The following is a 129,769-nucleotide window of genomic DNA, read 5'->3' as shown; positions in this document are numbered from 1 at the left end:
GATTGGCCAGCGTCATACACCTCTTTGTCATACGCCCACTTGGTTGAAAATTAAAAAACGCCCAGTTGGGCATTAAGGACCTAATTTGCATAAATGTTCTAAACGCAATTACTTTATTAAAAAACATTGTTTTTAAAATAAAAACACATTGCTAGTAACTACATTCCAGCGCCGATAAACTGATGTAGGAGATAGAGCATTTTTATTCAGGTGACAGAGCCTCTTTAAGTCACCTGACCTCACTTCATGCGTTTAGGACAGGCCCTATGTCTAAACTACAGCTAAATTTCTACATTTAGGCGTCAGTTAAGGCCAGCACGCACCGACCTCACTCAGACCGCCTCCATACTTGGCTCTGTCCGAAAGAAGTGAAAGACACGGCGGCAGCGCAGTCTGAGTGAGGTCGGGCCAGACCAAATGATCTCGCGGCCGGACGTTCCCCAGCCCTGGTTTGTATGAATGCTCGTTCCCGAACATTGCCCTGTGTAAACCGGACAACGATCAGCCGGACAACGATGCAGCAATAAATATTATCGACATGATGGAAATGTATGGGGATGAACGATCCTAGTAACAATTGCTCGTCCCCATACATAACCAATCATTGCTCCTTGTGAAAGGAGCAAACGAGCGCTGATCAACGAGCTGTCTCGTTCATCGGTGCTCGTTTTCATGGCTCATATCGGGCTGTGTAAGAGGACCTTAAGGCTATGTTCACATCTACGTTCGTTATTCCATTGTTCTGCTCTGTCAGAGGAGCAGAACAAGGGAATAGTCAGAAGCGCCAGTTCCGTTGCACCACGGACACTACCGGTGGCTGACGGAACACATTGGCCGTCTGTTTTCTGTTGAGGTCTCCCTGGTTTTTCTTAAAAGTGTTTCTCCTCTAAGCTGGAAACACAATATATTTCAGCTTTGGAATATTCTGCTGTGGTGACTGACATTACTGGTTACAGGCATTCTGTTTTGCCTTCTGTCTTCTATGGCACAAGTCCTGGAACCGCTTATGATCCTAATAGGAAAGGACATATCAGCATGCACTAATGGCATTTTTAACTTTCATTTATGGTTTAGTCTGGAACAACAACCTTCACAAACCAACGGCGACAAGTTGTTCAGAAAATGTCTCTCAGAAATTTCTAGTGAATGGACAGGGGGTGTCCCTCAGGGAACGGCACGTGGTCCTCAGGGTCGGGCTGGATTATAGTCCATACAGTAGGAGTTGGTGCAGTAGTCTCCATTTAACCCCTTAGTGACCACTAATACGCCTTTTTACGTCGGTCACTAATGGGCTTTAGGCTAGGCTGACGCCTTTTCACGTCAGCTTAGTCTAAGTCCTGCACGGGTCTCCCGTGCATGCAGGAGACGGGGCTCTGCTGTCTGATGACAGCTGAGCTCCTGCTCCAACGCCCGCGATCGAAGTTTACTTCGATCGCGGCCGTTTAACTAGCGACCGCGGCATTTAACTTTGTTTACAGAGGGAGTGAGCTCCCTCTGTCACCCATCGGCGGCCCGCGAATGAAATCGCGGGTCTCCGATGGGGTGTCATGGCAGCCGGGGGCTTGATAAAAGCCCCCAGGTCTGCCCTGGACATATTCCTGTTAGGACGCGCCGGAGGCACGTCCTAACAGATTGCCTGTCAGATTTACACTGACAGGCAAAAATGCTCTGGTATACGAAGTATACCAAAGCATTATAGCAGCGATCGGAACATCGCACAGTAAAGTCCCCTAGTGGGACTAATAAAATAAGTCATCAAAGTGAAATAAAGATTATTAATAAGTACAGTAAAAAAATAAATAAAACCATTTTTTTCCATAAAAAGTGGTTTTATTTAGTAAAAGTGTAAAAAAAAAAAAAAAGTACACATATGTGGTATCGCCGCGACCGTAATGACTCCATTAATAAAGTTAATATGTAATTTAAACCGCAAAGTGAACACCGTAAAAAAAAACGCAAAGAACCGTGGCGAAATTGCAATTTTTTTCCATTGCCCCCCAAAAAAGTCATAATAAAAATGAATCAATAAGTCCCATGCACCCCAAAAGAGTACCATTCAAAACTACGTCTTGTCCCGCAGAAAACAAGCCCAAAAAATCACTACATTGATGGAAAAATAAAAAAATTACGGCTCTTGGAAAGCGACGATGCAAAAGCAAATAATTTTAGTTCAAAAGTGTTTTTATTGTGCAAAAGTCGTAAAACATAAAAAACCTCTACATATGTGGTATCGCCGTAATCGTACCGACCCATAGAATAAAGGTAACATGTTACTTACGTCGCATAGTGAACGGCGTCAATTTAAAAACGCATAGAACAATGGCGGAATTTCAGTTTTTTTTTATAATCCCCCCCCCAAAAAGGTTAATAAAAGTTAATATAAAAATTATATGTACCCAAAAATGGTGCCATTAAAAAGCACAACTAATCCCGCAAAAAAAAAGTCCTCATACAGCTATGTAGACGAAAAAATAAAAACGTTATAGCTCTTTAAATGCGACTATAGAAAAACGAATAAAATAGCTTGGTCATTAGGGCCTAAAATGGGCTGGTCACTAAGGGGTTAATATTGATATACATAGGATGTGGCTCAGATAGAAAAATACTTCACCAAGCCATCTATGGAAAATTTTGGATATCCCGAGAATCCGTTACTTCAGCATCACAGAACAACAGTTTCTAACATTCCTTTATGCATGGTTCACCCAGAAATACCAAACTCATCATTTATACAAGGTATACAAGTCTTTTTGACATGAAAAGTGATTTTTGGGATTGTTTCTTCCCGTCTCTTTTGCTTTGTCCAGTTTTTCATCTGTTTCTGTAACTCCTATGCACTTGAAGGGAAAAAGCCACCTCTCATTCTCCACCTTGAAGCGTTGGCGACGTCACCTTCTCTGGAGGGATGGGTGTCTCCTGATAGATGGGGGTCACAGTGGTGGGATTTCCACCTATTTGGCTCTGTTCACATCTGCGTTGCGGCTTCCGTCTATAACGCAAGCCACAACGCAGTGCTGAAACCGTCACATGAAACCCAGTGACTTGTACAATAAGCTCCGTTGAGTTCTGATAAGGTGTCCGTCGTTTTGACAGCAAAAATTGTGCTGCATGAATCGCTATATTTCCTGCCAAATTTGATAGAATCTCCAAAGGAGGCTCCAACGCAAATGTGAACATATCCTGTTAGACATTTATGGTATAGTCTGTAATTATCCCATAAATGTAGAAAATTGGAGGAAAACTAATGACAAAGCAGAGCCTATAGTTTTCTACGTGGTCAGTTTTGTGTACGGAGCCGTCAGTTCTGATGTCTGACGTCTCCTAAAGCTGGATAGAGAAACATTGAATATTACTGACTAGATGGGTCAAAAACCTGTGACCAGTTAATGTAAAATGATCGGACTATGTCTATGGCCAGCTCTATTAGATCATGAGCCCCAGTACACCATGTTTTTTTTACTTCCATATGCCAGTGGATCTGCATGTCATTCGATACGGCTAATCCACGGAAATAATGAGCATGTCGCCTATTTTTTTACCGCAGCTCAGACAAAAATCTGCTGGATATTTTTGTTACATTTATTTAATGAGGATTTAGGTGTGGAATCTGCATCTAAAGCCTAATCAAATCCTGAATGTGTGAACGTAGCCTTGGGGACAGGGACTGATGTTAGTGATACATTCTGTGGTGTACAATATGTTGACGCAATATATACACAAAATGAATATATATAAATATTAGATTGGATATTACTAGCACTCAGTATAGTGAGTGGCCCGGATTCCTGTAAATATTATGTCGTTATATTACGTCTCCATTACATGTCTAGTTCTGTAAGGCTATTCTATACTGTCCATACCGACTCCTCTGGCAGGAGAAGCGGTGGAGGTGCCCGGGCGCGGTGCATAGCGGAGCTGTGCTGGTGCTGTGCTGGTGCTGTGGGTAGTGGGCGGTGTGAGGAGATGTAGGGCGTGTACGAGGGGGGATGTTGTGAGGGGTTGGGGCAAACTTCTACGTGGCCGCCAGATAAATGCCACGCCCGGGTGACACAGAGCGCACTCACTGCTCCTCCATCCCAGTCAGCGGCCGCTCCTGCCTCATCCTTCTTCTCCTGCGGCGCTTCCTCAGGTAATGTACTGCTCCGCTTCTCCTCATACACTGAGCGCAGAATTACCACATACTACAGTGCTCTGCAGGCTGCTTCTCCACATGCTCAGAACATGATGGGAGTAGTAGTCCCACGACACCTGGAGAGCCACACGCAGTGTCCTAGAAGTTCTGCTGTGAAGAGTAATAGATACACAACACTGGCAACTTTACCTGTGGGGACACTACAAGTGCCAGCAAGTCACCACAGTCCGGGATGTGCAGCACTAGAGTAGTCCCATCTGTAGCAGTCACTCTGGATGGGGTATCCCCTGCTCCTGGCTGTGCTGAGTCTCATTGCCTGTTATAGAACTGGGAAATCTGTTCACAATCGAGCTGTAATATAAATATTATGTGGACTAATTGAACTAAATTCGAATTTTTGTCAATTTGCTGTGCTGTAAATGATACAATCTAGTGTTCTCTGTTACCAGCCATGTCAGGCTGGGGTGGGGGAGGCTGACAGCAGTGATCCTCAATGTCTGCCCCATAGTCACTTCTTTATCTATAGACTTGGGAAACTCCAGAATTCTTTCCATACATGAGTGTGAATTATATTTTCAGCTGTTATAAACGGGATTTATATACAATTGTTGCTTTAGTGACCCTTTAAAAATCTGCTCATGGCAGATGGGAGCCCCGATCCTGCGTGCTGTACGTGGGCCACTATGGATGGTTGTCATGTTCTCGAAATCGGGTAATACGTCTATTTGGGATGTTAAAGATCATTAAATATGAATGGGAAAAGAGAAAACCACTTTATGCACTGGGGGTGGGCGGGTGAATCAGCTAATGCTTCCAGTAATAGGGATGGATGGTCATTATCGGACCCCCCACCCCGGTTTTGTTTGTTCATTCATTCATTTGATCTTTTATTCCTGTGGTTATTCGACCGCTACAATATATTTGACATGAAATAACGCACTTGCTGCTGATGTTTGTTGTAATGGTTTTCACTCCTGTACTTTGTACATTGCTCAGCTCTATATAATGACACATTGATATCACTAGAGACATGTTATCAGGTTCCACATTGTCCCTCCAGTTAGAGGAGTAATAATCTGCAGTAGGCATCAGATCACTGGTGGTGGTACTTGTTCCATGATGATGACGCGGTTTGTGGCCTGGGTTTTAGGTGCCAGGGAGGGCGTCAACACGCCACTCTTCCTTGGATACAGTATTTTGATATAGGGTTGCAAGCTGAATCTTTGCCCCGCGTCAAGGAAATCCTAGCTATGACATATTAAATGTCCAGCAAGAGCATGGGACAGAACTGTTTACCTAACCAGAAACATTTCACTCTTATCTGTGTCTTTATCGGTTCGTCTACTGTGTATGATCTTTGAAGTAGGTTCCTGTTCCTTCATTCTTTCTCTTGTTACCATTGGATGGGTCCAACATTGTGACCTACATTTCAGATCATGTAGACATTGGAGGGGATTTATCAATAAAAGTATGGCAGAGCTCTGTTAGGGTATGTTCACACGCAGTGTTTTCAAGCGGATTTCAGGGCGTGAACTCCTCGAAATACGCCTTGAAAAACACTAGTGAAACACCAACAAACAGCTTACCATTGAAATCAATGGGAAAACCAGCATTTAGCCCAGACGGGACGTTTTTTTTACACAGCTGTTTAAAATAACGGCGCGTAAAAAGAAGGAACATGTCACTTGAGCCATTTTTGGAACAGTCTTTCATTGGGTGAATTGAAAAAAAGCCACACAAAAAAAACTTTTTCTGCTTCAAAAACAGCTGAAAATCAGGGGCTGTTTTCCCTTGAAAACCGCTCTGTATCTTTCAGCCATTTTTAATTGTGCGTGTGAACATACCCTTATACTTACATTGAAAGAGAAGGTGTTCTGCACGAGCACCATATCCCCGAAGCCACTTTTCCCAACACATATGGCAATTTTTGTTTGCTTTGAAAGGTTTTCCTTACATTTTTATAAGCCAATATTGGTACAAAGCCAGTACAACCCGGTATGGTTCTATGGTATGTATCCAGCATGGAAAACAGAACATGCTGCACTATTTCTCCCATTGTCTAGGATTGTATAAATGTGCCCCATTGTCTCTAAATCCATATGTAGGCGTCAGATAATGCAAACCTAGGAGAAGAGTCCTTGTAGAGTTCTGCAATCTGTAAAGTCTCATGTCTATGGGAAATAACATTCAGCTCCAGCTCTCCAGTCGCTATTGCTGAATGCTAGTCCTGTTAAGCTAGAAGTGTATGTATATTCTCTATTTCTACAGATCTATAGAGTTTAGGTTTTCTGATCCTTTCTTAGTACTCTATAGCTAGCAGCTTTTGCCAGGCCTTGCAGAAAGAGAGAAGGCGCTGTGGATAGGTGTGGCAGAGTGATTTATGATTTGGGTGGAGTAAAAACTGGCACAGAGCCTGATACAGGCGCTGACTTCTCTTCAGTGGGAGGATTTAACCAAAAGCCAAAACTCTGCATTACTGAGGCTGTGGGACCCTCCTATATGTTCTGCTGGTGAGGGAAGCTGCGCACAGACTGCAGTGTCATGACACTTTAACATCTTATATGTACTAGATCATGGCCCAGAGTAGTTTTATCAGCGTATTCGAGCTGAAGCTACATAAGGCTTCGTTCACATCTGCCTCAGGGCTCCGTTGCTTTCCATCAGAACGGAGCCCAGACTGACACAACCGGAAACCGTAGGTTGATTCAATGGTGACGGATCCGGTGCCCATGGTTTCCGTTTGTCTCTGTTGTGCAAGAGTTCTGTGGTTTTGATGGAATGAATAGTGTAGTCGACTACGGTACCCTTGCACAACGGAGACAAACGGAAACCATTGGCACCGGATCCGTCACCATTGGAATCAATAGTGGTGGAAACGGAAACCTATGGTTTGTGTCAGTCAGGGCTCCGTTCCGACAGAACGTCGGAACGGAGCCCTGACGCAGATGTGAACATAGCCTTAGAAAGAAAAAAAAAAAAAAACTATTCTCAAAAAAAGAAAAAAAGGCATGCTCACACGTTTAGGATTCTGCCAGGATTTAGACACAGATCCTGAGTGAATTCTCTCCAATTCTGCCAGCAATGTACTTTATACCCCATTCACACGCTCAGGAAATTATCCACACGGAATAATAAACGCACTGTGGATTTTAAAATCTGAAGCATGTTCATTATTGCCGCGGATTCCCCACTGGAAAGTCATTCATTATTCGTGTCCAGATCCTATGGACAATCTCTGAAATCACACCAAATTTCCACAGTTTGGAGTGATTTCGAAAAAGCATTTTTGCAGTTATCGCGCCACTAAACTGGGATTTCACGAACCTTGTGAATATATCCTAAGGCTGGTTTCCCATAGAAAAAAACACTTGACTATTTGTTGTGGGTTTTACATCCCCATTGAAATCAATGGGGAAAAACCTGCAACAGAAAAGCTACAAAAATGCAGCATAAATTAACATGCATCAGTAATCTCATTGAAGAACGTTACTGTCAGGCCAGCCTAAAATGGCTGATAACAGAGAGCAATAGATTGTATTCGACTCCTTGGCAGATGATGACTTTAGGTGTTTTTTCTTGTTCATAAAACGTCATTTTAAGAACAGTAGATGGAAAAGTCTGCTCTTGAACTGCGTAATGGGGCTGCATATTATATCACTGGAAGATGTTCAGCTCCTGAGTGTAAGGTAAATAAAGTGCTGCCGTCACATCTGTGCAGTTTTAGGGTATGTGCACACACACTAATTACGTCCGTAATTGACGGACGTATTTCGGCCGCAAGTCCCGGACCGAACACAGTGCTTTGAGCCGGGCTCCTAGCATCATACTTATGTACGATGCTAGGAGTCCCTGCCTCGCTGCAGGACAACTGTACCGTACTGTAATCATGTTTTCAGTACGGGACAGTAGTTCCATGGAGAGGCAGGGACTCCTAGCATCGTACATAACTATGATGCTAGGAGCCCGGCTCCCTGCACGGAGTTCGGTCCGGTACTTGCGGCCGAAATACGTCCGTCAATTACGGACGTAAATAGTGTGTGTGCACATACCCTTAGAATGAAGAACATATTTGTTCAGCCTGGATGTAGTAGAACAGACTATAGTGAGAACTCCAGACCACACCTGAGGTAAAACTCTGCGTGTGGCAAATTGGAGCTAGCTGTGTAATGCTCACAAACAATAACCCTGTCAGTAAGATGCCTGAACACCGCATAATTCACACACTATAGCGTGAATTGTTTTCTTGGCTTCCATTTTGAATTATTAAGGTGTGCGGATTCATACCATGTCATGATAAAGGCGACATATTGCTAAGGATAAGGCCACACGGAGCGGCCCTGACACGGTTGCAACGCGGCCAACAACCATGCCGGCACCATGTAGAAGCAGCTGACAAATACCTCGTTAAGAGGTATTCCGGTTACATGCGCACTGCCGCTCCATTCATTCTCTATGGGAGCGCCGGAGATAGTCGAGTGCAGTGTTCGGCTTTTTCCGGCGCTGCCATAGAGAATGAATAGGGGGTAAGTTGTTGTAATTTACAAAATTGTGCGGCCATAAAAGGTGTATTAATTCATGGCCGCATGATTTTGCAGATAAAGGGACGGTGTACCCGCGTTACCATGCGCCCACTAACAGGCTGTTTGACAGCCGCACCGAACATGGTGCCGGCGTGGTTGTTAGCCGCATTGCGATTGTGTCAGGGCCGCTCTGTGTGGCCTTACCCTAAGTGAAGCTGTACGTTACTGCAGAGATCTAGTCACTGGATCCAGGTTTTGTTTTCTCAGCGGAGGGGTGGGGTGCTATTGCCAGGGGCTTGTATTGTTCCTGCCTCACAGTTCGATGCTAATGAATGAATCTTCTTGTGCAAAAAACATCTGAGACCGTCCACAAGACTCTTATGTAGTTTGTTGGAACGTGGCCATGACATCCATGTGTGGGAGGAAAAGAGGAGCAGGTTTATCAATAATGTTTCACAATGTAGCACCATACATATATCTGTAGTAATAAAGCGTAGCATGCTATGTGGTAGATTCCGCTATCCTAGACTGGTATATGGCAGGGATAAGTATGACGCCAGGTCCGACCAGTCGTTCATGGTGTCCTTCACTTATAAATAACATCATCCTTTTTGGAAACCATTCAAAATTTAAGAAATGTCTCCGCTGCCTGATTCCAGTTTTTACATCTTTGATCGATTGACCATCTTCGCAAGTTATGACTCATGTTTTGCTCCTAACCGAATTACCAGGCTCCTTTCTTTCAGGGCGTGTTCAGATGTGTTGAGGATAGTGTACAGAACAATGGTCATACATGGGGTTTTATAAAACCCCATTCACACATGACAGAAAAATTCTGCATGGATTTTCGGGCATGCTGTAGATTAGTTGCAGAATTTAGCCACAGATTTGGCTGCCTTTGCAATGCTGCAAACCCTGCATGTAACGCATGTCTGAACGTGGCTTTATATTAGATTGAGTAAGGCAGTCATTTGTTAAAGGGAATCTGTCGGCAGGTTTAAGGCCTCAAATCTGTTCACAGAGCGATTTAGGTAAACATACCTTTTTGTCTCAGTCGTGCAAGTTGCATGATCGAGATAACTATTAATTGCCCCGGCGCCGAGATCCCAAGTGCCATTAAGGTGGGCACTTGATGTGCAAGAACTCCTGCACTGCACGGTGCCAACCTTGCCACTCCACAGTGATGGCTCCACCGGTCTCCTGAATGAGCTGCCAGCAGTTTTGAGGCCTCGAAGCTGCTGACAGATTCCCTATGCATAGATTCATAGTTTCCTATAAGGTAAAGATTATTTCTTGTGTCACATACTTCAACTGGTGACTATTAATCACACACGAAACAAAGGGAAATTAGGCAATGTAAGGCTGGAATCACATGCCATTTCTACAGTTTTTGCTGCAGTTATTTTTAGCCAAACACAGGGCTGGATACAAAAGATAGGAGTCTTTCCGTTATACTTTTCCCTTTTTTTGGATCCACTTCTGTGTTTGACTTAAATGTTGGTGGGATTCCTGTCATTGGCTAGATTCATGTATTGCGTATTTGTTGAAGATTTTTGAGCCAAAGCCAGAAGTGGTTTCAAAAGGAAAGAGAAATTTAAAGGAAAAACGTATACTTCTCTTTCCTCCTGGATTCACTTATGGCTTTAGTTAAAAAAAAAACAAAAAAAAAACCTGCATCAAAATCAGCGAAAATTACGCTATGTGTGAATCCAGTCTAAGGCCCAATGCACACGAACGTGCACACACGAGTGCATTGAGTTTAATGAACCCTGACCACAAATGCGGCCTGTAAAATTACCTCCTATTTTTTTTTTTTTTTTTTGTGGTCTGGGCAATGCAGTGGAAATCATGGTCATATGCATTGGCCCATAGGATGTAATGTGCCCTATACAATCTGCAGTTGCAGCTACGCAATTGCGGATAGTATGCGGATGCAAATCAGTCAGTACATGCGGCCTCAGGCCTTATTCACACGAACGTGTCTGTTTTGCATGCGCAAAAAACGCTGTGTTTTGCGCTCGCAAATGTTCAGTGTGGCATCAGTATATGGTGCGTGGCTGCGTGATTTTCGCGCAGCCGGCATCATTATGACACTGTTTTTATGTTTACAAACAGAAAAGCACGAGGTGCTTTTCTGTTTTCATTCATTTATTTTACTACTGTAGCGCGCATCACACGCGGCACCCAGAAGTGCTTCCGTGTGCCGAGCGCGATTTGCACGCACCCATTGATTTCAATGGGTGCGTGCTGCGCGAAACACGGGCAAGTATAGGACATGTGAGTTTTACGCAGCGCACATACGCTGCGTGAAAATCACTGACCGTCTGAACGGCCCCATTCACTAATATAGGTCCGTGCGGCGCACGTGATTTCCATGCGCATAGCACGGACGTAAAACACGTTCGTGTGAATAAGGCCTAAGGTTGTGTTCATAATTGTGCTATTTTGCTGCGAATATTTTTTTAAGCCAAAACCAGGAACAGTACCTAGACTGTGGCGTCTCGTTCGGCCCTCGCACACCTTCGTAGCGGATGCTCACCATACACTCATTTGCACGTGGTGCTCCACAGTTTCCCACGTCAGTTATTCCCAATGGTGCCATTGTCCACTCACGATACACTTTCACCACAGCAGCACGAGACCAGTTCACAAACTGCGCTGTTGGAGAAATTCTACCACCCTTGGCCTGAAAGCCAGTAATCATCCCTTTTTGCAACTCTGATAAATGGCCCCTTTTACCCATGGCAACAACGAGTGATATGTGTTCAGCCAGCCTATCGCACACCTTATATACCCACCAAGCCAGCCCACGACACATCACTTCATTCATGGGCTACACGCTGCCAATGTCGAAAGTATGAGGTGGCCATAATAATGTCACTCGTGTATAAAATAAGGCCTTATAGGTCTGCTCTCCTGGATCCAATTCTGGTTTTGGCTTAAGAAGTGCATGCAAAATCTGTAGTAAATCAGCAACTGTGTGAATTTACCCTTAGAGTGAAGCTTAACCTTTTTGATTTTAATTGTTTCTAAGGTTAGCAAATGTAAAAACGTGTCTTTTTACTAACTTTCTGATGATTTGCAGGAAACAAGATTTTTGTTTTAATTTTTACTTTGCGGAATATAAACCGTACAATAGCAAAAAATTGAACAAATTTATTTGACAATAATATTTTTTTATTTGCTGACTACCAAGCCTGTATTGGGGTATCTTCACACGTGCTATTTTCAGAAATTTTTTGGACCGTAAACGTCCCGAAAAACGGCTGAAAAATCGGAAGCAAACATCTGCCCATTGATTTCAATGGGAAATACGGCGTTCTGTTCTGACGGGGCGTTATTTTACGCCTCATTTTCAAATAATGGCGAGTTAAAAGACGCCCCGTAAAAAGAAGTGCATGTCACTTCTTGAGCCATTTTTGGAGCCGTTTTTCATTGACTCAATAGAAAAACAGCTCAAAAAACGCCACGAAAACGCTAGTTGCTGAAAATCAGGAGCTGTTTTCCCTTGAAAACAGCTCCGTATTTTCAGACGTGTTTTGTTAAGCGTGTGAACATAGCCTTAATCAAACATGGAGCTTTATTTTTAGCTAACAACGAAAGATTATTTCTATACGTGCACTTTACAGCTGAATGATTTTCAGATGTAGCGGAGATCAGGTTACTTATTTAATGTTCGGTCATGGTATGTGATTTTATTGTTTCCTTTATTAACTCTTTACTTGTCTTTGTTTCAGAGTTTATAGCGATGGCTTGTATCCATGAAATTCTAGGCAAGCTGAAATTGGAAGGAAATGTAAGTAAAAGGATTAGCTGATATGTGGAATTAGATCAAATATTGTTCATTTACTTTAATAAAAACTCTAACTTTATTTGTAAAATGTTTTTTTAATAAACTTTATAGCGAGTGACAATCTTATTTTATTTTTATCATTATTATTAATAATGTTATTTTATAAACCTATATACTTACATGTGTTTTTATGTACTATAAGTATGAGGCCTTGTTCACAACTGCATTTGGCTGTCCGCTGCTCCGTCATGTTGCACAACCGACACCACTTGACTATAATGGGTTCCGTCGGGATGTCCATGGTTTTACTGGAAACTATAGCGCAGAAAGCTATTGCTTCCAGCATACTCGGCCGGATCTGTGATGGGGGGCCTTTAACGCAGATGTGAATGAGGCCTTATAGTCTATTAATAATATTTGCACTTCTTCTATTTCTGATTCCAATCCTCACTTTATTCATTACAGCAATCCAGCTCCAGTCAGCCAACTTGTGGTACTGTGAGACCTTCCACAAACTTTGATGCGGAGAAAGATGCAGCAGCCCTCGAAACTGCCATTAAGACAAAAGGTTGGTGGCTGCACCCTTTAACTTTCTAACGCTTGCCGTGGCTAGAAAAAATTCTGCGCCCACATGTTAGCTGGGAGTCCATGGAGAAATAAAGCACTAGCTACAAACATTGCTTTTTAGGTGCCGCTTTTTGGTTTTTGAGTCTGTGCCATTTTAGGGAAAAGGAAAGCAAGCCTGGCTTTGGCGTTTTTCTCCAGCATTTAGTGGCGTTTGTCTCCCATAAACTTCTCTGTGCTCGGACCCCCACCAATCCAAACTTCTGACATGTCACTATGACATGTCAGAAGTTTGTCAAACGTTTAGCTACACTTTAAGTTGTTGTTTTCACGGTGTACATGAATTTTGATCGGGATATAACTGGTGCAAAGAATAGGATAACCTAATGAGTATTGCTAGTATTTTAGAATAGTCACACTCCTCAGGATGTGATCTCCCTAAAGATTGTAAGCTCTAAGGCTTCGTTCACATCTGCGTTGGGACTCTGTTCATGGGTTACCGTTGTGCAAGCGTTCCGTCGTTTTGACAGATTCAATACCACGTCAACTGCGCTATCCATTCCGTCAAAACGACGGCACCTTACACAACGGTGACAAACGGAAACCATTTGCACCGGATCCGTCACCATTGAAATCAATGGTGATGCAAACTGAAACCTATGGTTTTGGATTCTGTTTTATGGGTTCCCCTGACGGAAAACTCTTGACGGAACCCATGAACTGAGTCCCGACGCATGTGTGAACGAAGCCTTTTCAGACCGGGTCCTTTCTCCTTTTATCTCATTGTTTCTTTTGTTTTTCATTATTTCACATTTTCTTTGTTTATTACCTCTTGGTTATCAAGTGCTGCAGTGTATTTTGCCACTTATAGTCCGTGAAAAGCTGCCATTTTTCACGGCCGATTTGACACCCGGTCATGTGAATACAGCCTTACAATTGTAAAAGCCCCAAGGGAGCCATTCCCAAACCAATTGTCTGTCTTATTTATTACGCCCAAACCTCGTCCCCGTGCCAGGAATAACCTGAGCGAATCTAAACAAGCTTCAGGAATGGAGGAAGCAGGACAGATTTCCTCTTGGCTGTGCTTTTTTTACTTTTTACAATTTTTTTTTTTTCATAATGGAACATTCCTGAATAAGAGGTGTGTACGGGTTATGGGCTGTGAAATACTTTTCTTTGCTCCTCTCCTTCCAGCTTACATTGCGGACTCCATTGTCCTTGTCTGGTTTTCATGACTCCACTGTTATAGAATTAGAAGCAGTTCCCGTATCTGCTGCGATCAATAATCCTTCAGATAATTGTGTTTATTTGCTTTGTACAAGGCCATGTGAGTGTCTGCAGGGTGCACTGACTATGCATAATTCAGATACAAGTTTTCTGGGTAAAAATAAAATGCATTATTCTACAACGTATGAGGTGTGTGGGCTGACCTATTACTCTCAATCCCAGGCCTTGCAATAGAGCCAGTAATGTCTATTCTATTTCCAGATGCGGTAATGGCTAGTACTAATCAATTGTGTTCCCTAGAATTGTACTCGCATGTAGCTAAAATGATTAAAGGAACAACCTGAAGGCAGTAACATGTTCCTGTATGTTTCGTTTAAAAGCAAAGGGTTAAGTAGGTAATGGTGCAGCAAGTATGTGTGAACGTACCCTTATTACCTAGTTACCATAGTCTAGGTTGGGTTCAGAATTTAAGACCAGAAATAGGACAATCCTGTAACTTACATAAGCAGGGGAATGTTTAGGAAGACGTTTTGCACCAATGTTTTATTTTTAGGTTTGGTGGAATTTTTGGAGACGGTGAGAGGTGATATGAGTAGTTGTCCGTGTTAAATATTGTGCTTCTTCTTTTTTTTCCCTACAAATAAGAAATTGGATATAATCTCGTTCCTAAAACATTGCATGTGTTTCAGGTGTCGATGAACTAACAATCATCAACATTTTAACAAACCGCAGCAATGACCAAAGGCAGGACATCGCATTCGCCTATCAGAGGAGAACCAAGAAGGTAATTGTTAGAAGAATGTTTTATTGTAAGATCTGACATTTGTGGCCGGATCTGAGGAAAATAAACCTTTTGTCTTTATCTTCTTTCACTTTGATTTCAGTGAAGGATCTTTTCTGTTTTTAGAGAAGAATCTTCAGAAACCGGTGTATCCGGATCTTGCACGTGACGCTATGAGACAGCTCCGTGCATGCCGTGTTTATCCAGTCATAGCTTGGGGGGAGCTGTTAGTAGCAGATCCATTATTCAGACTAGCTGGCTCAGGTTATCCATGTTTTAAGTAGGGTTTTTAGGCCACTTAATAGATAAATAGCAGTTTGGTTTCATTTATTTGATGTATTTATATCTTTAACAATAAATACAAATTCAAGTTTGTATGAAAATAACTTCAAACTGTTTAAATGCATAAAGCCAAAGGGTCGACTACGCTATTGCTTCCGGCAAAACGTCGGGTCCGGTGCACAACAGACACAAACGGAAACCATGGGCACCGGATCCGTCACCGTTGAAATCAATGGTGATGGAATCAGAAACCTCTAGTGTCAGTTTGTGTCTGCTCAGGGTCCCGTTCTGGCGGAAACCTCAGACGGAATGTCAAAATGGGATCCCAACACAGATGTGAACGAAGCCCAACTTGTTCATCTACTTTTGCAGAGCTTTTTTTTATTCTATCGTCTTTTTTTTCCTGTTATCTAATCTGTAGGATCTCCCATCAGCATTGAAAGGGGCACTTTCTGGTCATCTTGAGTCTTTGTTACTAGGACTGGTGAAGACACGACCTCAGTATGATGCTACAGAACTGAAATCCGCCATGAAGGTAATGGACCTATTAGACCGGCAGATTTTTTTTTTTTCATGAACGAGTGATGATTTAGAGAGTCGTTTGCGTTCAAAAGACGATCTATTACACGTGACGATAATTGATAAAGATTTTCGCAGTTTAGTTGTTACTGTGTTCGTTGCTTGTTCGCCCTCATCTCTGAACTGCGAACGTCTGGAAGATTTCTGATTAGATGGGGGGATGTGGCGGCGACGGACAATAATAATCTTTCGCTCTGGTAGATGTGGCCGATCCACAGAGACCCAGCGATTTATCGTTTGTCGTTCAAATGTTGCACGCTATTTCACGTGACTATTATCTCTTGCATTCGAACAATTATTTAAAAAAATGTGTACGATAATCACTACATCTAATAGGGTCTTAAGTCATATAAAAGTTATTACAGTTATTTCCTCCTCCCAATAGTACCAAAATATTTGTGTACTATTGTGTTTTGAGACTGATTAGAACAAGTCACAATAATGGGGATACTTCTTTATTATCCATTATTTATATATTGCCACACTGCAGTGATGTACAGAGAAGACCTTGCATTTGACAATTGGTCCTTGTCCCCAGTAACACTATGTCATTTCCCTATGTCATGTACATGGGACAATATCATTGACAGCCAGTTAACCTGCAGCATGCATTTGGAGTGTGCAAGAACAGGGAGAAAATTCAGATAATGCAAATGCGCAGTGGTCAGATTCCGAGGTCAACCCCATAGTCTCGCTGCTGCCTCTCTACCTTCATGAAGCAGCTGACCAAATAGATTGCTGTATATGTGAATTGGATATGTTCTGTCTTTAGCACTGTTCATTGTTTCCCAGCATTCTAGTGAGGAACTGGTTTGGTGGGATGAAAGAATTTACAATACAATATTGCCTTTTTCTCATACCCTCATTGCAATTGTAATTTTCTTCATTTTGGATAGCGATAGGAGCCATGGAAATAATTTTGGTTAACGCCTTCTCCATATCTTGTACTGACGAGGTCCAACAAGTAAACTGCTATATGCAAGCTGGAATAAATGGCTCCGACATTTCTGGTGCTATCTGGGCTTTACAATAGACCAGCAGGTCTACATACATAGTTCACCACGAGGGATATATTTACATATCTTCACCCATTCTTACATAAGGAATAAATGATGTACTCCTGCATTCCAGAAAAGGGACGATTGTTTTATAAAGAAGTCATTTAATGATTAAACAACGACTACTACAATGTGGAAATTGCATGCTAAGCCTGATATGTGCTTGCATGTGCTTATGCATTTGGCTAAAATGCCTCCTACTCATTGCAGGGCCTTGGTACAGATGAAGATACGGTTATTGAAATTATTTGCTCTCGGGATAATCCAGAACTACAGGCAATCCAAGCCGCATACAGAGAATGTGAGTACTAATGGAATCACCGGAAAATCTGTATATAGCTTTCCTTAGCCAGACGATACCTAAGTATTCCACACCTTACCCTAGTCGTATTCTGTGTATTACATCTCTCTCAACAGTTCTCTTACATACAAACCTCCTCAAAAGTTGGGTTATTGCAGCCCCCTAGTGGTAATATGGTGTAAGCACGCACTGCTTGCGCTTCTGTATGTATTCAATACGTAGTGTTTGACATGTTATAGTGTAAATACTAGCAGACAGACACTTTCTGCTCTATAAATTCAAAAGGAGAACCTCTCTAATGTTCTTTGTCATACCTGTCATTGTGATCTCGATGGGTCAAACTGAAGTCGTGAACTTTTCAAAATTCATAAGCTTGAAATGGTATACAGGTGTGTGTGTATAATATTTTTAATATATAATCAATAAGTTAATAAAATGAATTATTCAGAAGCTTCCATAAAGAGCATGTGTCTTTGCATGTTTGAGGGTATAACATCCGTGGACCCTCACCACACATTTTAGGTTGGCTTGCTATTGTGCTCGATATGATCGATATTGAGGATTCATTAAAACTGCTTACACATGCTTTCCAGCAGATTATTGTTATCATTACATGCTAAATCGATTAAAAGTAATGTCCTCCATCTTAGGCTACCTTCACACGAGCGTGACAGATTTACGCTCATAAATCTGGTCCGTGTGCGTTGCGTTATTGCATCTGTGCTTTGCGTGTTTTTCATGCACTCGCAAAGCACTTTCTTTCTTTTTCTTTCTTTAAATGGAATTGATGTGGAAATCACGCACAGCACAAGAATGTGCATCCGTGTGACCTCGACGGCGCGTAGGTGTGTGAAAACGCACCAATATAGGACGTGCAGTGAGTTTACACAGCAGACTCTCGCTTCTTGAAAACTCCTGCATCTGTGAACGGCCCCATTGAAATCAGTGGGTCCTTGTGCTGCGCGTGATTTCCATGCACAGCCCACGGACCAGATTCACGTTAGTGTGACTGGGCCCTTTCAATGTCATGTCCATGGCCGCCTTTAGAGATGTCCATCTTTGTGTCATCTGTGCATACTAGAGCCCATGAGAATATATGGTGAATACGGTTCTAGGTTGAAAGGTATTAACAGTGAGAGTACATATTAGATGGCTTGTATCCACTGCTTCTTAGGATCATCTTACTAAGGAAATGACCTTGTTTCTTCTTCAGTATTCAAGACAGAATTAGAAAAGGACATTGTGTCCGACACGTCAGGAGACTTCAGAAAGTTAATGGTCGCTCTTGCTAAGGTAAGTCATGTAAAAGTAAACCTGACATTTACTTTCCCAAAAAAAAAGCAAAAACTATTGACCAGTAATGGATTATGTAACCGCATGACAAAATGCCATATCTGATGCAGTCTTGTAGATTATATTGCTGAGTATATTAAAAGTGATAAAATAAAAGACTAGAATGGGATCTAAAACGGACTTCAGCTGGATTTGCTCTTTGAGCTGTTAATTTTTTTTAGTGGCAAAAACCAATACAAGTGATAGTAAATATAATCTGTGAGCCATTTCCTACAATTGTACTGCCCCGCAGGTTCCAGATAGGAATTTGTCATTTGACCGAACTTCATAATGTTTTATATCAGACTGCAGCTAAACCCATTACATTATCCTAACTCAGATGTTATCCTGATTCACAAACCGTGCAGAGTTAAGCAATTCATTTAGCTCTGCTACATCTGTCCAGGATTTCCTTCTAAAAACTGATGTTTAATTCAGAAAAGAACATTATATCATAAAATGGTTTCATGAAGATTATATTTCATCAATACAACTGGTGTTTTTTTTTACATTAGACTACATAATACAGGATTTTTTTTTTTCCCATACATTGTGCACTTTTCTGGTAGCTGCTGCTTTAGGGCTTGTCCACACGTAAGAGGGTTTTTTGCAGCAATTCTTCAGAAACTAGCAGAAATTCCGCTGCGGAAAAACCATACCTTTTACTGCAGAGAACGGTGCTGATTTGCTGTGTTTTTATCCATGTTGGGAGATGGTGATATCTCCTGAAAAAACGCAGCAATTCAGTCCATTTTCCACAGCAGGAATTGATATGCTGCGGTATGAAAAATAGGCACCGCAGGGCAATTTCTGGTCAGAAATTTTAAGCAGCGCGTGGACGAGCCTTTACTGTTTCTCTGATTTCATTTAACCTTTTATTTTTTACGGCTGCAGGGAAAAAGACAAGAGGAGTCTTCCGTAGTAGACTATGAAAAGATTGACCAGGACGCCAGGGTAAGTAGATGTATGCCAATACATGTCTGTTTTCTTTATGCTCTTTTTCAACAAGCTGAATACAGTCTACATACACTTTGCAAAAATCGTCATAGAGATAAAACTACTAAGGCTGGATTCACATGAGCATGTTCGGTCCGTAAAGGACGGAACGTATTTCGGCCGCAAGTCCCGGACCGAACACAGTGCAGGGAGCCGGGCTCCTAGCATCATAGTTATGTACGATGCTAGGAGTCCCTGCCTCTCCGTGGAACTACTGTCCTGTACTGAAAAGATGATTACAGTACGGGACAGTTGTCCTGCAGAGAGGCAGGGACTCCTAGCGTCGTACATAACTATGATTCTAGGAGCCCGGCTCCCTGCACGGTGTTCAGTCCGGGACTTGCGGCCGAAATACGTTCCGTCCTTTATGGACGTAACATGCTCGTGTGAACCCAGCCTAAGACCTGCTTGTTTGAGGGCCATCTACCTTGTTAAAATCCTACATTACCACTGTCTATAAATTTCTACCTACAATTACACATATTTTACATTATAACCTGAAGATTTTAGCTATTATTTATTAAGCTCTTTATTGTGTAATTTACTTGTAACTTTTAAAATCTAAAGAAAGCCCAAAAACAACAGTGTAATTAATGGAGACTAATACTATACTCCATGTACCATAGGATCTATACGAGGCTGGAGTAAAGAGGAAGGGAACCGATGTTAGCAAATGGATTACAATCATGACCGAAAGAAGCATCCCGCACCTACAGAAAGGTATGAGGTGCTTATGTAACTTCTGTTTCTGACGGTAATATGGGGCCCTACAATAGCCCAATCTTGGGAATACTTTTAACGCATTTGTGAAACTGTCTGTAAAATGAGGGCTAGTACAAGGCCAGATGTTCAGGCTCCTCACTGCATTGTATTCCATGTTTCAGTGTTTGAAAGGTACAAGAGCTACAGTCCATATGATATGCAGGAGAGCATCAAGAAAGAAGTGAAGGGCGACCTAGAGAATGCTTTCCTGAATCTGGGTGAGTGTTTTTCATGGGTTACGCTATAAGCATCTGCATAGAAAGCATGTGGCTTGTGCTATACGTTTATTCTAGACACAGAACGTCCATTACCTGTAGCTTGCAACGTCTGTATTGTGCATAACAGGAGCATGACCACATAATACTCCTTCACCATAACATATATTGCGGAGGCTTCACAAATCTAGTTTCAATTCTATAGTAAATACATTTCCATTAACGCACATACATTAAACCAGTTATTTCATATGGACATCAGAGAGGGGTCCCTCGCTCAGGAGCCTCCTCTATATGAGCAGAGAGCCCTTCCGACAGACTCGAGCTGTCGTTGTATTACATGGACAGCCTGGCTGCAGGGGAAATGCTGGCCGCGGCTTCCCATGGAATAGTAAGCAGTTTTACGGAGGTATCGGGAGCGGGACCCGGAGCAATCAGTTGATCGTCCTGGTGGCCACATTTTGTAAGGGGTTGTCTCTGATTAGACCGCTTCTTTTTCTACTTACTTGAGTATTGTGATTGTCCTCACCCTTTCCTGACATGTCAATGTGTAGCTGTGTATAAACATATTGCTTTAAGCAGCACAATCTAATGTATTCCTTGGTTTGTTACTATTCCAGTGCAATGTATTCAGAACAAGCCACTGTATTTTGCTGACCGGTTGTACGAGTCTATGAAGGTAATATTTTAATTTTAAAGTAAATATTAAACTTAAGTTTCCAATATTTGCAACTAACGGTTTGTATTATTCATATCAGGGCAAAGGAACAAAGGATAAAGTGTTGATCCGAAATATGGTTTCCCGGAGTGAAGTGGACATGCTGAAAATCAGAGCAGAGTTCAAAAAGAAATATGGCAAATCTTTGTCTTTCTTCATTGGTGTAAGTCATCCACAGAGGTGGTCTTCACTTTTGTGTTTTTATGGAATCTCCATACTTTTCATTCATTCATGGGAACCGCAAAATAAAGAACGGTGTATTCTTATGGATAGTATTCATACCATGGTTGAGTTTCTCTACGCTGCTGATACTGTGTAACTATCAAAGTTGTATTGTTGTGGGCAAAGGATATATACAGTATCCGATTCCTCTTTGAGAAGAGGCTGAACACGTATAAACAGCTATGTGTACTCTTAAGGGGCATCTGAGGCTACGAGTGTAAGATTTATGGCTATTCGCCACACATACAGTTCCTGTGTCAGAACAACATGGGACCTGTATCTAACACTATAAGGTAAGGCGAGGGATGGCAAAAATAGGATGGGGTGCAGTGACTGGCCGACATCAGAGTATGAAGCATTCCGACTTCCCTTGATCAGAAACGTATTGAAATTGGGTGCCGAGAGGGGCTTCTTATAGTGTACGGTAGGGATGCACGGTGCATCGAAACTTCGATACTGTTTCGATACTGTGCATCCCTAAACGGTTCGATACCGCTATTTCCTGTATTTCGATACTGAGCTGCGCAGCCGCACAGCTCAGTATAGTAACACATGAATGTATGGGAGCGCTGTGTAATTCAGCCACAGCCCCGCTCCTGAGTCATGATAAGTTTGCGGGGTCAGGATGATGCGATGCAGCCGGCGCTGCACTAATGATTGCCGGCACTGAAGACAGAACATGACGGGCGCACTCCAAAACACCTCCATGTTCTGTCTCCAGTGCCTGAACTGCCGCTCATTAGTGCAGCGCCGGCCGCATCTCCTCATGCTGACCGCGCACGCACTTCCTGTCAGGAGCGGGGCAATGGCTGTATTACACAGCCGCAGCCCTGCTCTATAACGGCGGAGATCAGAGAAACCTCTCATCTCCGCCGTTATTCCCCTGAATGCTGCGATCACAGCTGACTGCAGCATTCAGGAGAAAATGAGCAGGGGGGATGCCCCTGGATTGCGTCACAGGGAATTCCTGTGACGCGATCGAGGGCCATACCATATATGGGCAGAAAGCCCAGGGTCTATTGACGGACCCCAGGGCTGTCTTACCATATTTCATGTTGTTAGGACATACCCAAGTATGTCCTAACAACTGCCTGTGTGCTATCCGTCCACAGGTTAATGTACTGGGATATATCTGATATATGTCAGTACATTCAAGTTTAAAAATAAAGTAAAAACAAAGTATTGTTCAATTTAAAATAAAATACACATTCACCTTTTTTACAATAAATATTAAAATAAGTCTCAATACATAAAATACACACATTCAGTAATGGCGCGCACAACAATTTTTTTGCATCATTTATGATGTGTACGCTGTAAAAAAATGAAATAAACACGGCTTTCATTCACTTATTAATGTGAGGCGCGAGGTGCGATGATGAATTTAACCTCCATGTTCCTCACATTAATAGTAATTAACCCCATCATGTACCTCGCACATTAACCCATTATGACTGAGAAACATGATGGGATTAATTACTATTAATGTGAGGCGCGTTCAAAATTCATCACACGTCGCGCCTCACATCAGAAAACGAAAGAATTATTTTTTTTATTACTGTTGGCAAAGTATCGAAATTGGTATTGAAATCGCAATACTAAACGAAGTATCGGTATCGAAGTCCAAATTCTGGTATCGTGACATCCCTAGTGTACAGAGGGATTTATGATTAATGTTTGAGTAATCAACCAATTTCTGTGTACAGTCCCGCATGTAATTCTCATTTTGTGGTGCGATTGTCTTTTAAACCTTTAAGAATATTCTACAAAATAGTTTTCTGAAATTCAATTTCACTTTTTTATTTTTAATGTTTCAGCAAGACACAAAAGGAGACTATCAGCGTGCCCTGCTAAACCTATGTGGTGGTGATGACTGAGCTGCAAATCCTCCCTTCTGCCTTCCTGCTTGTCCTGACTCCAACGTCTGCACAGAGTTTCCAACAGCCTGTAATCTCCGAGTCGCCGCCTGTTCCTTTCCATTGTAATAACCAATACAATTTCTGCCGCATAAATATGTTTTTTTCTGTACTTTGTCTCTAGTGTTTTTTATCTTCCTAGTCCTGGTGCTTACAGGTGTATTAGAAGGAAGCCATTTTTATATTTGCAAAACTGTGTTCTTTTTACGTGAATCTGGGCTACATGCCCATAGGCTTAGGCCTTGTTCACATCGGCGTCGGGTTCCATTCATCCACTCCGTCAGAGGAACCGATGACTGGAAAGCCAAACTGAAACCATAGTTTCCGTTTGCATTATCATTGATTTCAATGTTAATGCTTCTGTTTCAATTCGTTTCCATTCTGTAAGTTTTTTTTCTACGGAAACAATATTGTTTTTGCGAGACAAATGGTAACCCTCTGTAACGGAAACCAAAAGCAACGGAAGCATTACCATTGAAATCAATGGTAATGCAAACGGAAGCTATGGTATCCATTTGGCTTTCCGTTCTTTGGTTCCTCTGACGGAGTGGATGAACAGGAACCCAACGCTGATGTGAATGAGGCCTTTAGAAGTCATTGGGTAAATAGGAAATTATCCTAAAAAAATGGCTTAAATTCAAATGGACTTTATATGCTATGAGTCAATGCAGAACAAGATGTCATAATGCTCCAGGGTTTATACACCACCAGGAACAACAAGAAAAGTCTACTTCTCCTGTCTGTGGGATGTGTCTGGTTTCTTCAAATACTTGCATTCAACACAACCAGCAGGTTTACTAGCGAGTCAGTCTTTTCCACAATGACTGGTCATACTTGGAAGTCTTCAGAAGCTTTCTGCACCTGGTTATTTGGTCAGCATAGAATCAAGATCTGACACCTTATCAACATTTTCAGACATACATTAAAGCAGCTGGAGGGCATGGGGGAGCATGAATATAGGAATATACTTGGACTCCTAGTGCTGGCTGCGCGCTGCAAGTATAAGATCGAAATACTCAAGAACTACTTAACATTAACTGAAATCAGCGTGTCAGACTTGTCAGACTTTTTTTTTCTGCCCTTAGACAGGGCAGCATAAATATCTGACTTTAATATAATTCCCCTGTAGTGTCGATAGGGCAAGTGGCACAGCAAAGCTTAAGGAAAGTCTAGCAGTAGAACACCAGTTTCAGACCGCCGTAAGGGTATGTTCACACGAGGGCGTCCGTAACGGCTGAAATTACGGGGATGTTTCAGCCTGAAAACATCCCCGGAATTTCAGCCGTACCGGCATGTGCAGGCGCTTGAACGCTGCGTCAATTACGGACGTAATTGGCGCTGCTATTCATTGGAGTCAATGAATAACGGCTCCAATTACGGCCAAAGAAGTGACAGGTCACTTCTTTGACGCGGGCGTCTATTTACGCGCCGTCTTTTGACAACGGCGCGTAAATTACGCCTCGTGTGAACATACCCTAATGCTGCTACATTTTAATCCACTGTGGCCGCATTCTTGCCGTCTGAAACCGGCCTTATAATGCTAGACCTTCAGGGACCCTATAATCTCTGTAAACCTCTGCACTCTTATTCTAATGCTGAGCAATTTTATGTATGAAACATATAGGCATAAATTATCACTAACTGTTGACACACATCCTGTGGTTGTCTTCTCTCTTGGAATAGATATAATTAAAAGTCAATATCTACGTTAAATTACCTTTTTATTGTTTTTAAAATCGACATAGATCTGAGGCTGTGCCTTTTTTCTTAATATATCTTTAACGGGGTCAGAAGTCCTTCAAATCTCTGGTTTCTTTTCACATAGAAATATCTGAAGAGGGAAACCCCTTTAAATTAATTTCTAACATGTCTACAGGATTTTATTTAGTCTTTTCATATGGTGGGCCCTTGAGGATGAGGTCTGACTGCCTGCAGCCCAGACTAGGTAGAGCTTCTTGTATACAGATTTATACAACTCCCATTGAGGTAAGCTTCCGAGCTCTCCCCAATGAGGGCTGCAGCCAGGCAGGCATTCATAATTCCACTCTGAATTTCCTGATACAGAGCTGAAGCGCTCTAACCCCTAAAACAAATATTTAGAATTTATTTATTCAGCCTAGAACGGTGGACCGTAAAACAAAATGGTGTTTTTAGAGAATGATAAATGTACTATGCGCCCCACCCCCTTTTGTAAGGTGTTTGTTTTGTTTTTTGCCCCCTTAGACTATAAAATCTAAAAAAACGTATCAGGGGCTTGATAACTAGGACACCAAAGACAGTGTCCAAGATCTTTTGCTTCCATTTTACCGCTCTAACACATTAATAAATTAGCCCCAATTATTACAGAGAAAATAATTGTCTCTTTTCCATGTATTGACACATATGAACATATAATGTAATGACTTTATTATTAAAGTTCAAACCCTTTCTAATGTTCGTGTTAAAGGGGTTGTCCAAATTGGAGAATCCCCTTGTGTTAGAATGTTCCCATGAAGATAAGCGTTTTACAGGTGTAAAAATCAGCTGTAATATGCTGGTGAACTCAGCAGCAAGCGATCATTTTCCCTACAGCGCCACCACAGGAGAATTTAAACATTACACATTTCTGATTAAAATCAATGGTGTTCATCCAATGCATGGACATGCTGGGTCCTCCACAGTGAGACACTCTTTGTAGCAACTCTCTGCTCTGGCGAATAGATGAGGATCCTGAACAGGAGACTCTCCTCTATTTATTTAGAATTCGCTATGGCCAGGTTCCCACATAGCATAAATGATGCTGCTGCAGCGTCATCCGGGAGGCCAGACTGCACGACAGGGACGCATTGCCATTACTACAACCAGGGTAAGTGTAAACGGTTCTTTTTTTTCTAGCGCTGCTTTCCGCAGCGGAAATTCCACCAGAAAAACATAGTGCGTTTTTTTTTTTTAGCGGAATGGGCTGTGTGTTCTAGGTCGGAAACACTGGGTAGTTTTAAGCAGCGTATCCGACCCATGGGAACCCGGCAAAATAGTAAATTTGAAAATGGGTTTTCTAAACCAGACAACCCTCTTCATTTCTAAAATGCTCCTCTTGACTTAAGCAGAGGCAGTGCATCTCGAGGACCGGTGGAATAGAAATGGGTTTCAGGAACACACTGATGGGGGATTCCTATTATTTGGGAACCCCCTATGAGCAATTCAGAAAATCAAATTATTATAAATTCTTTCTGCTACTTCTAGAGGAAACTTACTGCATACATTCATTATTGAGTTCAATGGGAGCTGTATACATCTTTTGTATGCAGTGTATGGGTAAAGCTGGGGCTAGACACACTTTTATTTTTTGTAGTGACTGATATGTCGCTGATGTGTTAGACAAGGGCCATTTAGCTTACTACTGAAAATCGCTGTGATAAATTCCTATCCATAGGAATGCATTGAGTAGCTTGAAAATCTCTTCAAAATCACTCAAGTAAATCAATTTCCAAGCAATTATTTGTTTTAAAATCACCATATGCTTGGATTTTAGCGCCACACAGTTGTCTACAGCGAATTTTGAAGAGATTTTCAAGTTACTTAATGCATTCCTATGGACGGTGGTTCATCACAGCGATTTTTAGTAGAAAGGTAAATAGTCCTAGCCTAATGCATTCCTATGGAAGGCAATTAAATCGCTCACTACAAAAAAAGTCTGTCTAGTCCCAACCTATAGGGTCAGTTCACACGTTGCGCAAATACTGCGGTTTTTCTGCAGTGGTATTCTTCGCGGAATATCCGCAGCAAAGTGGATAAGATAGTATTTACGCAGTGTGTGGATGAGATTTGTTCTGAGAGGAAAAAACTTTCAGAAATTGACCGGCGGGGCAGAATTTTATGCCTCATCATCTCAACTGCATTTGCATAAAAATGCTTATTTGTTGCGGGTTTTCCCCCATTGAATTCAATGGAAAGGTAAAACCGGCAACAAATAGAAGTTGTTCCGGGGTTTTTTGCAGCGGGTTCGTGATTCCGCCGCAAAAAATGCAACTCAGACTTCTGGGTAAGTATGAGATTTTCCGTTCTTCTGTGTTCCTCCCTCCAGCGCGGCCTTCTGGGATAACGTTTCATCCCATGTGACCACTGCAGCCAATCACAGGCTGTAGTGTTGGTCATATGGAATGAAACATCCCAGGAGGCCGGCCTGGATTTCAAGGTGCCGGCCTCCTGGTATGACTCTTCATCCCATGTAACTGCTGATGCAGCCAATCATGGGATGACGCTAGAAGGCCAGCTAAGTGCTGCAGTTTTCCGCAGTGGGCTTTGGTGCAGTTTTTCACCCAGAATTCCCTGCGGCGCACAGGGCGGATATGCTGCGTGCTTTTACGCAGCATATCCACCCCGTGTGAACGCAGCCTTAAAGGGTTTGCACAAGATTAGAAAAACATGTCTACTTTCTTCCAGAAACAGCACATGGACAAGAGTGACGCTGTGTCTGGTATTGCAGCTCGGCTCATTCACTTGAATAGAGCGTCCCTGCAAAACTAGACACAACCTATGGAAAATAATGGCGCTGTTTTTGGAAGAAAGCAGCCAGGTTTTTCTAATCTCACACAAACCTTAGAATTTTAAATGTGTGTGCCATTTCATGCTACAGTTATCATTTCAGCAAAGTGAATGGTTTTATTAGATGTTGGGCACTTTAACCGGACTTGCCTATTTACACATAAAGCAGCGCACAGGGTGGATATGCTGTGTGCTTTTACGCCCTGTGTGAACTCCGCCATAAAGTGTTCGTTACTAAACCATGCTAGAATTTTAGTGCATGTAGCAATTTGGTAAAATCTGTGTGGTTCACCATAAAGTTTCTCCTACTGTCTACAGACAGACACGGATGACGTCAGTGTGCAGTCTGTGATTTTCACGCACCCATTGACATCAATGGGTGCATGATGTGCGTTTTTTTGCGCAATAGGAGATGCAGTAAGTTTCACGCAGCGGACACACACTGCGTGAAAAACACAATGTCTGAATGGCCCCAGTGAATTGCATAGGTATGTGTGACGTCTGTTGTTTTAACGCGCGTAACACGGACGTGAAATACGCTTGTGTGAATAAGGGTATGTGCACACGTATTTTCATGCGTATTTTGGGGCGTTTACGCCTCGGAAAATGCCTGAAGTACAGAAGCAGAACGCCTACAAACATCGCCCATTGATTTCAATGGGAAATACGGCATTCAGTTCCGACGGGGGTTTTTTTTTTACGCCTCATTTTCATTGACTATAGAAAACCAGCTCCAGAAACAGCCGTAAAAAACGCAGCGAGTGACTTAAAAAAAAGTCTGAAAATCAGGTGTGGTTTTCCCTTGAAAACAGCTCCGTATTTTCAGACGTTTTTTAGTAAGCGTATGCACATACCCTGAGGCCCCATGCACACGACCGTAAAAATGTCCGTAATTACGGGCCCATAGACTTCTATTGGCCACGGGTACCTTCCCGTTTGAAATCAATGGTAATGCAAATGGAAGCGATAGTTTCCGCACATCGGTTCCTCTGACTGAAAGGTTCAACGGAACACGAACACTGATGTGAACAAGCCCTAATTCATCTTCGATCTTTATCCAATTAAATCAGTTTAAGGGCTCGTTTACATGATATAGGTCCGTGCAACACGCATGATGGGGCAGTGCAGACAGTCCGTGAGTTTTGCGCAGCGTGAGTCCGCTGCGAAAAACTCACGACGTCCTATATTTGTGCGTTGTTCGCGCATCACGCACCCATTGAAATCAATGGGTGCGTGAAAACCACGCATGCCGCACGTGGGACAAGCGTGATTCGCGCAACAGCACTGAAAACGATGAATGTACCACGTGCTTTTCTGTTTACAAACATCCAAACAGTGTCATAATGATGGCGGCTGCGCGAAAATCACGCAGCCGCGCATCCTATGGTGATTATACACAGAGCTGTTAAGTGCCTTTTGCGCACGCAAAACGCCACATTTTTTGCGTGCTGAAAATGCACATGCTCGTGTAAACCAGGCCTTATTTTGTAGAATTTAGCTGATTATGTTGCTACTTCTAGGGTATGTTCATACAGTTTTCTGCCTGGAAAAATCAGCTCCGTTTTTTTTTTACCTATTTCTTCAACAGGCAACGTTTGCAGTGTTTTTCCGTCTCCCATTGATGCCAATGGGGTTTTTGAGGCGGAAAACACCAAGATAGGGCATGTCCCTTCTTTTTCCCGCGAGCGGTTTGTTTTTTTTCTGCCCGCAATAAAAAAAAAAACACCTCCACCTCCCATTGAAAACAATGGGATGCAATTTCGGCTGTTTTTTGCCGCAGTTTCTGCGGCAAAAAACCTCAGTGTATTTGTGTATAGTTGTTTTTGTTATTTATTTTGTTTTAAAGTGAGTGAGTGATTTTTTTTGTGTAATTATTTTATTGGATCCAGATCTTTATCCCATGATATATCATTTGATCCTTCATTGAGAATTTTGTGGTATAGATTTATTTTGAGCTCCATATTTATTATCAGGGTAGATAACAGCATAATATTGCTTTAATACGGTTTATACACAATCATTCAAATTCCTGGATGTTCTATCCTGCTCATTTTGAAGATTAAAGTGTTCGTAACTGGCCTAGACTCTGGGCGCGACTATCATTTTCTCTCTTTCCCTTCTATTTTTGTGCTTTGATGGTCTAGGCCTGAAAAATACAATTACTTGTACATTGTTTTGTGGTGCCCTAACATTTCCTGGACTGGCAAGAAAAGGCAGGCGGCAGACTGCTGGTATTGGGTTGCCGCTAACGCTCCTGTGGGGTGGAGACTAAAGAACCATTTATCCTAGTACTGCGATTTGGACTTTATTGCAGAGGCATTTCCCTCAAAAGAGCCTCCAATAGGTTAGAAGTGAGAAATCGCGTAGTACCAGATCTGCAACCAAGTAGTTGTTGACCAGCCATAAGCCAACATGTGAAACAAACTAATAAGGTAGAGGTGGCAGAACGGTAAGCTGCCACTAGGGGAACTCCCTACATACAGATTTAGACAGCCAGTATGGAGTTAAATGAGTGCTGTATAAATCTGGTGGCTTCAGATTTTCATGTAATTCTATGGTTGTGTAAGGCCCTGTTTATACAGAGTTTTTTGCAGGCGGAAAAATCTGCCTCAAAATTCCTTCAGGAACTTTGAGGCAGATTTTGACCTGCGCGAATAACATTTACCATGTTTTCGTCCGCGGCTATTAAGTGCCGCTGGGGAAAAGCGCTTTCTCTGCCTCCCATTGATATCAAAAGAGCATGTTGCTCCTTTTTCCCACGAGTGGAAAAAACTGCCTCCGCCTCCCATTAAAATCAATGGGAGGTGATTTCGGGTTTTTTTTGGCGCCATTTCAGATGTGGTTTCTGCATCAAAATACTTTGTGTGAACTAGCCCTAAAGTGAAGCAGAGGATTTAGAGCATATATATATATATATATATATATATATATATTTATTATATTCTTTAAATATAAAGAGCGTTCCATCGCCCATACAGATATGTCAATAAATGAATTAACAGAATTTTTTACCCATTTGCCTTTTACACCTCCGATAACTACATTAACCCTTTCATTGTGAAGCACCAAGCATATTAGGTGTTAAACTCCCCGTAGACCACCAGAAATATTAGATCTTAAAGGGGTTGTTCAGGTTTAGAAAAACATGGCTGCTTTTTTCCCCAGAAACTGCACAACACCTGGCCATGGGTTGTGTCTGGTACTGCAACTCAGCTTTATTTCAAGTGAATTTAGTTGAGCAGCAATACCACACACCACCTATGGACAGGTGTGGTGCCGATTTCATGGACAACCCCTTTTAACCAATGGGTACCCACCCCCCATATTAACTCCTAAGTCACTCTAGTCCCCTAGGGATATTGCGTACCATACCGAAATATTGTATGTATAAACATGTAATGTAGTACATGTAGAAAGCTGGCAAAGTGACTATATTAGGGGTGGGGGTATTTTGCCATCTCTCCCATGGGCATCAATGACATTTAAAATCCATCTTTAAAACACAAGTGTCTTAATGGCTATATAATTTTCTCCAAGACGCTAGTTCTTTCTGACCATTGCCCTCATACTCCAGTATAAGTGCACGAGAAAATGCACCTTGTCTGCAGGTTTAATGGCATCCTTCCTATCATCAGGTCATACAAGTAGAGCGCATAGTAAAACAGGTCACCTATACGACTACAGGCTACTCTATTCTCTCTACACATGTTCCCGGAAAAGACTAAAAAGAAATGCTGAATTCCAGCATGGCTGATATTCGTGACCCAGACCTGAATAATAGGTGACTGGGACTGAGTGGGTTAAAATTGGTTGCATTTATTGCAGCTAATCTGATCTGATCTTTGCAGCTTTAGGCCTTGTTCACCCAGTGCAGATTTGTTGCAGATTTTGTAAGTACTTTTAAAGCCAAAATAAGGAAGGGAACCTAAACAAAATAAATAGGTAAATAATGGCCTTATAGCCTAAAAATGCATGCAAAATCGGCAGCAAATCTGTAGTGTGCGAACAAGACCTTAGGGCGTATTTACATGCCTCTGGTACCAATTTGCCAGTTTTTTTTTGTTTTTTTGCACTTACTCCACAATGGCACTGACAGGAGGATTTCCACCGACTTTTCAGGGACAGGAAACGGCAAATAAAAGCCCTGCATCCGTTTGCCTGCTCCTAGTTAGTGACATAGAACATTGTTTAGGATGTAAAGGTGGATTTAAAAAAAAAAAAAAAAAAAAAAAAAAATTAAATAACCAGTTAAACGGGAAAACTCCTAAGAGGCGTGGCCTGGACCTTGATGTGAGCAGTCGCACGCAGTAGGAGCTCCCGCTCGGCGATACGTTTGGACACATTTATCCTTTACATAACAGCCGGTTGATGCACACAGACTTCACCCACACAGCCAGCAAGGTATAGTGACTGCTGGGGTGACTCATTAGGCCTTCAGCACAGACTCTATTTACTTCTGCCCCAGAACCGACTCTAAGGGATGTTATGCTGGCGGTTAGTACCTGCAACACTAATGTTTCTATGCTGGTCTCCCAGATGGGGAAAGTGACCGCTGATATCATATTTCTGAGACACGATGTTAAAAAAATCTCTGACCGGACGGTAGAGGTGGAAGGCAGAGTGAGTGATATGGAGGATGCCCTCTCGCCTGCATTACAGGAATTACGCCGCCATGACCACACTATTCCAGGATTGGTAGCTAAGGCCAATGACCTTGAAAATAGGCTCCGTAGGAATGTGCGCATAGTGGGAATGCCGGAGAAGGTGGGGGTACCGGATCCCACTACTTATTTTGAAGCCTGGCTTTTGACTACCTTTGGCAAAGAAACTTTGTCACCATTATATGCAGTGGAACGTGCACACAGGGTGCCAACAAGGCCGCTGCCTGAAGAAGCTCTGCCCAGGACAGTACTAGCCAAGCTGCTGCATTACAGGGATCGTGATGTTATTCTGAGGAAGGCAAGAGAAACACCTAATATATCTGTTAATGGCTGCAAGATTGCATTCTATCCTGATTATTCTACGGACATTCAAAAAAGGAGAGCCAAATTTACAGATGCCAAGCGTCGTCTTCGTGTTCTTCAAATGCCTTACGCCATGCTGTATCCTGCGCGTCTGCGTGTGGTGGCTGTGGGTTCTACCCACTTCTTTGAAACTCCTAAGGTGGCCTTGGAATGGATGGATAGATGGGAGCAAAGATTAAGGCGAGAAGGCCGTGGAGTCAACGGGAATGATGGACGAAGCTGAACACTCGTCGCTGGCTTTTGCAGATTGTTTATGTGCATTGGGACGGATGTGCTGAAAGTTCACGACTAGTTGCTATGTTTCGCCGAGTGGGGATGGATCTCCATCTTCTATTATGTGGACACCTTCCCAACGCTTCTCTTTTGAAGGGTGTAAGGTAGACTCGTGCTCTAGCCTGGGATTTTATCTCGGGTGGTTTCATATTATTGTATGTTTTTCTTGATGGTATTGATGATACTATTTGTTGGGGAAGCGAGGGATGGGTACACCTGGGATGGATTACCGCTTTATTGTTTTCTTATGTTTGCATATCTAGGTCGTATATTTCTCCTATTGAGACGCGGAAGGAAAGGTAGGATGTATAGATATGTGCATTATTTTTCAATCTGTATTGCTGATCAAATAACGATTATCTCTTGTAATATAAGGGGTATGGGTGATCCGGTTAAGAGAAGGGCCATTTTTGACTATGTTAAGAATCATAAACCATCTATTGTCACCCTTCAGGAAACGCATTTAACCAACGATACGATACAAGTGGTAAAAAGAGCGTGGATTGGGCATGCCGCTCATAATACTCACACTGGGTCTTCCCGAGAGGTTTGTATTCTTATTCATAAACTGATTCCTTTTAGCTGTATGGAAGATGACATAGATACTGAAGGTAGATACATTTGTATACATTGTAGTATTTACGGTGTTGAGTGTATTATACGGTGTATGTGCCACCTCCATATTCCAGAGTGGTTCTCAGTAAAGTTCGGGCCTTTACTAGTAGGTTTACAGGACTCCCGCTAATTGTGATGGGAGATTTTAACAACTTGATGAATGAATGTTGGGACAAATTGCATACAGATGTACGATTGCGGAGGGATGACCTAACGCGGTTCGGACATCTGATAATGGAATCCTCGTTAATAGATATTTGGCATAATAAACATCCCCAGATTAGGGCGTTTTCCTGTCATTCTGCTGCATTTAATTCCATGTCTAGGATTGATTATGTTCATTAATGACATATTTTTGTCTAGGATCCGGTCTGTAGAAAACATAACTAGAACGTTGTCGGATCACTCTCCTATCCTTATGAGAGCGGATTTCTCGCGTTCAGCTAGACAGGGTATCCAGATGTGGAAAGTAAATGCATTTTGGCTCCCGTTGTTGAATAAAGATTATATCAATAAGCATATTACGGAGTATTTTCAATTTAATAGTGGTACGACATCTTGCAATGTGGTATGGGATGCCATGAAGGCTTCAGTTATGGGGATCCTTATTAAACTTATTAGTCTAAGGAAACTCACAACTACAAAGATGGGGGTAGTTCTGAGACGTAGGGTGGATGAAACTGAAACAGCATTTATTCAATGCCCGAACTTAGGGACAGAAACACCGTGGAGGGAGGCTCTGCCGTCGCATCTTTTGACAGAGGCAGAAAATAAAAGATACTTTTCTAGACAGTTTCATTTTGAAGAAGGAGATAGGGCTGGCCATATGCTGGCTACTATTATCAAACCACAGGAAGCGTCTTCATATGTGGCATCTATTTCTACCTCTCAAGGGGCCTTGGTGTCTGAAACGTCACAGATTCTTGATGTATTTCACCTGTTTTATCAGAATTTGTATAAATCTAGAATTACTGTCACAAATGAAGAGATTCAGCACTTTCTTTCTGGCACGTGTCTCAGTGTACTGTCAGATGTGGATAGGGATTTCTTAGAGACCCCGTTGACTCTGGAAGGGTTACAAAATGCTGCTGCATCTTTGGCCAATAACAAGGCGCCAGGACTAGATGGATTGCCAGTGGAATTGTATAAACAATTTGGGGATGTATTGCTTCCGGAACTATTGACGGTGTTTGGAGAGGCCTTGACATCAGGATCCCTACTGAGCACTATGCAAGAAGCTATAATAGTCGTACTGCTGAAACCTGGAAAAGATCCGCTGATGCCGGATTCGTATAGGCCAATCTCCCTACTACCGGTTGATGTTAAAATTATTGCAAAGGCCTTGGCTGTGCGTCTTTCTAGGATTATCACTAGTCTGACACATCCAGACCAGACTGGCTTTATGCCTCCAAAGTCTACGGCCATTAACCTTAGACGCTTGTATTTAAACATGCAAATTCCAGTGGATAATCCAGGGAAACGAGCTGTCTGCTTTTTGGATGCAGCAAGGCCTTTGACAGTATAGGGTCAGAGTTTCTTTGCAGAGTTCTGGAGAAGATGGGGTTTGGGGAGAAGTTTATTGCTTCTGTTCATCTCTTATATAGGACTCCTGTGGCTCAGGTACGGGTGAATGGTGCTTTAACAAAACCGTTTGGGCTGGGAAGGGGTACTCGACAGGGATGTCCTTTATCACCGTCACTTGCGATTGCCATAGAGCCCCTGGCGGCCAGTATCCGACAACATCTGGGGATTGTGTGTTTTCGTCGGGGTAGGATAGAGGAAAGGATAGCCCTGTACGCTGACGACATGCTTCTCTTAGGAGACACTGGGCATACTTTGGATAATGCAATTGGTGTCATCAGACGATATGGCTCATATTCTGGGTTAACCATCAATTGGACTAAGTCGCATTTGCTCCCGATAGATGAACCTCTAGTGTAGTTGGATAGGGAACATATCCCGCAGCAATGTGCTACTGTTATCAAATATTTGGGAATAAAGATATCAACAGTGCTGACTAATTTTGAACGCCTAAATTTGGACCCCGATTGATAAATTTAGACATAAACTGGTGGCCTGGTGTGGGTTACCCATCTCATTAAAAGGGCGTACCAATCCCATCAAGATGGTGTGGATGCCTCAGCTGTTATACTTTTTGCATAATTCACCTGTATGGATACCCCAACGATTCTTTTTGATGGTTAATCGGCTGTTTAGGAATCGTATATGGAAGAAAGGGCATGTACGTATAAAATTAGACATATGGCAGAGAGGAAAGTTGGATGGTGGTTTGGCGGCCCCTAATCCCGTGATATATTATGTGGCGGCATAGGTACAACACCTTAGGGGGTGGGGGTTGGAAGAGTCAGACTCTGTGCAGGGTATACTAAGACATTTCAGTGTGAGAGGTTGTTTGAAGCTTTAGAGGTTGGTAAATTTAAGACACATACTAAGAGGTTGCCCACGTTATATCAAATACATAGAGTATGGGGGAAGGTAAAAGATCTTTTGGGAATTCAAGGACATACACAGATCACTCCTCTATGGAATAACCCTGGTTTACCTGAGGTTGCGAGCCTGGAAGGATTTGGGAGATGGAAATATAAGGCAATTTTATGTTTGGAGCAGGTTTATAAGGAGGGAGCTTTGAAACTGTTCTCTGGTTTGAGATCTGAATTTGCTTTGTCTAATGATTCCTTTTTTGAATACTTACAACTGAGACATCCATTGGGCACAGAAGGCAATATAGGAGATACAATCACGTTCACTACGAATCCCATTGTTACTCTTGGTGATACGGCAAAATCTAAGGGACTTCTCTCATTGGTGTATAAATATCTCATGGATAGAGAGTACTCTAAAATACCTCTTGGGGTTAAAGAAAGAGATGGTGGAATATATCCCTAGATTGTCTATGAGTGAGGCACATAGGTTGTCACATTTGTATCTTCTACACCGGGTATATAAAACGCCTCAGTTCTTATTCGACATTGGACTGAGGCATAATTCTTTATGTAATCGGTGCAAGGTTCATAATGCGGACCTCTTACATATGATGTGGTCATGCCCACATCTGGAGGGAGCTGGTAGAGCTAGTTAATGGGTTATATTCTGCTAATCTTACAATGAAAGGGGGGGGGGGCGCGCGCGTGCGTGTGATCTCATGGGTTCTGAGGTATTTAAAACTGCTGTAGCTCATTTGCTATATATGGCAAGGAAATTAATTGCTCAGAAATGGTTGCAGGAGCTTCCTCCTACAAGGGTAGAATATGTTGCCAAAGTGAATTGGTTTGCATCCATGGAAAAACATATATATTCGAAACGGGGTACCTTAAAAAAATGTTAGGAGATGTGGGCATTATGGCTGGATGGCTCGGGTCTAGCGTCTGTGGAGCTAGTAAGAGATAGGGGGATATTTAGGAACATTGTTGGAGAAATATAGGGATATAATGAGGCAGTATGAATATGTTACGGTTCAACATACTGCTGATGGATATCACTATGCTTATGACTGCTGGTTGGGGTACATTGCTTGATGACATGACATGTTATTCTGGTGGATTGGGGTGGATTATTTTCCAGGTGTACTAGGTTGGAGGGTAGGTGTTATTTGTTATTGTGTATTTCTTTTGTACTGCTTGTGCATGTATTGTGACAGAAAAAAAACCATGTGAAAACTTGTGTGTTCTAATAAAAAGTTACTTGATTTAAAAAAAAAAAAAAAAAAAAAAAAAGGGAAAACTCCTGTGGTGTTGTGGAGGTTAACAGAAAATCATATTACCAGTGAGTGTAATTTTCTCTTTCTTTTCCTGAACACCTTCATAATGGCACTGACCGGAAGAATGACAGAGAAAATAATAAGGGTGGAACTTACAATGACAAGACCTTCAGCCAAAAAAGAAGTCCTGCTTGGATAACATGAAGGACTGTACAACAAATCTGCTCAGCGGAAGCAGATGAACCATCTGCCCTGGAGGTATCCTCTGCCCGATGGAGTAATCTTGCCCCAGACCTGATATTCTTTTTGTCAAAAAGAGCAATGGTGGTTTTGCTAGCTCTGCAGCGATTATTCGCGCCCTGGTACTGAAGGAGATGGTTAGACTTCCTGGTTGAATCGGTTCTCTTGAGGTAAGAGTACATCTGTGTATTGTACACATCCAGAAAATAGAACTTATATTCCTTATCAAAAGATGAATTAGGACAAAAGGCTGGAATATTCCCTGTTGACAATGAAACCACTTTAGGAAGGAATAAATAAATAAATGGTGTTCAAGTATGACCCTATGGTAAGGAGCTTTGGAAAAAAATAAAAACTCACCCCAAACTATGGTGGATACTACTCGGACTCATTTCATAGAACAAGAACTTAATGGAGATTTCGGAGGTAGACTCAAATGGGGAATCCATTAGAACCGGAAGCACCAGGTTAAGTTCCCAAGGAGGAACTGAAGAGTAAAATTAGGGGTGTACTCTTCTGGAGCCCATAATAAACCGCTTCATCCACCTGTACCTTCGCGATTCTTTTCTTGAGGCTCCTATTCAGGCTTGACTACAGGAAATTCAAGATTAGAGCTAATGTGAGTAATCTTACATGTGAAATATTAGAAGGTATTCCACACACCAAGAGAGATTTTAGATGTGACAGACTAACAGCTGTGAAGGGTGGAGGTAACTGCATTTGATAGTCCGCGGTTCCAGGATGGAAGCTGTACAAGCTGTCACGTGAAGCTGCTGAATTTTTGGATAAAAAGCTGGTCCACGGATAAGGTCAATAATTAAAAGTAACTTCCAGAATCTCCCCGCTAACATCTGGAGGAGCAGAGGAAACCAGGCTCTCTTGCACCAATAATGAGCTGTGACAATTATTCAAACCACTTCCTCCCAAATGTTTTTCAGGGTACCTGAAATGAGGGAAAAGAGAAGGGGCAGGGAAGAGAAGGAGAGAAACCTATACAGTAGTCCCTTCGGCCAGGGAATAAAAATTGGGTACCGATCGATTTTTACTTGTGGCAGACAGGTCCATAAACAGATAAATCCCTCAAAAGTTTTAGGCAGTTGTGGAAAAATGCTGCAAAGTAAGAATGCTTTCAAAAATAGAAGTGTTAGGTTATGTTCACACGGAGTATTTTGCCGAGTTTTTTGACGCGGAAACCGCGTCGCAAAACTCGGCAAAAACGGCCCTAAAATGCCTCCCATTGATTTCAATGGGAGGCGTCGGCGTCTTTTTCCGGCGAGCCGTAAAACCGCCTCGCGGGAAAAAGAAGCGACATGCCCGATCTTCGGGCGTTTATGCCTCTGACCTTCCATTGACTTCAATGGGAGGCAGAGAAAGCGTATTTCGCGGTGTTTTATGCCCGCGGCGCTCAATGGCCGCGGGCGAAAAACGGCGCGAAAATCGCCGTGCAGGGAGAGGAAAATCTGGCTCAAACTTCCAAACGGAATTTTGAGGCAGATATTCCTCCCCCAAAATACTCCGTGTGAACATAGCCTTAAGTGTTTTTTTTTTTTTTTATCAATTAATAAAATACAAAGTGAACGAACAGAAGAGAAGCCTAAATCAAAATCAGTATTTGGTGTGAGCACCCTTCGCATTCAAAACTTTTTGAAGGAGCTCAGCAGGGACGTTGTTCCAAACATCTTGCAGAACTAACCACAGATCTTCTGTGGATGTAGGCTTCCTCGAATCCTTCTGTCTCTTCATGTAATTCCAGACAGAATCGATGATGTTGAGATCAGGTCTTTGTGGGGGCCATATCATCACTTCCAGGGCTCCTTGTTCTTTACGCTGAAGATAATTCTTAATGAAATTGGCTGTATGTTTGGGGTTGTTGTCCTGCTGCAGAATAAATTTGGACCCCATCAGACACCTTCCTGATGGTATTACATGCTGGATAAGTATCTGCCTGTATTTCTCAGCATTGAGGACACCATTAATCCTGACCAAATCCTCATCTCCATTTGAATGAAATGCAAACTAAAACTTGCAAGTAACCTCCACCATGCTCCACTGTTGCATGCAGACACTCATTATTGTACCGCTCTCCAGCCCTTCAGCCAACAAGCTGCCTTCTGTTACAACCAAAAATTTCAAATTTTTACTCTTCAGTCCAGAGCACCTGCTGCATTTTTCTGCACCACAGTTCCTATGTTTTTGTGCATAATTGAGTCGCTTGGCCTTATTTCCATGTCAAAGGTATGATTTTCTTTTTTTTTGCCACAATTGTTCCATTAAGACCACTTTTGGCCAGACTTTTCCAAACAGAAGATGGGGTACCTGGGTCCCACTGCCAGTTATGAGCTGATGGCACTGCTGGACACCTTCCACTTTCGAAGGGAAGTAAGCATGTATTTTTGATCTGCTGCACTAAGTCTCTTTAGCCGACCACTGTGTCTACGGTCCTCAACGTTGACCTTTTCTTTGCGCTTCTTAAAAAAAAAAAAAGCTTTAACAGCACATCTTGAAACTCCAATCTGCTTTGAAATCTTTGCCTGGGGGAGACCTTGCTGATGCAGTATAACTACCTTGCATTTTGTTGCTCTGCTCAGTCTTACCATGTCTTACCTGTGACATGAAACAGTCTCCCACAACCTCACCTTTGTAGCAGAGTTTGGCTGTTCCTCACCCAGTTATAAGCCTCCTACACAGCTGTTTGTTACAGTTAATGACTATTTCAACCTACATTAAAAAAATGATGATCATTATCACCTGTTTGGTATATAATTGGTTAATCATACACCAGACTAGAATCCTACAAAACCCATGACTTTGTGCAAGTGTACTTTAATTTCAAAACCGTGTCAATTATTCTAAGAGTGGCCACACCAAATATTGATTTGATTTAGATCTCTCTTATGTTCATTCACTTTGTATTTTGTTAATTTATTTTTATTTTTTTTTAATCAATTAAGAATTCTTTGCAGCATTTTTCCACAACTGCCTAAGACTTTTGAACAGTACTGTATGTAGTTATCATGGCACAGCATAAAGGGGAATTTGAGTTCTGTGGCATAGAAATAGCACTCTGGCATTTTACAATATAGGGTTAAACAAACCAGTTTAAAATGAGCCTTTGATTTAGGAGCTAAAAAATACACGAAAGCCACTAACAGTTCACCTGCTATATTGTAGCTCCAGTGACAAATTGTGCGCATATATTGCACTACTGCAATAAAGTTAGATCAGTGTATTATCTCTAATGTAGTCCTATACAATACAAATATGTAATATCTAATGTACTCCTTCCTATACAATGCAAATATAACCAAAAATCACATGTAATGTATTCGACATAGTGTTATATTAAAGTTGCATGCATATTATGTGATTTCGTTGTCATACATTATTATAATGTGATTTGTTTTTGTTTTTTACCTTCTCAAAAGGAGGTCTCCACCCCTAAATTGCATAACATCACAATATACTCAAATTAATTCTGCGGTGGTGGTGCCTTTAAAACTAGCGCCAATCCACATTACAGCCTGTCAATCAGTGGTAGTTCGCTCCCTTCAAAAAGGAGCACTGATCGTTCGTATAGGGACGAGCGATTATTACGACAATCATTTGTTCATTAATCGGCTGATCTTTGCGCAGCTTACACAGGGCAATGATCCAGAACAAGCCCTATATGAACGCTCATTCAATTGATCATTGGCCCGTGTAAAAACGTCCCTTCTCAAAACACTGTTGACTCAATCTAAACATTCTAGACCTATCTATACATTCCGCGTATAGTGGTAACGATATAACATTGCGTTTCGCTGTAGGCTATAAAATTAAATAGCTTTCATTACCACTCTTGTGTATAGCTTCATAGTCTGACATCTGACGGCCAATATAAAAACTGCAATATTTCATAATCCTTTTTATATATAGATAGTCAAGACAAAAATAAAAATATTTCCACAAAAAAAAAACCTTAAAAATATGCAATTTTTAGATTTTTTAGTGTTCCTAATGAAACAGCAGATGAGTATATGTTCTTCAGGCGATTTGGAAATACAAACCAGTAGGAATCGAAAAACAGTTGAATTATTATTGCGTCTTCTTTCATCAAAAACATAGTCATACCAAACCTTTTCTTTATTTACAGTGTTTAAAAAAAAAAAGAAAAAAAAAAGGGGGCAGAAGAAAAAACGACAGAAGAGTAGAAGATAAAATATAACACTCACACTGACAGATACAGCAGAGAGGGGCTCGGGGCAGTTTTCGGACAGGTATACCGTAGTTCTATATATAAACCACACGCTCAGACTCCTTTTGGTAGAAACAGTAATAAAGGAGGCTGTGGTTTCCAGATGTTCCCCCCAACCACTATGTTACAAAGATACATAACAGAAAGTTAAACTAAGACGGCGCTCGCTATAAAATAATGAACGGGACAGAAGATGAATGGGAGAACCTTTAACGTTATTTACACACTTGTATTTACATACCATGGGTGAGAGAGTAGGTCTGCTAAGACTTACTGGTGGGGAGATTGGCAGGAGATTCTCGGGAACACTAAACCCCAGAGGGGCTTACGGCAACTCTTCTGGCAACAGGAGAGCTTAATTAACCCTTGACATCGGGGTAACGGGTCCACCCATTCTTCTATAAATGATCCTGCTGGTTTAGACAAAAGATCTTAAGTTTCAAAACAAGTCACTCCAGAAAGGAATGGCTGAATAGACTCATCTTTTTAAGGGGTTTTAAAGGCTGGTCCATATTCGACTCTGTACTTGTTTATATCCACAAAATGTAGGATCTCCAAGTCCCGGGTAGTGGCACAGGGAACCATCCCCTCCACCCCCTCTCCCATCAGCCACTTTCTGGTATCAGATGCCATATCTCGGCTCACATGCTCCAGATTCCACTTGCTCAGCCATGATTGGAAGCGCTGGTGCAGTCGTTTGCTGACTCGCTCGTGGGACTAAAGGAGACATAATGCAACAGATATTAATACTTCAGACTTTTAAAAAGGAACACAAATATAGAAAATACAAAAAAAGAAACATCCCGGCTATTCTTCCTTTAGTATAATCCTTTACTTTTGATGGTTATCTGCAAGATATCTATAAGACTGTTTGCTTCAGTAAGGCTTCGTTCACATCTGCGTCAGGATGCCGTTCTGACGTTCCGTCGGAGCTTCCCATCAGAACGGGACCGACTGACACAAACTGAAACCATAGGTTTCCGTTTCCATCGCCATTGATTTCAATAGTGACTGATCCTGTGCCAATGGTTTCCGTTTGTGTCAATCACCATTGATTTCACTAGTGACTGATCCGGTGCAAATGGTTTTCGTTTGTCTCAGTTGTGCAAGGGTTCCATCGTTTTGACAGAATCAATACCGTAGTCGATATTGATTCAGTCAAAAACGATGGAACCCATGCACAACGGGGACAAGCGGAAACCATTGGGACCGGATCCGTCACCATTGAAATCAATGGTGATGGAAACAGAAACCTATGTTTCCATTTGTGTCAGTCAGGGCTCCGTTCTGATGAAAAGCTCAGACGGAACGGAGCTCTGACGTAGATGTGAACAAAGCCTTACATGCAGAAAATCCTGTAGAATGAGAAACACTGGGGGCAAGTTTATCTACTGCTTACTTTTATCATTCAGGTCTAGGTTTAGTATTAATGTAAAGGCTATGGAAAGCTTTGAAGATTTTTTTTTCACTAAAACAATGTATTATATATAGCGCTTAGTGCACCTTTGTAATTGGTTTTTATTAAAATGTACTTTTTGAGATACAGCTTCTATGTATCCTGGATACATAGACGTTGCCATTTGTGCTGAAACCCGAATCAGTCAGGTCAGCGGGACAGATGGCTTCGGTGACAATGAGTCCTGCTGGTCTCTGACATGCAGGATCCACCGGTTATATATTACATCTAAGTTCAGAAGTCTACAAATGTTTCCATAGCCTTTAAATCTGGATTCTTACTTGTCAATTGCACCCAAAATCATTACATGGTCCCCCATATCGTTTCATGAATGCAAGCGTGAAATCGCACGCTACTCAATTGCTGCGGATATTCAGCGGGTCTTCCACACTAAAAATATGCAGCAATTTACAGTACAATGAAAGTAGACGCAGGGTTTATAAACCTCATCCACACGTAGCAGAAAAAATCTGAGCGTTATTGAAGATACTGCTGCAGATACGCTGAATGTCAATTCTGTTGCAGATTTGAACCACAAATTTTAACCCTTATGAATGCATGGGGTAAAATCCGCACCAAGATCTGCAACAGAAAAAAAAGTAACAAACGCCAGGAATATTTAACCCCTTAAACAATCATGATGTAAATGTACATCATGATGGGGGGGGCAGAAGTTTGGAGTAGGCTCAAGGGCTCACACTGCGAGTGTCAGATGTATATTACAGCTGACGCCTCGCTCTAACAGCCGGTAATGGAGATAACTTCAATCCTGGCTGTTTAACCGCTCAGCCGTTAAGACGTGGGGGCCCCTGTCACCCCATCGGTGACAGAGGGGCCATCAATATTAGATTGGTGAAGATCAGACTCAACACCCCCGCCAATCAGCTGTCTGAAGGCACTCATATGAACGACGCAGCCTCTTCGTGGTTTGCATGGATTGAAATTTTGTTCGCACTTGCACAAGCCGTTAGTCGCAGGATCTGTGCAAGGCATTGCAGAACTCTGCCATTCAAGTGAACGGGACAGCGGTGCAATACCTTGCACAGATGCTACGACTAACGGCTTGTGCAAGTACAAACAAAATTATTTTTAATCCATTAAGGCTATGGACGGAGTGACAAAATAATCTTTTTATCTTTCCATATGAGCATTGGAGTCATGATCTCTAATGGATGCTTCTTGGCAGATAGGACATGCTATAAATGGGACACTTCTGAGTGGCTTTCTTCACTCAGGAGACTGCAGGCAGATACATTTTGCAGGCAGACAACATCTCTTCAGCGAACAGGAGTCGAATGGGGTGTGGTGCTCTGAGCCGAAGGGGTGTGGTGCTCTGAGCCGAAGGGGTGTGGTGCTCTGAGACGAAGGGGTGTGGTGCTCTGAGACGAAGGGGTGTGGTGCTCTGAGACGAAGGGGTGTGGTGCTCGGAAATCTCAACACCCCCTTCATTTTAGCGGTCAGTTATGGTCCCAGCAGTCCAACCCACATCTATCAGGTATGTAAGCGCACATTTTCAGTGTTATGTTCTATAGAGAGGGTATAGTCCTCACACCTACTAATGAATGTTGCTTTTAACATACATACACACCTGCTGTGCCCTCAATAAGGCAGTGCGACGGTACATGTAGTCCTCAGATTTGATGACATATACCATCTTGTAAGAGTTCAGCTTGAATTTGCACTGCAGCTTGTCCAGAGACTCTAGATTCTCCAAGGTCCGCTTTCCATTCCCTTCCTTCTCCTGTTGTTCGCGGCCACGCTGGCACTTCCGGATTCTGCGCAAATTCCTGTAGAACAATAAAGCAGTAGTAACGTTGACATTACACATGTCTATGTGTTTGGAACTTTTAAATCCCCTTTTGACCTGTGGGGAAAAACAAAACACTGAAAAAAAGTTAGAAGAAAATATTTCATACAAGATGAAGCTTAAGAGTGGAGTGGTCAGACTAAATGTGAAGATAAGAATAACTGGAATAGCTTCCCAACAGAGGTGGTAGAGACTAAAACAAGGAAAAAACCCTACAGGGAAAAAAAGCAAATGTGTTTATCGACTAAAGCCAGGTATAGTGTCGTTGGCACAGGTATCAGATGATGAGCTCACCTGGGTAAGAAAACAGGTTTCTGTGCGAGATGCTCTCTCAGCTCTGGGGAAGTAGAGTCACAGTTCATGTATCTTTCCACATAGTCCGACCAGCGCTTAAAGAAAGAAGACAATTTGTGCAGAATTAGTCCCAGAGCCCAGAATGCCAAGACCCATAACAGGCAAGCAGACAATAAGAGTAGAACTGCACAGCAGAGCAGCCAGAGGGAGCCACCAATATCAAACTTCGTGTCTTGTTGTGGTTTTCAAGCGGTTTTTGTGTAGCTTGAAAACGGCAGCGTCCTAATGTATTTAGCAAAAAACGAAACAGACCCTGTTTGCGGGGGTTTTTTTGGGGGCTTTCTTCCCAATGGGGTAAAATCACATTTATCCATGTAACTAGTTCTAGAACGGTTTCCTTAAACATTATAAGTAGTAAAATGGGTTTACACCGTGGTTTTGGTGCAGCCATCAACAAAAGACACAAAGTTTAACCTCGTCCCTATAAACACTGCACGGTAAGGATCATTACGTTTACAACACCTTGCAGCTTGAAAGACATCAGGGACCATGCAACAACCCTTAAATAAATTTTCTCTTTTGGCTCCCATTTCAAGGAGAAGATGCACTTCTGTTACTACAAGTAATGAGCCATTTGTGATGCCGATGCCTCATGGCAACCAGCTATCCAGAGGTCTCTGCTACACTCCATGTAGACATGGTCCCTAGCACACAAGGCTTCTCTGCTCGGTGTATTTTATGATGGTTGGTCACTGCACTAGTAGTTTAAAATGTATCAAGCGTATTCAATTATAAAACCAGTACGTGTCAAGTGTGTAAATGGCATGCGTAGGAAACTACGAACAAAAGGGACAAGATCAGGTTCTCAGCTGCCGTAAGAGGAAGTTATTTTTTAAAGCTGGAAGAAATCGACCAAATTTTCAGTTATTGTATAAGCACATCAATAACAATATAGAGGGAAAATGTGATTGAATGGCACAAAAACCCAAAGACGACTAAATAAATGTTAGGTTTATTAAACTAATATAATAGACCAATGAAGTAGATTAGAAGTATGGAAACCTGTCTAAGTCTAATATCACAAGGATAACATCACATAAGATATTCACTGCCTGCAAATTCTGGACGCCCTTAGTTAGGGGGGGGGGGGGGGATAGGTGATCGCATAGATCACAAAACAATATGGTCTTTGGACAATATATAGTAAAAACTATAGAATGTTCTCCTCAACCTTTGCCACACACCATCTACACACTTTTCATAGAAGCTTCATCAGTTACAGTGTTGGTTAATAGAACGGCAAAACTTTTTGTTGGTTTGTAAGATACAGTGAGGGACATGTCACATTGTAAATATTAGTGTAGCATTAGAATCAGTGGCGTAACTACCGCCGTAGCGGCTGCTACGGGGCCCGCGGCATCAGAGGGCCCGTGTCGCCCGCCGGCACGGGCCTCCACCATGGCCGGAGGCTCCGCTAGCAGCCGCTATGGCTGCTACAGCGGGACGCCACTGAACACTACGGCAGAGCAGGGAGGTATCTCCCCACTCTCCTATCCACAGGATAGGGGATACATGTGTGATAACTGGCATTGATAGGGGGAACGGGGGACTGAAAGTCCCCTGAAGTTCTCCATCACAAACCTCGGACTGCCGGGGTCTGTGTCGGCAGCTCCGTAGAAATTAATGGAGCGCCGGTCGTGCTTGTGCGCATGCGTGACCAGCGCTCCTTTCATTTTTATTGAGCTGCCGACACAGACGCCGGAAGTCAGAGGTCAGTCATTGAGAACTTCAGGGGACTTTCAGTCCCCCGTTCTCCCTATCAATGCCAGCGATCACACATGTATCCCCTATCCTGTGGAGAGGGGATACATGTCTTTTGTAGGACACACTGTAGGTCGCATTTTTTTGGGAGGGGGGGACGCTGTATGGCGTTTCCTACAGGGGGGGGGGGTCTGTATGGCGCTCTCTACAGGGGGGGGCTGTATGGCGCTCTCTACAGGGGGGGGCTGTATGGCGCTCTCTACAGGGGGGGCTGTATGGCGCTCTCTACAGGGGGGGCTGTATGGCGCTCTCTACAGAGGGGGCTGCATGGCGCTCTCTACAGAGGGGGCTGCATGGCGCTCTCTACAGAGGGGGCTGCATGGCGTTCTCTACAGAGGGGGCTGCATGGCGTTCTCTACAGAGGGGGCTGCATGGCGTTCTCTACAGAGGGGGCTGCATGGCGTTCTCTACAGAGGGGGCTGCATGGCGTTCTCTACAGAGGGGGCTGCATGGCGTTCTCTACAGAGGGGGCTGCATGGCGTTCTCTACAGAGGGGGCTGCATGGCGTTCTCTACAGAGGGGGCTGCATGGCGTTCTCTACAGGGGGGGGCTGCATGGCGTTCTCTACAGGGGGGGGCAGCTTGGCGTTCTCTACAGGGGGGGTCTGCATGGCGTCATCTACAGGGGGGAGCTGTATGGCGTCATCTACAGGGGGGAGCTGTATGGCGTCATCTACAGGGGGGAGCTGTATGGCGTCATCTACAGGGGGAGCTGTATGGCGTCATCTACAGGGGGAGCTGTATGGCGTCATCTACAGGGGGAGCTGTATGGCGTCATCTACAGGGGGGGGCTGTATGGCGTTCTCTACAGAGGGGGCTGCATGGCGTTCTCTACATAGGGGGCTGCATGGCGTTCTCTACAGAGGGGGCTGCATGGCGTTCTCTACAGAGGGGGCTGCATGGCGTTCTCTACAGAGGGGGCTGCATGGCGTTCTCTACAGAGGGGGCTGCATGGCGTTCTCTACAGAGGGGGCTGCATGGCGTTCTCTACAGAGGGGGCTGCATGGCGTTCTCTACAGAGGGGGCTGCATGGCGTTCTCTACAGAGGGGGCTGCATGGCGTTCTCTACAGAGGGGGCTGCATGGCGTTCTCTACAGAGGGGGCTGCATGGCGTTCTCTACAGAGGGGGCTGCATGGCGTTCTCTACAGAGGGGGCTGCATGGCGTTCTCTACAGAGGGGGCTGCATGGCGTTCTCTACAGAGGGGGCTGCATGGCGTTCTCTACAGAGGGGGCTGCATGGCGTTCTCTACAGAGGGGGCTGCATGGCGTTCTCTACAGAGGGGGCTGCATGGCGTTCTCTACAGAGGGGGCTGCATGGCGTTCTCTACAGAGGGGGCTGCATGGCGTTCTCTACAGAGGGGGCTGCATGGCGTTCTCTACAGAGGGGGCTGCATGGCGTTCTCTACAGAGGGGGCTGCATGGCGTTCTCTACAGAGGGGGCTGCATGGCGTTCTCTACAGAGGGGGCTGTATGGCGTTCTCTACAGAGGGGGCTGTATGGCGTTCTCTACAGGGGGGGGCTGTATGGCGTCATCTACAGGGGGGAGCTGTATGGCGTCATCTACAGGGGGGAGCTGTATGGCGTCATCTACAGGGGGGAGCTGTATGGCGTCATCTACAGGGGGAGCTGTATGGCGTCATCTACAGGGGGAGCTGTATGGCGTCATCTACAGGGGGAGCTGTATGGCGTCATCTACAGGGGGGGTCTATATGGCGTCATCTACAGGGGGGGTCTATATGGCGTCATCTACAGGGGGGGTCTATATGGCGTCATCTACAGGGGGAGCTGTATGGCGTCATCTACAGGGGGGGCTGTATGGCGTCATCTACAGGGGGGCTGTATGGCGTCATCTACAGGGGGGCTGTATGGCGTCATCTACAGGGGGGCTGTATGGCGTCATCTACAGGGGGGCTGTATGGCGTCATCTACAGGGGGGCTGTATGGCGTCATCTACAGGGGGGCTGTATGGCGTCATCTACAGGGGGGCTGTATGGCGTCATCTACAGGGGGGCTGTATGGCGTCATCTACAGGGGGGCTGTATGGCGTCATCTACAGGGGGGCTGTATGGCGTCATCTACAGGGGGGCTGTATGGCGTCATCTACAGAGGGGGCTGTATGGCGTCATCTACAGAGGGGGCTGTATGGCGTCATCTACAGAGGGGGCTGTATGGCGTCATCTACAGAGGGGGCTGTATGGCGTCATCTACAGAGGGGGCTGTATGGCGTCATCTACAGAGGGGGCTGTATGGCGTCATCTACAGAGGGGGCTGTATGGCGTCATCTACAGAGGGGGCTGTATGGCGTCATCTACAGAGGGGGCTGTATGGCGTCATCTACAGAGGGGGCTGTATGGCGTCATCTACAGAGGGGGCTGTATGGCGTCATCTACAGAGGGGGCTGTATGGCGTTATCTACAGGGGGGGGGGCTGTAAAAAAATGCACCATCTACAAGGGGGGGGGGGGTTGTGTGACACCCAGGGGAGGGGGGGGCCCCAGTCAAAAGTTTGCTATGGGGCCCAGTCTTTCCTAGTTACGCCGCTGATTAAAATAAGTGTTTTCACCAAGACACCCAATTCCATATGGCCTATTAGGGCACATTGATGTCAGAGGGAGTTCTGGTGTATCAGTTGGACCCCCACCGACCTATTAGTTATCACCTATCCAGTGTATTGGTGATAACTTGCAGTAAACAGAACACCCCTTTTAAGGCAGCCAGATAGCATGCTGTACTTGCTGGAAAACAACATGTTACAATCGCACGCTGCATTGTGATCTTTGTACACCTATACCCGCTTTTTAATATGCACCGGTTTCGTATTTTGGGTGCAGAAACGCATCAGGTAGCCTTTTTGTGCTGTAGGTCACTCTACGGTGTTGCTGAAAAATTAGTCTAGATAGTAAGCACCAATATAGTTTGAGATAGTCAGGGAGGCCATCTACCTGCAGCAGAAGGGGTACTAATAGCTCTCTATCTGCCAACCTCTCCGCTACCTAGTGCCTGTGCCTAGAATTTTCATTGTGAACTAATAAAGTATCATTTTAAAAACTTCTTTCAAGCAGTTTGTATATTCAAAAGTGAACGTCTACTTGCAGATCTTTTTTTTCTATATCTATACCTCCCATACACATGCAAGCTTAGCATATGCATTATTTAGTTGGCCGGTCCCACTGAAATCAGCGGCTATGGACGAGTTATATAATGTGTATGAACACCTTCAGGGTCCATTACGTTTGTTATGGGCATCTTATAGGCACCACACAGGGGCGCAGCTGGTGGGGGCAGGCAGGGCAAGTGCCCCAGGCGCAACCAGGAGAGACAGTAGGGGGCGCCACGCCGGGCGCAGGTACAACTGACTACTACTCCTGGAGCGGAATCACCCCTGACATCACAATCATTATATGGACAGTAAGGTCAGGGGCTCCTCCTCCAGGAGAGGAATCATACCGCCCATCCGTCCTGGGCGGCCGGTGGTATGTCCCGCAGTCAACTGTATCTGCGTCCTCAGGACACAGATACAGTTGAACTTAATGATGAAGCAAGGAACAGTAAGCTCCCTGCTTCAGCATTAGTTCAGATCAGAGGAGCTCCTCCGCTCACCAAGGACTCCCTGGGCACAGCGCTACTTGACGTCATTGTCCATATGTGGACAGTGACGTCAGAGGCTCCTCTGAAGCGGAATCCCTATTGCCGATGCTCTGGCAGGGGATTCTGCTTCAGGAGTAGACCCTGACGTCACGGTCCATATATGAACAGTAGCATCTAGGAGCGGAATCCACAGCCTATGCGCTGGCTGGGGCTTCCGCTCCTAGAGGGAGTTCCAATGGCGATATATACAGGGGGAGTGGCAGCGCTATCTACAGAGACGGTGGTGCTATCTTCAAGGAGGTGTGGCACTATCTACATGGGAACTATCTACATGGGCACTGGCACCAGGGGCATCTAAGGTGGCATTTTACTGTATGGGGCATCTATGGGGAATTACACTGTATGGTGGCAGTTATGGGGTCATTCTACTGCATGGAGGCAGCTAGAGGGCATTAAACTGTGTAAGGGCAGCTAGAGGGCATTATATCAGTTGTCCCTCTTTGGGATACTTGAAAGTTGGGAGGTATGGAGGAATCCCCGAACGAAGCGTTGCTGACGCTCTTCACGGGGATTCCGCTCCTGGAGAAGCCCCTGACATCACTATCCGTATAAGGTCAGTGACATCGGATGCTCCGCTAGGGAGACCCAATGGCGCCATGTACAGGGAGGAGGGGGAATAGTGCTATCTACAGGAGGGTGTGTGTGTGACACTATATTTACAGGGAGGTGCGTCAAACTGGATCTTTTCCCCGGGTGCTGGAGAACCTAGTTATGCCTCCGCACTACAACCTCATGGGGTGCAAATGACCTCATGACAAATGCACTTTAAAGGATAGGGCTAAGGCTCCGTTCACATCTGTACTTTTCCCCTGACTGAAAAGAATTACGTAAATACAACAAAAGTAACGGAAGCACCCGATCTGTCAAATTACAGACACCAACGGAAGAAGACAAAAAAACATTAACTTTAATGGGTTCCGTCGGTTTTCCGTAATTATGCCAGACTAAATAGTACAGCATTCTGCTCTATTTTGCCTGGCGAATATGGCAGAATCTGAGATGGAGGCTCCTAACGTACCAGAGCCTTAGATTGAAAAAGGAAGGGGATGTTGAATGAGAAGGCATACTAAATTTACATCAAGCGATTTATTGTTAGACATTAGTAACGATCTTATCTACTGCTTTATACATTTACTAAACTCAAAATCAAAGCTGCCTTATTGTAAAGGGATTCTACACTTTATGATTATCCATATATTTGTATATCAAGTGCAGAGTGGAGAAAGTCACATGCATGTATAAGGCTAAGTTCACACTTGTGTTGTATAATCCGTTACTCTGATCTATTTTTAGATCAGAATAAGTATAAAAATGGATCAGTTAAAAATCCCATTGCAATTAAAATAACGGATGAAATACAGATTACAATCCGTTTTTATCCGTTACACATTGACATCAATGATAAAAATAACCCATCCGTTAGACACACTTTTTTTTGGAATGCAGTAAAAGTCCTGTACTCTGAACTTTTACCTCCATCAAAAAAAACGGATTACCAACATAACGGACACAAATGGAGGTAAATATAAAATCCCAGCGATTACCATAGAACTTTTTAGTCATGTGAATTAGGCCTTAGTCTAATGAAAGGCATCCATTGTTTACGTTAGCGGCTGGCTGCATTGACAGAGCTGGAAATAGAAATACTGTTTTTATTACAGTTATTTTTTTATTTTAGGACTAAGCAGCTTTGTATAACCCTTTAAATTACTCAAAGATAAGAAAAAAAAAAACTTTCCATGCCAATAAAGCATGACATACGATAATGCATATATATATACACTATATACATACACACACAATGTATACGCACACATACACACCACTGAACTGCCAAGCTTTACCCGATCTCGCTGCCGAGTGCATGAATAAGATCTTCGCAGTAAATACCTGCTTGAGAATGACAGTTTGCATGCAGTTTGCTGGAATTGGTTATGCAAGTGATGCGTTACTGAAACCAAACTAGTAGCTCAAAGCTCTGCTACGTCTTACGCCATGTTCACATTTGCGTCGTGGTTTCTGTTTATAACAGAAACCACCACCACGCATTGCCAGATCCATTGCACGAGGGATATCATTGGCGCCTGACTGACATCATTGACCTACAATGTCTGTTGCTTTCACGTAAAAAATAACGCTGTATGCAAGGACCAGGTGCTCAAACGGCACATCAGACATTTACCAATGTTAAAGAACACACAAACTAATACACGCCTGGTACAATAGAACGGATCTGGAGAATGAATTAGTACTGTGGAGGAAAGCAATTGTATATGAAGCACTCTATGCCAGCTAAAAAAAAACAAAAAACGAATAACTTCTGAGACGTTTGCCACTGAGGGGGACGTCTTCCTTTGCTAACCAAGTTTACTGTAACGCTGAAATTGTTGCAATGCTGGTTTATATCCAGACGGTGCGCGCACATATAACCGCTGTTGTACCAGCGAGCCAAGCAGACATAAAATGAGCATTGCAAAACGACGCATATTCATGGTAAAACCTTGAGCAGGTGCCATTTTTGGCTACAGTTTGCCATGCCGCGGAGTTTAATGAATTGTACCATGTAATTCCATTCCATGCGGATTTTAATCATGATCATTACTTTTTCTCACCTTTCCCCAAACCTAAGAGCCTCCACAAACATTTACATATAGAAGTGTGTAGGATATTAGCAGCTTTTTAAACAGGTTTAAATGATCCTACAATGGCAAAAAAGGTAAAGAAAGCCATGTGCCGAGACGTACCATTCACAATGCCAACTATGGAAGCTCCTAGGCCGGGCTCCCACGTAGGGTCAACGATGCGGAATTTCTGCAACGGAATTCTGTGTGGAAATTCCGCAGCATTTACAGTAGTAGCAAAGTGGGTCAAATTTAGTAAATCTCATGCACAAGCTGCGCAAAAAAAAAAAAAAAAACGCAGCATAAATGTTAACTTTACCTGCGGTGCAGAATTTAATTCAGCAGCATGTCAATTTATGCTGCGTATTTGTTGATTTTCCATTGCGGGTTTTCCCCATTGAATTCAATGGGGATGCAAATCTGCATCAGAAAGAATGTGTTGCGACTTTTGTGGCGTATTCGCAGCGTTTAAGCCGCAAAAATCGCAACGCCGGAAAAAAAACAAACACATACTTACCGAGAACGCTCTCCTTCGTGCAGTCTGACCTCCTGGGATGACGTTGTATCCCATGTGACCGCTGCAGCCAATCACATGCTGCAATGCTGTAGCGGCACATGGCCTGAGAAGTCATCCAGGGAGGCCGGAGCGGACGTCAGACGAGGGAGGGGGTAAGAATGTGCGCTTAATTATGCAGAATTTCCATCCGAAAAGTCACACCTGCGGGTTCCAGGTCGGATACGTTGCGTGGTTTTTATGCATCGTATCCGTACCGTGGGAACCCGGCCTTAAAGAGGCTCTGTCACCAGATTATAAGTGCCCTATCTCCTACATAATCTGATTGGCGCTGTAATGTAGATAACAGCAGTGGTTTTTATTTTGAAAAACGATCATTTTTGAGCAAGTTATGAGCTAGTTTAGATTTATGCTAATGAGTTTCTCAATGGACAACTGGGCGTGTTTTTACTTTTTATAAAACTGGGTGTTGTACGGAGGAGGGTATGAGGCTGACCAATCAGTGACCAATCAGCCTCATACACTTCTCATTGTTCCAGCCCAGCATGATCCACAGCACAGTGTGATTGTGCAGTGAAAGAAGTAAACACGCCCAGATGTTACAAACACAAGACACGCCCAGTTGGAAATAAGAGAAAACACGCCCAGTTGTCCATTAGAAAGGCTCATTTGCATAAATATAAAATTGCTCATAACTTGGCCAAAAATGATCGTTTTAAAAACAACAAAAAAAAACACGTTACTGTTCTCTACATTGCAGCGCCGATCACATGCAATAGGAGATAGGGATTTGAGAATCTGGTGACAGAGCCTCTTTAACCCCTTAATGACCGGGCCATTTTGCACGTTAATGACCAAGGATTATTTTTTGTTTTTTCACGGTCGCATTCCAAGAGTCGTAACTCTTTTTTTATTCCATCGACATAGCCGTATAAGGGCTTGTTTTTTCCGGGACGAGTTGTATTTTGTAATTGTACCATTTTTAGATGCTTATAACATATTGATTAACTTTTATTAACTTTATTTTAGGAGAGAATTGAAAATAAGCAGCTATTCCAGCATTAATTTTCACGTTATAAATTTACGCCGTTTACTATGCAGCGTAAATAACATGTTCACTTTATTCTATGGGTCGGCACGATTACAGGGATACCAAATGTGTAAAGGTTTTATATGTTTTTTCTATGTTTGCACAATAAAAACCCTTTTAGAAAAAAATTACTTGTTTTTGCATCGCCGCGTTCCAAGAGGCGTAATTTTTTTATTTTTCCGTCGATGTGGCCGTACGTGGGCTTGATTTTTGCGGGACAATGTGTAGTTTTCATTAGTACTATTTTGGGGTACATAGGACTTATAGATGAACTTTTATTTTATTTTTTATGGGGGGAATGGGAGAAAAGAGAGAATTTTGCCATTGTTTTTTGCGTTTTCTTTGGACGCCGTTCATCCGGCGGTTTAATTAATGTGTTCATTTTATTGGTCAAGTTGTTACGATCGCGGGGATACCATATATGTGTATGTGTGATTTGTTTTGACCGTTTTATTAAATAAAACCACTTTTTGGGGCAAAAAAGTAGTTTTATTTGACTTTGACTGTAATTTTTTTAATTTTTTTTTTCACAAACTTTATTTAACGGTTTTACTTTTTTTTTTTTAGTCCCACCAGGGGACTTCACTATGCGATATGCCGATCGCATATATAATGCTTTGGTATACTTCGTATACCAAAGCATTATTGCCTGTCAGTGTAAAACTGACAGGCAACCTATTAGGTCATGCCTCTGGCATCGCCTAACAGGCAGATGCTGAAGACAGACCTGGGGGTCTTTGTTAGACCCCCGGCTGTCATGGAAACCCGACGGCGACCCGCGATTTGTTTGCGGGGGCGCCGATCGGGAGACAGAGGGAGTTCCCCCCTCTGTCAAACACATTAAATGCCGCTGTCACTATTGACAGCGGCATTTAATGGGTTAAACTGCCGGAATCGGCGCGTGCTTCGATTCCGGCAGTTGCAGCAGGAGCCAGGCTGTGTATAACAGCCGTGCTCCTGCCGCTGATCGCATGGGTACGCTGTCAGTACCCGCGCGATCACAGGACGGATATATCCGTCCTCCTGCGCGAACTAGCAGCTGCTGAGAACGGATATATCCGTCCTTCGGCGTTAAGGGGTTAAAGGGGCTGTGCTCTCCTATTTGGAGATTAATAGTTTTCAACTAAACATATGAGGAACCAATCTTAAAGAAGTCAAAGTTCTTAAGGAAATTATTGCTCGTACAGGCATACACAAAAGTGCCTTATGTGAATATTGCTTGTAAAAATGTAACACTCTGTAAGGGATCTTTCCCTAGTGTGTGAACAGAAGCACAATTAAGCCTAATTGTCAGAATATCGATAACGTGATATCTATCCACCATGGAGTAGACAAGGTGCTATAGAACAAAAGTTTAAAAGCTATAAAGCGACCCTCCGGTCTCAGGACAAATGTGATGGTGTATATGAAGTAATTTTACCTGGTGTCAAGTGAGCAGCTCTGGCCAATCCGAGAAAAGTGGGAGTGTCTCAGACTCGTAGTCCAAGAAGCGCTGTAGCCATTTTGGGACAACACAAAAGGGAAACCCTAAAACAGCGGTTCCACGGCAGAGGGGGCAACTGGAGGGCACCAGGTAACATTACTCCATATACAGGCATAATTAAAACGTCCGGGGCTGGAGGGTCGCTTTCATTTACTCTTATTCAATTACATCCATACAAAGAATATACAGTACATGCTACAAAACAGAGCCTGGCAGCACTAGCTAACCGTGGACAACTAGTGCTGCAGGCCCAAAAGACAAGAGAAAACTGAAAGATCTAGTAGAGACCGGGACTGACTAACCTCCTGCTAGGCGAAGCATTTGTGAATGAAAACTAAAATGCACAATTCTTAAAAAATTATAATAGTTACTGAAATATGAAGGTAAGAATTAAAAAAGGTAGCTGTAAATTCTAGGAGTCCAGCTTCTCTTTGGAACCTGCACTAGGAGCAAACCCCTTCATGTATTTATTTTAAAGTGCACTGTACATATGAAACACAGAAGGGTATACGTTCAGAACAGGACAATAAAAACAACATGTACAATAAACAGAAGCTTAAATAGTGGCAGACTGGTACAGAAGGAGAGAGGACCAGGTCCACAAGGGCTTGCAATCTATAAGGGAAGGGGAAACTGACAGAAGTTTAGAGTAAAAGCTGTTAATCTGGTAGTGTAGTGGTGTCACACAGATTGTAAGCTTTTCAGTTTGCTTTTGAAGATTTGAACGGTGAGAGAGTCTGTTGAATTTGGTAGCAAATTCCACAGTGTGAAGGACGCACAGGAGAAATCTTTGGAGACGATGATGTAAGGAGCAGGGAGGAGAGCAAAGTATAAGGTCTTATGAGAACCAGAGATTACGTGTGGGGAGGTATCAAGAGATTATGGCAGAGATGTATAGAGGGGACAGATTTTACACCGGCCAACAGGCCGCTGCAGCGAGCCCCGATCAACGAGACATCGCTGATCGGCGCTCGTTTGCTCCTGTCACACAGGACTATGGATGGGGCCGAGCGGTCGTTACTCCGATCGCTCGTCCCCATACATTTTTATCATTATCATCATGTCGGCAGTGCGTCTCCCTGTTTACACAGGGAGACGTGCTGCCGACAACGATATTTTACTTCTTTAAAACTATACAATCAGCAGATGAACGAGCGTTTGCTCGTTCATCTGCTGATCGCTGCTCTGTTTACACAAGGCAATTATCCGCAATGAGTGTTCTATGAACGCTAGTCTGCCTGATAATCTGCCAGTGTAAGACCCCGTTTATAGGTCATTGAGAGTATTTTGAATTTAATTAGCTGGGCAATGCATAGTCAGTGAAGGGACTGGCACAAAGGAAAGGCAGGAGCGGTGGATAACCGGGCAGTCGAGTGGAGGATGAATTTCACGAGTGTCAAATAGAGGGCCACAGAGAAGGATGTTGCAGTAGTCTAGGTGGGAGATGATACGAGAACGTACAAGCATTTTTGTCTCAGAGGATGAAGAAAGCGCAGATTTGAGAAATGTTTTTGGAGGTGGAGGCAGGTGGTGGTAATGGCTTGGATGTGTGGTCTGAAGGGCAAGGCGGAATCAAAAGATTTTCCAAAGCAGCGGACTTGTGAGACTGTGGAAAACATGGAGGCATTAACTGAGATTGGTGATCCATGGTGAATTCTGCTTTCTCCAGGTTTAGTTTTAGGAAGCAGGAAATCGCCGATAGACATCGGGACCAGAAGTAAATTGTGGTGTAGAGTGGTGTCAGCATAAAAATGGTATCGAAAGCCATCTGTTTTTATGAGCTGACCTAGATGGGGAAAAAAATTATATATTATATATACATATATATATATATATATATATATATATATAGTAGCGAGATGGTGTGTTCGCTGGACAGAGGATAGGTCAAGGGATGGCTTCTTAAGATCAGGTGTGAGAGTTGCATGTTTAAATGAAGGGAAAATGGCAGTAGTTTGTAATAGGTTGAAAAGATGGTTTAGGGCTAGCATAAAGATAGTAGTAAGGATTGGAATGAGGTGGGTCAAGTTCACAGGAGGTAAGGTGGGATTTAAAGAGTAGGTTGGTAAGCTTTTTATCAGTTAGGGTGGAGAAGCAGACTATAGAGGAAGAGCACCGAGCAGTCACATAGAGGATTTGATGGCATTGTAGGTTAAAGCTAATTTTTATGGTGTCGATATTGCGCTTGAAATGTGTGGCAGAGTCCTCAGCTGATATGAGGGATGTAGGAGGGGGCTTTGACTGGACAAAGTAAGGAGTTAAGAGTGTTGAATTGTTTGGGGTCGTGAAACTGAAGCTATGACAGAGAAAATATATTCTTACCATGGAATTCAATAGTGTATGGACTAGATTTCACTCCACTATTTCCATTTAATCGAAAGCAGCCACTACCGGAATGGGGACCGAGCATCCATTGTTTTTGGGAACAGATCTTTACATTCAGACATTTATGGAATATTGTTGATATGCTCTAAGTCTTTGGTGGGAAAAAGTGTTTAAAGAGAGAACCACCAAAATAAGTATACGTGAAAAAATTGAAGGAACACTTAAAGGGGTTGTCCAGTAACAAAAAAAATTGATGGCCTATCCTCAGGATAGGCCATCAATAGCTGATGGGTCGTGGTCTGACCCCCACCAATCAGCTGAATTGAGGGGGCCACTGCGCTCATACGAGCGCTGCTTCCCCTTACTGCAGCAGTAGCGGCGGTTCACAGTATTACAACCTTTTCCCATTGAAGTGAATGGGAGAAGGCTGCAATACGGTGTATCACCGCTACATCTGTGTTGGCGATTTAGTGTGAGCAGTAAGGGAAATGAAGGGGAAGCAGCGCTCGTATGAGCGCAGTGGCCCCCTCAATTCAGCTGATTGGTGGGGGTCTCGGAAGTCAGACCCCGACTGATCAGATATAGATGGCCTAAGCAAATTACATTTTTAGGGTCTGGACAACCCCTTTAACAGGAATAATTTATACACGGTTATGCCTAGTGCAGGGCCTGATAGATACAAGTGTATGACACAGGGAATCAAATATCATCAAAAAGGAGAAGCTGTGGCTCATGCACCACCTCCCCATTAGCCATAAAACCGGATCCGTGTTGGGTGGAGTGTTCATTAAACAGCTCTCTTTCATCAGTGCTTGAACTTGCAGGCTTTGCCACAAGGACACACTGAAACCGGAGCATTATCCACATTAACTGCAAGCGTTGATATGGGGACAGATTAGCATAGAAACCGCAAGCACCAATAACTGGATGAACATGTATCTATCACAAAAAGAATTGTCATTTTTCATACACATTCAGATGGTGATTCTCAAGCATTCCCAAAACATCGCAGAATAAAAGCACACTTTAAAATGTGAATTCTGTGCAATTCAATCCTAAAATAATGATACACTTTTTTTTGGTAGTGGAGGAGGTAAAATGTAAATGTGCAGCACAGAGCGTGAATCTACGATTAACTACCTGCTGCGTTACATCATTATCACCTCTAGATTACCCGTCTGATTAAGGATTACTATAGCCACCAGGGTATTTACCAGAGCTGTTTTTCAAGAGTTTCGTCCCATCTAAAACCATAGAGATGTCCAGTTGAACAATGTAACTGCATCCTTTTTATCATCCAACTATAATATTATTCAGGTAACCATGCCCAAATGGCGTTATTGATGATAAAGCCAAGAACTTGTATCAAATTCAAATTTCCGATTGTTGGATAGGTTGTATTTTTTTCTTTCAATTATTTGGAGGGATAAATAGTAGGCATAGGTCGATTATTATTTAACATTCATTCAGTTAAAACCTACATAAATAGTTGAGCAACCTTTTAAAGCGCTCCTACAAAGTAATTGCCGCTGTGTCTGCGAGTCCAGCAGTGCTTGTTCCTCACTTTTACGTCCCCGTTGCCCCCTCTATTTATTAAATATGTAAAATCAACCGCTGGCTAGCCAAGTGCGTTTGGCCGCCAGCGATTCTCAATGGGCGGAGCTAGCAGAGAGCCTCTGACGCGGACCTGTCAGCGTGAGGCTGTTTCCTCCAGACATTACTAGGCCAGCGTCATCGCGTGAGTCTAATAACTCACTTTGTAGGAGCTAGTGACAGGAACATTCCTATTGGTTTCCTCTCAATTATCCATCAGACTTGTCATGGAGACACACTTGGATGAAGTACGTGGCGTCTCATAATACTAGGATTTTATTGGTTCACAATGAAAGCCATACCAGGCAGAACCACTTATGTGTTTTGTGCTATACAGAGCCCGTATTCACAGTAAGGTTTTAAGAACACAGAACACGTAGACCTTGCTATGAATAAAAGGTTTGAAAAGCCTGGTGTGATTTATTTTTTATGTGTTTCAATAAAACCAAAGTTTTTTTTAAGAGACTATACATGCTGAACCATGCTCCTCTTTGAACGTTGTAAAAATGTCGCTTTATCTTGTACGGATCCTGAGTTAGAGGTATTCCCATCTCACCAATTCTATTTAATACGATCGCTAAACGTAAAAATATTTATTTTTGCAAACAATCACTTTTTTTTAAAAATGTACCGTTTTTGAGCTTCTGCTTCCTCTGCACCCAGGGTCCCCTTCATTGTATTGCAGACGTTGTCCCTGGTTACAGCCACTGCTGCGGACCAGTAGCAGTGGCCACGCTTGAACCGTTATATCACTTCATTTTATGCACAGTAGCTCTTCGCCATCTCTGCTGTTTCACTGAAGTCTATAGGATGGCTCTGGGCAAGTGCAGTAGCCCTGCAGCCGTTCCGTAGGGCTGCATACGACATGTAGCTGCCAAACCATCATTTGTAACAGCAGGAGTGCGCGAGGCGCCGCTTGAGTGATAGGGGGTACGTACCGGAGACATATGCTCCAGGGAATGTGGTGCAGACGGAATGCCATAAACCAGGCTAAGAGAAATTAGTGGACGGCAGCAATAGAGTTAATTTTAATTAAAATGGATTGTCTGGGCATGGGCCAGTTTTTCATGCCGACCACCTGTCCACAGGATTTGTCATCCGTATATGATCAGTGGGAGTCTGTCACCCGGACCCTGTACCGATCAGCTGCCCCCGGAATCGGATGTTTTGCAGTGTCAGTCCTGGAAGCAGATGGCTCTAACCACAGTATAGTGGCCGTGCTGGGTTACTGCAACTCTGCTCCTATTCACTTGAATAGGAGCAGAGCTGCAGTGTTGCAGCACGGCCCCTATACTGTGGTTGGAGCCATCTGCTTCCGGCATGGACCATTGCAAAACATCCGATGCGGGGGGCAGCTGATCGTTGCGAGGTCCGGGCGTCTGACCGCACGATCACATACGGATGACCAATCCTGTGGATAGGTCATCAGTATGAAAAACTGCCCCATGCCCAGACAATCCCTTTAAGGAATGCAATCACAATGGGAATAACCCCTTAAATCCTGTCATGCATAGAATAATAATTGTAAAAGCTGCTATACTTAAATCTCCCATAGCTTTCAGTTCAGTGGAAATTTGCATTTTGAGAGGGTTCAGTCTTAACCAAGAATTGTACACACTAGTGTGGAGTTAAAATTTCCCAGAATGCAGTGCAGCACGCAGAGCTGCAAAAAACTTTCTACAACCTTGTTGACTGTTTCCATTGACAACCAGCGGAGCTGTAAAAGCAGCTCTGGACCATAATACAGCCTACTACTCAGAACAATGCAAAATAAGTAACTCCATGTATTTAAAAAGTTATACAACTTCTTATGCATATTATCTTTATGTAACTGTAATATGATGTTTTAAAACGAAATACTAGGAGCATGTGAGGATTACACAGGCTGTTGAACGTTAGGGGTCTGTAAACACAATATTAGAACAAGAACATGCCTTTTCTAGGAAATATTTAGCGCTTCTTCATAACAAAACTTGAAATCTTCATTTGCCACATGAATAGTATAGGAGAGAAACAAGTGCCATAAATGGTTAGGGAGTCAGAAAGAAAGGGAGGATGAAAAATGGCATCATAATGGAAAAAGACTCAACAGGAGAAAGAGTGGGGAGGGGAGACCACAACAAAAATAAAAAATAACAGAACAAATCACTAAGTCACCCTGGATCGTTAAAACAAGTTTATTATATTACAATTTGATTCTTGTTCCAAAATTATTAGTTTTTTTTTTTTTTGTTTTTTTTTTAGATATTTTGGAATTGAATATTCTCTGGATTCTGTAACAAACCACAGATTGGTAACATTCTGTACACTTATATAAAAATCAGTACACACACTGCAGGTTTTGTTTGACCGGGGTGGGCCGTGATTTGATCTCAGAAGGCGATTTTCTAGGTGTTTTCACAAAACCCCCCCCCCGTGACCCTTTCCCCAAAAGGTCCTGGAGGTCGGGGTCCTGCCTATGGTGGCGGTAACCGAGAGCCCCTCAGGAACGAGTAGGGCTTACCTCGGTCTCCGCTGGGTCATCTGAGTTTTCTTCCTCAGTATCCAGCAGTTCAATTGTTATTTGGACCTGTCCACAACTCTGGGAAAACATCAACTGTACAAAAAGAAAAACAGGAAAAAGGATCAAACTTAAGGATTTAGACAGTTCAATTGTAATTCTAATGATATCAGGCTGCAAGGACTCGTTCCTTTGACAGTATTGTTTGTTTTTAGTAAAAAAAAATTATTATTTGTTATATCTGTACATGTAATTTAAAAAAAAAACAACAAAAAAAAACATTTCGCAAGCTTAAAGGAACAGTGTCATCACAATTTTTTGTTTTAATATGTTAAAGATGTTAGTGCTTTATTAAAAACGTTTATATTTGTGTGTTTGTGTTTTACTTTTTCTTATTTTTACACTTTTTCTTCCCTATGGGGGCTGCCATTTTTTTTTACATTTCTGTATGTGTCGATTAACGACACATACAGACATGGAATACGGCAGCCACAGTCCCATAGGGACTGCGAACGGGTCCCGTCCCATCCACTTCTGTGTACGCCGTCTGTGTGGGAACTGCGCATGCGCCGCTCCCACACAGTCCAATTTGAAATGCGCGCCGTCCGGCGCCATTTTCCTGTGGCCCGTTAGTCGCGGGCGGACAGTAAGATTACTACTTCCGGTCGCGGCTTCCGGACTTGTGCACTTGGACAAGCGGCAGCAGACGGAGCGGACGGGCCGGAGGGAGCCGCGGCGGCAGGAGCAGGTAAGAGATTTCTATGTATGTTCGTGTTTCAGTGTGTGTTTACTACTGTATGTAAACCTTCTACACTGTGTGTTAGCTCAAAAAATGGCAACACACAGTGTAGGAGGTTAGACCGTTCAAACCCCTCGTTTATCCCGGCACTAGCCAGGATAAAGGAGGGGGGGATGCTGAGAGCTCACTAGAGCGAGTGCTTTTTTCCCAATTTTGCAGCAAAAAGCAATGTGGTTGATTTACCACATGCAATGCTGCAATTTTGGGAATAGCTCCATCTAGTGACCAGCACTGGGAAATATTATAAATTAGAATCTAATTTATAATATTTCCTGACTCGTGAAAAAAATAAAAAAAATGTGAACAATGTTTAATCACCTACACACTAACTGTTTAATTAAAAAAAAAAAAAAAAATACATGTTTTGCTGGCAACACATTCCCTTTAAAATGTGCTGCCATATGGTGGCCAAAAAGGTAGTCTGCAGATGCGGAAGCCTTTTATAGTGGGGGGAGTTTTCTGGACAGCTTACTACTCCTGGATGTTGTGTCGTTCCATTAAAGCAGCAACAATACAGCACACTAGAAACTATTAAGACTTGCTACATCATTATCGGAGGTCATTTTAATTCAATTCATGCATATTTATTTTACATAGATCGCACCAACAAAGCTGGTTCTTATTTAGAAATTAATGTAGAGCAATTGCACACGCTATTAAGACGTATCTATAGATTTCTCTTTGTTTTAAGGCTAGGACAACAAGGCGCACCACTGGTCGCACGTCAAAAGATCGCTGTGTCGCTCTGGCCCGCATCACAGGTGATGAAATTCAATGTGGTCGAATGCAACCGTTAAGTTACTGCAACATTCCAGTTCAAAGAAGTCTTGTGGGTTTGGATTCCTTGCGACTGTGGCGACGCGGTTACTTGCAGGTCGTAAAGCGACTACATCGACTTTCATTACCTGCGATGCAGGCAAGATGACAGCGATCTTTGGACGTGCGACCTGTGACATGGCCAATGTCGCCGTGTAGTCCTAGCGTTATTTGGATTAACAAACCAGATCAGGTTCGATAAAAATAGTAAGTTCTGTGATACTTTTTCTGGGTTAGCATATTTTAACATACTCCACTGATGAAGAAGTCTTACTTTAAAGTTCAAAACAGGTGAGGCGCTGTGCTTTAAGGATGTATGGACGGATGAAATCAGATTAATACTTAGAAAACAAGTTATAAATATCTTTTATATATCCAATGCGCAAGAGAGTAGTCAAGAACCTTCTAATGATCGGGTAAAGTGAAACTCACTCACCTTGAAACAGTTCTCGTCCGCCATCAGCTGTTCAGCTTTTCGCTGGTAGTTGGCCTCACCCAGGGTGCGGGATATTTGGGTAGCCAGAAGACCCCCAGTAGCATTGCAGCCGCACTCCGAGAGGTAGAGATCAGTTACTTGCACACAGATTTCATCACTGACTATGTGCTGGAGCTTCAGATGTAAAAGGGAAAAGTAAAAAAAAAAAAAAAAAAAAAGTCAAGACCAGCACACAAAAAAAAAATCACTACGCACATCTCACTTTCACAGTTCTGTCTGCTGCAGGAATGACACATTTGAGCAAATGTCAGTTAAGACCGTGCACTAGTTTTTAAGTGGCGTTGGGGAATCAACATATGCATTTTATACTGTACCATCCATGTATGGCATTCTACCCAAGACACAATATTGCCATCTATCTGCCACTCCGTTATCAGACAAAAAAAAGCAAGACGTGTAAGAGCCAAATATAAAACACAGGTAACTAAAAATGTATGATTTAAAAGGCTGAGACACATTTGGTGGATTTTTTTTGCCCAATAAGATCCATGTATTTTAGAATAAAAATAACTTTTTTAATTTGCTTTCATTAAAATTTTTGTCATTTCACTTCTGCAGTTTCTATGTATAAGGGTATGTTCACACGCACTGTTATCAGACGGAATTCGGACGTTTTACGCCTCGAATTACGCCTGAAAAGACGGCTCCATTAACCCTACAAACATCTGCCCATTGCTTTCAATGGGTTTTACGATGTTCTGTTCCCACGAGGTGTAATTTTATGTGTCGCTGTCAAAAGACGGTGCGTAAAAAGACGCCCGCGTCAAAGAAGTGCACGTCACTTCTTGGGACGTTTTTGGAGCAGTTTTTCATTGACTCCATTGAAAAACAGCTCCAATAACCTCCGTAAAATACGCCGCGAAAAACGTGAGTAGTTACATAAACGTCTGAAAATCAGGAGGAGTTTTCAGGCGAAACCAGCTCCGTAATTTCAGACGTATTTTGCTACTGCGTGTGAACATATCCTAACAATACATAGAAGCTGCAGAACGCGGTTGTCGGCTGAATCTGTCAGTGAGCTGATCTGATGGCTCGGTTTGCAGCAGCTCCTGTATATGCTCTTCAGCCATCATATAAGGCCAAAACTGATTAACTGGTTCCCGTCCGCTGGCTGTATTTTTATGGCCAGCAATCAGGGTCCTTAAAACCCGAGCCATAGACTTTTTACGGCTCAGGTTTTAACTTGCTGCCCGCGCGATCGGGCAGCTGAATGTCGGGTCTCCGGCTGTCAGTGACTGCCGGGGACCCTGAGGAGAGGATAGAAGCAGCTTTAGCTGCTTCTGTCTTCTCCGATGTCTTTTTACACAGCGCTCAATGAACGCTGTGTATAGGAATAGAGGCAGCGGTCGCGCTGCTGTCTCTATTCCTCCCGGTGATCATGTGACTGGTCACATGATCGCCGGGTGCCATTAGTGGCAGACTGCTGCTGGGTCTTACTAGACCCAGCACAGCCCTATTAGTGACAATCGTCACTATGAGAGGGCTGATTTCCCCTGTAACTGGGGCTGCTGTGCATCTCCAGTTACAGTGGAAAACATGGGTGTAAAAGAAGAAAAAAATATATAAAGTTCCCCAAAGGTCTTTTTTGACCTTTGAGGGACACACCATAGTAATAAAAAAATAAAAGTAAAGTGCAAACATTTTTTAATAAATACACATAAAATACCCACGCCCAAAAAAAAACGTCCCGTCCCCCGTCAATCATTGTCGTAACGCTAGCGCTGACCCAAATACCCTAATATAGACATGTAATATATTAAAATTTACGGTAGACAATGACGATCACAAATAAAAGGTCTATTTTAGGGTAAAACTATGTTATTACCCCAAAAAAAAATACCTTAAATGTAAAAAATCTTTTTTTTTACTATTGTTTTCAAAATTGAAGAATAAAAATTCTAAAACAGCAAAAAGGATGTGTATAAAAATGATAAAAAAAAAAAAAAAAAAGAAACCGGCATCGTCTACGGAAAAAACATCGCAAAAATCACGTTGTTAGCCCAACAAATAAAAAAAGTTATAGCCATTTAACGAACACGTGCAAAAAAAGGGCTTAACGGTGTCTGGTCCTGAAGGCGCAAAATAGCCCGGTCCTGAACTGGTTAAATAAAAGTTCATCAACATTGATTTGATCAGTATAAAGTTTGGATGATGGCTCAAGAGCATATACAGGAGCCGCTAGCAAAAAAGAGATAGAATAAGATATACACTGAAAACTGGGGACAGCACTGTACCGTGGAGCGGTCCGCACATATAGAAATGGATCTTGAGAATTGCACTCCGGTGGCAAAAAATAACAATAAAAAGTTTTAATCAGTCCCCCTGGTGGACTTGAACCAGCGATCGTTGGTTCACTTGCACTATATACTGCAATACGAAGGTGTTAAACGGGTGGAATCAAAGTGATCTTTGATGCCGCCCATTGCAATGAGGTATCAGCCGTATTACAGTCAAAACCTGCAGAGTATGGAGCTCGTTCAGCCCATGAGCGCACTCCTTAACTTCCCCTTCACGCTTGTCAGGTAGATGTACGTGACAATGTGTTAAGGGGTTTAAAGTCAGTTTTAGTAAAGGACTACTCCCTGATTCTGGAGCATCATTTCTTAGACCTCCACGTTGTGATGTTGCTTTTATTCCTCCTAGAAATGTATGAATAAATTGACAACTGGGGGTTACCAGTTGGGGGTGTGTCCCTATACTGACATTGTCCAATCAGTGCTGACAGAGTGAGACTGTGTAGGGACACACCATTCCCCTGGGCAAAGGGGCAACACCCAGTTGTCAATTTATTCCCACATTTCTAGGAGTAATAGAAAAGGAATGGCACAAGTTAGAGTTCTAAGAAAAGACGTTCCAGAATTGTTACCCTATGGGAATTTATTCTATTTACTAAAAAATGCATGGCTATTTACTAAAACAGACTGGTCAGGAGTGATGACCGATCCTCCTTACGGCATCATTGCAGATACGGGTTTAAAAGCGTACCTGTCTGCACAGAGGCATTGTAGCCGAATACATTCCCAAAATGAAGTGATGGAGAGTGAGGTTTCTCATCTTTTCTTGTTTTTAAAACGGAACAGAGCCATAAACACTTCTATTTTAATCCTTTTAAAGTTCATCCCACATTTTTCAGCAAATCACATACTGCAGCTTTCATATTTTGCTACCAAGTTTTGGATCTAGACCAGTGACAGGTTATGCAGGGACATCCTGGCCAGTGATTTTCCAGCCAATTCTCTCATCGTAGTATAGGACATTTCTTTGTACTGCTAGTGCCGGATAAGAATGCTTTAATTGGAACTACAGGTCTTAAAAATAAGCTTACATTACAAGAAAAGCACGAACCGCTACTTAGTTTTACAACTCACCTGCCTGACTATGCTCTGTATCAGTTTGTCCATAGTAAAAGCAATAAAGGCATGGATGGTGAACATCTCCCGCAGGGAGTCTTCATACTGGTTCGAGTCCATATTCCCGTCCAGCAGGTTACGAACCATGTCTAGGAATGCCGGATAATAATCCACAGCCTCTATATCCACTGTAGCACAAAGCACAGGAAAACAACAACTATTAAATGAGCAGTAGTCAAGAGTCACAAAAACCTATATACAGCCTATCCAACAACAAAAATATTTGGCTAATGTAAATATAGACACTTTAAAAACGACATACATCTGGAAATCTTGATTATTATTTTTTTCTAAACTTGTGCATAAGGTACCATAGAATATAGGTCCCTTTCTTCTGCTTTCAAGCTAAGAACAGTCAGGACTGTGGACATTGGGTAAACGTTAAATGGAAGGGGAAAGTTGAGTGTTAGAAGGAATATCATTTTATATTTAGGTACGCTTTGTGTTAAAAAGAAGCTTAAAGTAGACAAGTAAAGTGGAATAGACGAAACCTCCACTCCACCGAACATATATTATGGCACACTTACTTGGCTCTTTGAGCCGCAGCTGGATGGCTGGACTGTCATTCTTGTCCCTCTTTAGGCCCAGCACTTCTCTTTCCCACTCCCTTTCCCTCACCTCCTCCTCCACTTGTTTTTCTGCTTGGTTGTAAATGCGTAAGAGGCGAGAGCAGAGTATCTGGTGCAATCGCAGGAAAATGTACCAGTTATTGTTAACATAGAATAAGTTGTAGACGTCCTCCATGCCCCTGAACTTCTGCGCTGCAGTGTTTGCAAACATCAACTTAGTTTTTGGTGGGCTACTTGCCCCACTGCCCCCCACCCCATTGTGTTTCTTGTTAACCCCATCTTCTGTTTCAGCAGTCTCCTCCTCCTCCTCCTCCTCCTCTTCTTCCTCCTCCACATCAGAAAGCTCCCCTCGCTGGGTGAAAAGCAGATCTGGGATGAAATGGTAGATTATTTGTTTAATCTTGTACTTGTCTTCCTTTTGTATACCAGTCTGTCGCTTGACATGATGGATAATGAGAGAGGCTGCATCCTCCAGAATTTGCTTGTCCTCATAGGTCAATGTGAGATGAGGTCCTGTGGGGACTCCAGAATTGTCTTCCGATGCTTGCTCCTGTCTCTGTGTAAAACATATGGGACATTATATGAAACTTCTAAAAAGACTCAACCACAATCCTAATCCTCATCACACAATAAGCCACAGTAACAAAATCAGGCTGGCCACGAGGAGTTTAACCAAAGCCAATGAAAGTCCCAATTACCCATCTATACATTTACCACAAAGACCGGAAAAATGGACAAAACCCATGGTAACCTGCGTATTAGTCAACCAGATTGCGTAAAGGAGTGGTATTAGATTAGAAAAATGAGGCGACTTTCTTTCAGAAAACGTGCCACTCTTGCCCGTGGGTTGGGTCTGCTATTACAGCTCAGCCTTATTTACTTGAATGGGGAGAATCTCCCTCCTTTCATTAATGATGAAGCCAATCTGTTTTCATAATGCAAACTGTATTTTTTAATTTTACAGACCGAGCTCCCATACTTTATAATGAGAGCACGGCCCGTAAATGCGGACGGCTGTCCACGTCAGTGCCCGTATTTCTTAAAATAAACTTAGGAGGAAAACTTCTACTTCCCATTAACCCCCAGTCACATTAACATGGAAAAAACACTACCAAAAACGTAATTTTTTTTTATTTTCGATTTAGAATTTGTTAAGGAAAACTTGACAACTTAGATTAAGTGAATTTTAACCCCTTAGTGACCTAAATGTTAGACTTTAGGATAAGTGAAATAAAAAACTAATTCCCTCTATTCCAGTAGTCCAAATACATTTTTTATTTATTCAATGTAACTCTGAGAATGTATTTTGCAGGACAGAGTTTTTATAGGAACTATCTAGGGTACATATGACGCATTTGATAACTTATTTTCTTTGAAAATGGAAAAAAACAAACAAAAACACAGTAATGTCGCCATTGTTTTTTTGGGTTTATTGATACGCCGTTAACGGTAGGGAAGCATGAAGTGCTCTAAAATTTCCTGGTAGGCGGCTGCGCTCACGCTGGACTTGATATAAAACAGTGGACTAATTTTCTGACACACTAAAATTTTAGGTTTTCATTAACGGTTAGCCATAATCAACATTAGAAGAAAAAAATGCTGGAAATAAATCACACACAAATATATATATATACACACACACTTATTTTTTTTACTGTGCAAGATAAATAACATTAATTTATAGTACAGGTCTTTACAGATGTAGAGATACCAGTTATACATTTTTTTAGTCTTAATTATATTTTTTTTCAATAAACAAACACTGTGTAAGGGAAATAAGATAGTTTTTTTTTCTTTCTAAACACCGAATAATTAGGCGCAGAATAGCGATTAGATGAGCAAATGCTAGTCTCCTCACTGCTTCAGTGATTATAGATTCCCCCTAGTCTCCCTGCGCACCGCCAGCGCGTTCGCCCCCCCCCCGCCTGCCCTCTTCAGACAGGCTGAAGTGAGAGCTTCTAGTATATGCAGCTGTCACTTCAACCTGCTCTATCTTGGGCTAGTTCACGGCTAGATCTGTGATTCTGGGCTTGTTTTTTAGCCAAGATCCTAGCATGAGCTAGAGCCATTAGTGACAGTGTCCCCATCCCCAATACAGTCATGGGCAAAACAGTAGCTACCTTTTCCTCTTGCCCGAGCACAGCTGGATAATGAGTAGAGGGTTAGACAGCCTATTTTGGTAAATTATTAATTACAGAATACTAACCTCATCATAGATGCTCTCAATTTCATTAAGAAGGCTCTTAGAGCGGAGGATCTTTGTGTCTATTTGCTTATAGTTTATACCCTGGTGGTCTAGTGACTTCAGGTAGTACTTCTCATTCTGTTCTCTCCAAATCTTATTAAAGCCTCGCTGGGCTTCCCTCCATTCCTCTTCCTTCATTTTCAACCTGGATATGCCAGGGAAAAACAGAAACAGATTAAACATAAAAGCAACAGCAAGACAAGACGAGTGAATAGCAGTTCCATAATACAAATCAATAGAACAGTAACATACATGTATAGAGTGCAATGTTGTGTTATATGGAATTTCATCGTATACATAGCAGTTTGGAGAATATGAACTATAGCAAAACAAAAGCCTACTTACAAACCAAGTATTTAAAGGGTCACTAACTTTTCAACAACCTTTGCATGAGTCAATTGTACACGCAAAATATAAGAAACTTCGTAATATATCTTATTAGGCTTCTTCCACACTGGCGTTACTATCAGTTTACCTCTCTTCCGTCAGTGGAAGAGAGGATCAATACATTACACGGAAAGCAACAGTTCCTTTAGAATTACCATTGAGGTAAACTGATCGTAAGGCCAGTGTGAAAGAACCCTTAGGCTGGGTTCACACGAGCATGTTCGGTCCGTAAAGGACGGAACGTATTTCGGCCACAAGTCCCGGACCGAACACAACTGCAGAGAGCCGGGCTCCTATCATCATAGTTATGTACGACGCTAGGAGTCCCTGCCTCTCCGTGGAACTACTGTCCCGTACTGAAAACATGATTACAGTACGGGACAGTTGTCCTGCAGCGAGGCAGGAACTCCTAGCATCGTACATAACTATGATGCTAGGAGCCCGGCTCCCTGCACTGAGTTCGGTCCGGGACTTGCAGCCGAAGTACGTTCCGTCCTTTACGGTCCGAACATGCTCGTGTGAACCCAGCCTTAGAGAAAAATGCCTCTTTCTTCACTTAAGTCTCCTCCCCCCCCTCCTCCTAACTGTTCACTCATTGTGAATTTACTGCTTTATGCATCTCCTCAAGAGGAGACAAGCCATCGGCTTACTGAGAGATCAGGTTACAGCTACCCATAGAAGTCTACGGGGAGGGGAGCAGCAGAAGCAGAGTGAGAAAGAGGCAAAAAGACACAGACGCGCTGCAGCAGCATTTCGCAAGTGTTTCTCAGCCCAGTGCTGGATTCACAGCTATACTGATCATTACTGCTGTATAATCTCCATGTTGCTACATGTGTGATAGATAGAAGTAGGAGAGCAGTGTATAGAAAACATGATTGCCATTAGGCTTTGCCACTAGCTCAGGGAAAACGGAGAATCGTATAATGACTAGAAAGTGTTATTCCTTATGTATACACATATGGCAGCTTATTCTGAAAAGACACCTAAAAAGTTAGGTACGCTTTAAAATCGGCATAGTTCTATAAAATAATGGGCATAAGGAAACACTGGCATTTTGCGCCTTTAACTACAAAAGGGAAAAAAAATGCACACCTTTTCAACACAATTGGGACGGCAACAGCTGGGTTTTTCTTTAAGCCATCTATGATATCAGCAGCTTTGTCGGCATATATCCTTTGTAGTGCTTTGCGGTGGATGACTTCGGATGTTCCCCCTAAAGTGTTGTCCAAACGAAACTTGGCCTGGTCCTCTGCAGATAATCGTGAGAGCTTCTTCTGAATTGCCTCCAGGACACGAATAGTAGCCAAATTGGTCTCCAGCACAACATCAAGCTGTAGAAAAGCAAACACGAATATGGTCACATGCATAAGGAGAACCGGTGACTATGACAGACCTACTAAAATAAGGACATCAATATGATATCCTAATAGAGTTATACTAGTGGCTACAATTACACAAACCCCCCCCCCCCCCTCCACGAGGACATCAAATCTGGGTGTGTGGAAAAAATAAAAATAAAGTCCTGCCTAGTTTTGTTTAGAATGCAGATATAAATATCAACCAGAAACCTTGTAAGTTTAGTACATTGGCTTAGGGGGAATTTGGAATGTATAGCAGGGAACAGGGTTTACTGAATTTCCCTTCCATATATTGAGCAGAATATTGCTACTTCCATAGCCATTCCCCAACTTCGCTTTATACAGACTTCTATTGCATTAACAAAATAAATTAAGTTACAGACAATTTTATAGGACTTACAGAACAACCAGAAACCATGAAATGTCAAGTGCTAAAATAATCGTACTGTAAAAGCTATTGCATATTTAAAGTTTAGTTTACAGAGGCTCTGTCACCAGATTATAAGTGCCATATCTTGTACATGATGTGATCGGCGCTGTAATGTAGATTACAGCAGTGTTTTTTATTTAGAAAAAAAAAAAATGATCATTGTTGACGGAGTTATGACCTATTTTAGCTTTGTGCTAATTACTTTAATGCCCAACTGGGCGTGTTTTACTTTTTGACCAACTGGGCGTTGTGGAGAGAAGTGTATGACGTGGACCAATCAGTGACCAATCAGCGTCATACACTCCTCTCCATTCATTTACACAGCAGATAGTGATCTTATTACATCATTATGTGCAGCCACATAAACACACTATAACGTTACTCAAGTGTCCTGACAATGAATATACATTACTTCCAGCCAGGACGTCATGTGTATTCAGAATCCTGACACTTCGCTAACGTTTGTGTGTGATCACGCTGGGCTGTCATTTACAGCGTAATATCGCAAGATTACGCTTGAGGTGCTGTAAATCACACACAAACGTTAGCGAAGTGTCAGGATTCTGAATAGACATCACGTCCTGGCTGGTAGTGATGTCTATTCACTGACAGGACACTTCAGTAAACGTTAATGTGTGTGTATGTGGCTGCATATAGTGATCTAGTAACACTATGTGCTGTGTAAATGAATGGAGAGAAGTGCATGACGCTGATTGGTCCCCGTCATACGCTTATCTCCACAACACCCACTTGGTCAAAAAGTAAAACAAGCCCAGTTGGTCATGAATAAACTCATTAGCATAAAGCTAAAATAGGTCATAACACCGTCAAAAATGATGTTTTTTTATAAATAAAAAATACTGCTGTAATCTACATTACAGCGACGATCATATGTAGAAGATGGGCTACTTATAATGTGGTGACAGAGTCTCTTTAATTTAACCTATACACATAGATACCATTTTGCTACCCATTTAGCATAGCAGACTTTTATATATATATTAGGGCAAAAGCACAAACTCGCAATAAAATTTTAATGGGGCAGATTTACTATTGTTGCTGTGCCATAATTCTGGCCTAAGTTGTGCCTTTTTTTGGCGAAAATCAATTAAGACAAATCTATTATTGATTTGCGCAAAAACAGAAATGCCTCTTGACACTTTTCAAAAGGGTCTTAAAAAGGGTGTATGGCCTAAAATTTTATGGGTCTATGCAAACTTCTAGCACAAAAAACTGGCAGAAACTAAGCCTACCAAGAGGTGGTATAAGGAAGAGAAAAGCGTCTAACGTGCCCAGCAAGACGCATAAAACGTATCATACAACATATACCACTGATAAAATCAGCACATTTTTTGAATGCCTGGTCGAAGTTTATGCTGTCTAAACGTTAGACCGCATTAGCAAATCTGCTTCAACTTACCGGAGACAGTATAATCTCCAAAATAAGGATCTAGAAGAATATGACTAAGAAGGTGGCCACTATTGTACCAAACCACTAAGCAGAAGTCAGCATCTAACTGGACTATAGTTCAGGAAAGAATGGATTAAGAAACAAAAATGACGCTTGTATTAAAAGGAGATTCTACCACCTTTACAAGGAAGGTGCATAATACAACTCGTTCACTCATGATGCAAAGAGCTGTATACGGTGTACACTTACCTCAAACCGCTCATCTTCACAGCGATAAATGTGCTCCTCATACTGAGTCTTTTTAGAACTGACAAATGTAGAGTCTTCTGACCAGGAGGGAAAGGAAACCCATGTGTCATTTAGGACCTGAGGGGTAAGGCACAAACAGATTATCTCTCCGCAATGCATGTTAATATATTAGTGTTAAAAAAAAAAACACAGGTTCAGTGACAAAACAACATTTAGCTTCAGTTACAAATATAACATTATTGCAGTCCTTTTCCTGTGTGATGCCCCTTCTGCACCAAATGATGATCTCCTTCCTGCCTGTCTATTTTGGAAGTAGTAAGAAGAAGCATCTGAAAAACGGCAGACTAAATTCCACAGACCAGGATGGATTTGAAGGTCTCTAAGTAAAAGATGCACTAAACAGGGCACACAATGTCTCTGTGTGGGCTATGGCATGAAGAACAATGACAAGATGGCTGCCACATATGGTTTCTTTATTCTATGTATTAAGTACATTCTCTAATTCACTGGAAGCTTGATATGTCCAACAAGGGCACCAACACAGAGAACCAAACAAAGAGCTAAGACAGGGACTGTATGCACTGTAGCATACGATGATGCACTGTAGCATACGATGATGCACTGTAGCATACGATGATGCACTGTAGCATACGATGATGCACTGTAGCATACGATGATGCACTGTAGCATACGATGATGCACTGTAGCATACGATGATGCACTGTAGCATACGATGATGCACTGTAGCATACGATGATGCACTGTAGCATACGATGATGCACTGTAGCATACGATGATGCACTGTAGCATACGATGATGCACTGTAGCATACGATGAAGCACTGTAGCATACGATGAAGCACTGTAGCATACGATGATGCACTGTAGCATACGATGATGCACTGTAGCATACGATGAAGCACTGTAGCATACGATGAAGCACTGTAGCATATGATGATGTACTGTAGCATATGATGATGTACTGTAGCATATGATGACGACAAAGCAAAACAGTCATTTGCCACCAAGAACCTTGGGCCATTAAATAAAACCAATTACGGGGGTATTCCCATCATAAAGAATCATAGTATGTCGACAGGAAAGGTGCGGTTCTCAGAGGTGGGAACAGCACATATCAAGCATGGGGGCCTCCTGACCCCCAAGGGGGAGGTAGCCACCGCATCCGGGCGGAGAATGGATGGAGAAGTGTTCTGTTTCTATGGGAGTTACAGAAATAGCCAAGCAAGGGTCGTCGGCTGTTTGTTTCCGTAAACTCCCTGAGAAATTAAAGGGAGTTGTCCCACAAAATGCATGTATCCCCTATTCACAGGATAGGGGATACATGTGTGAATGCTGGGGATCAGACCGCTGGGACCCCCAGCGATAAGGAGAAAGGGGAACCGAAAGTCCCCCGAAGTGCTCTAAGAGAAGCTTGGGACTTCCAGGGTCTGTGCCTGGCTTGTGTGTCCAGCAGCTGTATAGTAATAAATAGAGCGCCGTTCATGCTTGTGCGCATCCGTGACGGACGCTCCATTTCTATAGAGCTGCCGGACACACAAGCTGGACACAGAGCCCGGAAGTCCCGAGCTTCTCATGGAGCACTTCGGGGGTCTTTCGGTTCCCCGTTCTCCTTATCGCTGGGGGACCCAGCGGTCGGACCCCCAGCGATCACACATGCATCCCCTTATTCTGTGGATAGGGGATACGTGTGTTTTGTTGGACAACCCCTTTAATGGGGAGAGCTACGCAGCAGTCTCTCCCTTCATGCTCCACCCAGATACATTCCTGCATTAGTTAACTTTCCATTAGCGTGTCCACTTACCTCTTTGCAAAGCGGGGTTCGTCCTGTGCATTTGGGCTGCTGGAAGCTTTTGGGTAGCGCTCTGTAACTCGAGCCCAAGCGTTTACATGAAGCATAATCAATTTCCATGGCAATGCCTTCTGTATTCCTTTCTTTTGGGAAGCTTTCCAAATGTGAAGACTCCTTGTAACCCAAAAAGTTCTTGAACCAGGTAAACAACTCCGGAAACTTGCTGTTTATAAAATGAATAAGTAGTTTTCAAGATTAAGGCCTCATGCACACGACCGTAGTTTTTATCCGCAATTACGAATAAAATACTGACATTAATCTCTATCGGCCACGGACACCTTCCCATATATTTACGAGTGTGTGTCCGGGCCGTAGAAATGAGCCACAAAAAATAGGACTATTTAATGCGGAGGACATTTCGCGGCCCGTTCGTGCAGTATTTACTGACCGTAAATACTGCAGTCATGTGCACAAGGCCTAAGACAAGCTCATCAGAAGTCAATAAAAACATCTCAGTATTAGGGCTTATTCAAACGAACGAGTGTAAACTCGGCCGTGAAAGACGGCCGTTTTTCACGTTCGAGACACGTCCGTGCTCATAGACTTGCGCTATTGAGGTATCCGTGAAAATGGACTATAATAGGACACGTCCTATTTATTTTTTAAAGGGCCCGTCACACGGGCCATTAAAACAACGGCCGTGTGAACTGCCCCATTGAATTGCATGGGTCTGCGTGCTGTTCATTTATTTTTTTTTTCTTTAACGGATGTATAATACGCTCATCTGAATAAGCCCTTAAACAATTGTTACCAGTTTAGCTATTAAAGCCATTTTAAACTCAAAAACTATTAAAATCATTTCTAGGAATGCCTTAGAAAAAAAAATGACTCACGCAAGAAAAGGGGACACCAACTGTACTAGTTCTGACCGAGAGATGACCTCCTGATTAAAGATGACCAAACATCGTAAGAAGTTGTCATATGCCTCCGTACTTCTCAGAGCTTTACGGACCTATGAAAGGTAGGAGAATAATAAGAATTAAACTCATAACAAGAAGCTATATTTAATAGGTTCTCAAAAAGATTTAAAAAACTTAGTTTTACTACAGTATGAAAAAATAACCACTAACACTGTACTCTGCTCAACACATTGGGAGAAATCGTCTTAAACTAATTTACGCCGACGGTAAATGCGCGGAATATATTAAGAGGTCCATACCTCTTAACAAATTTGGCACATCTTTGGCTGTTCATGTGACAGAAATGCAAATCTATGCCAGTTTCTGGCGGAAATTCAAATAATTCTGTCGTTATAGTGGCGGCTCTGTCTCCTTCGGCCAAGCCCCGTGCCTTTTCTAGCCACTTTCGTAAAAGGTCGAGAAAAGTAAAAAAAAGTTGGCAATTTTAGGGCAACTATGGCAGGGCAGCAAAATGTGCAACTTTTTTTTTTGCGCCAGAAAACGAAACCTTTTGATATATTCCCCCCATTGTGCACAATGCAGTGCTACTATAGAAGGAAAGAGTAAAAAAAATGTAAATAAAAGCGTAAAAAAGTTCTGTACCTATCAAATGTCCTTGTTTACTTGCCATTTCCTGCAATAGCCCATGTCAAATTACTCTACCATGAGAGAAATTACTTAAAGCCATAAACCATCGTTACCTTATCGAAGAATTGAGACTCTGCCCCTGCTCCATGTTTGTTTGCATCAGACAAGGACTGGTCCTTTGAAATAAGCATTTTCGGCTTCTTCTGTAATGAGAAAAAAGAAATAAAAAGTCAGCACAAAAGACCGATAAATCACAATTTATATAATACTGCTCTTACATGGCCTAAGTAATCTTCCACTTAAAAGAAAATTTAGCATCTTAAAACTAGGGCTGGTGAACAAATGACAATGAAAATCTTTTCAGGTTTGTAAAAAAAAAATGCAATGGTTGCTCTGATCAGAATAGGTCACTTTAGACACCTTAACAGGTGGAGTGGCTCCGGGTCCTGAATGTCGACGGATCTGACAACCATTCTGGCTGGGCCTCTGCGGTTTATTGTTCATCTGAGGTTTTTTCACAGTGCCTCCGTGGTCATTTCTCACAGACTCAACCTTTTCTGCTGTGGTTTTGCTCAAAAGCTAAAAAAAACAAAGCAAAATGAAAATATAGTTAAAGGCATTAAACTGCACTCAAATCCATGATGCTTTGCAGCAAAGTTCCCAGGACAAGGTTTCAAACAGCAGCTACATATGCAAGCAACCTGCAAATATTACGCAAAAGATGTAAAAACAACTTACCACTGAGCTGTTGGCATCGGGCAGGAATTGCCCAAATTCTGACAAGAGATCTTCCTGGTTCTTGAAAAGCCGTGCAACCTGGGCATAGACCTCTTGCTCTGTTAGGGCAGGCGTGTAGTTTCCCCCAGCTTCCTTGGCATTTCGTTGCTCCTTCTATAAAGATAAGAAACATTTACATATTGAAGGTAGAACAGCCACTGGGAAATTAAAAATATAACAAAGTATATGTCCACTTTCGAAATCAAAGTGAACTAACTTTACAATATGCTTTAACTTGTTGCCGTCACAGGACGAGAATGCTCACCCTGAGCGGCGAGTACTTCGCGCATTAGGACGAGCATTCTCGTCCTCTGTGACAGCCGTCCGTGCGCGCGATCTAGAGCGGGGTAACGGCTGTAATACACAGCCACGGCCCTGCTCTGACAGCGGAGAGGAGAGAAACATCTTCTCTCCACCGTTAACCATTTGAATGCCGCGATGAAAGCTGATCGCGGCGTTCAAGGAGGGGGGACTGCACTTCGATCGCGTCACAAAGATAACTGACGCGCCCAAAGCCAACAACTCGCATGGCCAGACAGCCCAGGGTCCATTGAAGGACCCCAGGGCTGTCTGAACATATTTCCTGTTAGGGCATACTGAGGTATGCCTTAACAACTGCCTGTGTACAATCAGTACACAGGCTAATGTACTGGCATATAGATCTATGCCAGTACATTACTGTTACAAAATAAAAATGATAAATCCCTTTATGGGATTAAAAAAAAAGCTAAATGAATGTAAAAAAAAAAAAGATAAATAAATAAAAAGCGCAAAAAAAAAACAACAATTTTTTTTTTATAATAAACAAACTTTTTAAAATATAAGTCCCAAAACATGAAATTAGACATATTTGCTATCGTCATGACCGTAACAACCTGTACAACAAATGTATAACATTATTTATGAAATAAACATCCAATGATAGGCAGCACTCCAATGTCAAGGTGAAAAAATAGCTCTAATAGTCCTCGATTAACGACACATACAGAGATGGAATACAGCACATACATCCCCATAGAGAATGCGAACGGGAGCCGTTCCATTCACTTTAGCGTACACCGCCTGTGTGGGAACGGCGCATGCGCCGCTCCCACACAGTTCAAAAGGAAGGTCCTCGGCAGAGCAAAATCCGGTGAAATTTTCACGTGGACTGGAAGCCGCGGCCAGACAGTAAGATGACTACTTCTGGTCGCGGCATCCGGACATATGTTCCAGGCAGCGAAGACGCGAGGAGTAGGAGCGGAGGCAGCAGCAGATAAGTTATGTTCGTGTATGTGATGTGTGTATTATGTTCATGTATGTGATGTGTGTATTATGTTCGTGTATGTGATGTGTGTATTATGTTCGTGTATGTGATGTGTGTATTATGTTCGTGTATGTGATGTGTGTATTATGTTCGTGTATGTGGTGTATGTGATGTGTGTATTATGTTCGTGTATGTGATGTGTGTATTATGTTCGTGTATGTGGTGTATGTGATGTGTGTATTATGTTCGTGTATGTGGTGTATGTGATGTGTGTATTATGTTCGTGTATGTGATGTGTGTATTATGTTAGTGTATGTGATGTGTGTATTATGTTCGTGTATATTATGTTTGTGTATGTGGTGTGTGTATTATGTTCATGTATGTGATGTGTGTATTATGTTGTGTGTATTATGTTCGTGTATGTGATGTGTGTATTATGTTCGTGTATATTATGTTCGTGTATGTGGTGTGTGTATTATGTTCGTGTATGTGATGTGTGTATTATGTTCGTGTTATACTGTCTGATTACCACTGTATCTAATCATCCTACACTGTGTGCCGCCATTTTCTGAGCGAATGCACAGTATAGGAGGATTAGAAGATTCAACCACCTCCTTCTCCTGGCACTAGCCAGGATAAGGGAGGGGGGATTCTGAGAGCTCACTAGAGCGAGTGTGTCTACACCAAATTTGCAGCATAAAGCAATGAGGTTGCTTTACCACATTGCAATGCTGCAATTTTGGGAATTGCTCCCTCTAGTGACCAGCACATGGAAATGTTATAAATTAGAATCTAATTTATAATATTTCCTGACTTGTGAAAAAAATTAAAACAATGTTTAATCACTTATTAACTAACTGTTTAACTGAAAAAATAAAAAATAAAATTCTAGAAACACATTCCCTTTAAAACGATAGACATAACAGAGTTCCAACACATTTCCCCAGAAAATTGGCAGGTTCATCAGGGAACAAACAACAGAAAAAATAAAAAAAGTCAAAAAAATTGTCAAAACACAAGATCAATACTTATAAGACATAATGCAACAGAGCTGGATGTAAATAGTCCTCAAGATTATCAGCAATGCACAACAGCAAATAAAACCAATGTATCATGTGGGTAGAGGTGCTCACAACCCAGGTTACCGTATGTAGTACAGAGAAGGAGGAGATAACCCCATCAATTCACAGAGAAGCTCTCCAGGCTAGTTCAGTCCTGGAATCCCCATTGCAGACCATGATATAGTGCATGTGGTAGGCAGCCATAAGATAACTGGCTGCTCCTTATAAAGGGCTAAGCCTGCACTTCTGCCTGAGACAACTCCCCCTTAGGCCCCTCCCACCTCCTTCCTCCCCCTCCCAATGATCCAACACTAATCAAAAAGTCAGACACATTAGAGATACCAATAAAGTGTTTTAAAGTGGGGGGTTTTTTTTACACAAAAGGTTTTAACCTCTTCCCGACATCCGCCGTGTATATATATACAGCGGTCGGGAAGGTGTTTACACTAACCGCAGTACAGTTATGTCGCGGTGATGGTGCGGGCTCAGAAGCAGAGCCCGCACCATCACTGCGGGGCTGACAGCTGTATTACACAGCTGGCACTCTCCTGTAACTGCCAGGACCGGAGCTATTCTCCGATCTGGCCGATTAACCCCTGAGATGCTGTGCTCAATAGAGCGCGCAGCATCAAAGGGGTTTTTACCCGACCGGCAACCCAATAACGCAATCACTGGGATGCTATGGCAACCGGAGGCCAAATAATGGCCTCCGTGTTTGCCCTGTGTGGAAGCTGGTGAGGACTCGGCTCCGGCGGGTCTTCATAGGCTTGCCGTCAGTGAATAACTGACAGCTCTAATACACTGCATTACGTATGTAGTACAGTGTATTAGAGTAGCGATCAGGGCATCAGGCCTTCAAGTCCCCCAGTGGGACAAGTAAAAAATAAAAAACTGCCTTTTATCCCACAAGTCTTTTATTAGAAAAAAACTACAAAAAAACTACACATAATTGGTATCGCCGTGTCCGTAACGACCCAAACTATAAGACCATTATGTATTATCCCGCATGGTGAACGCCATCAAAAATAATCTTTGTTTTTAGGTCACATCTCCTCCCAAAAAAAAAGTATAAAAAAAGAGATCAAAATGTCAAATTTACTCAAAAATAGTACCAATAAAAAAATCACAACCCGTCCTGCAAAAAAAGAATCCCTGACACAGCTGTGTCCACGCAAAAAGAATAAAAGTTATGGGTCTTAGAATATGGCGACACAGAAAACAAATTATTATTATTATTTTTTTTTTTTAAAGTGCTTTTATTGTGCAAAAGCTGCAATACATAAAAAAAACGAAATTAATTTGGTATCACCGTAATTGTATCGAATAAAGAATAAACAACATGTAAATTATCGCGCACGGTGAATGCCGAAAAAAAAACCTATAAACTATTGCAGATTTGCTTGTTTTTGGTAATTTCCTATTCTAAAAAATGAAATAAAAAGTGATCAAAAAGTTGTGTGTCCCAAAATGGTAGCAATAAAATCTACAGCCCGTCTCGCAAAAAATGAGCCCGCACACTGCTCCACCAACCGAAAAATAAAAAAAGTTATCCCACCAGTAATGCGGTGATGAAAAAAACATCCCGATGTGCAGGCCGGAGGGGAACATTCCTGTGAAAATCACAATTTACTGCAATACATTAGTATATTACTTTAGATCGCTGATTCAAGTCCCCTAGGGGGACCAAAAAAAGGTGTTTAAAAAAAATAAAATAAAAAAACACCTTTTCCCATTTTTCCTCTAAAGTAATGTAAAAAAATAAATTGGTATCGCTGCATCCGTAAAACTCTGAACTAATACAATACAGCGTTATTTATATGGTGAACGCCGTAAAAATATAAAAACACCAAAATCACTGTTTTTTGGTCACCTTATCTCGCAAAAATTGTTAAAAAAAGTGATCAAAAAGTTTTACGCACCAAAGAATGATACCAATAAAAAAACTACATCTCGTCCCACAAAAAATAAAGCTCTCACACCGCCCAATCCACAGAAAAATTTTAAAAAGTTATGGCTCTCAGAATGTGGTGAAACAAAACAAATTGTTTTTTGTTTTTTTTAAACTACAGGGTTTTTTGTTTTTTTTAAAGTAATACAATAAAAAAAAAACCTATGTAGATTTGGTATCACCATAATCGTATTGAGCCGCAGAATAGAGTGAAGTTGTTTTTACCGCACAGTGAAAGCCTTAAAAAATAACAAAATAAAAAAAAATGTAGGAATCAGTTTTTCACAATTTCTGTCTGCAATGAATTTTTTTTTCGTTTCATATATGGTACTTTAAATGGTGCCATTATAAACTACAACTCCTCCTGCAAATAAGCCCTCACACCGCTCCATTGACAAAAAATAAAATTAAAATAAAAATTATGGCTCTTGGAACGCGGGGAGTGAAAAACGAAAGAATGAAAAATGGCTCGGCCATTAAGGGGTTAAAGCTGGGCCACCTTTACCAGGACCCTCAGGAACAAATAGGGAGTCTGACTACCGGAAGGACGTTGTAGCTGCATTGTAGACTCAAAGGGCTCTAACGACATCCAAGCAATGTAAAGCACGTTCTCGCGAATTAGGAGGTTTAGGACAACACGAAGGATGGTCAACATCCTCATTATGATGGAAGGAGGAAACCACCTCAGGATGGCAGGATGGCAACTGCTATACCAATTATGTTGTACATTATATATAGATGAATAGATCTCTATTTTCTATCTTCTCTACCATGTAATAATTTGAAAAAAATATGCAACTAAATTTTTGAGAAGAGAAAAATCAAGCAGCACATTCTAACCTGGTATGTGTGCAGGATCTCGAGGAAGGCTTTGTAAATGTCAGGCTGGCCCTGGAAGCGATTCTTAATTTTGTTCACATAGTTAATGGCATGGTTGAACTCCACTGGCTGGTTATTTTGCATGGTTGGGGTAGCTGCAGTAGCTGTAGGGGTGGCATGTGCCAGCGGTCCTGGTGTGTGTGGCTGCGCTGGTGGAGAACGAGGAGATGGGTACTGAATAGGTGTGCTCTGCTGATTTGTTGGTGTATGTGCCTGCGATGGCACCGGCTGGGAATAAAAAGAATTATAAATGTGAAATATTATAAAGGTGCAAAATTAAAATATAGAAAATTATACAAAACAGTAGACTATAGAAAACAACAACCAAAATAATTAAAATATTTGCATTTTGCCAACTTGAACCACAGGCTACACGCATGGTCATATAAAATCATTCATTCTCTAAGATAGGATGCTTTATATTCCAAAGGGCACGATCATTTCAACTAACTTTTAAAATGTCAGAAATTTGGATCCGGGTGAAGTCTTTAATCTCACTTGTATCGCTGGAGAGAGTTTAGTTTATTTTCAGAACACAGAACAGGATTATCTGGGACTCCAAGTCTCAGCATTCATGAACTATTCCCCTATCTCCCCTCCCCGCCTTTATTTGAATTTTTCCCATAAATGTTAAATTGGCGTTAAAAAAAAACACAAAAACACCTGTCAGATGATGAGGTCACATATTAGGCTTACCTTACTAATTTTTGCTGGGGCTGGCGGAGGAGTTGGGTGCACTGGTGGAGGGGCAGTCTGGGTGGACGGTTGCGAAGGTGGAGGAACCGGTGGGACGGGGGGTTGAAGACCATGGGTTGTAATCTGGTGGACCTGTCCAGGTGTAGTGACATTTACCAAGTCATTTGTTTGCACCTCTATTTTATAGCCAGGTGGTAAAAACGTGTTAAATCCCATTATGAGGTCCGGATGGCCTTTGAAAAGCTGGGAAACCCGACTGATGACCCCTGGAGTGTCAATACTGGGAAGAATGTAACAAAACAAAAGAAATTATGTACACAGTTTTTAACATTCTCTTAAAAAAGTAAGTAAGCGGTCAAGCCTAGGTTTTCTATATCCATTTTACAGCTGCCATACGTGTTCAATATGAAGACAGCATCTTACAACTTAAGCAGATTTACTATTCAATATGGTATTTCAGAGGCTCAGTTACTAGAACATGTCTAGTGGAAGGTTTGTGGTTAAAGCGATACCTTTAATTGGCTAACTGGAAGGATAAGGAGTGCAAGTTTTCTGAACATTTCCTCGTCACAAAACAAAAACCTTCCATAAGTTAATAGCCAACACTGCACGTCACTCTACAGCAACAACTTTTCTGACATGACACACCAAGGCCCCATTTCTGATGCCAGTAAGTTACATTTATGCCTGTGTAGCAGTAAGATGATGGTTATACTACACCGGCTGTATTCGCTAAAGCAGCAGAATAAATATGTGTAAAGTAGGCAGGAATGAGGGGAAAATGACACAGCTCCTCCATTTACCTCTGAGATTTGAACTCCTTCATAATGTCAAGGAAATCATTGTAGACCTGGGGCTGACTGCCAAACTGCAGCTTAACCTGATCCAGGTAAGAAAGTGCATCTTCCACCTGAAAGAAAATGATGATTGTTATTTCATCAGTAATCTGTCTTTTTTCAGTTCTATCACATGCAACAGTGGGAGTTCAGCTTAAATGCAGCAAATAAATGTTACAAAATGAAGAAAACAAACGGAAGTAGTGGACTAAATCACTTTTTTTACTCCTTATACCTTAAGTCTCTGGAACTGCTGACCCTGGGCAGGTGCCGCTGGTGGCGTTGAATGTGCATGACTCTGAACCCCTGGACCTCCATGGCCTGGCACGGCGTTGCTGTGATGATGAGCCCCGTGTACTGCTGCCATAGCTGCTTGTCCATGACTGCCAGAACTTTGAGGCACTGTTGAAACCTGAGAGGAAATATATATATATATATTAAAATCAGGGTAAACCACACTTAAACCCAACCGATTATCGTGTAAGGTCCCCAGAGCATTATGTAATGTTTCCAACATCGATCATTCAAAAAAAGAAATCCCATAGTTTATCCAAATCTTTTACCTGATATCCAGGTGTCACAGAGTACTGAATGCCCGCAGCGGGCTGCATGGCATCAGACTGTGATTCATAGGCAGGAGGGGCTGGAGCAAGGACACGGTGCTGATGGGCAAATGGTTCAGTGATTCGCCGTGGCTGGGGTGGGTAGGGTGCTGGCTCTGGGTCATCCAGTCTCCGCTTCATCCTGAAAACATAGTCGGGTGCCAGTGATGTACCTACAAATAGGTAGGAGTCATTTTTATCAGAGTCCAACGATAAAGGTTAAAGCCCAATTCAACTCAAAACTTGACAAATCAGATGTGATAGCTGTTAAAGAGACCCTTCACCTCCCCATACATGTGCAGCATGTAATGGGGGGGGAGGGCTGCACAAACCCTGGGGCACTTTCCATTTTTTTTTTCTACCTCCCTCCGTTATTTAGATATCGGTGCCGTTATATTTGGCGCTTGACATTTAAATAACCCCCTGAACAGTCAACGGGGCGTGTTTTTTGCTAAGCGTGTGAACATACCCTTAAAAGTATATGGGGCCTTTACTGTGCCTCCCCCGATGCCTTTCATGCAGGAGAGATATAGCTATATGGTAATAAGGCTTAGCAAGTAGAAAATCATGTCATCCTTGGGTTCACACAGATTTTTTTTTGCAGGCAGAAAAAAAAATGCCTCCACCTCCCATTGAAATCAATGGGAGGCATTTTCGGCCATTATTTTGGCGCGTTTTCCGACGCGGTTTCCTCGTCAAAAAAGTCTCAAAAACCCCGGTGTGAACTGGCCCAAAGGAAACGTTTCTATGGGTCTGTTTTTTTTTTAAAAAAACAATTGAATAGAGACAATGTTATTACATTATTACATTGATTGCCACCTTATGGGGGAGTTCACACTGAGCTTTTTGACGCTGAAACCACGCCGCAAAACGCGCCCAAAAAATGGCCGAAAATGCCTCCTATTGATTTCAATGGGACGCAGAGGCGGTTTTTCCCCGCGGGTGGAAAAACTGGCTCGCGGGAAAAAGAAGGGATAAGCCCTATCTTCGGGCGATTACGCCTCTGACCTCCCATTGACATCAATTGGAGGCAGAGAAAGCGCATTTCGCTGCGTTTTATGCCTGCGGCGCTCAATGGCCGTGGGCGAAAAACGCAGTGAAAATCAGCGTGCAGGCAGAGGAAAATCTGCCTCAAAAGTCCAAACAGAATTTTGAGGCAGAATTTCCTCCTGCAAAAAACTCAGTGTGAACCCAGCCTATAAGACTATGTTCACACAGAGTATTTTGCAGGAGGAATATCTGCCTCAAAATTCCGTTTGGAAGTTTGAGGCAGATTTTCCTCTCCCTGCACGCCGATTTTCGCAGAGTTTTTCGCCCGCGGCCATTGAGCGCCGCGGGCATAAAACACCGCGAAATACGCTTTCTCTGCCTCCCATTGAAGTCAATGGGAGGTCAGAGGCGGAAGCGCCCGAAGATAGGGGTTGTCGCTTATTCCCGCGAGGCAGTTTTACTGCTCGCGGGAAAAAGACGCCAACGCCTCCCATTGAAATCAAAAAACTCGGCAAAATACTCCGTGTGAACATACCCTTAAAGGCTTCTTCACACACACTTTTTGTGCAGCTTAAGTTATTTAGGAAAAACATTTTTTGCGTGTTTTACACATTGCAAATCAGGTGATCCTAAGATCATGTGATGCAAAGACATATACACTTGCGGTTTTCTTAGTTTTATTTTAAGAGGCAAAAAAAATTATGACGGTCTAATGGAGAAAAACACCACTAAATGCTGGGGGAAAAAACACCCAAGCCAGCATTGCAGTAAGAAAACAAAACACGACTGACCCCCCAAAAAAAGGCTGTGTGAAGGCACCCTATGGAATACTGTTCCCAAAGCCTGTACTACCTACCAACATATTCGTGTCAATGACATGGAATAGCCCCAAGTGGATAACCTGAGAGTTCTGCTGGTTTTACAGAAAAGTAGAATCTTTGTTCATCTGGAAATACCTCCCACCAAGGGAAAAAGTACAATCCAAAATAAAGTGGATCCCAACACACTGTCCAAAAGAACATCTTTTTAAAATAATGTGCACATTCAGAGAGAGATGCTTGCGCATTTCAAACCATAGAGCCAGTGACCTGTCCGACGCACAAAAGAATGTTTAAAAATAAAAAAGTAGAGGTTTTTCATTTGAAAACAAAACTTTTTTTGGGCACCATTTTCCTGGGGTCTGGCTGAGTTTACCACTTTTGTTCCAAGTTTCAAGGAATTCAGACACGTGGCAACTACTAGTGGTGAGCGGAGCTGATCACCTCATTGTTTATATTGGAGATAATACAGTGAAAACTTACATTGCAAAGAACCACTTAGGTCGGGTTCCCATTTAGTGTAAACGCTGCTAAATTTCCGCAACGGAATTCTGTGCGGAAATTCCGCAACATTTGCAGTAGCAGCAAAGTGGGTGTTTTTGTTGGTTTTCCCCCCATTGAATTCAAAGTGGATGCAAAACCTGCAACAGAAAGCCAAGTGTTGCGACTTTTGCAGCGGAATCGCAGTGATTATGCCGCAAAAATCGCAACTCTGAAAAAAAAAAAAAGAAACATTCTTACCCAGAACACTCTCCTCCTTCCTGCAGTCCAGCCTCCTGGGATGACGATTCATTCCTTGTGACCGCAGCAGCCAATCACAGGCTGCAGCGTCATCATAGGAGGCCGCACTACGCGCAGAGAAGAGGGATGGGGTAAGTATGAACGGCTTTTTTTTTTCACAGCGCTGCTTTCCACAATGGAAATTCCATTCGATGTGGTGCATTTTTTTAGACGGATAGAGCTTAGGGTGCTATTACATGTTCGCCCGACTCGTGTTAAACTTACGCGGTTTACCGCTAATTGCAATAAGGCACCTGCCGCTTAAAAAAACACTGAAATAATAGGCGCAGCATAACATTTTGGGCTCGTCCACATGCTCCGAAATTGCCGCGTTTGCCCGAAATCCGCATAGTTTTCCTGGCTATAAAAAAGTCAGTGTCTCTTATACTGAGAAAATATGGAAACTAGAGAACGGAGAGAAGTCTGCTTGCGTATGTATATCTATATGATGCTTACATATTATCCAGATACAAGTCCCTGGTAGGATACACAGCTAGAAGACCACTGCCATATATACTTTAGATATTTGGGCAGATTTACTATTCATCATGTGCCACAATTCTATCTCAAACGGAGCCAAAAACCTGGAGCACATGCCGTGCGCCACATTTATGAACGGTTTTAGACACTTTTTATGGCTCACTAGACAAGTGGGTGTGGCTTAGCAGAAACAGGGGTGCGGTTTAGAGAAAGAGGCGGGGATTCGAATGTGACAAATTGCGCCAAAACACTTCCCAGTTGTCCATTCCAAAGCTCATTTGCATAAATATAAAATAGCTCATAACTTGGCCAAAAATGAAAATTTTTCAAAAAAAAACAAAAAACGTTACTGTTCTCTACATTGCAGCGCTGATCACATGCAATAGGAGATAGGGATGCGAGAATCTGGTGACAGAGCCTCTTTAAAAGGTAGGTCCCTGAGGTGCACTGAACACATGATTACCTGTCTTAAAGCAAATGGCAAAAATTCCTTTTAACAAACTGAAAACACCTGCTGGATGAGAAATCCACACTGAAGACCAGCAGCCATCTTTGCCCCTTTGGCTATGCGAGAGAAAGTGCTCATGGTGTATATTAATATGCACCACCGGAATGTTGGGTATGTTCAAATATTCACGTTGGTTATGCCTATGGTAAATCCCGAATATTCAAAAGATTCCGCGACTGACACCAATTTCTGCGGCGGATCTGCTTGCGCTGTTTTTTTTTTATTTATTTTTTTCGGTGTATGTGAATGAGGTGACAAAATCGATGCTGAAATCTTCAACATGTGAACATAGCCTAAAGTGAGAAGACATATGGCAATATGCCAATTTCAGACCAGAACTCTCATAGCCTGGCATGTATATATTGGAAAAGGAAAAGACCTGTTGAAGTGGTCAAAAAAAAGCTTAGCATGAGGGAGGAATGATGTTCCATACAGGTGTCGGAGAAAGCCGGCTGACAACCGCTGTAATGGCATTACATATTGCATGTCACTCAGCTTCATTAGGTGGCACACACAGAACCAGAGAAGTGCCTCAGAGTATAAAAAGGACATTTAAAACAGTGAACTAATACCCGAAAAGCATTTGAAATTATTCTAAGGCCTCATTCACACGGCGGTATTTCCCGGACCGACCACAGTTCAGTCAGGCTCCTAGGATCATAGTGTGGAAATAATGTCCCGCATTAAAAACATGATTCCAGTACGGGACAGTATTCCCACGGGGAGGCAGGGACTCCTAGCATCATACATAACTACAATGCAAGGAGGCCGGCTCCCGGAACTGTGGCCGGTCCGGGAAATATGACGGACACACGGTCTGTATATCACGGACCGAACACGGCCGTCTCAATAAGGCCGAATAGTTTACAGACAAGAACGTGAAGAAATAAAGCAAGCAGTGTGCAATGGCAAAAAAATATTAAAACATGAAATGCAACGGTGGGCAATGCAGTCAGAGATTTGTGGGTGTGGCATGAACTGGCACAGAAACACCAGCACCAATTCAAAGTTTTCTTAAACACAGCAGCTGTGGCAGCGAAATAGTGCAATGCCCTGCACATTATAGCACATCAGTGAGGCTTCTTGTGTCACAACAACTGATGGTTAGAGTCCATTATGGCTCCAACCTACCGATCTGCAGACGACCCATCATTAGCATATAGTTTCCCTTAGGCCTTATACACACGGACGTGTCCGTTTTGCACACGCAAAAAAAACGCTGCGTTTTGAGCGCGCAAAAGGTTCCGTGTGTCATCCGCATATGGTGCGCGGCTGCGTGATTTTCGCATCGTGATGACACTGGTTTTCTGTTTAAAAACAGAAAAGCACGAGGTGCTTTTCGGTTTTCATTCATAGTTTTTACTACTGTAGCGCGCATCACACGTGTGGCACCCGTTAGTGCTTCCGTGTGCTGAGCGTGACTTGCATGCACCCATTGACTTCAATGGGTGCGTGCAGCACGAAACACGGGCAAATATAGGACATGTCAGGAGTTTCACGCAGCGCACATACGCTGCGTGAAATTCACTGATAGTCTGACCGGCCCCATTCACTAACATAGGACCGTGCGACGCGCGTAGCACAGACGTATATCACGTTCGTGTGAATAAGGCCTTAGAAGCATGTAACTTTTTTTTCCAGTTTGATTCCATATGAATCCAGACAAAAAAAACAAAAACAACTCCTTATTTAATTGTATTGCGCCTGTGAGTATGAACGCTGAAGGTGTATAAGAATGAACCCTTTTAACATAGCTGCTTCCGTTCAGATGAGCTGATACATTGCCACCCTCTACCCATGCCCTGCTTATGGTAAGGGAGTTACAAAGTTTAAAAACAAATAAGGTGGTGACCATTCTAATCCGTAGGAAACTCCAAGGGTAAGGGTTCCCAGGCTGCTTAGCCCTTCTGGTAGGTCACCATGCTGAAAAAAAAACATTTTAAAATTGACCTATTGAGGTTCATGCCGTTTAATAACATGGACCAGTACCCAGATTGTGACAATGTTTTGGAGCAAAGAGAACTACAAAAAAGACACTTAACCCTTAGGCCTCATTCACACGACAGGGTTTCCCGGCCGTTCATAAATCGGCCGGCACCCGGCTGCATTAGGAATAATAGACCCCTAATGGGGCTATTCACACGACCCGGCCGTCAAAAAATAGGACATGCTCTATTTTCGGCCGGCTACCCGGCCGCCCGGCTCCCATAGAAGTCTTTGGGGCCGGGTAATACACGGCCATCACCGGGATGTGTCCCGAGTGATGGCCAGGTTTTCCGTGGCTTGCGCTCTATCTCCTCCTCCTCCTCACAGCGCAGAGTGCATGTGAGGAGGAGGAGTTGATGCCATTCGGACGAATGGCTACGCTGTACACTGTGTTGCAGGGCCGGGGTGTACAGCAGGTGGAAGGGAGCGCTGCGCTGCGCTGGCTCCCTTCCCCTGCTTGTTAAAAGCGCCCTGGCCCGGCGACACCTTCCATGGCACCGCTAGCAGCTGCTGCTGCTGCTACTACTGTAGCGACGCCACTACAGCAGAGCAGGGAGGTATCTCCCTGCTCTGCTATGTGCTAGCCCCACTTTAGCTCCTTGAAGGAGCGGAATCCCCGTGTTTTCGGGGATTCCGCTCCTGGATAGAGCGCTTGTTGTCTCTGTCCATATCTGGGCAGTGACATCAGGGGAAACTCCTGAAGCGGAATCCCCGAACACATGGGGATTCCCCTTCAGGAGTTGCCGCTGATGTCACTGTCCAGATCTGCCCAGCCCGGAACGGATGCAAAACTTATGCAAACCGGCCGGGAAAAATGGCCGATTTTACCGGCCGACACTCGGGCTCGGGCGGGACCCGGTCGTGTGAATCCCGCCTTAGTGTCCAGCCTATTTTAGGCCTTAATATCCAAGCAAGTTTTTTTTGTTGCATTTTAAAGAGCTATAACTTTTTTATTTTTACATCGACATGGCTGTATGAGGACTTTTTTGCGGGATTAGTTGTATTTTTTAAATACTTTGTTTTTTTGAATAGCTGTTATTTCAATTTTTTTTTGGGGGGGGGGGGGGTTAGAAAAAAAACAAAAACAATTCTGCCATTGCTCTAAGCGTTTTACATTTACGCCGTTCACCGTGCGCGGTAAATAACATTTTACCTTTATTCTTTGTGTCGGTATGATTACATATGGGGTATCGTTGTAAAGGGGTTTTTTTTATGTTTTTTGCACAATAAAACCACTTGGAACTAAAATGATTTGTTTTTGCATCGTCGCTTTCCAAGAGCCATAACTTTATTTTTCCGTCAATGTAGTGATATGAGGGCTTGTTTTTTGCAGGACGAGACGTAGTTTACATTAGTGTTTTTTGGGGTACATGGGACCTATTGATTAACTTTTATTAGTACTTTTTTGGGGGGCAATGGAAAAAAAATAGCAATTCCGCCTTCGTTTTTAGAGTTTTTGTTCTCTTTTTAACAGTGTTCACCTTGCGCTTCAAATTACATGTTAACTTTATTGTTTGGGTCATTACGATCATGGCGATACAATATATGTGTACTTTTATTTTACACTTTAACTAAATAAAACCACTTTTTCATTGGAAAAAATGTTTTTTTACTTTAATCATTATGAATAATTTTTACTTAACATTGATTATTTTTTTCAGTCCCACTAGGGAACTTCACTATGCAATATTTTGATCGCTGATATATTGCTTTGGTGTACTTAGTATACCAAAGCACGATTGCTTGTCAGCGTAAAACTGACAATCTCATAGGCCATGCACGGCCTAAGAGGCATATAGCAAGGGCATGCCTGGGGGCCTTTGATAGGCCCCCGGCCGCCATGGCACCCCATCGGAGGCCCGCGATTGCATTAATGGGTGAGAGAGGGCGCGCCCTGCCTCTGTAATCAAATTAAATGCCTCGATCGATAGTGACCGCAGAATTTAACGGGTTTCGATGCCGTGAACCCTGAAACGGTTCGATACCGTTATTTCATGTATTTCGGTACGAAGCTATGCGGCCACACAGCTTAGCATTGTAACACATGAATGTAGTTAAAGTGGGGCTGTGGCTGTGTAATACAGTCATAGTCCTCCTGACAAGGGCACACGCGGTCAACACGATTTGATGCGACCAGCGCTGCACTAATGAGCACCGGCAGTGAAGACAGAACATGGCGGGCGCACTACATAACACCTCCATATTCTGTTTTTAACGCCTGTGCCGCCACTCAGAGCAGCGCCAGCCGCATCACCTAATGATGATCGTGCGCGCGCACTTATCAGGAGCGGGGCAATGCCTATATTAGGCTCTGTTCACTTCTGCGTTGGGGTCCCGTTCTGACATTCCATCGGAGGTTCCCGTCAAAACGGGACCCTGAGGTTTCCATTTCCATTGATTTCAATGGTGACGGAGCAGGTGCCCGTAGTTTTAGTTTGTCTCTTTTGTGCACCGGATCCATCGTTTTGCCGAAAGCAATAGCGTTGACTACTAGAAACCTCTCATATCTCCACCATTATTCCCCTGAATGAAGCGATCAAAGCTGACCACAGCATTCAAGGGGTAAATGAGAAGGGCGATGCCCTTTGGATCGCGTCACAAGGAATCCCTGACATACAATCGAGGTACATAACATATATGGGCAGACAGACCAGGGTCCGTTAAAGGACCCCAGGGCTGTCTGACCACACTTCCTGTTAGGGCATACTGAGGTATGTCCTAACAACTGCCTGTGCACTATCCGTATATAGATATATGGCAGTACATTATAAGCGTAACTAAACATGCGATCAAGATGTGTGTGTGTATATATATATATATATATATATATATATATATATATATATATATATATATATATATATATATATATATACATACATACATATACATACACAAAATGGCAGCATTCACAAAGGCGGCATGTAAAGTCTGGGTGCTAAGCAAATACACACACACACACACACACACACACACACACACACACACACACCAGGTTCAAAGTATAAATTTGGTTTATTCAGACAACTTCAAAACGGTGCAACGTTTCAATCCCACATTGCTTGAGAAAGATCCCAATGTGGGGTTGAAACATTGCACCTTCTTTTCCACGGATCATGGACGGGACTCATGCACCGCACACGGTTGTGTGCATTAGGGCTAAGGGAACCTCCACACATAGTGCATTTAGATATGGAGAATCCACAGGTTCACACACTGAAATCTTGCATATTTTACTTTGGATTTCAGTGCGTGGATATGCGTTTTTCTGTGTTTATGTTTGATAGAATTTCACGCTTCGCATTGAAAGAGGTGAAATACACAGGGAACATCCGCACCAAATATAGGAATGATGCAGATTGTAAAATCTGAAGCTTGTCAATTTATGCGCAGATAAAACAGCAACATGTACATGAGATTTTGAAAATCTCATTATCTAAAATGCTACTGCAATACGCAGCCGATTTTTATAGTGTATATATATAATACTGTATACAGTGCTGTACACTGCTGTCCTTATAGTATATACTGTATACAGAGCTGTCTTTATAGTATATATACTGTATACAGTGCTGTACACTGCTGTCCTTATAGTATATACTGTATACAGAGCTGTCTTTATAGTATATATACTGTATACAGTGCTGTACACTGCTGTCCTTATAGTATATACTGTATACAGAGCTGTCTTTATAGTATATATACTGTATACAGTGCTGTACACTGCTGTCCTTATAGTATATACTGTATACAGAGCGGTCTTTATAGTATATATACTGTATGCAGTGCTGTACACTGCTGTCCTTATAGTATATACTGTATACAGAGCTGTCTTTATAGTATATATACTGTATACAGTGCTGTACACTGCTGTCCTTATAGTATATACTGTATAGTGTATACAGAGCTGTCTATAGTATATATACTGTGTACAGACCATATTGTACCTCATAGTGTTTGGCTGAAGTGAGAGCAGGCAGGAAAAACAATGCAGGAATATGGAGGCAGAGGGGGATGCTGGAAGATGTGAGAGCTGGGAGAGGAGGTGCTATCAGATACTTTATAAAACCAACTTTAGATACTTAGTATTGGTAGAGTAGAGAAGATGTGTCTGATATGGCAAATCCAAGATGTCAGATGCAAAAGACAACTGTGCTGCAAAAGCACCTTTGGTTTTCCTGATTGGCTGGCTGTTTAGGTGCATGATGGGAACTATGGGCAGATTGAATATTGCATACAGTACTGGCAAACATCACACACAGTAAGACACGCCCCTAGCAACTGCCAGAATCAGGAAGTGTGAGAAAAAAAGATGTGGACGGTTTCACAAGAAGAAAAGCTGCAAAAAGGTACTTTGAAGAGAAAAAAATTGCTAGGAGTAATGTATTCACATGGAGGGACATAATAGCAGTTTCAATCTTTTTTTGCGAAAGTTTAAATAAATAAAAAAGTAATGTTTAAAAAAAAAAGACAAAAAAAACAAATTTTTTGGACAAACATTAAAATAAGTCTCAACACATAAAATATACACTAATTCGGTATCATTGAGACAGTCATTTATGATGTTTACGCTGTTATAAAATAAAAAATGCTTTCTTTCACTTATTAATGTGAGGCACATGGTAATATGAACCTCCATGTGCCTCAGTAATTAACCCCATCATGTACCACACACATTAACCCAATGTTGTCCATTATGACTGAGGAACATGGTGGGGTTAATTACTATTAATGTGAGGCACTTGGAGGTCCAAAATTCATCACACCAAACGCGCCTCACATCAGAAAATTGTGTTATAAGGGTATGTTCACACGCACTGTTTCCAGATGTAATTCCTGCGTTTTACGCCTCGAATTACGCCTGAAAAACGGCTCCATTACACCTACAAACATCTGCCCATTGCTTTCAATGGGTTTTACGATGTTCTGTTCCCACGAGGTGTAATTTTATGCGTCGCTGTCACGGGGTGAACAGCAGTTTACCGGAAAGAAGACACCTAGTGGCGGTAACTTCACACAGAATTTGCATGGATAAAACTATATTTTAACAGGAAGTAAATGACAAAGGTGATCTAGATCCGGTATACTGCTAGAGAAAAGTTAGTGTCCATTGAACGACAAAGCTATTTTTTCAGTTGATTGTCGCATTTTAAACGCCATAACATTTATTTTTACGTAGACATAGCTGTATGAGGACTTGTTTTTTGTTTGACAAGTTGTATTTTCTCATGGCACCATTTTTGGGTACATATACATCATTATTAACTTTGGGGGAGGGGGGGGTAATGGTAAAAAAACTGAAATTTCACCACTTTTTTTGCATCCTGAGACTTACAGTTTACCGTGTGGTATAAATAACTTTATTCCGTGGGTCGTTTTATAGTGATACCAAATTCATATAGTTATTTTATGCTTTAATAGTTTTGCAAAATAAAAAACCTTTTTTTCCAAGTATTTTTTTTTCTGTTGCCATATTTTACGAGTCTTAACTTTTTACATTTTTCCGCCAATGTAGCTGTGTGATGGCTTATTTTTTGGATACATTTTGGGGTACATGCATCTATCGCTTTTTATCAAATTTTTTGGAAGGCAGAATGAACAGAAGACAAAGTCTGGCATTGTTTTTTATGGCCGTTCTTTGTGTGGGTTAAATAACGTAATAGTTTTGATCATTACGGACACGGTGATACTAATTATATTTGGCTTTTTTCATTTCAGATTTTCCATAATAAAGCATTTTGTACAGGAAAATGTTGGGTTTTTTTCGGGGATTTTTTTCTTACTTTGGGTATTTGCTATACCCTTAGTACTAAAATATATATATATATATATATATATATATATATATATATATATATATATATATATATATATATATATCTCTTTACATACTGAATATGTGTGGGCACATTATAACTGCTATTGGTTACTGGGTATGTTTTGATTGTTGTGGGTTATTTGAGTGCTCCTTGGCTACTGATGGTCGGTTGTTTCTGTAGACCACCAGGTTTTTACATCTAACCTTACTGGTTTACTCTCCATGTATGGTCCATCCTTTTACTCTGCATTATGTCATTGTGTATTGCATTTAATAAAGATTTTCTATTTTTTGCGTATGATTCTTTAGGTGCTATGTTCCCTTTTGGTTCGCGTTTAGGTTGTCAGCAAATTCATAGTAACCAGACTGTCGACATGACTTAGCTGATTAGCTCAAAGCTTAATACTGTTAGGCCCTGTTCACACTGAGTTTTTTGCTGCAGAAACCACGGCAAAAAACAGCCGATATTACCTCCCATTGTTTGCGATGGGAGGTGGAGATTTTTTTCAGCGAGCGGAAAAAAACGCTTGCATGAAAAAGACGCGACATGCCCTATCTTGAGGCGTTTTCCGCCCTTAAAAACCCCATTGAAATCAATGGGATACGGAAAAAAAAAACACTGCGAACTGCCGCAGCGTGTTTTATGGCAGAAACTGCTTGTGGTTTTTTTCTTTTGCCTGTTGAAGAAAGAGGTAAAAAATGGCTAAAGAAAACCGCAGCAAAAAAACCACAAAAAAAAAAAAACGGAGCTGATTTTTCATGGCAGAATTTTTGCCTGCAAAAAACTCTGTGTGAACAGGGCCTTAAAAGCAAAAAGGGCGAAAGCAGTTCAGAAGCAGTTAAAGGGTTACTCCCACCTGAGACATTAATAGGATATCCATGGGCTATATCATATGTCTGATAGCTGTGGATCTCCGCTCTGGGACCCTGCACCTATATCGAGAGCGGATTGGACGAGGGTCAATGACCTCCCTTCTGGGACCCAGAATCTCAGACATTTATAGAACATCCTGTGTATATACCATAAATGCTTAAGGTGGGAATACTGCTTTAGGCTATGTTCACACGGGGTCTTTTGCCGAGTTTTTTGACGCGGAAACCGCGTCGCAAAACTCGGCAGAAACGGCCCGAGAATGCCTCCCATTGATTTCAATGGGAGGCGTCGGCGTCTTTTTCCCGCGAGCAGTAAAACTGCCTCGCGGGAAAAAGAAGCGACATGCCCTATCTTCGGGCGCTTCCGCCTCCGACCTCCCATTGACTTCAATGGGAGGCAGGAGAAAGCGTGTTTTATGCCCGCGGCGCTCAATGGGCGCGGGCGAAAAACGGCGCGATAATTGCTATTCACACGGAGTATTTTGGGGGAGAAATATCTGCCTCAAAATTCCGTTTGGAGCTTTGAGGCAGATATTCCTCCCCCAAAATACTCCGTGTGAACATAGCCTTAAGATATGTCAACACAGACTGTGGCATTAATAAGATTATTTTCAAAATAATCTTAAAGGCTATGAACACCTTTGAATTTTTTTTATTTTATTTTTCTAAATAGAAATGTCTATCAGTGTGTTTTGTGCAACTTTCTAAATACTTTTTATTAAAAACTATTTTTACTTTTTGAGATACAGCTGCTTTGTATCCTGTACACAGAGCAGCTGAATCTAGTGCTGAAACCTGTATCAAGCAGATTAGTGACACTGACGGGTTCAGTGACAGCGGGTCCGGAGTGTTTGACATGCGGGATTGAGCGGATACCGATCATAATTTGGATGTGATCGATAACAGGTGTATCCTAAACCAGTCAGTCCCGCTGACCTGACAGATTAAGATCTCAGCAGACAATACAGCTGCTCTGTATACAGGATACAAAGTGTCTATCTCAAATATTACAAATAATTTTTAATAAAAAGTATTTAGAAAACACACTGATAGACCTTACTATTTATTTAAAAAAAAATAGATTTCAAAGGTGTACATAACCCTAAAATGAAAAACTTAGCTTTGAACTATAGTAAGATTTCATTTTTACAGTAGCTAAGCTAACTTTAACCAGTCATCAATGCTATCGAACGTCACAAGCAAGTAAGAGATTCTCTCTCTTTTACTTTGGCAAGCCTTGCTCAGCGTTGGGAAGGAAGCCCACAGTGTTTTTTGCTTATCTGGATTAAATGTTAAAGAGTCTCTGTCACCACATTATAAGTGCTCTATCTCCTATATAATCTGATCGGCGCTGTAATGTAGATAACAGCAGTGGCTTTTATTTAGAAAAACGATCAATTTTGACCAAGTTATGAGCAATTTTAGATTTATGCTAATGACTTTCTTTATGCCCAACTGGGCGTGTTTTTACTTTTTACCAAGTGGGCGTTGTACAGAGGCGTGTATGACGCTGACCAATCAGTGACCAATCAGCGTCATGCACTTCTCTCCATTCATGTGCTCAGCACATAGTGATCTTGCTGGATCACGATGTGCTGTCACTTACTCACACATTAACTTTACTGAAGCGTCTTGAGTGTGAATAGACATCACCTCCAGTCGGGACGTGATGTCTATTCACAATCCCACCACTTCGGTAACGTTTGTGTGGGACTTACAGCACATCGAGATCATGCTGTGCTATCATTTACAGCGTGATCTCGCGAGATCACGCTTGTTGTGTGATTAAGTCCCACACAAATGTTACCGAAGTGTCGGGAGTGTGAATAGACATTGCGTCCTGGCTGGAGGTGTACTGCAGCACCTGTTGCTAACTGTATATAAGTTAACATTTCCACCTAAAACAAATACATTTTATTCCCTCTTGTATGAAGTGCCAAGAGTACCTCTGGTTAAACCATCATTTTACTTGTCAGAGAGCTGGGCTTAGCACATTACTCACCAGGAGCCAATTCCTTTTTTATAGTAGGCAGACAAAAAGAATTTCTAGACATAAAAAAAAAAAAATTGAATTCGCATTGGCTAGTTGGCCCCTGGGATTTGTCTAGACCTGCCATAGAGACATACAAGAAGACAGCATCACTGGGGGAGGAGTGACATGTTCTGTAGGTCGATACAATTATGGCGATACCAAATTTATATATTTTTTTTTTATGTTTTACTACTTTTACAAGGCAAAAACGGATAGTTAAAACAAAATTTTGTGTTGCCATATTCTGAGAGCCATAACTTCTGTATTTTTCTGTCGATTAGCCCTCATACCGCTCAATTTTTGGTGAGACGAGCTGTAGTTTTTAGTGGTATCATTTTGGGGTATATAAGACTTTTTGATCACTTTTTATCCATTTTTTGTGGGAGATAAAGTGACCAAAAAAAGTGATTTACGAATGCGTCAATACTAGTTATGTTAATTAACATTTTTTTTACATTGCGTTTGGGGGGGGAATGGGAAAAGTTTTTTTGTTTTTTTTTATTTAATATTTTTATATATTTCAAAAACTAACTTTTTGTATTAATCCCTCTAGGGGACTTGAGACAGCAATTGTTAGATTGTATGATATACTGCAATATTAATGGAATTTTGAGGCAGAATTTATTCTGCCTGGGTGCCGTTTGCCGTGTTTTTCGCCCGCGGCCATCGGGCAAAAAACGCCGCGAAATACGCTTTCTCTGCCTCCCATTGATGTCAATGGGAGGTCAGAAACGTAACGCTCGAAGATAGGGTGTGTCGCTTCTTTTTCCCGCGAGACGGTTTTTCCGCTCGCGGGGAAAAAACGCCTCTGCCTCCCATTGAAATCAAAAGAGAGGAATTTTCAGAAGTTTTTTGGCGCGAATTCCCGCCAAAAATCTCAGTGTGAATTGGCCCTAAAAGGGTTTTCCAGTTTCCACAAATGAATGTTATTTTTTGTATAATTAACCCCTTAGTGACCAGCCTATTTTTTTTGTTTTTCTATAGTCACATTCAAAGAGCTATAACCTTTTTATTTTTCGGTCTACGTAGCTGTATGAGGACTTGCTTTTTGCGGGATTAGTTATACTTTTTAATGGCACCATTTCGGGGGTTAATATTTTTTGATTAACTTTTTAATTATTTTTTTTTTGGGGGGGGGGGGGAATAGAAAAAAAACCCTGAAATTCCGCCATTGTTCTATGCGTTTTAAATTCCCGCCGTTCACTGTGTGGCGTAAATAACACGTTACCATTACTCTATGGGTCGGTACGATTATGACGATACCACATATAAAGGAGGTTTTTTTTATGTTTTATGACTTTTGCACAATAAAACACTTTTGAACTTAAATTTGTTTTTGTATCGTCGCTTTCCAAGAGCCGTAATTTTTTTATTTTTACGTCAATGTAGTGATACGAGAGCTTGTTTTTTGTGGGACAAGACGTAAATTTTGATTGGTACTGTTTTGGGGTACATGGGACTTATTGATTAACTTTTATTAAGACTTATTTGGCGAGCAATAGAAAAAAAAATTGCAATTTCGCCATCGTTTTTTGCGTTTTTTTTACGATGTTCACCTTGAGGTTTACATTACTTATTTTATTAGTCCTACTAGGGGGGACTTTACTATGCGACCTTTAGATTGCTGATATAATGCTTTGGTATATGCTGGCACGTCCTAATAGGCATATGCCCAGGGAATAGACAGCCGAGCCCCAGCCTGCACGGGACACCCGTGCAGGACTTAGACTGGGCTGCCGTGAAAAGGCGACGGGCCTAGCCTAAGGCCCCATAGTGACCACCGTGAAAAGGCATATTGGTGGTCACCAAGGGGTTAAAAGTTATACAATTTTCCAATATACTTTCGGAAATAATTTCTCACTGTTTTCAAGATGTGTTTGTTCAGTAGGAACATTTGTAAACATTCTGTCCATGGTCAGGTGATGGACACAGGTGCATGGCTCGTTACAGTTACAGTATGTGTATCAGAGCTGTGTCTTCTAACGATGCCAGCACCTGTGTGTCCATCACATGACCACGGACAGAATTTTACCCACTGGAAGTAAACAATGAATGTTCCTACTGAACAACAAGCAGAGATCTTGAAAACCGTGAGAAAATGTATATTGGAAAATAGTATAACTTTTAATTATACAAAAAAACACATTCATTTTCTGAAACCAGATAACCCCTTTAACTGAAATACCTGCCAAAGCCAAGTGACAACCCCTCTTAGAACTGTAATGGTGCTTCGTGACAGTAACAGCTGTTTAAGAAATGGCTATACAGAACATTGAAAGAGGATAAACAGACGTCTTCAGCTAAACTTGCAGGTGCAAACAGGAGTCCTGACTGCAGGAGAGCTGCTGCAGGGAACGCACAGAGGCTTTTAACAACAACTAGTTTAACTCTTTGGGTGCATCATGTAGATGGTAACAATGTCCTTACAGGTGGACCTGGAGGAATGGAACAGACACTTCTGTCTTTATAGGAGCACAACCTGCGGTCCTCAAATAGTCCTGACCATCAATCTGTCCCCTGCACGTCCAGCGCCTCATGACCTTACATATGGAGCACACTATGACCCTGTCCCAGGAGCCAACAAGCAGTAGCCTGGTGACCCTGGCAGTGCCATCACAACACACTTCGGTACATAAAGGGTCCAGGTGATATCGGACCCATAAAATAGCTCTCCCACTACCCAATAAGTGGCGGACTGACTTCATTGTACCTGTAAGCAGCATCCGAAGAAAAGAAAATGCCACATCTCTGCTCTTGGCCCGTCCGTCATACCGTCACCTCTGCCCAGCCCGTTCTCGGTAACATTTCACACAAGCGCCTGCTATTTCAGACAGTCGCCCGATTCTCAACAGGGAACAAGTCAGAACTGATTCCTCGCCGACCTCCCAACACTACCCCCGGAATCCGGGCATGTACCACCTTGCTGCCCCCATGGGTATGTACAGCCAGTAGCGGTTGATACCGCCACAGCCTGCCTCTATTGTACCTAACACCAGGATTGTCCGCTCTGTTCCGGTCTCCGGTAATCGTCCACCCGTTCTTCTCTGTCACAGGGGGGAAATCCCGCCTCCGACACCTCGTACTGGACGCGACAGCTCATTGGACATCCATAAAAGTCTATCACACACTACAACCAATGGACTGCAGGGCCAAAACCACTTGGGAGGTAATAAGGGCGGAGACACAGACCACGCCCCGAATAGAAAAGGCACCACCGGGCAAGCGCGAACGGAAAATGGCCGTCAATGGAATGAAAAAGAAGATCCCGCCCATCGTTCTAAGTCAATCACTAACATTATCCCGCCCCTTCCTATAGCTATTGGTTGCAATGCACAGCGCTGGGCGTAGACCGTAACAGAGTACGAGTAAAATGCGGAGAGCCACGCCCCTCTCTATAAGACACACCTCCATGTCGTGTTTACATGGTAAAAAAAGAAAGCCCAGGCCGGAGAGCAGCAGTGGGTGGTTATGGTGGCAGCACGGCTGTAGAGGAGCGAGGACGCTCTTAAGCCGGCCAGGGTGACAAGAGGAGAGAAACGTGTATATAACGTGATCTGCTCCGCTTATGTGCCGGCTATACATGTTATTTGAGCACGATCAGGGTGACTTGAGGGTCACCAACATAGAAAGGGAAAATTCTCCTAGACAGATATCCAGGCAAGGCCGGAGCCAATAGACGAGCTCTCTGGGCGCTACACTGCAAGATCTGCCCTTCCAATCTTCCAGTCTAGCGTTAGTTGCAATAAGCGGGACACCTGGTAGAGATTTTTCCCGTCTAATATATGTACGAATACGGGGAATAAGCCCCCTGTCCGTGCGTAGGACTGGACACTGGATATCACGTCACTAGGGTTTATTGAGCGGAATGTGGCAGATAGAATAATCACTAGGTCCAGGCGCCCAGGTCAGCACGCTATAGTATAGTGGCCGCGGATGGGGGATGGTCTGCGTGGAAATGACAAGCGGCGAGAAGCCCATAACGGAATGTACTTGTGGCCCCCCGGGATTGAGCCGACATACGGGGGATTTCTAGCCGGGCTGCTTACATCATAGGACGGATCGGAAGAGGATATGCCCGGTCCCCGCCGACTACAGCGGTGGTTCCTCCGTCCACTGGTGACACTTGTGCTGCTCGCTCATCTAGCAGCGTGGGCACATTACCAGCTTATAAAACCAGTCACATATGGAGGGTTCACCATACCAAGAAACCGAAGCCAAGATGCAGCATCGATCTCTATGTACCCATGTGCTGGAGCACGCAGCTGCTCTTTAATAATGGACCACCCCTGTATACACGGAGCGCGGGGCTGCCCGCTCTCCAGGACTCAGCAGCTGTTCTATGGCCTCGATCTCACCACAGTATTTGTAGTGGGAGCCTCAGTTACCCTCCACCGTCGCAGCAGCAGCATCATCGCCGCCCGCCCCCTTTTCAATATATTTCACATCAGCCTGTCCACCGTCATATTACCCCAGCCATCAGCTCACAACTCAAGCATGTCTCCTAAACCTCCTCCCGGACTCGCTGCCCGCAGAGCGCCTCCGCCACTACCACCCGGGCATTTGCCACCTTGTAGACCCCATAAGTATGCCCACCAGCGCTCCACGCGTACTGGACCCGCCCTTCACCTACTCTACCCTCTTTACACCGTCCCTCACAGTCCTCCTTACCTTGCACTACGATTATCCGCTCGGTTCCGGTCTCCGGTAAACGTCCACCCGTTTCTCTCTGTCACGGGGGAAATCCCGCCTCCGACACCCAGCACAGGGCGCCACCGTGCGCGACAGCTTATTGGCTATCTTAAAACGCCCATCAAAACCAGAAACCAATAAGTTATCGAGACAAAGCGCTCAGCGGCTGTGGGTGTAGGCAGGTCTGTAAGCCCCGCCTCCGAGCCTGAGCTCTAATAAGCAGGCGCAAGCGGAAAATGGCCGTCAATGGAATGAAAGGAGTAGCCCCGCCCATCGTTCTACGTCGATCAGCTACAAAGGACCGCCCATTTCTATCTCTAGTGGTTGTTATCCGAAGAGCTGGGCGTGGAATGTTACCAAGAAGAAGAGAAACGACAAAGAACACGCCCCCTTTCCAGAAAGGCACGCCCGCCCCCAGATAGACACGCCCCCGGGTGGTGTTTACCTGCTATAAGAAGGGTTCGCAGGCCGGAGAGAGCGGAGGAGGGTTGTGGAGATGGGATTGTGAGGGCAGTGCTAGCATTGGGCATGTGCGGCCCACGTTAGACGAGGGCGCTAAACTGAGACACCGAGCTCAACGTGGGGAAGCGTAAGACACGCTGACTGATCGCTGCTGCCTATGTGTAGTGAGGGTGTTCTGGGGGCACTAGATCAGAGGATGAGGGGGTCAAAACGGACAGGGTTTTCGTTTTCGACTGGCTTAGTAGTGTGATGTTATAAATATATACTTGGTACAACTTTCAAGCATTTTGTGCGTCACTTTAATGTTTTTTGCACCCTTCTCCGTGAATTATTCTAGTTTGTCTGTGAAATGTTATTCATTTTGATCGTTATAGCCATTTAAAGTTGCTTTCTGGTATTGCATAACCATCGTATAAAAAGTATTTTGTGTGGCAACTGTTTCCTCCACCAATGTTTGCTGCTTTTCATAAAGAGTCGACTATGTGCATGACCTCCCACTAAATGTCTGTAAATGCTGGAGTCGCACGACCCCAATACGGCCACTAGTTCACAACTCAATGGTGATGTTTTGGTTAGCAAATTATTGATACTTTTTGTGTAATGAAAAGTTATACAATATTCCAATATACTTTCCGTATTAATTCCTCACCGTTTTCAACATCTCTGCTTGTTGTTCAGTTTGCATATTCATTGCTTCCAGTGGATACAACTCTGTCCGTGGTCATGTGATGGACACACAGGTGCTGGCATCGTTAGAAGACACCGCGACCTGTGTCCATCACATGACCACGGACAGAATTGTATCCAATGGAAGTAACGAACGAATGTTCCTACTGACTTAGGGCCTGTTCACATCACCGTTCATTTCTGTTCTGGGGTTCTGTCGGGTGAACCCTGCAATGGAAAGTGACAGCACAGCTTCCGTTTCAGTCACCATTGATCTCAATGGTGACGGAAGCATCGCTAATGCTTTCCGTTCGTCACCATTCCGGCTGGTTTCCGGTTTTCCGACGGAATCAATAGCGTAGTCGACTGCATTAGTGATGTTTCCGTCACCATTGAGATCGGAAGCTGTGCTGTCAGTTTCACTTTCCGTTGCGGGGTTCACGCGACGGAACCCCGGGACGGAAATGAACGGTGATGTGAACAGGCCCTAACAAGCCGAGATGTTGAAAACCGCGAGGAATTAATACAGAAATTATACTGGACAATTGTATAACTTCATTATACAAGAAATAACATATCTATTTGCTGAAACCAAGTAACTCCTTTTAAGGGTATGTGCACACGTAGTGACCAAAAACGTCTGAAAATACGGAGCTGTTTTCAAGGGAAAACAGCCCCTGATTTTCAGACGTTTTTGGAGCGGTTTTCATTGGAGTCTATGAGAAAACAGCTCCAAAAACGTCCCAAGAAGTGTCCTGCACTTCTTTTGACGAGGCTGTCATTTTACGCGTCGTCGTTTGACAGCTGTCAAACGACGACGCGTAAATAACAGGTCGTCTGCACAGTACGTCGGCAAACCCATTCAAATGAGTAGGCAGATGTTTGCCGACGTATTGTAGCCCTATTTTCAGGCGTAAATAGAGGCATAATACGCCTCGTTTACGCCTGAAAATAGGTCGTGTGAACCCAGCCTTACTCTTTCCTCCTGCCATTTTTGGATTTTCAATTCAGTTTATTTCTTCCCTATCTCCCAAAAGCCCCGATGTACGCACATAATACACGCCCAGTTGTACTTTTACTTTTCAACACGCCCAGTTGTACTTTTGCAAGCCTCATTTGCATAAATACGAAAATGGTCATAACTTGGCCAAAAATGCTCGTTTTTAAAAAATAAAAACGTTACTGTAATCTACATTGCAGCGCCTATCTGCTGCAATAGCAGATAGGGGTTGCAAAATCTGGTGACAGAGCCTCTTTAAGAGCCATAATCTTTTTTTTTTTTTTTTTTTTTTTTATTTATTTATTTATTTTTTTTCGCTAATGCAGCTGTATGAGGGCTTGTCTTTTGCGGGATGACTTCTAATTTTTATTGGTACCATCTTAGAGTACATGCAACTTTTTGATCACTTTTTATCAAGTTTCTTTGCAGGCAGGATGAACAGAAAACCAGCAATTCTGGCGTGGTTTTTTTAATTTTATTTTTTACAGCGTTCACCGTCTGGGTTAAATAACTTAATGGCTTTACGGTGGGATCGTTACGGACGAGGCGATACCAAATATGTGTAATGTTGTAGTAATCTTTTTTTTGTTTTTCATATTAAAGTATTTTATAAGGGAAAAAGTGGGGTTTTCATTTATTTTTTTTATTTGGGATTTTTATTTATTATAAACTTTTTAATAACTTTATTTTTAGTCCCACTGGGGGACTTCACTATGTGATCTTCTGATCACTTTTATAATACACTGCAATACTTCTGTATTGCAGCGTATTATTGCCAGTCAGTGTAAAACTGACAGGCATCTGAAAGGTCATGCTTCAGGCATGGCCTAGCAGGCAGACCTGTGGGCCTTTGTTAGGCCCCTGGCTGCCATAGAAGCCATTGGCACCATGCAATTGCTATTGTGGGGTGCTGGTGTAGTGAGAGAGGGAGCTCCCTCCCTCCAAACCCACTTGGATGCGGCGCTCGCTATTGAGCGCTGCATCTAAGGGGTTAAATGGGTGAGATCGATGAAATTAAAAAAAAACAAAACAGTCTGACTTTCTTGCCAATGTCCAAAAGTATGTGGCCCTCCAAACCTCACATTTATGTTTGTGTTTAATTCTTGCGGTGTTGGGAAGAGATGTTAATGTGGAGTTGGTTTCTTTTTACTGATGTAAAAACAGCTTCTACTCCTGGGTAAATGGCGTAAAGGAATTATTTCATAAGTAATTTTGCATATACTCAGATAAATGCATATTTTGAATTAAAAACTCTAAAAATTCTCTGTTGAGTCGTTATACTTACTGACATGTAATAGTGCCCATAAAGTCTCTTCTGACTACTTGATTGTGCTGTAAAGTCTGAGGGATAAAGCCACACGTTAAAGAGAGACAGTCTTCTTTACCTGCAGTTGTATTTTGAGCCCTCCGTGGTATTACACATATGTGACAATATTTAATGTGCGCTGTACCTTTTTAAGTAGTGCTTATGTCTTGTTACCCCCCCCCCCCCCCCCCACTAGCTGGCATTCCAGTAATGCCTCATGCACACGACAGTTTTGCCACTCGGGGGCCATTTTTGATGGCATACTAGTGGCAAACGACAGTCTTCACTGACTCATTCGCTTTAGCTAGTGAATCGGGTCCGTGAAAAATTATCTGAGTCTCCGATCTGGGAAAGGTAGAACGTGTTCTATCTTTCTGCGGATCATTGACGGGACTTGGTCGTGTGCATGAGGCGCAAGTGTTCAGTCTGGCCACTGAGAGGATTGCACTTGTGTTGTGTGGTCAGTCAGGCACTGTACATATGTTATTATCACTTGTTCATTTGCAGGTATGGTGAGAGATGCTTGGCTTGCTGACTTTGTAAATTGATTGGTGCTGGGAAGTACAGTCTGGATGCCATTTTGGCTGGGTCTCGCCGTTCTGTAACGGTGATGACACACGCACGAATGTGTGTTGCGTCGTCACACTGGTGTCATCACTTACTGAAATAAAACAGCGGTGAATGCCTACCAAATAGTGTTCACTGTCAGGAGGAAGTTGGTGTGACCTAGCCTCTGTTGCTGTAAGGGCTTATTCACACGAATGAGTGCGAACTCTGACGTGAAAAACGACCGGGACCGATCTTCAGGGATTCCTCAGACTTGAGTCTATTGAGGGATCTGTGAAAACAGAAAAAAATAGGACATGTTCTATTTTTCGGCAGACCCTTCACACGGTCCGTTAAAACAACGGCCGTGTGAACGGCCCCATTGAAATACATGCGTCCGTGTGACGGCCGTTACACAGACATATACAACGTTTGTGTGAATAAGCCCTAAGAGAAGTGTCAGGGGAAAACTGATGAGACTTTTGCTGGAAGGAGGAAAGCTGCTGAGGAAATTGAGCTGTTGGAAATTGTGAGGAGGGTGACTGTGCTGATTGTTGGTTTTGTGTGGCTAAAGTCCTAAATAATGAATGGTGGATGAGGGCAGGAGTCCCCCATTGTCACGTCCGTCCCATTCACCCAATACTGCCTACATGCACAGACAGCTCAAAGAGAAGCAAGTCGGAAGCAGTTTTGTGGACTACTAGGCCTTTTCATCCAACAAATAGTAGTAAGTAGCAGCAGCAATTTTGCAGGCCTACTAGGTATTATTGCCAGACCAACCCCTGTACCGGTGAAGGGCACCCTTGGTCCTGTCTGCGACAAGTATACAGCAAATTGATCCTCTTAACGTGTGTGACCTGTGTCTAAATTTGTGCCTCCCACATTGTGAAGCACTGCATCTACTTGTGGCTGTATGCACTATTGCTGCCAGCCTGTTAATAAAAAGTTTAAAGTTTGAAAGAACCCAGGCCCTTAGGAGGGTTCTACATGGGATTACAGAAATCCCTGGTTTATAGATAGTTTATTTTGGCGGGGGGTTTTCTTGCCAGTATCAGGGCAGACTATGAAGTCTACCTGATGATGATTGTCATTGGGCCACAGCTGTGGCCTATGTGACAGTAAGGATAGGTTAGGGCCTTAGCGACAGTCAGGCATTGGGAAAGAGGTGTGGTCAGGTGACTAGTTAGGCACATGCACACGAACGTGCTTTTGCGGCCACAATTCCCCCGAAAATCCACGGGTGAGTTGCGGCCCCATTCATTTCAATGGGCCCATGCACACGACATGCATGGCCCAGGAGCCTGGACCGCAGAAAGAATGGACGTGTCTTATTGTGGTCCAGGCTCATAGAAAATAATGCACGCAGCCATGTACACGGCCCTCGGTTTGCGGATGACACTCCGCTGCCGGCCATCACGAAAATCAAGGCCGTGCACATAGCTACAGTCGTGTGCATGAGGCCTTAGTGTAGATTTAAACCTGGAATATGCATGGTTTTGGCAGACCATCTGGCATATTCCTGGAAGAAGTGTTCGCTGCCCCCTCCCTCCCCAATTTTTTACATGTTATGTATTGTATTTATTATCACGACCTTTTGTTAAAAGGGGTATGTCTCTCAGCATTGAGTGGACATTTATATTATTTGTGGTAGGCTTGAGTTTATGGCTAAACCAGGTTAAAAATTCAGGATGATAGTTAATGTTTTTTTTTATTACACAATGCTTTATGGTAACTTTAATAAAAGGCAGTGGCCAGAATACTTTTACCACAATTCCAGTGTCATGTCCATTTATTTATTTATTAAAGTTTGTTAGTGGTTTTGTTTAGTTAACCCCTTACGGACCCAGCCTGTTTTGGCCTTCAGGACCCAGCCAATTTTTTAAAATCTGACGTGTTACTTTATGTGGTAATAACGTTGGAATGCTTTTACCTATCCAAGCGATTTTGAGATTGTTTTCTCGTGACATGTTGTACTTTATGTTAGTGAAAAAATTTTGTCGATAATTTTGGTATTTATTTCTGAAAAACACCACAATTTAGAAAAAATGTGCAAAAATTTGCATTTTTCTAAATTTAAACGTATCTGCTTGTAAAACAGATAGTAATACCACACAAAATTGTTACTAGTTAACATTTCCCATATGTCTACTTTATATTTGCATCATTTTTTGAACGTCCTTTTATTTTTCTAGGACGTTACAAGGCTTAGAACTTTAGCAGCAATTTCTCATATTTTAAAGAAAATTTCAAAAGGCTATTTTTTCAGGGACCAGTTCAGTTCTGAGGTGGCTTTGAGGGCCTTATATATTAGAAAATGCCCAGAAGTCAACCCATTTTGAAAACTGCACCCCTCAAGGTATTCGAATCAGCATTCACAAAGTGTTTTAACCCTTTAGGCGTTTCACAGGAATTAAAGCAAAGTAGAGGTGAAATTTACAAATTTTATTTTTTTTGCTGAAATTCATTTCTAATACATTTTTTTTTTTGTAACACAGAAGGTTTTACCAGAGAAATGCAACTCAATACTTATTGCCCAGATTCTGCAGTTTTTAGAAATATCCCACATGTGGCCCTAGTGTGATAATGGACTGAAGCACCGGCCTCAGAAGCAAAGGAGCACCTAGTGGATTTTGGGCCTCCTTTTTTTTTGAATATATTTTAGGCACCTTGTCAGGTTTGAAGAGGTCTTGTGGTGCCAAAACAGTGGAAACACCCCAAAAGTTACCCCATTTTGGAAACTACACCCCTCAAGGAATTTATCTAGGTGTATAGTTAGCATTTTGACCGCACAGGTTTTTCGCTAAATTTATCAGAATTAGTCTGTAAAAATGCAAATCTACTTTTTTCTGAAAAAACACAGACATTTTTAATATTTACAAGGGATAATAAAGAAAATGCACCCCAACATATGTAAAGCAATGTCTCCCGATTACGGTAATATCCCATATGTGGTAATAAACTGCTGATTGGACCCACAGCAAGGCTCAGAAGGGAACGAGCTCCATTTGGATTTTGGAGCATGGATTTTGCTGGATTGGTTTTCGGTTCCATGTCGCGTTTGCAACACCCTGGAGGGACCAAAACAGGGGAAACCCTCCAAAAGTGACCCCATTTTAGAAACTACACCTCTCAAGGAATTTATCTAGGGGTATAGTTAGCATTTTGACCACACAGGTTTTTTGCAGAATTTAGTGGAATTAGGCAGTGAAAATGAATATCAACTTTTTTTCTGAAAAAGCATAGAAATGTTAAATTTTTACAAGGAATAAAGGAAAAAAGAACCACAACATTTGTAAAGCATTTTTTCCTGATTACGGCAATACCCCATATGTGGTAATAAACTGCTGATTGGACCCATGGCAGCGCTCAGAAGGGAAGTAGCGCCATTTGGATTTTGGAGCACGGATTTTGATGGATTGTTTTTCGGTGCCATGCCGCTTTTGCAACGCCCTGGAGGGACCAAAACAGTGGAAGCACCCCAAGTTACCCCATTTTGGAAAAACCCCTCAAGGAATTTTTCTAGGGGTACAGTGAGCATTTAGACGTGTCTTTTGCAGAATTTATTAGAATTAGGCGGAGAAAATTAATATCACAATTTTTTTCCACTAAAATGTTTAATTTTCTCATTTTCACAAGGGATAAAGAAGAGAAAAAACAACCAATTTTTGTAAAGCTATTTCTCCCGAGTACGGAAATACCCCACATGGGGTCATACATTTTTTTTCATTAGAAATGAATTAACCCTTTCAGGACTGATCCATTTTTTGCTTTCTTATTTTCGTTTTTCACTACCCGCCTTCCAAGAGCCATAACTTTTTTCTTTTTCCGTCAGTAGAGTGATGTGAGGGCTTATTTCTTGCGGGAGGAATTGTAGTTTCTATTGATACCATTTAAAGTGCCATAAAAAGTACTGGGAAACTGAAAAAAAATAGGAAAATATAGTAATATAGGAAAAAAATCTGATTCCATTTTTTGGGGTTTTCGTTTTTACAGCTTTCGCCGTGCGGTAAAAACGAAAACTACAGCGATTTTGGCGGTTTAAATTATTTTAAGTTTTTTACGGTGTTCACCGTGTGAGTTAAATAATGGTATATTGTAATAGTTTGGCCTTTTACGGACGTAGCGATATCAATTCTGTTTATTTTTTTACATTACTTTTGAAGAAAAATGGGAAAAGGTTTTTTTTTTTACTTTAAACTTTTTTCTTTCTCACTACTAATAACTTTAATTCTTCTACACATTTTATTAGTCCCCTTAGGGGACTTGTACCAGCGATCATTGGATCCGCGGGTACAATATGCTGCAATACTAATGTATTGCAGTATATTGTTATTTTTACAGACTCCTGTAACAGCGCGATCGCTGTTCCTCTCCGTTAGTCCCGGGTGTCAGCTGTAATACACAGCTGACACCCGCAGCGTATGGAGCGGTCTCAGCACGTGAGCCCGCTCCCTACATCACCCCCGCACCATGACGTGCTATTAAGTCATAGTGCTCAAAGGGGTTAATGCACAGCGGATGGTGTGAATATTGCAATTTTCCACTGATATGCCATTTTAGTGTATAATATGTCGTGCCCAGTTTGTGCCCCTGAAGACAAATACCTCAAAGTGTTAAGCTGGTTCTCCCGGGTATGGCGATGCCATATATGTGGGCACAAACTGCTGTTTGGGCACGCTGCATGGCTCAGAAGGGAGGGAACGCCATTTTGCTTTTGGAGCGCAGATTTTGCTTGGTAGTTGGGGTTTTGCTGGTATTTCAGTTTATAATGTGGGGCCATATGTAATCTGTGCGGAGAATATCAGGGCATAATAAGAGGGTATAATTATGTGGTAAATAAATAATAACTCATAGATGTGTGGCCAGCGTCGCACTGATAAATGGTGTCGGATGTTACCCGCTTTTAGAAAACACTGCACATTTTGCATCGCCATATTCCTGGGAGCCAGAACGTCTTTATTTTTTCACCACCGGAGCTGTGTGAGGGCTTATTTGTTGCGGGACAATCTGTACTTTTCATTGGTACCATTTTGGGGTACATGAGATTTTTTTGATCACTTTTTATTACAAAGCATGGTGACCAAAAACAAGCAATTCTGACAATGTTTTTTAGTTTATTTTTTGTGGCATTCACCGTGCACTATAAATGACCATTATATTTTATTCTGCGGGTCGGTACGATTACGGCGATACCATATGTATATAGGTTTTTTTATGTTTTGCAGAGTTTGCACAATAAAATCACTTTCTTATAAAATAATTTATTTTCTGTGTCACCATATTCTGAGAGCCATAACTTTTTTATTTTTCAGTCCAAAAAGCTGTGTAAGAGCTTTTTTTTTGCGGGACGGGTTGTAGTTTTTATCGGTATGATTTTCGGGTACATGCGACTTTTTGATCACTTTTTATTCTCTATTTTGAGAGGGGTGGTGACCAAAAAATAGCGATTCTGGTGTCGTTTTTTTATTGTTTTTTTTTTTTTTTTTTTGGGGTGTTCATCGTGCGGGAAAAATAACTTTATAGTTGGGGTCGTTACGAACGTGGTGATACCAGATATGTGTACTTTTTTTAACGTGTTCATTTTTTTCCTATAATGAAAGACTTATTATAGGAAAAAAATGCAGTGTTTCTTTATATAACTTATTTTTACACTTTTTTTAAAACATTTTTATTATCTTTTTTTTACTTTTTTCACTTGTCCCACTAGGGGACACTTTGGGTATGTTCACACGCAGAGCCAAAAACGTCTGAAAATACGGAGCTGTTTTCAAGGGAAAACACCACCTGATTTTCAGACGTTTTTTGAGCAACTCACGTTTTTCGTGCCGTTTTTGGAGCTGTTTTCAATAGAGTCTGAGAAAACGGCTCCAAGAAGTGTCCTGCACTTCTTTTGACGAGGCTGTAATTTTACGCGTCGTCTTTTGACAGCTGTCAAACGACGACGCGTAAATTACAGGTCGTCGGCACAGTACGTCGGCAAACCCATTCAAATGAATGGGCAGATGTTTGCCGACGTATTGTAGCCGTATTTTCAGGCGTAAATCGAGGCATAATACGCCTCGGTTACGCCTGAAAATAGGTCGTGTGAACCCAGCCTTAGGGGGGATTCAGACGAGCGCGATTTGCGCGCGTGCAGGCCGCGTATTTTCTGCGCATCACGCACAGCACTATAGAAGTCAATGAGGCAGTTCAAACAGTGCGTGATTCTTGCGCAGCGTTTGTTCGCTGCGTACTATACGCGACAGGTTCAAAAACTCTGCGTATTTCACGCATCACGCACCCATTGAAGTCAATGGGTGCGTGAAAATCACGCATGTCATACGCTGGCAGCAGCTGCGAACGCGCGTTTTTCACGCAGGACACGTTGTCTCAATGCAAATGAGTTTGAACTAACTAGTTGAAACCAGCAGAAAAGCAGGAAGTTGGTTAGACAGCAGGTTTTGCAAAAGAGGCCACACCGTTTGCAAAAGCACCACAAGCACTTTGCAGGCATGCCTCGGCAGATGGATGTTGGGAAGCTCATTCGGTTAGTTCAGGAGCGGCCGGAGGTCTGGAACACCCATGCGGAGTCGTACCATGACCGCACATTGAAGGAGGCAGCATGGGAGCAGATAGCAGAGGCGCTATTTGAGCAGGAGTGGGCCGACAGCCGCACCCGTGACCGGCTACAAATTGGTGAGTGGATATCTGTGTGTCGCCATTGATGTGTATAATGACATCCATATTGGATATTGCGTCCCTGCTGAATAATTGCCTGTCATTACCAACGTTTCGGTTCAGTGCCATCTTTATATATAGTATCATCAACTTAGGCTTGTTCTTGTGTAGACGTGTGTTTAATAACACCAGTTTATACATGCACTGTCTGTGTGCGCACTCACATCTGCTGAGTTGAATCAATGATGTGTTCTTATTCATCATACAGTGGACGATGTAAAGAGACGGTGGCGCAGCTCGAGGGACCAGTTCCGTCGAGAACATGGATCCGGCGCCCGTAGCGGAGATGGTGGTCCCCAAAAACGGCGCTACATGTACTACGAGCAGCTGTTGTTCCTGCGGGAAATAATGGACATGCGACCGTAAGTACTCGTTGTTGTCCCTTTGTGGCCACGTCACCCTCCAAACATGTTACATACCCCAAAACGCCTTGGTGTTTGCACATGACATTTGTTTCCTCAACTGACGTGTCCCCTATATTATAGAACTAGCGACACTCTGGATGCTTCAGAAGAGGAGGCACGGCCCCAGTGTAGCCAGGCGTCCGAAGCCGCTGCTCCCCTGGTCGCCCTCACCCCGGAGGCCACTAGAGAGGATCCTGGTCCAGTCGCCTCAGCGCCTGAAGCAGGACAACCGGACCAAGTGGCACCTAGACAAGCAGCACCCCGCCGCAGACGTCCTGGTAACCCACCCGCAGCTGCACAGGTGGACGCCCGTGTTCTGGAGTACCTGCGCCGTGCAGCCGATGAGGACCAGCACGATTTTTTTTGCCGGAGCATGGCACCTTTGATGCGGCGGGTACCAGAGGATAGGTTGGTGCGGCTGCAAATCAATATGCTGTCTTTAATCGACTGTGCGACACCCCCGCTAAGTCCAGGCCGGTGCTTTACTTCTCTGGAGCACTGGCGTAGTGTATATATGCCCTCAGCGCGTGCCCATGTGCCAAGGCCCTCCCAACCTGCCCCCGTCTTCTCGCAGATGGCGCAATACCCTCCTGCCCCAAGATACCTCTCCCCTGCCCCAATGCCTGGGCCAGTCCATCACTTTCCTCAATACTCCATACCTGGGCCAAGTTTACAGGCTCACATGCAGCCTCAGGGTTACCACCCGCAGTATCAACCCCAATATGCTGTGCAGGAACAGGCTCCTCAGGGCCGGGGACAGCAGAGTGGTGCGGAACGGTCGGGTTACAGCTCGCCGACCCATGCCTATCAGAATCTTTAGGGGCTCTTTTTTTCTACCGACACATGTTAGAAATCGATGACATGCTAGGAATTTGTTGTATATGCATCATGTTGGTGCACTTTTTTGTTCGGGTATGTTTTCCCGCCTCTGTATTTATTTGGCTGATATGGCGAGTATGTGCCACAAACATGACTACTACTAAAGTTCGATATTTTGAAGTTCTGTGTGGACAATCCTTTTGTTACCTTGCACACCTTTTCGACTGCCTCTACCGCTAGGAGGTGCTGTTGCCTTAGAGGTTGTGACGGTATTAGATTTCTCCACCACATCTTTGAGGTCTTCGTTGTTCGGAAGGGGTTTGGAATACCAGGAACTCAGCTGTAATTAGTATAGTTAGTGTTTGGCCAGAACTAACTTTACTCCCCCCGAAACGCTCACATACATATAGGCCAGGAAATACATAGTTTCCACAAGAGGATGTGATGTCCATGCATTCCTGCCGTCTAAAAAGGGTATTCCAAGCGCCTACCGAGCTTTAAGCTCGCAACCCACGTCAAGGGGCCTCAAGTTTTGCGAGTCCCTAACCCTCCCCCACACCCCCCCCCCCACCAAAAAAGGCCTTGAGGGATAAACAGACGTTCTCTCAAATAAGATTAACTTCACCACAACTCAAATGGCAGCGTTCTGGCAGGTCACTTCTCAAGCCTGCCTGGCAAAATACTCGGCAAATTGGTGGCGCACTCGCTGCCCACATGTCGGTGGCCGGCCAGGCCGAGCAGCCTGGCTCAGGCTGGTGGTGGGTGCAGATGTTCCCATATATTCCACATCATGAGCGGCATCATTGATGCGGGTAAAGTTGTGCAGCACAACACAGGCTTTGATCACGCATGTGACATTTGACGGCGACAATTGCATTGATGTCATCAGGACCCTCCACTTGCTGGTCATGATGCCAAAGGCACATTCCACGACTTTCCGTGCTCTGCATAGTCGCTGATTGAAAATGCGCCTACGGTTATCCATGCCCCTCCGCGCAAATGGCCGCATTACGTGTTTGCTGAGGGCAAAACCTTCATCTGCAACCATAACATAAGGAAGGGGTGGCCCGCTGGTGCCAGGGAGGATGCTAGGCTCGGGGACATCAAGTTGGTTGGACATTAGACGCTGTGCCATTCTAGATGAGCGAAAAATGCGTGCATCCGCCGAGCTGCCATAGGACCCGATGTCCACGATGGTAAAGCAGAAATTACAGTCCGACAACGCAAGCAAAACTATTGAAAAATACTGCTTGTAATTGAAGTAGCGAGAGCCAGAGTGGGGCGGTTTCTGCACACGGATGTGCTTCCCATCGAGTGCACCAATACAGTTAGGAAATTGGGTGTCGCGTTCAAACTGCTGCGCTATGCGAAGCCAGTGTTGGGCCGTAGGCTGAGGGATCACGCTGCTCTTCAATCTCTGCCACAGGACCACACAGGTTGCTGGGACAATGCCGCAAATAGTGGAGACTCCAATTAGGAATTCAAAATGAAGGGCATGGTAGCTAATGCCGGTCGCCAAAAAACTACAGAAATTCATACAAGCAAAGCACAAAGAAAACATGTTAGTTTAGGACATTAAGGACATTAAAAAAGGTGTAACCTGGCTCACAAAACTGCACATACCGTAACGTCAGAAGGAGACGCTCCTCGGGGGAAATACAGCGTCGCATGTTTGTGTTCTGATAGGTTATTCCAGGCCGAACCAGCTCCAGCAGCATATCAAAGGCATGCACAGACAGGCGGCAAAAGGCCCGAAATTTCTCAGGGTGACGACGGAGGTCAGCAAAGAGGATATGAAAATGCCCTTTAGAGGTGCGTTGGGCCACTATTGGGTGAACCCACATCCTACCTGATCTCCGCCGGTGTGGCCGTAGAGGGCTACCTCGTTGCCCAAACCTACGGGATATCATCCATGCTAATAGCACACGGGCCAGAGAGCTAGGTGGCATCAATGCAGTCTGGCAGACAAACTTCACTAAAATACTGGTAGAAACAGTGGGTTGCATCCAAAGCACACAAATGAATTAACACAGGTGCACACATGAAGCAGGGGTATTGCATTAATGGCCCTTTTGAAGCCTGGCGTAAACAGAACAGCTGAGTGCGTTTTTTCCACGCGCGGGAAAAACGCATGTCTTACGCGCGTATTACACGCATACATCGTTCAAAAACGCATTGGCCACGCTGCTGACACGCTCGCAAAACGCTGCGTTGTTTGCGCGCGCAAAAACGCAACGTTCGTGTGAATCTCCCCTTAGACTTGCAGCTTTGATCGCTGCTAGAGTACATTACACTGTTTTTCGTTTAGTTTTTTTGCGGTATTTACCGTGTGGGAAAAATAATATCACAGTTTTATAGCTGGGGTCGTTAAGAACGCGGCGATACCAAATATGTGTACTTTTCTTAACGTGTTAATTTTTTTCCTATAATAAAAGACTTATTATAGGAAAAAAAACATTCTTTGTTTATGTCACTTCTAACTTTTATTTTTACACTTTTTAAAAACATTTTTATCCTTTTTTTTACTTGTCCCACTAGGGGACACTTAGACTTGCAGCTCTGATCGCTGCTGGAACACATTACACTACACACGTAGTGTCAAAAAAAGTCTTTATCTTTTGCACCATTGATACTTATGTCACTAGTCACTTTATATCATTGTATGATGACAAAAAATCCTTTTATTGTATTATTGTATACTGATTGATTGCACTGATTGTTTTGGGTTGTACCCCTTATATATACACGTATGTATTCCTAACACACACACACTACTTGAAAATGCCTTCATAGAGGAGGTGAAACGTTGTGGTTCCATGTTGGATGAATAAATTCACTTTATTGGAGTGCTGCTTCACGTTCTCTTTTTTTGGATATCTAACACATAAGGAGAGGTCACTCCTTTATTTTTGAAGCTTTGCACCAGCCTAGTCAGGCATTTGTTCACAGTGCTGCTCCAATCCTCTGCTTTTTTTTACACACGTAGTGTAATGTGTTCCAACGGTCATTGTGACATGACAGTCACACTGACAGGAAGCATCGGAGGACCAGCCGGAGGCTGCTCCTCCGAGGCCTCCATACATGGCAACCCGGAGGTCATTGTCTGACCTCCGATTGCCGTGACAAGCATCGGTAGCCCCCACTATCACTTCGTGGGGGCTGCCGATGTGCTTCAAACCACTTAAATGCGGCGACGGCAATCCGTCGCCGCATTTATGGGGTTAATTGCCGAAATCAGCGGCGATGGTCCGCTGACCGGCAAGGCTGGAGTGTCAGCTGTCGGGGACAGCTGACCTCGCGGTTCCGGGAACTACTCCGCAATAGTACGTTTGGATCCTGGAACTATCCCCTCTGCAGGATGTACTATCGCGGAGCAGCGCGTGGAGAGGTTAATATTATATTAGTATGTTTTGTAATCCCATGCAACTATTTCCTGTCTTCGTACCATCTATTCTGCACTACACCCAGCACTAAGCCCTAAATACCATCTGCAAGGGGTCCGCAATCTTACAGTGAGTCCACCTTTTTAACAATTCAATGGGGGAAATGTATGCCTGGTGTATCTGCTCATTCTCCTTGTCCTCGGTGGTGCGGAGGCATCCCATAATAGTCTTGTTTGTCATTGGGAAAGAAATCTTGTAGATGATCACTTCTGCCCACCTACAAGCCAGCTACACAGCCATGGATACAATAGGGTGAGCAGGGATATAATTATTTGAAATAAAAATAAAAAAAAGTATATTAAGACACTATATTGATTAACATATCTCTATAGTATTTCATAGTGGAAGCAAATGTTTGAGAACTTTCAAAGGGGTTTTCCCATCCGAGACATTTATGACACATCGCAGCTCACAGTGTAATACACCAGCAGACCACCTTCAGCTTCCTTCACTGGATAGTGGGCGCAGATCAAACTCATCAGTCAGAGCTGCTGCCGAGGAAAACAATAAAACCGAGAGGACACCTTGCTAGAGAGAAGCTCCTGCGGCCATGGACAGCACTTTGTGTATGGGAGTGGTGTGACTTTAACAGCTTGCTGCCACTGACATTGTGGATACGCTGCGACCTCCCTGCTGTCTTATTTACTGGGCAGATGTAATCTAGACATAAGGAGACGCCTGGAGGATCTTCCCTATGTCTATAACCATTTAACGTACGTCTGGCTGTGCACTAGTCTGGGGTGATTCTCCATTCTTACACCATCTTGCTGCTCGGTGTACCCTCATGATGGCCCCCTCCAATCAGTCTAAAATCACAGACGAGATAGATAAATCCACAGGTCCTACATCCGGGCCCTGTGCGTTGAGGCCTCCGCCTCTCCTTCCACTCCGATTGACTCTCCTCTTGAGCCGTCTATGCTGGACGTGCTGAGGGCCATTACGAAATCTCGTACGGTTCTGAGAAAATGTATGCCCTTCAGACGGACTTTGGTCTCCTCAGAGCTGATGTACATACGCTACGCGAAAGAGCTACTAAGTCTGCGAGGCAAATTTCTGACTTGGAAGTTTGTGGTGACTCCCTTGAGATCGAGAGTTGATACTTTGGAATCGCAACAGTCCACATGGCGAGCTAAGGGTGATGACATGGAGAACTGCTTACGACGATGTAACATCCGCTTCATTGGACTGCCTGAAGGTGTGGATAAGCCAGACCCTGCTGCGTTCTTGGAAAATTGGCTTAAGTCATTATTTGGGGATACTGCCTTTTTCCCTATGTACTGTGTGGAACATGCACATCGGATCCCGACTAGAGCTCCTCCACCTGGGGCACCGCCACGCACTTTCATCGCCAAGTTATTGAATGTCAAAGACCGGGATAAATTACTGGAACTTGCAAGGAAACAAGGGCCTCTAAATCACACCAGCCAGGATGTGAGTCTTTCCTGACTATTTGCTGGAGATTCAAAAACGCAGGTAGCGATTTACGGAGGCCAAGAAATGTTTGCGGATGAAAAAAATCGTCTATTCTATGGTGTACCCCGCAAAACTCAGATTGGTGTACAATGGATCTGCAGTATTTCTTGACAAACCGGAAGAAGTTTTTGCCTTGTTGGAACGTCATGGACTCTGATTTATTTGCTCTTGTGCTATCATATCTTCCTATGCTGTGAAGGACTATGACAGTGGAAACTGCTCTACACCATGTAACTAACTTTGCTCTTCTATGACGATTTTGATTTTCCTCGCTGCTGTCCTCGGTCATGATGAGTGTTGGGAGATATACCAGGACTTGGATACTTTACCATAATACTCCTGTCTTCCATGTCGCAGCTCTATTGCGCCTATTGGCTTTGTTTTAGAATCCTTGCTGCACTCTGGGAGAAGGGGGTTGCCCCTTTTTGCTAACCATTTAAGCATACCTTTTATGGTTTTGTTTCTCTTTTTTTTTTTTTTTTTTTTTTTTTTTTTACATGTTGCATTTGGGTAGAACACCTGTCTCAAGTTCGGGGGGGGGGGGTAGGCTTGGGTTGGGTTTATTTGTTTCTGCCTTTCATACTTGTGTGATATATATATATATATATATATATGACTCATTTTGGAAGTCCCTTCTAATACTGGGATGCCTGTTAGTGACCCTCTGACCATTTACACCTTTGCTAAATTTTACTCTGATTTATACTCCCCTAAAGTCTCAATTAGCCCATCTGAGCTGGAGACATACGTAAAGCGGCTCTGTCACCAGATTATATGTGCCCTATCTTCTACCTAATCTGATAGGTGCTGTAATCTATATAACAGCAGTGGTTATTATTTTGAATTCTATCATATTTGAGCAAGTTATGAACAATTTTAGTTTTATGCTAATTGGTTTCTTAATGACCAACTGGGCGTTTAACTTTTTAACAAGTGGGCGTTGTAAAGAGAAGTGTATGGCACTGACCAAGCAGCGTCGTACACTTCTCTTCATTCATGTTTAGCTGTACTCACAGCAAAAGCGTGATCTCGCGAGATCATGCTGTGCTGTTACATACTCCCACAGTAACTTTACCGAAGTGTCGCGAGGCACTCACCGTCTGTGGCAATAAAAAAAGATTTATTGAAAAAATTATCTCGGTCTGTTAGATGTGGAAAAACCTACGACCGTTTCACGCTCCAAGCGCTTTATCAAGGTCATGAAAGCATGAAACTGTCGTAGGCTTTTCCACATCTAACAGACCAAGATAATTTTTTCAATAAATCTTTTTTATTGCCACAGACGGTGAGTGCCTCGTATTTCTACTATCTTCGTTCAACTTATTTACGTGCTGTTTTCTAGCGATGAGCTCCCCGTGGGCAGCAACTTGACAGATGTACTCCACGTATTCTAACCAAACAAGGTACTTTTTGCAGTGATTGTGCGGTGTCTGAAATAGAGCAGTGCCAGCCTTCTCTTTCTCCATTCAATTGCTATCCATATATGGACAGTGACGTCAAGGTGTTACTCCTAGAGCAAAATTCCCGGTCCGCTTTGGTAGGGGATTCCGCTCTCCTGACGTCACTGTCTATATATGGACAGAGACATCAGGGGCTCCGTCTATGAGTGGATTCCCCGGCCCACTCTGGCGGGGGATTACGCTCTCTTGACATCACTGTCCATATATGGACAAAGATGTCAGGGGCTCAGTCTATGAGGAATCCCCGGCCAGAGGAATTCCGCTGATATGGTGGCGCTATCTACAGGGGGGCCTGCTGTCTACAGGGGGGTGCTATATGGGCACTGTGGCACTATGTGGGCTCTGTGGCGCTATCTACATGGGCACTATGTCGGCTCTGTGGTGCTATCTACATGGGCACTATGTCGGCTCTGTGGTGCTATCTACATGGGCACTATGTCGGCTCTGTGGCGCTATCTACATGGGCACTATGTGGGCTCTGTGGCACTATGCAAGTGAAATCCTTTTTTTTTTTTTTTTTATTAACCGGCATGAAAAACAGATAACAAACAGAAAGATGGACTGGAAATGGATGAAAATTTAGAGACACACTCATGCAAAACGGCCATGAAAAACTGATAGTTTTTTTGCAAAATCTCTTTTTATTAAACAAATAAACATGACATACAAGGGTAGACATCAAACAATTCAATACAAGTCAAGTATCAGGGTATGCGATTTTAAAACAGAGCATGAGTACAAATAATGGGTTTAAATACTTCTTTTGATGATGATGTCTAATAGACATCGCAAAGGAAACAACATCCTCACAAAACAAGCGAAACCCCCCAAGATCTCCTGATCTGACATATATCTCAGTAAAAGTACAAGATAGCAGATATATAACACAGGGGTAGATAACAAGGTAGTGGCATCCTCCGGGTTCACGCCTCAATGTTACATTACAAAATTATCTTGGTCAAGAGTATGCAAACGGGACTCAACTGGGCAGGTCTCTAAATGCATAACATAGTGTGGATAATAAAATATGCTATATTAAAGATTCAGTATTTATAATTTATAAATACCGTGTAGGCCAGACTCATTAAATGCATAGAGAAAACATAACGCACTTGGTATACACCTTCCTCATGTACATAAATCATATAACATACCCCTTCATATCCCCTTCCCATACCATCCCCAAGAGTACATATCCCACCTAATCTACCCGTATAAAGGGTCGGGTAAGCAGGGCACGTTTGTTCCTGTATCCCCCCCCACCCCCCTGATGAAAAACTGATAGTTGATCGGTTTTTAATGGCCATTTTTTTTCACTGTCGTGTGAATGTAGCCTAATATATGAAGTTTTATATCCATATGTTTTTGTTAAAAATTGAACTTGTACTCTTGGTACTGCTATGCTATTTGCTGTATGTAACATTGCTGTCTACTTCTCCATATTGTACTGCTGTTTAATATGAGGTCTTAATAAAGCTACCTTTACAAAAAAAAAAAAGGGTTTCTCCAGGACTCTTATATTGATGGCCTATCCTTAGGTGGGGGTCTGATTCCTGGCACCCCACGCCTATCAGCTGACTGAAGGGGATGCAGCGTTCGGCGCCGCGGCCTCTCCAGTGTTTACCAAGCACAGCGTTGTACACTTCCGTAGCAACTGTGCCTGGGATTGCAGCTCAGTCCCATTCACTTGAATGGGACCGGATCTGCAATCCCGAACACAGCCGCTACAGAAGTGGGAGGCGCTGTGCCTGTAAACTGGGAACAGTATGTGGCGACGAACGCTGCGGCCCCTTCAGTCTGCTGATAGGCCATTAATATAAAAGTCCTGGAAAACCCCTTTTAAGTCTTTCAGAGCGTTTGACCAATGATGTGTTGATGTTACAGCCAGCGTTCCATTTCATCCCAAAGGTGTTAGTTAGCTGGAGTTCGGTTCAGGGCTCCATGAAGTCCAATCAAGTTCCTTGGCTTCAAACACAACAAACCATTTACTTATGGAATTTCCATTTTGAGGGAAGTGTTATTTCTGAAAAAGCAAAAGCCATCCTCAAACTGTTGAAAAGTTCGAAGCGCACAATTCTTTATACTGGTGGTTCCCTATCAGTATCGCCTGACCATTTAGCTTGCCATAGGAGCCCTGAGTTATGACCATATGCACTGGCTATAAGACAACATGCTCATTCACAAAATTGCAGATGTATTCTTACCCCTGAACAAGTGCCAGTTTGAAGGGTGCAACAGCAGAGTTTTAAATATCACACTAAAATATTTATTTGCAAAGGTTTGCAATTTCATGATTTCTTGTTTCTCCACGTTTAACCCCTAATAGGGGTTTTCCGAGATTGTAATATTAGTTATAGTTTGTACGGTTGAAAAAACACACATGTCCATCAAGTTCAACCAAGGGATGGCTGCCGGTAGTCTGACCTATTAGATATTGATGGGCTATTAATACTGTAAAACCACGTAGGTGCTGCAGTGTATCTAAGGGGTTTAAACAGCCAGGATTGGAGTTATTTCCCATCCAGGCCCTTACAGCTGACACCTGCTGCTGATGGCACGGGCACAGCGTAATAGTATGGCATATGCGGAAAGTATCCGCTCCTCACGTCGTACTATTACGGTATGGTGCAGGGAGAAGTTAAAGGGGTTTTCCCATCAGGGACATTTAAGACATATCCACAAGATATGTCAGATAGATGCGGGTCCCACCTATCTCTAGAACTGGGTCCTGTAAGCCCCGTTCGCCTTGGTTATAGAGCATCTTTTAGTGGCGGTTAGAAACAACAGTGACATAAGGGGAATTCGGGTGGGTGAAAATCGGTTTAAAGCATCAGCTTTTGCTGATGATTTATTGATTTATATTACACAACCGCACATATCTCTACCATTCCTTCTGAAATCCATACAAATGTGGAAGGTTGATTCTCTCAAATACCTTGGGGTGAAAATACCAGTAGATCTTGCGGATTCCTACTCTCTCAACTTCTTGCCTATTCTTCAGTCTCTTAGATCTGATTTGTCTAAATGGGCAAACAAGGATTTCTCATGGTTAGGCAGAATAAGTGTAGTAAAAATGAATGTTCTTCCCCAACTGATGTATTTATTCCAGACAATACCATGTACATTACCTAGACAATTCTTCCTTCTGTTAAACAAAGCTCTAAATAGGTTTATCTGGTGAGCTAGACCTCCCAGACTCGCGAAGGCTACTCTTATTAAGAGAAAGCGACATGGTGGACTGGGTTTACCTGATTGTCAATCCTACTATTTTGCAGCGGTGAGTGCTAGAATATTGGACTGGTTCCATCAGTCATCCAAGTTGTGGCTAACTCTTGAAGCCTCTTTGGTGCCTTTTCCGCTAACCGCCATCCCATGGCTTAGAATATATTATTACACACCGGGTAAAAACACCCAACTTCCATTTATTGCAGGTCAAGTAGTTAACACATATAAAAGGTTTGGGGGGTCAGTCGGTACTGATACCACTAGATGGTCCGCTAGTTCTGATCTCCAACAACGAAGACTTCCCTCCGGGTATGCACCTCCATTTTTTGGCTTACTCATCTAGACCATCTCCTTTGACATTCCATCATCTCTTAACGACTCAGGGTCTTAAATCCTTTGATTTAATCATCCTGGAAACTGAAAGATCGATAATACAACAGACTTTCTACGGGTACAACACTTTTATAATGACAATAAAACAAAGCTGCGTTTACATAGAGACTTGACACCATTGGAGCAATTGTGTGTTGCATCTCTACCTCCCGCCAAAACTATCTCATTATAACTATCTCATAATACAAGACTTGAGCAATGATACACCTCCCTCCTTTGTGAAGGGGTGGGATAGGGAACTTGCTTCTCCCCCCATCAGTGGCAGACTGGTCTAAAGCGTTCGCCTTGTCTCATAAATTCTCAATTTCCTGTAAAGCACAGGAAACTTACTATAAAATATTGTCACGGTGGTACAGAGTACCAACGTTGCTAAACTCCTTTTACTCATCGGTACCAGATGAGTGTTGGCGTTGCCACGACAAAGATGGTACTATGTTACATATTTGGTGGGGCTGCTCTTTAAAGAGGCTCTGTCACCAGATTTTGCAACCCCTATCTGCTATTGCAGCAGATCGGCGCTGCAATGTAGATTACAGTAACGTTTTTATTTTTAAAAAACGAGCATTTTTTGCCAAGTTATGACCATTTTTGTATTTATGCAAATGAGGCTTGCAAAAGTCCAAGTGGGCGTGTTTAAAGTAAAAGTCCAAGTGGGCGTGTATTATGTGCGTACATCGGGGCGTTTTTACTACTTTTACTAGCTGGGCGTTCTGACGAGAAGTATCATCCACTTCTCTTCAGAACGCCCAGCTTCTGGCAGTGCAGACACAGCGTGTTCTCGAGAGATCACGCTGTGACGTCACTCACTTCCTGCCCCAGATTCTCAAATCCCTATCTCCTATTGCATGTGATCGGCGCTGCAATGTAGATAACAGTAACGTGTTTTTTTTTTTTAAAAACGTTCATTTTTGGCCAAGTTATGAGCTATTTTATATATATGCAAATGAGCTTTGAAATGGACAACTGGGCATGTTTTTTTTCGTATGTCCAAATGGGCGTGTATTGTGTTTTTAACTGGGCGTGTTTACTTGTTTTACTAACTGGGCGTTGTGAATACAGTAGAAGTGTATGATGCTGACGAATCAGTGACCAATCAGCATCATGCACTCCTCTCCATTCATTTACACGTCCAGCCTGGACGTCATGTGTATTCAGAATCCTGACCCTTCTGAATCTTTTCTGTGAGATTTCCAGCAAGGGAAACGAAATCTCGTTTACCTCGTAATCTCGCGAGATTACGCGTGGCTTGCTGGAATCTCACAGAAAATATTCAGAAGTGTCAGGATTCTGAATACACATGATGTCCAGGCTGGAGGTCATGTGTATTCATTATCAGGACACTTGTGTATGTGGCTGCACATCGTTCTAGTAAGAACACTATGTGCTGTGCAAATGAATGGAGAGGAGTGCATGATGCGGAATGGTCACTGATTCGTCAGCATCATACACTTCTATTCACAACGCCCAGTTAGTAAAACAAGTAAACACGCCCAGTTACAAACACAATACACGCCCGGTTGGACATACGAAAAAAAACAAGCCCAGTTGTCCATTTCAAAGCTCATTTGCATATATATAAAATTGCTCAAAACTTGGCCAAAAATGAAAGTTTTTGAAAAAAACAAAACGTTACTGTTCTCTACATTGCAGCGCCGATCACATGCAATAGGAGATAGGGATTTGATCATCTGGTGACAGAGCCTCTTTAAGTCTCAGTAGAATATGATCTATTAAGGAGGGGATTCTACCTTCTTTTGTAACTTTATATTGGAGTTGTATTTCTTTTTATGTTAAAGGGCAAAATCTAACCTTTGAAATTATTGACTTTATCATAGCTACATACATAAAGCCAAACAATAAAGGAAAAAAATACAGGGTGATTCAAAAAGGTTGGTGCAAAATTATAGCCTTGATATTCATAACAGAGAACATTACACAAATTTATTAATATGAAAAGACACACTAGCCAAGTTTTATCTATATACTACAAATGTTCAGTGATTACCATTGGTGACAAGGCAGATGTCTAGTTCTGCCTCAGATATGGACGCCACTATTTCGGTGATGCATTGCCTCAGGTCGTACAGATCCTGTGGCTGAGGGGGGGGGGAGGGACACAGATACACTGAGTCC

The 129,769-nt window shown here is 42.9% G+C and overlaps 3 protein-coding genes across 10 annotated transcripts; 2 read left to right on the top strand and 1 right to left on the bottom strand.

Annotated features, from left to right (window-relative positions):
- Positions 1 to 4,019: 4,019 nt before the first annotated feature.
- On the top strand, positions 4,020 to 23,510 carry ANXA2 (annexin A2). The gene is made up of 13 exons (XM_075857789.1): positions 4,020 to 4,129; positions 12,390 to 12,448; positions 12,911 to 13,013; positions 14,926 to 15,020; positions 15,721 to 15,834; positions 17,147 to 17,237; positions 18,451 to 18,530; positions 19,464 to 19,523; positions 20,192 to 20,285; positions 20,450 to 20,545; positions 21,163 to 21,221; positions 21,301 to 21,423; positions 23,300 to 23,510. Exons 2-13 carry the CDS (start codon positions 12,401 to 12,403, stop codon positions 23,357 to 23,359), a joined length of 1,023 nt encoding a protein of 340 aa, XP_075713904.1. The 5' UTR covers positions 4,020 to 4,129; positions 12,390 to 12,400; the 3' UTR covers positions 23,360 to 23,510.
- An 18,386-nt stretch (positions 23,511 to 41,896) lies between these two features.
- Positions 41,897 to 105,890, bottom strand: SIN3A (SIN3 transcription regulator family member A). Of its 8 annotated transcripts, none has more exons than XM_075857785.1 (21): positions 105,702 to 105,890; positions 86,710 to 86,890; positions 86,382 to 86,558; positions 86,114 to 86,220; positions 85,311 to 85,590; positions 84,576 to 84,842; positions 79,442 to 79,594; positions 79,124 to 79,282; positions 78,817 to 78,906; positions 78,050 to 78,168; positions 77,169 to 77,379; positions 75,348 to 75,464; positions 72,992 to 73,230; positions 71,474 to 71,657; positions 69,226 to 69,823; positions 68,657 to 68,826; positions 65,229 to 65,402; positions 63,181 to 63,273; positions 45,584 to 45,678; positions 45,071 to 45,269; positions 41,897 to 42,743 (listed from the first exon to the last, which is right to left on the bottom strand). In XM_075857785.1, the coding sequence occupies exons 2-21, from the start codon at positions 86,887 to 86,889 to the stop codon at positions 42,513 to 42,515; spliced, it is 3,843 nt and encodes a 1,280-aa protein (XP_075713900.1). In that variant the 5' UTR covers position 86,890; positions 105,702 to 105,890; the 3' UTR covers positions 41,897 to 42,512. The 8 variants fall into 8 exon arrangements, with proteins under 8 accessions (XP_075713900.1, XP_075713895.1, XP_075713897.1 ...); XM_075857780.1 differs by having other exon boundaries at positions 86,710 to 86,921; positions 105,702 to 105,889; XM_075857782.1 differs by lacking the exon at positions 105,702 to 105,890 and adding an exon at positions 104,020 to 104,114 and having other exon boundaries at positions 86,710 to 86,921.
- A 9,850-nt stretch (positions 105,891 to 115,740) lies between these two features.
- On the top strand, positions 115,741 to 117,822 carry LOC142748042 (uncharacterized). Its single transcript, XM_075855156.1, has 3 exons — positions 115,741 to 116,377; positions 116,628 to 116,781; positions 116,905 to 117,822. The coding sequence occupies exons 1-3, from the start codon at positions 116,194 to 116,196 to the stop codon at positions 117,641 to 117,643; spliced, it is 1,077 nt and encodes a 358-aa protein (XP_075711271.1). The 5' UTR covers positions 115,741 to 116,193; the 3' UTR covers positions 117,644 to 117,822.
- The last annotated feature ends 11,947 nt before the right edge of the window (positions 117,823 to 129,769 follow it).

Source organism: Rhinoderma darwinii, chromosome 3 (assembly GCF_050947455.1).
Source record: "Rhinoderma darwinii isolate aRhiDar2 chromosome 3, aRhiDar2.hap1, whole genome shotgun sequence".
Taxonomy (NCBI): Eukaryota; Metazoa; Chordata; class Amphibia; order Anura; family Rhinodermatidae; genus Rhinoderma; species Rhinoderma darwinii.
The sequence above is the reverse complement of the archived record's forward strand: the minus strand, read 5'-3'. Positions and strand labels throughout refer to the sequence as shown.

Coding starts and splice junctions, on each gene's coding strand:
- ANXA2 (XM_075857789.1), top strand. CDS start 12,401: ATGGCTTGTATCCATGAAATTCTAGGCAAGCTGAAATTGGAAGGAAAT. Junction 12,449..12,910: donor AGCTGAAATTGGAAGGAAAT/GTAAGTAAAAGG, acceptor TATTCATTACAG/CAATCCAGCTCCAGTCAGCC. Junction 18,531..19,463: donor TAATGGTCGCTCTTGCTAAG/GTAAGTCATGTA, acceptor TTACGGCTGCAG/GGAAAAAGACAAGAGGAGTC.
- SIN3A (XM_075857779.1), bottom strand. Junction 86,559..86,709: donor CTGTGACACCTGGATATCAG/GTAAAAGATTTG, acceptor ATTTCCTCTCAG/GTTTCAACAGTGCCTCAAAG. Junction 85,591..86,113: donor AAGGAGTTCAAATCTCAGAG/GTAAATGGAGGA, acceptor CATTCTTCCCAG/TATTGACACTCCAGGGGTCA.
- LOC142748042 (XM_075855156.1), top strand. CDS start 116,194: ATGCCTCGGCAGATGGATGTTGGGAAGCTCATTCGGTTAGTTCAGGAG. Junction 116,378..116,627: donor CCGTGACCGGCTACAAATTG/GTGAGTGGATAT, acceptor TTCATCATACAG/TGGACGATGTAAAGAGACGG. Junction 116,782..116,904: donor GAAATAATGGACATGCGACC/GTAAGTACTCGT, acceptor CCTATATTATAG/AACTAGCGACACTCTGGATG.